The sequence below is a fragment of the Elgaria multicarinata genome, chromosome 16, assembly GCF_023053635.1.
Source record: "Elgaria multicarinata webbii isolate HBS135686 ecotype San Diego chromosome 16, rElgMul1.1.pri, whole genome shotgun sequence".
Classification (NCBI taxonomy): Eukaryota; Metazoa; Chordata; class Lepidosauria; order Squamata; family Anguidae; genus Elgaria; species Elgaria multicarinata.
The window spans coordinates 3,885,996-4,030,174 of record NC_086186.1 but is presented as its reverse complement, the minus strand read 5'-3'; the positions used below and the strand labels follow the sequence as shown (position 1 = coordinate 4,030,174).

The 144,179-nt window shown below is 43.9% G+C and overlaps 1 protein-coding gene across 1 annotated transcript; it reads right to left on the bottom strand.

Annotated features, from left to right (window-relative positions):
- Positions 1-52,128: 52,128 nt before the first annotated feature.
- On the bottom strand, positions 52,129-123,885 carry CHRFAM7A (CHRNA7 (exons 5-10) and FAM7A (exons A-E) fusion). Its single transcript, XM_063142216.1, has 10 exons — positions 123,823-123,885; positions 119,815-119,954; positions 79,033-79,077; positions 73,220-73,329; positions 63,278-63,357; positions 62,325-62,492; positions 59,863-60,057; positions 57,662-57,748; positions 56,797-56,906; positions 52,129-52,751 (listed from the first exon to the last, which is right to left on the bottom strand). The coding sequence occupies exons 1-10, from the start codon at positions 123,875-123,877 to the stop codon at positions 52,233-52,235; spliced, it is 1,509 nt and encodes a 502-aa protein (XP_062998286.1). The 5' UTR covers positions 123,878-123,885; the 3' UTR covers positions 52,129-52,232.
- Positions 123,886-144,179: the final 20,294 nt, after the last annotated feature.

The window sequence follows — 144,179 nt, the reverse complement described above, 5'->3', positions numbered from 1 at the left end:
TCCTGCTGTGAAAATCAAATGGGCAACTCCTTGGCTGGCTGCTCCGCAACAGAAGCAGGAGAAGGAGCAGGTAGAGCCACTCTCTTCTGCAACTTGTGCCCGGCGTTCTCTTTTTGAGGGTGGGAATGGGAAAAGTGCCCCTTTGCAAGAGGCACGTGGCAGCAGTGCCATTAGAGGAGGAGGAGGAGTATCCCCAACTCCTTCATTATCGTTTGAGCCCACGAGCCCGCTGATGGACCTGTCTCCAGACCTCCTAGACGAGGTTCTTCTCAGCACAGTGGAGGAGGAGCAGCAGCAGGCCGAGGCTCTCTCCCCAGTCTCATCCCACACCTCTTCCGCTGCAACCCCTGTTTCTGTGGCAACACCAGAGAGTTCAGGCGGGCAATTGATGGTGTCACCACGGAAGCGAAAGACAAGTATAGTGTGGGACCACTTTGAGTTGGGAGCGGATCCCCGCTTTGCTGTCTGTCACCACTGCAAACTCACCCTAAGCAGGGGTTCATCTACAGGGCATTATGGAACCAGTAGCATGAAGATGCATCTTCAGAGGCAGCACCAGGAGATCTTGCTGGGGAAAGAGGCGGGCAAGGTGACTGGTTCCAGGGGAAAGCCGAAGGCTGCTGCTGCTGCTGCTGGCACTGCCACTCTAAGCTCTCCATCTCCCATCCCCACGAGGGTTAGGCAGGCAACCCTGCAGGACATGGGGTGGGGGAAGTATGGACCCACAAGATGGCGTTTTCCAACGCCCACCCAGGGTGCTACTGTGGTGGGGCATCTGCCGGGACTGACTCCTCCCCAATACTAGATCTATGACATGTCTCTCTGCCTGCCCCTCTGCTAGCCTGTCCTCCTCCTCGGTGACTGACTCGCTGGGATGGTTTGCGTTTGCAATGTGTGACTAACTGCAGTGCTGGCTTAGAAACCAGCCATCCTTGCCTCATTTCCTTGTGCCCCCAGAAATGCCTGCAGCCTGCCTGCCTGCCTGCCTGCCTGCCTGTCTGCCCGCCTCCCCCGGGGTGCTGCTGTGGTGGGGCATCTGCCAGGACTGACTCCTCGCCTGCTCTGCCTGCCTCTCTGCCCGCCTGGTGCCTGGGAGATGGGCTTTGCGGTTCGTGCCCAGCACCCTCCGGCACGCTTGCTCCCAGTCGTCCTCCTCTGTGCCCCTCAATGCGTAACTGCTGTCTTAGAAAGAAACAACCAGCCATCTTTGCCTCACTTGCTCCTTGCGCCCGCTTACGGGTTGGTTTGCTATGCATTAGTGCTCAAGCCATCCTTGCGGCACTACAATGCATGCTGCCTGCCTGCCTGCCTGCCTTCCCTCCCTCCCTTCTCCCCTTCCCGCCTTGCAGGGATCGTGTATGTGTCTTGCTTTGACTCAGGGGAGAAGTCCTTCCTGCGCTCACTTAGACTTTATCAAGTTCAAAAATCCATTTTTCAAGTGTGCAAGAAGATTTAGGGTTATCTCATGGCATGTTGGGATTTCCTTTCAACTGGCCCCATTGAGCTGTCTGCATTGCAACTTTAAAATCCCTGAGATACTGGAGTGTCGGATTTTCAAAACTCCCCCTAACATCAGGGGATGATGGGATTGGCTTGAAACTTGGCATCCATGTGGACACATGGGTAAGCTGTCATGGGACCAAAGGATAGGTTTCTGACATGCAAATTGACATAGTTGTAGAATGGGACTTGATTTGGGGTGAGTTAAAAGGTTTAAGCCCCGCCAAAAATCAGGGGATGATGGGATTGCCTTGAGTCTGGGCGTCCATGTGGACACATAGATTAGCTATCATGGTGGTGAGTTTGAGGTTTCTAACGTGCAAATTGACGGAGCTATCAAAAGGGGTGTGAATGGGGTGCCCGATTTTCAAAAATTCCCCAAAAATCAGGGGATGATCGGATTCACTTGAAACTTGGCGTCCATATGGACACATGGATAAGCTATCATGGTGCCAAGTTTGAGGTTTCTAACGTGCAAATTGACGTAGTTGTAGAATGGGACAATTTGGGGTTAATTAAGCCCCACCAAGAATCAGGAGATGATGGGATTGCCTTGAGTCTGGGCGTCCATGTGGACACATGGATAAGCTATCATTGTACCAAGTTTGAGGTTTCTAACATGCAAATTGACGGAGCTATGGAAAGGGGTGTGAATGGGGTGCCCGATTTTCAAAATTTCCCCCCAAATCAGGGGATGATGGGATTCCCTTGAAACTTGGCGTTCATGTGAACACATGGATAAACTATCATGGTGCCGAGTTTGAGGATTCTAACCTGCAAATTGACGGAGCTATCGAAAGGGGTGTGAATTAGGGTTATGGGTGGTGCGTTAGAGGTTAGAGCCCTGCCAAAAATCAGGGGATGATGGGATTGCCTTGAGTCTGGGCGTCCATGTGGACACATGGATAAGCTTTCATGGTGGCGAGTTTGAGGTTTTTAACGTGCAAATTGACGGAGCTATCGAAAGGGGTGTGAATGGGGTGCCCGATTTTCAAAAATTCCCCAAAAATCAGGGGATGATGGGATTCCCTTGAAACTTGGCGTGCGTGTGTATACGTCCATGATGTGTCATGGTACCAAACTTGAGGTTTCTAACTTTCACAGAAAAAAAGTTGTATACTTTTTTAGCTTTCAATGCAAGCCTATGGGGGGGAAAACGGAGCTCTGATCCGGATCCGGAGCTCCGCAGTGGAGCGGAGCGGACATAGGTGGAGCGGGGGTGGAGCAGAGCGGCCCGATCCACAAATCGCGGATCTGGAAGAGAAGCGGAGCAGGGGGTCTGTGCACACCCCTACCAAGAACTCACTCTTGGGTTACAGTATCTTTTTTCTCCACACAGATTTCTGGTAAATTGATTCTCCCATAATACAAGCCACATATTAATTCCTTGGGAGTCATAGACCGAGATGCCCATTATGGCTGATATCAGAATTAATGGAGACTGTGCCATAACTTTTACAGACTCTCATTATTCTTATGCTCCTGCATTAATACCAGCATTAGCACTTTGGTCCTTGTTCAAGGATAGTATTCTACATAATGATTGTGGTTGTGGTTACCCTCTTACCTTTAAACACGTACATTTTGTGGCATGCCAAAATAAATAAATAATCTCAATGAGTTTTATAATACCAATGCTACATTCAATAAAATGTGAGTCATAAGTACAGTGGCATGAACTAGAGATGTGTATTCATTTGTAATGAATGAAAACACTGAACTGCTTTAGGGTGGATTCCTGCATTGAGCAGGGGGTTGGACTCAATGGCCTTGTAGGCCCCTTCCAACTCTGCTATTCTATTATTCTATTAATGGGGCCCATTTGCTCATTTCCCATGTGTTATGAAACAAGTACTAATAGCAAAGAATAGGTATGACAAAGGTCATTTTCGTTACGCATGTGGTTCAGTCTTCCCCAAACTCCTATTCTCCGGACATTTTGGACTTCAACTCTCATCAGCCGCAGCCAGTATGGTCAAAAAACATTTAGAGGGCACCGGGTCCAGCAAGGCTGATATAGTTCAGTGCCTCAATTCCTAATAAAAAAAGATGCTTGTAGTATCACTACGGAGGCTAGACCTTTATACTGAACAGTATGAAAGGGAAGAGGAACAGTAGGTCAGTTCCATCTCTCTGTAGATGCCCTCTGAAGATGCCCCATCCAGTTCCCCAAGTGAGTTATTGTCTCTTGGGACAGGGACAGGATAGGAAGTGGTAGAAAGAATCGACCCTTTCAAAATCCTCTCTGCAGGATTTTTGAGCATCCTAATGAAATGCATACAGGATCTGATTTGTTTTCTTCAGGATTACTTGTTAGTTCTTATCAGTTTTGCTAGCTAATACAGTTATTGGAATAGATATAGATATTTTCTTGGATTCACTAGGGAAGGTTATTCCATTCGGATATCTGGTTAACAGGAGTCCTATCTCCACCAATTATTCTCCTCTTGTGCAGTGTTTTCTGCTAGTGCAACATCATTTCCACTAGCAGAATGGATAGTGTATGAAAATATTTGCCCACAAACTTTTGTTTCTTGCAAGACTCCTGCATAATAGGGTACCATGCAAATGTTCATCCAAAATACAGGTATTGGTTTCTACATATTTCTCTCATAACTTTATCTCTCATACATTTATAATTTCCATAGAGAAACAAATGATATATTAAAATGTTGTTGTTGTTGTTGTTGTTGTTGTTGTTATTTTTATTATTAGGTTGAATCAGAAGCATTTGTGCTGACAGGTTATGACTTTTAACTGAACCTTTCACTGACTAGGAACCTGCTATGGGAAAGATGAAATTTTCCCAGCTAAACTCCAGAAAAAGCAAAATGTGCTTCAGATAAGAAAGTTGGATATTCAGGTTATGTTGCAAAGGAGTAAAAGATGACATGGAATATTGTATGAAGTAGACAAAACCTGCAAAAAGAAGGTGAAGTTCTCCTGTTTTGAAGAGAAATGGCTCAGAAAAGCTACTAAGTAATGAACTAAATATACTACTTCTCAAATCATAACTGAGAACATTGCAGGGGGAATAGTAAATAAAGCTCAGAAATATTATTTGTTGTGATATTTTAATACTTTAAAAGCAATGTTCCTAGATAATTCTTAAACACTTTGAAAATTGTGTTTTGCTTGCAACCACTGTGTATCTCTGTGTGTTTCATGCTTTTACATCATGAAATGTAAATACTACTTGAGATTTTGAAGTAAAAGCTGAAAAGACTCACCTGATTTCAGAGTCCTTTATTTAAACAATCTGTCTGTTAATAACAGGAATTTTGTGAACAAACTAATTCCTTGATGACACTACCTACCTGGAATATGGTGTAGGATATGTTACTTTCTGATCCATGATACAAAAATACAAATAAAACTAATCCTATATAACATTCCTAGACAAGGACAAATCTGTTGCAACTGTCCAAGGTATGCCACTACTGGGGATTTCAGTGGGTTCCTCCTCTACACATGACACTGCAGAGACAACCATGGGGTGTAAAGGTCATATTGACTTAAGCTCCTTCTCCAAGGAAGTCCTACCTGGTTTATGTTATTGGGACATGACAGTAGATGGGATTTGACAAGTCATTTGAGGAAGGGAAAATAGCTCAATGGTAGAGCATTATAGATGATCAGTGATAGGGTCACTACTCTAATGAATGCAATAGAGATGTGAAAATCACAAAATGCAATCCCATCAAAGTTCTCTAAAATCCACCTTGAAGCTCATTCAGACTTCGGTACAGCTCAAATTGTGAGCTTTGTTGTTGCTTTTTTATGTGAAGATTTGTGGTTGTTTTCATGGATATTTTTTACAAATGTACAGATCAATGGTGTACGTATTTGAAATGTAGCCATTTCCCCCCATTGGTTAAAGCATGTTTGTGCATATATTTTTTCAAAAGTATGCATTTTCCATGCACATCTTTACCTTTTTTGTATGCACACATTTTGGGACACATATTCCTTTGTCCTGTGAGTTGCATTTCAAGCTCAGAAATGTATGGCCCTCAATCGCAGATTGCATGCAGGTCTGCATTTGGTCCTGAGAGATACAGATGGGGTCAATTCTGATCGAAAAGGAACTGATCCAATTTTTTTCATACATTCTTATGTGCCACAGAGATTCTTTTTCAGCCTGTGTACAGATGAGGATGGAGATGAAGGTTAAGGCATTGAGTTACAGATCTCATAGAAAGGATGGGTTTTGTGGACTACAATTCAAGAAGCACGCAGACAAGCTGGAGCGTGTTCAGAGGAGGGCAACCAGGATGATCAGGGGTCTGGAAACAAAGTCCTATGAAGAGAGACTGAAACAACTGGGCATGTTTAGCCTTGAGAATAGAAGATTGAGGGGAGACATGATAGCACTCTTCAAAGACTTAAAAGGTTGTCACACAGAGGAGGGCCAGGATCTCTTCTTGATCATCCCAGAGTGCAGGGCATGGAATAATGGACTCAAGTGACAGGAAGCCAGATTCCGGATGGACATCAGGAAAAACTCCCTGATTGTTAGAGCAGTATGACAATGGAACACATGACCTAGGGAGGTTGTGGGCTCTCCCTCACTAGAGTGGGAGAGGCAGCTGGACAACCATCTGTCAGGGATGCTTTAGGGTGGATTCCTGCATTGAGCAGGGGGTTGGACTTGATGGCCTTGTAGGTCCCTTCCAACTCTACTATTCTATGATTCTATGGAGGGAGGGAGGGAGGGAGATAGCAATACTTGAGTGCTCTCGGACAGCATTCATGACATTAAAGGATGCGGAGTGGGGGAAAGACAACTCTGACCTGTGCGGCACAGTGCAGTTTTTCACATGCACACAACCAATTGAATCAAACAAGGGCTGTGCAGGAACACAATAGAACTCAGTTCAGAACTGATGACTTCTGTGAAACTCTAGTAATGATTATATATCATTGGTACCCACACTTCACAAACTTGCAACGGTGGCTAAAATCGATAGTTGGAATATGAGAAACTAAAGTTAACAATGATGTATTTGCTCATAATATACTCTTTGCATGTTTCATGGCTTGTGGACTGCAACTACGACAAGACGACGCCTCCCTCATTTCAAAACCGTCTAAATGTGCTGCAATGGATTATTCTTCACACCTCATAAAGCAAGACATTGCAATATGTTTGGGCGGTGCATAGATTGGCTCAGAGTTTGGAATTGGACGTTGAGTCTATAATGGAATGTTTCTATGCCATCCTTAAGACTTGTAAATATGCCCATCTTGCTATCCATGAAATGCAGTAATTAGAAAAGAAAAAGGGTGAAAGATTACGGCCCCATTCATTTTAATGTGACTTGTTTGGGAGAAATTCCTGCACGGTCTTTGCCAACTTCAGTTTAAATTATGCAGATACAATTCATGAAACCAGAAAGGTATTTTTCCTTCCTCTATTTTTTAAACTTTTAAAAAAATATATCTTGAATTACTCACCTTTTTCTTCTATCACTACTTTGATGGCACGTCTCTTTCATGAAGCTCATTTTCAATGCGAGACAAAAACAAAGTTTGTTCAATTGCCAAGAAAAAACAGCTTATTCTGGCTGTGAGATGCGGATAAAACTGGAGGCAATTATAGCAAGCAAAGGGCAAAATAAATTAAAAATGCCATGTCCTTTAAATATGCTACACTGTATATTAAAAGATGTTGTGTGACTGCAACAGTTGGGGAGCAAAATGGCTCTTGGCTCTAAAAAAAGAAGAAGGAAAGACTGATTGAAAAGATAGATTGGAAGAGAAGGACCCGTAGCTCAGTGGGAGTGCAGGTGATTTGCAGCTCAAAGGCCCCAACTTCAATCTCTGCCATCTCCAGGTAAACTTGGGGAAGACTCATGTTTGACCCCTTGTACTCAGTCAGACCATTTAGCACAGTGTTGTTGACACTGGCCGGCAGTGGCTATAGGCAGGAGTCACCCTACCTGGAGAAGCTGGGGATTGAACTGAATATTTGGGATTCTTCTGATGAATTTTGATATCGACAACATCAAATATGGGATCTTATGATGTGATATCATCGACGGTCTTTCTGCAAACATTTCTCTTCCATTGTACAGCCAATCCCCTCTGCTAAAACTGCTTTGATTTCTTCAGATATCTTGAAATACTTGGTACATAAAATCGGTGGCTAGAAACGACCGAGGTTGATGCAATTTGACAGCGAAAGTATCTGACCTTAAAAAAGGGAAAGAAGGTTGTGGATGACACTCTTTTCTCAGAAATAGTTTCCAGATTGTCACGGTGCCTTGCAGATTCTCAACTCAGCCAGGAAATTGTAGGGGTTATTACTGTCTTCTCCATTAGAAGTGGGTTTTCTATACAGCTATGTTGTCGTGCGGCATAAAGAGTGAAGATGTGCCACAAGGCAACGCTGGAGTCTAACTCTGATGGGGATGGTATAGCCAGGGGGTCGGTGTCAAGGGAAAAAGAAATCCAGGAAGATAAAATAAATTCAGGGCGCTGCAACAGAGGGCAGGGAGGAAGGAAAGAGCTTCACTGGGAGGAACGCATCTTCCATTTGGGCAGGTTCCAGAACTGACTATTATGTGATGGTTGCTCCTTAGCTTTCCCTGAGACACCAACTCCAGACTCTGGGTGGGTGGTGATTGGAGGACTGAGAAGACATGTACATTTCTCTCTGCTGAGATAAAAATAACTGAGTTTAATTCCTCACCTGACCATGAGAAATGCCAAAACAAGCCCAAAGCAAAGGGATAGACAAAGAGGATGCTTAATTCAATGAAAACAATTCTGATGCATTTTGGACCACACACCTCTCCTTCCGGCAATTTGGTGTAATGTAACAAGTGTCATTTGCTCCTCAGGTGCCAGTCTTCTGTGATGTGCCCATTCAAGAGGTGGGGCTGTAGCTCAGTAGTAGAGCACTTGCTTTGGGGGCAAAGGCCTCAGGGTCCCTGGCATCTCCAGGTAGGGCTGGACAATGCCTGCCTGAAACCCTGGAGAGTCATTGCTGCCAGTCAGTGTTGACTACACTGGGCTAGATGGACCAAGGGTATGGCTCAGTATCAGGCAGCGTCTTCCCTTCCTAGTTGCTCTCTGTTCAAGGAAGGAGTGTGGCTCAGTCGTCCTATGTTCCTAAGGCAGGGATATACGCTTGGCAGCTCTTGTGTTACAGTGTCCTGCACAGTCTAATAATTGTTGCAGATCCTATTATGTTACACCAGTTGCTGGGGAATGTGGGCAGGAGGGTGTTGTTTCATTCATGTCCTGTTTGTGGGTCTCTCCAGAACAGCTGGTTGGCCACTGTGTGAACAGAATGCTGGACTAGATGGACCCTTGGTCTGTTCCAGCATCAGGGTTACAGTTAGGTTACAGTTAAATAAACACATGGTTGCACATAACCCAATGTCACCTGTCTTGTCTCATCATTCCTGATCAAGTTGCACTAATCATGCATGGCCCTCTCAGGTCTCTCCAACTTGTGCCCGGCCCTCTTGTTTTATGGAAGTGTAAGCCTGAGAGATCTCGCAATCTGATTCGCCCACAAACAACACTTTCCTGGTAGTAACTAATGTAAAGCGAGAAAGAAGGGAGTCGCTTGCCCCAGGCACTTTATTCAAGCAAAACTGAAGCAAATCCCAATTCCCTGGCTGCCGTTCTCTTCTTGATGTACGGTTTTTATATTTTGCACTTCAGTACGGTAGTCAGGGACTGCAGAAATGCTCCGTGCATGTCTTCCTCCATCAAATGATGGGGGCAGGAGAATAATTGGATAGTCCATCTCTCTTAAATGGAAACAAGGACATACAAAGTTGAAGATTTCACTTTTTCTTTTCTTTTTTCCTTTTTCTTTTTTCATCAGTCTGTTTTGTAGGTCTCTGTGTCAAGGTAATCAAGAATGAGGAATGAAATGAACACATCACAGTGCTAATTTTACTTGAGAATATTTGCTTAGCAACTTCCTTTCAAAAGAAGGCATGGGGACTTTGTAAGTTAATTTTTCAAAGCAGAGGCTGATCTGTCAGGGATGCTATAGGGTGGATTCCTGCATTGAGCAGGGGGTTGGACTTGATGGCCTTGTAGGCTCCTTCCAACTCTGCTATTCTATGATTCCATGATTCTATTTTGTTACACAGAAAGCACACTAAGTGGATCAAGGAGGCAACGGCTTCTGCTACTGACCAACTCCCCTGCCATTCACCACCACCACCGTTTAAGAGAGAAAGATTATTACTTGTTGAGGGCTAGAGTCTCAGCACCTTTTCCCCTCTACAAGGTTTGGGGATGTGCCGTGCAACAGGTGATAAGGGGCACAATGCAGCAGCTGTGGGTGTTCTCTCCCACTGGGGCTACTCAAGGCAAAAGAGCTGAACCTTGAGGGATCTTGGAGGCATCTGTCCAGGGGTGAAGTTTGCTGAGCTGTCAGCAGCTCAACATCCTGCCCAAGACTTTGGCTCGCTAACAAAAGTCAGGTCAAGTGTATGAGTTTGGTGTCGTGTCTCTCAGTTGCTCGTGCTTTCAATGGGAGGAGAAATGAGGAAACTTGCTAAGTGATCCACAAAGCTTTATTTCAAGCAATAAACGTCTCTTTAACCTGTATAGAGACCACCACTGTGAAGTGACTGCCTAGGCAAAACTATGCAAACTAAGGAAGACAATTGTCCATTCAAAAAGAAAAGAAATAGCATCTCAAATGTCCATAACTTCAAAGTGGCTGGTGCGGTGGTAGTTTGTGGCGTAATCTCTCTGACTTTCTCATAGCCTCTGACTGCACTGAGAGTTTTAGCTTCCGGCAGACCGTAGCATCAGTTAGCGCATCGGAATGCTCACCCCCGGAAGCTTCCTCCCTTTCCACTGAGCTTGTAGGATTCGGCCTTGAAGAGATAAGCTCTCGAGGGGGGCAACTGCCAGCTGAGGCCTCTCCCGTGAGAGCTTCCTCCCCACTGGCACTGGCTGTCTGCTGTCTGACACTGCGTCTTCCAGTTCTGAATCTGATTCTGATAGATTACCTGAAACATCTTCTCCCAACACAGGGGCATTAGGGTTAGACCTAATGCCCCTGTGGGCATTTAGTTGGCCCATGGATTTCCATGTTTTCCACCCCCCTTAAAATTGCAGCTTCAATTAGCTTAATTTGTGCAAATTGCAGTTGCTAATTCCTTAATTTCCACACCTGCAAATTGCTCAAAATCGGAGCCACTACCCTCCGCTGCTGAAAGGGCATTCAGAAGGGGCAGATGTAGTCAGAGGCATCACAACACATCCAGCGGGACAGATTTTTTGTTTAAATAAAACAAATACTGTTCACATGATTTTCTTATCATCAAAGGATCCCTACATTTCCACCTAATGTAAAAGCAAAACAGGACAGCTGGGGTGACACAAGCGCAGCGGGAAAGCTTCTTTTACAGACTTGGGTTTGGGATTGTCTCCCTCCCAAAGGGTAAGAGCTAATTTCTCCAAGATCACTCTGTCTCCTTTTTTCTTTTCTCCCCCACCCCCTTCCCCGTCACCATCTTTCTGGCAGATGAAATATTTTCTGCAGATAGGAAACAGTTGGTTTATTAAAAGGGAGATCAAAATGAATTTTCTCTCGTGTGACGTTGTACCATTTGTGGGGCCGTGATTTAGTCATTTAGATAGTTGGCTTTATCTACTGTGGAAGATAAATAGTGAGCTTTTATTTATTTATTTTTGCATCTTGGTAATTGTGCTGCTTCAAGGAAGAACTATTCGTATTCTTAACACCATCCCTGAAGAGCAAACAAATACAAACAACCATTGGAATAATTTGAATAATATGAAATTTGCTGCCAGAGTACATGGTGATACACACTATCTTGGATAGCTTTAAATAGGGATTCATCCTGATATCTCTTGCTCAAACTGGAAATCTGTGGGGAAGTTAATAGTATCTTTGTGAGGAAAAGGAAGGCTTTCATAAAGGACAAAGCACTGATACCAGTGCTTTGTCCTCCTCCATCTATTGGGAACTACAACGAAACACATCCAAGGACCCACTGAAAAATCATAGAATCATAGAATAGAGTTGGAAGGGGCCTATAAGGCCATCGAGTCCAACCCCCTGCTCAATGCAGGAACAATGAGCTGTACCTGACAGATGGTTGTCCAGCTGCCTCTTGAAGGCCTCTAGTGTGGGAGAGCCCGCAACCTCCCTAGGTAACTGGTTCCATTGTTATACTGCTCTAACTAGCAGGACATTATTATTATTATTATTTATTTATATAGCACCATCAATGTCCAGCTGGAATCTGGCTTCCTGTAACTTGAGCCCGTTATTCCATGTCCTGCACTCTTGGAGGACTGAGAAGAAACCCTGGCCCTCCTCTGTGTGACAACCTTTCAAGTATTTGAAGAGTGCTATCATGTCTCCCCTCAATCTCCAGGCTAAACATGCCCAGTTCTTTCAGTCTCTCTTCATAGGGCTTTGTTTCCAGACCCCTGATCATCCTGGTTGCCCTCCTCTGAACACGCTCCAGCTTGTCTGCATCCAGAACTGGATGCAATACTCAAAATGAGGCCTAACCAGGGCTGAATAGAGAGGAACCAGTACCTCACCTGATTTGGAAGCTATAATTCTATTAATGCAGCCCAAAATAGCATTTGCTTTTTTTGCAGCCACATCACACTGTTGGCTCATATTCAGCTTGTGATCTACAACAATTCCAAGATTCACAGCATGTACAGATCTGGCCTCAGCTTTTGACTCAGAAAATAGGCCTCATTTATGGGGAAAGCTATCTGGTACAAATATTGATAAAAGGTTTGTTGTTGTTTATTCGTTCAGTCGTTTCCGACTCTTTGTGACTTCATGGACCAGCCCACGCCATAGCTTTCTGTCGGCTGTCGCCACCCCCAGCTTCCCCAAGGTCAAGTCTGTCACCTCCAGAATATCATCCATCCATCTTGCCCTTGGTCGGCCCCTCTTCCTTTTGCCTTCCACTTTCCCTAGCATCAGCCTCTTCTCCAGGGGATCCTGTCTTCTCATTATGTGGCCAAAGTACTTCAGTTTTGCCTTTAATACCATTCCCTCAAGTGAGCAGTCTGGCTTTATTTCCTGGAGTATGGACTGGTTTGATCTTCTTGCAGTCCACGGCACTCTCAGAATTTTCCTCCAACACCACAGTTCAAAAGCATCTATCTTCCTTCGCTCAGCCTTCCTTATGGTCCAGCTCTCGCAGCCATAGGTTACTACGGGGAATACCATTGCTTTAACTATGCAGACCTTTGTTGTCAGTGTGGTGTCTCTGCTCTTAACTATTTTATCAAGATTTGTCATTGCTCTCCTCCCAAGAAGTAAACGTCTTCTGATTTCCTGGCTGCAGTCAGCGTCTGCAGTAATCTTTGCACCCAGAAATACAAAGTCTGTCACGCCTCCACGTTTTCTCCCTCTATTTGCCAGTTATCAATCAAGCTAGTTGCCATAATCTTGGTTTTTTTGAGGTTTAACTGCAACCCGGCTAAAAAGGTTACTGTAGTTAATTCGAAAACTCCATAAAAATGATGTTATGCAAATGGGGCCCCACATGGCCATTTACTAGACAACATAAATCCCTCCAGCTACCAACTGTCTCTGGAGAGGCCACCAGTGAGGGAGGAAGCAGCAGCCAGGCACCTCTCTACCGTACCTGGGTCCAGCTTCAGCTGAGAGCCCCCTCCCTCCTGCTACCAACTGTCTCTGGAGAGGCCACCAGTGAGGGAGGAAGCAGCAGCCAGGCACCTCTCCACCGTGCCTGGGTCCAGCTCCAGCTGAGAGCCCCCTCCCTCCTGCTGTCAACTGTAACTGCTGAACTTTACAACTAAGATTGTAGTGCCTGAATTTGCTTTCCTTTCCCCCCTCCTCCTCCTCCCTCCCAATCCCCTTTCCTTTTGTGTCATGTCTTTTAGATTGTAAGCCTGTGGGCAGGGACTGTCAAGAAATACTTTTGTAAGCCGCTGTGAGAGCCTTTTTTGGCTGAATGGTGGCATAAAAATCCATAAATAAATAAATATTTGCTGTGGGGTGAGGCAGGAATCTATTCTCGCCTCGTTTTTATTTAATTGTTTTTATCAATAATTCAGCAGACAAGATGGCTTCACCTGTCTTCCACCACCACCATTTTGAACCAGGTAAAGTTCCAATCCTGACATATACAAATAATCTGGCCCTTCTACCCTTCAATCCAATAGGTTGCCAAGAAAGTTAGCTAAATTTAGCTCCTTCTGCAATAAGGAATATCTTAGTCTTAACTACCCAGAAACTAAGGTTGTGGTCTTTGGAAGAAGAAGGAAACGTAAATGGACAATTTATGTGATGGAAAAAATAGCAGACGGAGCGGCAGACAGGTGGGAGGCAGCGGCATCATGAAAAGGACCTGGGCCAGACCTACACTACTGCTTTAAAGTGCTTTATAACAGTTATAAAGCGCTTTATCTGCTTTAATGCACTATAAAACCGTTATAAAGCGCTTTAAAGCAGTAGTGTAGATCCGGCCCTGAAAAAATCCATGAGAGGCCAGGAATGAGCGTGCTATAAAACCTCAAAAGAAGAGAAACTTCAGAAGAGAAGGAAGAAAAGAGGAACAGGCCAGGAAAGAAAAGCCGGCCCAGAAAAGCAATAGATGCAGTGCAAACCTGAATGCAATTGGTTCCAGAAATAGCTATGTTCCCATCCATCGAAGCAATGGAATCAAGCATCTCTTATCTTGCTGTTGTTTCTCCTCCTCCCTTCCAATCCCTTTCCTTGTGGGGACAAGGCTCATTCTTGGAAGCCACTCTGGAAGCCTTTTGACTGAGCAGTGGGATAAAAATGCTGTGAATAAAATAAATAAGTAAGTAATTATCTCACATTTCTAACCAAAACGTCTAAGTGATTATTTAAAACAACCTCATATTGGATCTCTTGCAAGCAATGTAAATTATTTAAAACCTGACACACATCAGAGTGAAAGCAAAGGCATGGCTAGGTCAATAAATTAAAAATGCCAGATGGCACTCTCTACATCAAAATGTAGATTTTTCCTCCAAAGATCCCACTGGTGGTTAATTCAAAATTGCTTATCTTATCAAGATGTATTAAAAATAACATTTAGAGAATGATTAATCTTTGAGGGATGGAGAGAGGGATTAACATTGAGAAGTTTGTGTGTGTACACATGTACACACACACACACACGTGTGTACACACACACACACACACAGAGCTATTCATCTATTTAATTCTTTTAGTTGACTACTCATCTGCATTTTAAGCAATTTATTACTCAGTGCACTACATAAATGTGTATCCTCCATATGAGTTCTTTTTGAAAGAAGGTTCTTTTTAAACTCTTATAATAAATTAGGCAGCACTGTGAAATCCATAGAGGAAAAAGAAAAAAAAAGGCCCAAGGTAGAAATGACTACTTATTCTGAAGAGTCAAATAGGATTTCGGTCTACCTTTTAATAATTAAACCATAAATGTGGTTTGCAACTTCAGCAGCATGCGGGACTTAGAAACAGAAGGGTAATACAATACATGGAACCAAATTGACCCAACCAGGTTCCAGAGTGGAAAATAATTGATCTAGGGATCTGTCTTCAAGTGTCACACTGTGTGAACGACATTTTTTTTTAAAATCAACAGAAAACCACCAATATTTTTGGCCACCTGTTGCCCATGGGAAATGAATCCAGTACTGTCTACTTTGACAAGCAGCTTCTGTACAGGGACTCTGGAACAGAAAGTCCTTCCACATCAGCTTCTATCAGATCTTTTTAATTGGAAATATCAGAGACTGAACCTGTGCCCTTGGGCATGTAAAGCAAATGCTGTAGCAGTGACCTACGGTCTCTCCCCCATTACATGTCTGCATTAACCCTGTCAAATTGATTCTCCCCCCTACCATTCTGAATATGTATTTTGCTTAAAAGCCCTAAAGAGGTTTTACACGGGCCTTATAATTGGCACCACTCAGAATATAACGTTCTCCATAGAACCATTTTACAACCATTTTAACAATTCCTTGATACCTCCATTTGGCATTCAAATGCATATTGGATTTAATTTATATCTTAGGATGTGTGTGTGTGTGTGTTTATATTCAATAATACCTTCAAATGTCTTCAGCATGAATAGTCTTTTCCCTCCAGCGAACAGGAGGAAAGCATTTATTTTTCCATGAAAAAAAGTCTCTGAAGGCATTCTTTCTATTATAAAGTATGAAGTCATATTCTTACTGCTATCACTACCACTCCACTGTCAAATTAGGAAATGTAAGCCAAATGCTAAGGGGCCATCAATTGCTCTACCTACATCCTCTCAAAGTGCACTGTCAATTCATCCTAGGATCTAATTTAGGTACCTTCAAAGAAGGGTGTTACTGTTGCTATTGAGGTCAGATTGATTGGAGTTGAGGGATCTAGTGGCAATATTTATGAATGGTTGTAAATAAGCAGATGCAACTTTGTTCTGTTCTTGTAATTTAACCCACCCCCCCCAACCAAAAGTGGTTGCTCTTCTCTGATTTTAGGGACCCAGCCCAGGAGTATAAATCAGGTGGCTTGGAGAAGTAAGCCAAGCTACACAGTGCAGAAATAGCCGGGTGCTCCTCAGTTTGATTCTCTTTCAATAATACAGAAGGAGGCGGAGGAGGAAGAGGAAGAGGAGGAAGAAGAGGCAGTGCAGTCCTATGGATGTTTACTTGGAAGTATGTCCCCCCCAGTAGTCAATGGATCTAGCCCATTGTAAGTGTGCATGGGTTTGTTGTTGTTGTTTATTCGTTCAGTCGTTTCCGACTCTTCGTGACTTCATGGACCAGCCCACGCCAGAGCTTTCTGTCGGCTGTCGCAACTTCCAGCTTCCCCAAGGTCAAGTCTGTCACCTCCAGAATATCATCCATCCATCTTGCCCTTGGTCGGCCCCTCTTCCTTTTGCCTTCCACTTTCCCTAGCATCAGCCTCTTCTCCAGGGGATCCTGTCTTCTCATTATGTGGCCAAAGTACTTCAGTTTTGCCTTTAATACCATTCCCTCAATGAGCAGTCTGGCTTTATTTCCTGGAGTATGGACTGGTTTGATCTTCTTGCAGTCCACGGCACTCTCAGAATTTTCCTCCACCACAGTTCAAAAGCATTACTACTACGGGGAATACCATTGCTTTAACTATGTGGACCTTTGTTGCCAGTGTGGTGTCTCTGCTCTATTTTATCAAGATTTGTCATTGCTCTCCTCCCAAGAAGTAAACGTCTTCTGATTTCCTGGCTGCAGTCAGCGTCTGCAGTAATCTTTGCGCCCAGAAATACAAAGTCTGTCACTGCCTCCACGTTTTCTCCCTCTATTTGCCAGTTATCAATCAAGCTAGTTGCCAAAATCTTGGGTTTTTTTGATGTTTAACTGCAACCTGGCTTTTGCACTTTCTTTTTTCACCTTTGTCATAAGGCTCCTCAGCTCCTCCTCGCTTTCAGCCATCAAAGTGGTGTCGTCTGCATATCTGAGATTGTTAATGTTTCTTCCTGCAATTTTAACTCCAGCCTTGGATTCCTCAAGCCCAGCACGTTGCATGATGTGTTCTGCATACAAGTTGAATAGGTAAGGTGAGAGCATACAACCCTACCGTACTCCTTTCCCAATCTTAAACCAGTCCGTTGTTCCGTGGTCTGTTCTTACCGTTGCTACTTGTTCCTCAGGAAGCAGACAAGATGACTTGGTATCCCCATACCACCAAGAACTTGCCACAGTTTGTTATGATCCACACAGTCAAAGGCTTTAGAATAGTCGATAAAACAGAAATAGATGTTTTTCTGGAACTCCCTGGCTTTCTCCATTATCCAGCGGATATTGGCAATTTGGTCTCTAGTTCCTCTGCCTTTTCTAAACCCAGCTTGTACATCTGGCAATTCTCGCTCCATGAATTGCTGGAGTCTACCTTGCAGGATCTTGAGCATTACCTTGCTGGTATGTGAAATAAGTGCCACTGTCCAATAGTTGGAACATTCTTTAGTGTTTCCCTTTTTTGGTATGGGGATATAAGTTACTAACGCCTTATTCTCACCTTACATTTTTCAGGCATGGCTGTTACTTGTAAGGTGCATCAATGGCTTTTTAAAAAATAGGAATACTGATTGTGGTCAGTCAGAGTTCATCTGTGTATGTTGCTTTGAGTTATTATTAGCATCCCATAAGGGAAACTAATTTGTTTTGAATTTCATGGGGTTTGTATGATTTGTCACTCAACTCATTGATTATGTACTTTCCTGGTTTAGACAATAAATGTTCCCTTAGTGAGCAGTCAAAGAAGCCTGCGATGCCATAAATAAATTCATGCCTTTGGAAGTATTTATTGCATATGACAAACTAAGTAGCTGATTTAAATTCACAAAAGTAGTGACTTGTTTTATGATTTCTCTCTTCCCCCACCCCTCTGTTCATATCTCTGTGGATTACAAAATCATGTGTGAGGAAACCCATTATTGAATTCGATTGTATTCAAACCTGTGTGTAGTCTGCCTGCCTGCCCACCACCTCCCATCTGGTATCTCCTGCACAGTTTGGCACCTGAGAATTCCATCTTTCCTTCAAAACCAATAAGTTTCTAACCGTCATTGCCTCCCTTTCTGTGGGTGGAGAGGGATTTTGCAGCAGCCGTTCCATCAAGCTGGGCAGCGGAAGATGAGATTGGAAGCAAGGCCATTCCACCAGCCCTGCTGAAATATTGAATTCCTACCCTCTTCTGTCGCCATCCCTTTTTCCTTGTGTGATGTTGTGCCTTTTTAGATTGAAAGCCTGTGGGAGTCTCTAAATGGGAGTTTGTCGGCCCATTACACAATGTCATCAATACCCAGGACATCTCCCACACTATCCTGAGGAGTTTCACTTTTAAAAATAAATAAATTAAGATAACTTGGTATAATCTGGGATGTTGCAGGATCTCCACCACTAGATGGTGCTGTCTCACTAAGCACAATGGAGCTTTTCCAAGAAGGGAAGTTTTCATTTCAAAATCACATGGCCACATGTAAAGGAGCATGTCGTGATGGTGGGAAGACTGTGAGGCTGCAGGATTTTTCCCGCGCATAGAGAAGCTCTGGGAACAGGGAGTGACTTGTTCTACCAATTGCCTATAAGCCACTGCAGAGCAGGTTAAAAATACTTTAAAACAAACAAATCCTTTTAGGCTTGCTGTGAAATTTGCATCCTGACCCTGCAGTCTATGTGCTAAGGATATTGGGGAAATCCATAATGGATTCAAATGAGATCAGATTTCTGGGCATCTGATCTGCAGAGGATTGGGTTTTTCATTGTGGACCTTTTAAAAAATAACTTAAGGGGGGATTTGTGCAACTGCTTATCTGTGCACACTTCACAAGCACATTCTTGTACAAAAAAAATCCAATTGATCAATGAGTAGATGATGGAACGAAATACATCCAGCAATCTGTGTAAGCAGGGCAGATTTAACAAAATCCAAACATCCCTAATACATACGCAGCACCAGCGGATTAATAGAATCATAGAATAATAGAGTTGGAAGGGGACCACAAGGCCATCAAGTACTGCAGGGCTCGGTCCTGGGCCCAGTGCTCTTCAACATTTTTATTAATGATTTGGACGAGGAGGTGCAGGGAACGCTGATCAAACTTGCAGATGACACAAAATTGGGTGGGGATAGCTAATACCCTGGAAGACAGAAACAAACTTCAAAGTGATCTTGATAGGCTGGAGTGCTGGGCTGAAAACAACAGAATGAAATTTAATAGGGATAAATGCCAAGTTCTACATCTAGGAAATAGAAACCAAAGGCACAGTTACAAGATGGGGGATAATTGGCTCAGCAATACTACAAAAGAGAAGGATCTTGGAATTGTTGTAGATCACAAGTTGAATATGTGCCAACAGTGCGATATGGCTGCAAGAAAGGCAAATGCTATTTTGGGCTGCATTAATAGAAGTATAGCTTTCAAATTGCGTGAAGTACTGGTTCCTCTCTATTCGGCCCTGATTAGGCCTCATCTAGAGTATTGCATCCAGTTGTCAGCTCCACAATTGAAGAAGGACGCAGACAAGCTGGAGCGTGTTCAGAGGAGGGCAACCAGGCTGATCAGGGGTCTGGAAACCAAGCCGTATGAAGAGAGACTGAAACAACTGGGCATGTTTAGCCTGGAGAAGAGAAGATGGAGGGGAGACGTGATAGCACTCTTCAAATACTTAAAAGGTTGTCACACAGAGGAGGGCCAGGATCTCTTCTCAATCCTCCCAGAGTGCAGGACACGGAATAACGGGCTCATGTTAAAGGAAGCCAGATTCCAGCTGGATATCAGGAAAAACGTCCTGACTGTTAGAGCAGTACAACAATGGAATCAGTTACCTAGGGAGGTTGTGGCCTCTCCCACACTAGAGGCCTTCAAGAGGCAGCTGGACAAGCATCTGTCAGAGATGCTTTAGGGTGGATTCCTGCATTGAGCAGGGGGTTGGACTCGATGGCCTTGTAGGCCCCTTCCAACTCTGCTATTCTATGATTCTGATTCTATAAGTCCAACCCCCTGCTCAATGCAGGAGGAATCCACCTTAAAGCATCCCTGACAGATGGTTGTCCAGCTGCCTCTTGAATGCCTCTAGGGTGGGAGAGCCCCCAACCTCCCTAGGTAACTGGTTCCATTGTCGTACTGCTCTAACAGTCAGGAAGTTTGTACATGCCTGTGTACTCAGAACCATTGAGTTCAGTGGGATTTGCTCCCAAGGAAGTGTGCATAGGTTCTTGGCTAATCATCTCTGGCAGGGAGGGGCTCTAGCCCCTCTGACCCACCCCCATTTTATCTAACATCCTCACTTTCTATTTTCTGAGTTTTGTGCTGTGTTTTTCTTCGGTGTTCATGTGACATCTTAGGGCATGTTTGCATGCAACATGTTTTGAGTGTATTTGCAAACAGTAGGCATTTCTTTTGACTGTCAGAAATAGAAATAATACATTTGGTAGGTACTAGAAATAGTAATGCTGCTGCTACAGTATAATAATGGAAATGGAAATTAAAATATCAGTACCTAATAGGGACTTTAAAAAGCAACCCTTATCAGCTCAGGCTAGCAACATCTTGACAAGACATCCCCAACAGGCACAAACACGGGAAGTAGTTGATTTATCAGGGACTGGGACAAAAACAGGGACTGTCAGTGGGATAGTATTTTTTATTTTTACAGAGTAAAAATAAAAATCAGTTCTTAAGGAAGAGATTTACTGATAAACCTACCAGCCTGCCCGGTCACTGAGGTCCTCCGAGGGTCTGCTCCTGGTGGTTCCACATAGATCCATCCTCCGATTGGAGTCCACCAGGGGAAGAGCCTTCAATGTGGTGGCCCCACTCCTACGGAATTCCCTGCCTCTGGAGGTCAGGCAGGCACCAATTTGGTACTCCTTTCGGCGCCTCCTGAAAACATCTTTATTCCAAGAAGCCTTTCCTTACTATGCAGCCTTGAATCTCTGTTTTTGCTTCTTTTAAATTTTGTTTTAACTGTTTTATTCTGTTTTTATTTTCATTTTATCTCGTACACCGCTCCAAAAATTTTCAATGGGGAGTGGTATATATTGTAAATAAATAAAATAAAATAAAATAAATGTACAGACACACGCAAAATAAATTGCCAAACTACTTTACAATCAGTGGCCAGGCGCATCTGTCAGGGTGGATTCCTGGATTCCTGCATTGAGCAGGGGGTTGGACTCGATGGCCTTATAGGCCCCTTCCAACTCTACTATTCTATGATTCTATGATTGCCTGCCTAGACCACAGTTTTGTAGCAGCTCTGCATCACTTCCACAGGTAGAGAAACTTTGCTCTTAATTGAGGAGGTGGAGGAGATGTTGCCATCATTAAATCCCCCATTTCCTCCCCAGCTGTCGTAATTTTCTCAAGCCCCTGAGAAAATAACTGAAAAAGCCCTCCCGCCCCCACCGTGTTTCACAGCCTGAGGCTGAGCTTGCAAAGCCGGAGAGCATTTTCCACCCAGTCCTAAATACAATAAAAGTGAGTTCAGCCTCTCCCCTCCCCATCCCATTAATGGCAAATTTTATTTTCTTGCCTTCCCCCCCCACCCCCCGGTCATCTTTGCTGTGTTCTCTGTAACTGCTTCTTCATTTTCTGTCCATCACTCCTTTTCCCTCAGGGTTCCCAAATTCTTCATAAACCTTAATTAAAATTTCATAATATTTCAAAGGAGATAACTCAAGGTTATTCTTACAAAAAAAAACGAGGCTGAGAGAGGCTGTGAGCTGAGTCAACGTAGAACGACCCTTTATCTGTGCAGAGGTCACTGATATGGAGACACCCAGCTAATCGTGATGACTGAATTTCCATATTCAAAGATTGCCATTATCATATCTGCTGCCCCGGATCGCCAGGTACAGATTGTAACTCTAATTTGAATCTTGAGGGATTTTGGCTCACCTTCACTCATCTCAAGGTCTGGAGAAATTTGGGAGTCTCAGCCCTGCTTAAGGAATCGAGAGTCAGGGGTAACACTAGGGTGGCCATGTGTCTTCTTTTGCAGAGGGCAGTCCTCTACTTTTAAGTCATCTACTTGGTGAAAGTTTCTAGTTGAAGTTAAACCCATAAGACCTCTTCCCCGTCAACAGCTATCAGACGGAATAGGCAGGTACAAAGATCACATCTTCTATATTGCAAGATGTACCATATTTCTATGTAAATTAGTATAATTCTTTCTCAGTTTGCATCTATACATAAGAATTAGCTGATGCAAATTTTATGAATCCACCCTACAGCATACCTGACAGGTGGCTGTCCTGCTGCCTCTTGAAGGCCTCTAGTGTGGGAGAGCCCACAACCTCCCTAGCTAACTGGTTCCATTGTTGTACTGCTCTAACAGTCAGGAAAATTTTCCTGATGTCCAGCCGGAGTCTGGCTTCCTTTAACTTGAGCTTGTTTTTCCGTGTCCTGCACTCTGGGAGGATCGAGAAGAGATCCTGGCCCTCCTCTGTGTGACAACCTTTTAAGTATTTGAAGAGTGCTATCATGTCTCCCCTCAATCTTCTCTTCTCCAGGCTAAACCTGCCCAGTTCTTTCAGTCTCTCCTCAGAGGGCTTTGTTTCCAGATTCCTGATCATCCTCTTTGCCGTCCTCTGTACACACTCCAGCTTGTCTGTGTCCTTCTTGAAGTGTGGAGCCCAGAACTGGATGCAATACTCGAGATGAGGCCTAACCAGTGCTGAATGCAGGGGAACCAGTACCTCACGCAATTTGGAAGCTATAATTTTATTAATGCAGCCCAAAATAGCACTTTTTTTTTTGCAGCAACATCACACTGTTGGCTCATATTCAGCTTCTGATCTACAACAATTCCAAGATCCTTCTTGCTTGTATTACTGAGCCAAGTATCCCACCATCTTGCAACTGTGCATGTGTTTCCCTCCCCCCGCCCCAGATATAGAGCAAATTTATCCCTATTAAATTTCATTCTGTTGTTTTCAGCCCAGCGCTCCAGCCTATCAAGATCACTTTGAAGTTTGTTTCTGTCTTCCAGGGTATTAGCTATCCCACCCAATTTTGTGTCATCTGCAAATTCGATAAGCACCTTGTTTTGAAATACCATGTACAATGTCATTTCTCGCTTCTTTCCATTTGCATCCATAGGTGGTCAGATGAGAGCTTTGAATCTCTAAAAGAAAAGAGCGGGGGAAATTTGTGTACAAAATAATTCACCTGTTGCCCATTTCCTTGCTTTCCATAAGTCCTCTAAAATTACATACACAATAATATTTTGCTAAGGTTACCAAACATAACTACTCCAACCCTGCTGTTTCATGTTCTTACATGCAAGCATCATCCTATATCGAATTATCTCTGACAAGACAAATAACACAATTATCATTGGTATTTTCCCTTCACAAATATGCTTAGCGAGCCTTTGCAAAGACCAAATAATTTAATGGGAAACAAACTCCTTTTGACATTGATAAATTGAGAATAAACAAAGAGAAAGGGGAAACCATCCCAGCTGAGTTTGCTACACATTTTACCTTTTCATTTGATCATAGCCTTCTGTTTCCAATTCCTTCTGCTGACCTGCATCCTGCACTACTAAGTCCAATGGGTAATAAATAGTGAATTCCATTGTCTGTGAGTCTCATAAAAGAGTAAATCAAGAATTGTGAACTTCTGTCAGATAGCCCTACTTATCTCCAGTCTGAACTCTTGGTTCTTCTAAATCCATGAGGCTTCCTGTTCTGAATTCACATGCTACATGCTCTCCCTCTTTAGCTTGTGGAATGACTCTCTTCCTTTGCTTTCTAATGTCTGGCATGCTGCAAAGATGCATGGAGAGCTAGGAAATGTAATTTTCCAAGAGCTACTGACCAATGCCAATTGCACTGGGGAAACTTTGTTTCCCAATGCTTCTTATGACTGAAATGCACCATGTCAGACATTAGAGAGGGTTAGGGAGCAAATGATCCTATTTCCCAGGGACCGTCCCTGTTTCAGGATCACCAACCACAGTCCCTATTGGGTCGGCTCACACAGTATGATAGATGCAGCATACGTGGGGTGCATAGGGCTGCCATTTTGCATATTCAATCACCCCAGCAACAATGGATGATGCGACAGTGAAACAACCCTTCCATAATCCTAAAACAGGCCATGGTTTATGGAAGGGCTGTATGTATACAGCACCAACAACTCCCAAGAGAGAGTTGGATATGCAAAGTGGCACCCACGGGTGCTGCACCTGCGCTCATGAGTTAAATAATCCACGCCCAACCCAGGGTCTCTAGAGGTGAAATCTCTTTGTGGGGAACGGATGTATTAAAGCCATTCTCAATGTATAGACATGCACACACATGAATGGGAAGGTGTCGTGCACAGCCTACTATCTCACCTGCTGCAGATGCTGAGGTGATAGCATATTATTTTATTTATTCATTTATTTCATTTATTTCATTTATATCTTGCCTTTTTACTTTAAGGAACCCAAGGCAGCATACATAACCCTCCTCTTCACCATGTTATCCTCACAACAATAACCCTGTGAGGTAGGTTGGGCTGAGAGTCTGCGACTGGCCCATAGTCACCCAGTGGGTTTCCATGGCCAAGTGGGGACTAGAACTCAGATCTCCCAACACTTTAGCCCCTACACCACACTGGCTGTTAAATATATATGTTTTTCCAATACATCTTTTTCCAAAAGAACAAATGCCATCTTCAGTTTTAAAACACTGGAGGACAGGTGATTGCAGAGCAAGTGGACACTACAGCGTAGAGCACACAGAGGATAGCTTTGAGCCTGTTGATGAATACAATACGCATTTTCACACTTTATGGGAGAAAAATGTGAATTTTGGTGCACACTTTAAAAAATAAAATTTGGGAGGGAAGACCGTTCTGTTGCCCAGCCCAAGATATACTTCCCATTATAAATAATAGACCCCTGCTCAACTCATGTTAGACATGATCTGGGCAGACATGTCAATAAACAAGCATAGGTGCTCTCATCTCAAGATGTTCCACCCATTTCTGAAAGAATTGTATTGCCAGAACCATAATCCATACTTCAAATCAAATGTCTTCTCAAAGTGTACAGTCCAATCATATGAAATACAGGTGGTAGGAGGGAAGGGAAATGCAGAAGAGAGGAATGAAGAAATGTGAATAAGATCCAATATTGTTATGCAGAATTTAAGTACATTAATAAATTCACAGCCTGTGATTACCCCCAGATTATGGTGTTGTACAAGCTGAGAGGTGGAAAGACCAGCATGTATTACTGCCAGAAATAAGTGGAGCATATTATGCTTAGATGTTTAACTACAACTTTTTGGTTAAGCGAGGGTAATACTACAAGGCCCTGCAGGGCTAGGCATGATGTGTATACATACTTTAGTAAAGCATAAATTGGTCCTGTAAAAGAACGGAGCATAACACCACATGGCTTATAGCAATATTGGTTACAAGCAAATTTAATATTGGACCCATAACTCCACATTAAAACTCTCTTCCTGGATTTAAAGTAGCCTATTATGCTGTTGCATTGTTGCATTTAGATTCAGTTTCAACGAATTGTGTAACTTGCAGCAGGAGACCTGTGAAACACAGTGATCACACAACAGAAACAAATGCCATCAATTTGGTCATGCATGGAAACCCCCAGTGTTCAGTCTTGAAAACTTCCCTAAGAGAAATTTGTGATAGCTGTGGCTACAAGTAGGGTAATAATACATTGGGGGTGCCCATCAGTTTCAGAAGTATTCCTGATCCTGTTGATCCCCCCTTGAATTCCCCCCCCCAAATCATTTACTATTTCAGGGTACAGACTCCCTGTCTCTATAATCAAGCCCAAAGTGAGACAGACTGCAAATTTGAGATAAACTGTGAAATAACTCATGCATGTACAAATAAACCTCATTAAACCTTTGGAGAATTCCTTGCCCAGTCCATTGAACCAGGAGACAGTAGAAACCCCAATTCCCACATACCCTGACAGGCAATGATGTCCCAGAACATGCTTAGGTATATTCAGGACTTAGAAATGAGAGCTATGATGTTTCCTTTGTCCACAGAAGGTCCTAATGATCACTGGTTCTCGTTCTAACAAGGGTAATTTGCTTGGGAAGGAGATGGAGAGTCGGGGAGAGCTGTCAGGCTGTGAATTCAGTGCCAACAAGTCATTCATAACTAGGGTGACCATATGAAAAGGAGGACCGGGCTCCTGTATCTTTAACAGTTGCATAGAAAAGGGAATTGGTCTACTACTTTCTTTATTGCGTTCCATAGATCCATAAAAAGAAAGAAAGAAACAACAGACAAACAAACACAAGAATCAGACATGAAATCATACAGTTATAGCTATTGTTAACTTTAGTCTAATACACAATGAGCTCTAATCTTAGCCGCCACTGTAAGAAATTTAGCAACAGCCAAAGTTACACTTGAGGACTTATCTTCCAACAGAAACTTAACATAAAATTTGCCTGCACTTCTGGACAGTTTGCTCAACAATGGGGTGATCATAAGATGGCGGGCCTGATTATAAAAGCTACAGGACAGAAGGATATGCTCCATCGTCTCCACTTCCATGTTCCTACAGGGGCACCGTCGTTCCTGATACGGGACACCAGCATATCTGCCCTGAAGTAATTCAATAGAATAAACATTGCATCTGGCTTTGGAAAAGGCAATACGATATTTAGCCACCGACAAGTTCTTTAGATAGTTGGCCAGCTGAAGAGGCCCAACGTAATGAACGTGCAATGCACTGGGAGAGCAAGAAACATGAGAGCGAGCGCGTAAGTCGCAGAAGGCTATATCCCACAGTCTTTGTTTGACAGCTTTAAAAGCAAAATTCAAGCCCAGATTAAGGAGGAGGGAAGAGGAGAGACCTATTGAAGCTGCCTTCCTGGCAAGAAGTTTGGACCAGCTGTTCACATAGTTGTCCTGAGCCAGACAGGGAAGCAGACCTGAGCCCCTCCCAAAAAGACTAACTTCCATCCAAAATTGTAAGGCAGACCACCAGGCCTAAGCGAAAGAGAGCTTTCCCCAGTTTCCAGCAGAAGTACAGAATTAGGGACACACTTTGGGAGTTGAAGAAGGGTCCTCAAAAACCTTGTCTGCAGCCTATCTATCTCAGATGTTAATCCCCCTATCCAGATATTGGAGGCATATAAAAGCTGGGCTGCAGTCTTGGAATTAAACATTTTGATGGCAGACGGTATAAACATTCCCCCTTTAATAAAGAAAAAGTGTGTTATTGCAGCTGAACTGACTGAAGCTTTATTAAGGGTGGCCGATCTATGGGCACTCCAGGACAGGGTATGATGGAATAACAGCCCCAGGTAAGAGAAAATTTTCACCTGTTCCAGGATATGCCCATCAAGGGACCACCGACGTTGAGAAAATCTATTTTCAAAGACCATGACTTTAGATTTCTCAAAATTAATTTTCAGATCGTTGGTCAAACAAAAGTTGGAGAATTTCATTAAAAGATGTTTCAAACCAGGTCTAGAGCGGGAGAGAATAACAGCATCGACTGCGTAAAGTAAAATAGGAATTTTCCTTGCGCCAAGTTTGGGCAAGTGTCCTTCATGGTCAAACAGGGCCTCCTCAATATCATTTATGTATAAGTTAAATAGTGTAGGTGCGAGGATACAGCCCTGTCTTACTCCTCTAGACATAGGAATTTCATTTGAAAGCTGTCTCTGTGTGCCACATCTAACTTGCATCCTGCTGTCGCTGTATAGAACCATTATAAGATTAAGAAGTCTTTTGTCCACCAGGATTTTATCTAATTTCTCCCATAGTTTAGTTCTAGGGATGGAGTCGAAAGCGGACTTCAGATCCATGAAGGCGACAAACAGTTTGCTACGTAGAAACTTAAGATGTTTCTCCACTAAGTGAAAAAGAATCAGACCATGATCAGAAGTGGAGTGATTCTTTCTAAAGGCAGCTTGGGCTTCTGTGACAACATTATTGGCCTCGAGAATGTCAGTTAGTCTATTAGATAGAAATCGAGCATAGAGCTTGCCTATTATTGAGAGGAGGCTGATAGGTCTAAAATTCCCAGGATCCTTTGGATGTCCCTTTTTGAATATCGGAACCACAATTGCGTGTCTCAAACTGTCAGGGATTTTGCCAGATTGATTTATAATGGTAAAAAGAGCGGCTAACAAAGGGGCCCACCAATCCTGATTGATTTTAATAAATTCAGCAGGGATAAAATCTATGCCGGGTGCCTTACCCCCTTTAAGTTGTTGGATTAATTCAATCATTTCCTCCTTAGAGACTGAATTCCAGGGTGGGAAGGAGGAGAAAGTGATATCCTGCATATCAGCCTGAGCTGATTGTATAGTGTCTGGGTCGGTAAAAATGGCTCTGAAATGATCCTCCCAGACCTGAGCTGGAATTGTGCAACTGGGTGCTTGGCAGTTGGATCGTAAGGCGCCCGACACGATCTGCCAAAACATTTTTGAATCATTATTCAAGGAGGCATTTAACAGCAAGGACCAGGAGTTTCGTTCAGCTTGGCGTCTTTTTTGGGCTATGAGGGACTTATATTGCTTTTTTAGCTGAAAATAGGTCGAAGAGAGATAATTGTAGCCCGATTTTCTGTAGGTTATATGACTCCCTTAACTCATTTTTCTTCAGGTAACATTCTCTGTCAAACCAAATAGGGCCCTTATAGATCGTAGGGGCAGTATTATCTGGGCCTGACCTGCCTGCATGAGTTAAAGCATCTTGGAAGGAGTCCTTTTATAGAGGATGCAACCGATTCCTTCCACAAAATTGCTGATCTTAGTCGAATTATTGAATCGGAGTTTAATCTTTCCTCTAGAAGACTGCTTAATTTATCAGACCATTTTACCCTTATTCTGTGTGGGCACTCGAACAGGACATCAGTTAAGTGGGTATGGGGTAGTTTAAATTAGGAGTTAGGGCACATAAAGTAAAGGTTAAAGGCTGGTGATCGCTACAGGTTCTTGTACCTATATAAAAATGATAAACTAACTGGAAGGCATTTCTAGATGCCAGCCCATAGTCTATTGTGCTTGAACCAAATAAATTTGAGAAGGTAAATTCACCTGAGCCTTCCCAAAGGTCCACCCCATTTAAAATAATTAAATCTAGACAGCTGAAATTGAGCCAGGCAAAAACCAGCGTAATTCAGAAACTGATCTTTTGAGTTTCTGCGTGGAAAATTTCGATTTTCCCTAAGTTCACTCAAGATAGGGTATCTTGCTTCTAGATCGTTGTTATTGGAGCCAATCCTGGCATTAAAATCACCCAGAATATATAAATATGCATCAGGGAACCTAATAATTTGAATGGATAAATAGCTCTCTACTTTATGCCAGAGTTTCTTGATCTGCTCATTGGATTTAGCAGGAGGGATATAAACATTCACAAAAATAAAATGACTAGCATTAATTTCCAAACAAATTCCAAACGCCAGTTGTTCACAGTTTTCCAATTCAGTAACCTTAGCTATCAGTGAGGAGGACACCAGAATGGCAAGGCCACCCCTTGGACGACCTTTCTTATTTGCCCGGTGAGCATTCAAAGAGTAGGAGGAAAATCCATTAACAACAACAGTGTCCATGGCCCAGGTTTCCTGAAGCAAGATTACATCAAAGCAAGAGATATATTGACAAAAGCAGTTATCCCAACGTTTGTTTGCCCAGCCCGCAATATTCCAGGATGTGATCCTGAGGTAGGAATCACCCTGGGGCCACTGGCATCAATCCAGAGGGGTAATCCCGACCAGTGATCCATTCATGTCCCTCTGAATGCAGCCATTCCTCTTTGCTGTCATATGGTTCGATGGAAGCTGTGGGTCGGAATCGATGATACTGGGCGATATTAACTCTGATGTCGGCCCTACTTGATTAGCATTAGGCAGCCCTCCAGACAGCTGTGGCAGTTGGCAGGATGGGATGGATGACGTCTTGCTCCCCACCGATGTATGCAGCACTCCTGGATAGAGGCACGACGTCGGACAAATGTTGTCAACTTTCACAGGAGTGTCTTTACCAAAAGTTATCAGGTCTTGCAAGATATGTTGCCCTTCAAACAAGGGCTGAGCACAAAAGAAATCGACCACCCCCAAATGAAGTGAATCGGGAGGCAGTTCCTGTTCCAAGATAAGGGAGTCGGAGGGCCTGCTCGGAGATTGCTGGATGCCTTGAGGCTGGTCTTCACACAGTGGGCAGGAAGAAGGAAAAAAGCTTTTGTGTGGTAAATCTGCTTCTTCAGACACCGCAGTTGAAAAAGCCATGGATTTGCTGCTACTCCGTTTGGGGGCATTAAACTGCAGCTGGAGGATAGAATTAGAGCGGCTTTTGATGGATATTAATGGTTTAACCTGGAGATCTTTAAAAAGCCATGATGGGTAGATCCACAGTGTGGAGAAAAAGTTTTTCCTTCATTAGTAAATTTGGGGTGGTAGGTTTAGTAAACTTCAATAGGTACCTCTTATAAACAGGTGAAGAGAAAAGTAGTTCCACAGCCAACAAATATGATGGCTGAATATTTAGCAGCCATTTGAGGTTTAAGTTAGCACTTTGAACCGATCCCCAGAATGGGTGTTGTCCTCCATGGGGATGTACATCTATAACCATCGAGCAAGGCTGAAGAACTAGGCCACCATTTTTTCGCTCTATTATTCCGATATCTGGTCCACTATTGGGGGCTGTAGATAAACAGCCTCCATTATTGCAGAGAGGTTCGAATACCCGATCTAAACTGGGAGGGCGGGGTGGAGGTTGAGCCTGGATGCCTTGGCAGAGAAGCTTTTCTGGGAGCCATGTCAACAGCTTATTTAAAGAACTTAGCACAGTTTCTAAGAACTAATCAATTGGAGTGTCCACACTGTTAGAAAACATTGCTCAGCCAGTAATTCAAAGGAAAAAGCTTCACTTTGGGAGTTTTCCGTGGATTTGCCAGTTGGCTGGTTTGTTTGAGAAATGCCAGCGTCTCCTAAGACAGACTCACCAGTAACTTCGCCTCCCTCGGCCAGAGGAGCATATCTGTTAGACAAAGTGATTTCATCTCTCGGAGAAGCAGCAGAGACGGCATGAGGACGCTGCCGAACAATAAAACTGTCGAGCCTGCACTGTTTGGCGCGAGGCACGTTACTTGCATTTTGTGGAGGTGATAAAACTCTTTTCCTTCTCATGGTCAGCCAAATGACCAAGAGGTAGGCAAACTAAAAAAGTCCACCCTACTAAAAAGTTTAAAACCCCTTTCAGGGAGTGGCAACTAATACTCGAAAGCTGCCAAGTGTCAATTAAATTCTTGGTAAAAAGCAGTTTGCAGTTCAAGGAAGGAGGCAGCACATCAAGAGCTGCAAAACTGCAAGCTGGAAATGCAGAGGCAGTAAGAGCAATTAAAAACAAGTGAAAGAGTAAAACAATAAAACAATAAAACTGCTTAAAATAGGTCAATAAAACAGTAAAACTTCTAAACTAAATTATATGAGTCGCAGAGACTCACACACCACTGCAGCCTCCAACGCCATTTTCCCGGAAGTCGAAAAGGGAATTTCAGCAGGTGTCATTTGTATATATGGAGAACCTGGTGAAGTTCCCTCTTCATCACAACAGTTAAAGCTGCAGGTGCCCTGCTCTGGTCACTCTAGTATAGCTCCTGCACCTTTAACTGTTGTGATGAAGAGGGAATTTCACCAGGTTCTCCATATATCCAAATGACACCTGCTGAAATTCCCTTTTCTATGCAACTGTTAAAGATACAGGAGCCCTGTCCTTCTTTTCATACGGTCACTCTACCAGAACACAATAAGACTTACTTTTGAGTAGACTTGTATAGGGTTGCTGCATTAATCAATATAGGGCAATAAACCCAACTGAAAGGGCAATGAGAAAATCCTTCACAGTTGAGCTAATGAGGGTATCTATGGATGGGATCTAAACAGTACAAAGCACCTGTGGGTCCCACCAATGACTGCAACACATGCTCAACTCTCATCCATTACAAGCAATAGCATTTAAATGCTGCTGTTAACCTGGATTGTCTTCTAATATTCTGACTTTATACAAATATATTATTTCTGGTACATTTTTGTTCTCTCCGGAAGCGCATTAGCCGTGTCGTCCGATCTTTTTAAATAGCAATGAATGACAACAATTCTTGGACTGACATATGACAAATGTAATTAAGAGGAAGCATAATAAACAGAGGCAGTGTATTCATTCATATGTTGTACAAGACTAGTCACACAAAATAATTCCCTATTGGATGTGTTGCTGTTGTTGGGCAGAGGCGGGGGGGGGGATTTCATTATTCATCTGGGGATTGATAGACAAGACCCATAACTTGAAACTATCCAGCTATTGATATACCATACTAGACATCATAAGGACTTCTAAGAACATTTACAAGGGAAGGAATCACTGCTTGATCAGGCAGCCCCTGCCTTAATCTGAATCCCCAAATGTATACAGTTATAGGGGAAATAATGAATTCTTGACAGTGGAGATAAAAGCATGATGCAAATGATTATTATTTTTTTGGAGTTATAAAAAGTCTTTGTTATTGAACTAATAGAATGTAACCGCTCGTCCCCACCCTACAGCCACCCCTGGCAATTCTCTCTGTAATTTTAAAGTTTTATGAATGCCAGGACATCTGAAAAGAATTTAAATGGAAATTGTGAAAAGGAACAATGTAGGCCATGCTAAGGTATGCTGCTGAGTTATGCTGAAAGCTCAGGATCTGATTTAGGGCTGTGAAGGCAGACATGAGAAGGAGGTCCATCAGCACCTGATGCTGCTGAGACCATTTGTGGTTCCAAAATCAAATATACTGCAGTGTGGAACTTGGGCCAAAATTAAAATGAAGTTTTGAAAAAGGAGTCAATAAATCAGATATGTCTCCTCCTGTATGTATCTCCAGGTGCCCCTGCTGAAAGAAGTTAGTTGAGTATGTACAAGAGACAGGGAGTGTCATCGCACCGGGGAAAATTGTGTTTGCTTACTATCGCTTCTCCGCTTGCGCATTTGTTCCTCATTACTTCCTCGTTTGAAAGAGGAAGTAAACAACCTGCACATGGCCCATTCAGTGGACTGTTTTGATCACACTGCTTCTTCTGCACACAGCAGGAGATAGAGGCAACTATCCAGAGTTACTGGGGTGTGGTTTTTGTGGTGTAAAAGGGCAGGCTAGAAAGGGCAGGAGGCACACATGAGGCAGACATCATCGTGAGAGGGACGTGGAAATCCATGAGTACCCAGTAATGAGCACATAATAAAATGCTCATCTGATGGAGCTCAAGGTCTTCTCGGTTGTGGCTCCTGGATGGCTCTCCTCAAGGAGATTCGCATGGCACCTACACTATTACATTTCCAGACCAGGTAAAGACCTGCTTCCAAAAAAAATAAAATAAAATCCCCCAAGTCATTTTAGAGATCTAGTTCTAGATTTGTATGAAAAATCCTGTGGGCAAAATACAACCTAACTATGATTAACTGAAGTCCCATTCATTTCAATGGGTGTACTCTAAGTAGAACCTAGGCTAGATTTTGCCCTGTGTTCCTTACAGGGAAATGGCTACCACCTCTATGGCCTCTTTATCAGCTTCTCAAAGCACCTGGGTGTTCGTTGTTACAATACCGAATGAAATGGATGTCTGTCCAGTCCAGAGAGGCAATTGTTATACTTTTCATAACAAGGTAATTACACTCCTCTAATTTTTGACATATTTATCTGAACATTTAAAATAATCAAAAGGATCAACAGTGCAAAGTTGCAGTTGTCTGGCCTCAGTATTTACAAACCTCGATAGAAAGTTTCTCTAGCACACCTGGGACCTAAATTTATTGGAACCACCAGTCTCTGCAAATTTCAGGCCATCAATATTCAACTCAGGTCACTGATAGAGGTGGGTGGAGGCGAGGGGAGTAAGCTTCTCTATTATAGCTGGAGATTGTTTTCATTAGATTGCTGAATCTGTAGAAGCTGGAGAAAAGTATTGCTTGCTCACATTTCGTTCTGAAACAGACATTAGAAGTGTTGCTTCGCAGTGTGGATCGCTCCTGTAAAGTTCTGATTGAAACCAGGAGTGGATTCACCACCCCACCGATATCAGAGCCACCAGCCTCCACTGATGGTGCTGCATGTGTCATCACCTGATGCCCAATGACACTTAGAGCATCATTAAGGAAGTGGGCCATCACTCCACACAATGGTGGTGGCCATGTCCCATGCACATCCTGCCTCACTAGCTCTGTAGTCTTTGGGCATGTCTACACCATGCTTTATCCTGGGGATCGCTCCGGGATCATCCCTGTGTGTGCACATGATGCACAGGGGATCCCAGGGGCAGGGAGGGATGAGCCCTCCGTTTCCCTGGGATAACTGGGACGGCTTTTAGCTCAATTTTCCCCACGGTCTTGGGAATCGTCCTGAGACCACGGGAGGTGTGGGCAGCCGTCCTGGTTTCATCCAGGCTCCTCGCGAGTAAACACGAGAAGCTGGGAGCCGGGCATGGAGCACTTCAGGTGCTCTGTGCCCATCAGGGGTGGGGAGGGGAGCGGGTTTTTTGTTTGTTTGTTTGTTTTACCTTGTAATTATCGCTAGAAAATTACACTCCAGCTCTTCTTGTGTGTGTGTTTTTAAAAAATGGCTGCCACGACAGGCGTGATCCCCAGGACGTCATGCAGCCCATGTGGACTGAGGGGAAGGATCTCATGATTACCATATTGTGAGATCCTCCCCTCCCTCCCCTCCCCTCCCCTGATGTAGACATGCCCCCAGTTTGCTTCCACGAGTTTCCTCCGCTGTGTTTCAGTTGACAGATGATATGGAAGTTCATGCTGTTCCGACCTTGGAGAAATTTGGATTGGTTGGGAGAGATGGAGCAGGAGAAGTTGAATTCAATTCAGTAACGGTTCTGTATTGGTGATTTGCGTCTGGCACATGACCAATTGATGCAGCAAATCAATAACAGAAGACAGCAGTTGACAAAGTCAAACAAATGTAATGGACAAGGCACACGACTACTAATATATAATAAATTTCAAAACTGGGGTAAGGGAATACTTTTTTCAGATATATAAATTTTTATATTCTATATATACATAGTATCATCGCTGAAACTTGAAACAACATTGATAGTGCTGCGGTGAAACACACTTATACAGTTTATATTAACAAGCGGCAGTCACAGGAGCGTGAGCCTGAAATTGAAAGTTCATTGATGACATCAAAATAACTAGAATTAAAAAACTCCAAGGAGCTGCTCCATCTCTCTGTTTATGTATCGATGAATCACCATCTCTTTAAATTACTTCTGTCCATTTGAGATGATAATGGTAGTAAATTCTTTATCACATTCCTATAACAGCTAGCAGCCCTTCAGTACATAATAGTGATGGCGAAGGAGCGTAAGGATTTATCAGTAAAATATCTGTCTCGATTTTTCCAGTCAGTGCACGTGAATATCTTCTATTAAATTTGAGAATAAATGCACTGTGTGGATTATGGCTCCTTGGGGAACAGAAGAACAGGTTCTTTTAAAGAGGGATTTGATCTCCATGTGTGCTTAAACTTTTATGTTTCTTTATGCAGAAATACATTGTCAACACTATCATTTCTAGCTTCGTTTCTGATGCAGGTGGACTTTGAATGGTTTGATACGTTTCGTTCATAGCATAGACCTACCTAGTTTCACCTACCCATTTCACTAGAGCTCTATGATCAGAGCTGGGACGTATCCCTTCTGAATATGGAGCATTTCTTACTTTTACACGGTTAGTTTTATTGTCCCCTGTGCCTACTTGGTGCATTCTCTTTCCTTTTGTATTGTTTTATTATGATTTTATTAGAATGTAAGCCTACATGGCAGGGTGTTGCTGTTTTATTGTTTTACTATGTACAGCACCATGTACATTGATGGAGCTATATAAATAATAATTATAATAATTATAATTATTATTATTTCTATTTTATAGCATCATTCCCTAGTGAGTGACTGGACCCTTTCTTGACTATTTGTTATACCTTTATACCTGGAGTGTTGCAACCTGGGTCTCTCCAGATGTTGCTGAACTAGACCGCCCATCATTCCTGACCATCAGCCATGGAGACTGGGTCTAGTGGGAGTTGATGGGAGTTGGAATCCATGAACATCTATATTTATACAACATTGGTAATGTGCACACATGTGATTGCACTCATTGCTTGTCTGTTCTGTCCCCTTCCTGAGTCTCTAGATGTTGGTTGGTTAGGCGGATGCTTCTTGACTCAAATACATACTCAGGGAGGCAGTGACCTACAAAACCGATCAATGATACCTGACAATCTACAAAACTCAGATGGAATGTATTTAACAAACTCCATACATCCCTAATCATGGCCTGACTGGCAATTAGTCTATCTCTTGACCTAAAGTGGGGTGGATTTCGGGTGCTGAGCAAAACCACTGTCTTCTTTGGGTTTTTCTTTATTTACTGCTCCTGCCCCCCGCATCTTATTATTTCATTTATTTCATTTATTTCATTTATTTATTTATTTATTTATTTATGAGAGCCAACAGACCGCAAGTAGCACAGTTCCCAACATCTAATAAGCCAATTATCATTTCCCATAAAATAGCTTTCTCCTCTCTTCTCTTTGAAATTATATGACCAGAGCCAATTTTCCTTCCTGATTGTCTAAAGACTGTTCCCTTTCCAGCCTCCCACCCAGTGCTGTCTATCCAGATATTAAATGTTGCTGATTGTGGGTAGGGTTGATAATTGCAAGTAGATCTACTCTGAGTTTGAACATTCTGTAAAACCTTCACATTGCCATTTTTTTAAAAAAGAAAAAAAATGTGTTTGATGCTGTTGATAAATCTCAGTCACAATGAAGAAAACGAAAATAATTTGTTATTAAGGAGGGAATGTTATATCATTATTCCCAGCAAGGAGTTTCAAGGTTTGTTCCAGAACTACCACCTAGAACGGCCAGAGACTCTTTGTTTGCTTGAAAAGCAGGGAACAGATAATTTAGATATTATAAGCAGACGGCATTATGAACACGTCGGCAATTCTACAGTGAGAAGGTTGCACATCCGAAAAGCATTTGGCTGGGTGCCATTTCCTGATCGCATGGAGGGGGGAGGGGGGACAGCCACGTTGGAAATATTCCCCAACTGTTTGTACAGACAAAGCCTAAAGTGAAGTTAATGGAACATGAAGAATTGACAGGAGTAATTAAAGCCAGGGGAATATAAGCGAGACTCCTGAAGGGCCCGGCAGCCGCCTCATCCTCGCATCATTGTCCAAATGCTCATACTGAACGACAGAGCTCTGGGTGGAGGGAGAATAGCTGGAGAAAATGTTTATGCTGGGCTGTTACCTTCTAATGTTTCTTTTCTAGAAAGCTTTTCAACTGTAGCGTGATCATACTAGTCTATATTTTCGTTTTAATGCCTCCTACCCTGGTTGGTTTCCCCCCTCCCTCCCCTGTCTGTTGCTGTGATTTTAGATCGTAAGCCATATGGCAGATGGTCTTGTTTTATTTTATTTTGTACAGCGCCATGAAAATTGATGGTGCTTTATAAAATAATAATAATAATAATAATAATAATAATAATAATAATAATGATGATGAGACAGGTTACAGGAAGCCAGTTTCTGGCTGGACATCAGGAAAAACTTCCTGACTGTTAGAGCAGTACGACAATGGAAGCCGTTACCTAGGGAGGTTGTGGCTCTCCCACATTAGAGGCCTTCAAGAGGAAGCTGGACAACCATCTGTCAGGAATGCTTTAGGGTGGATTCCTGGATTGAGCAGGGGGTTGGACTTGATGGCCTTATGGGCTCCTTGCAACTCTATTATTCTGTGATTCTAGGTCTGGATAATCTTACTGAGCTTTCTTAAAATATAGCAATAAACTTACTTCAGCTTTTCCAAAAGGTGTACAGAATATATACATGGGGAATCTTCACAGATGGCTTTTTGGCCGTGGAGCAGGGTCAAAATACTTTAAAGAAATACGTGAAATAAAAAAGACATGGAGAATAAAGGAGAATACTGTAGAAACACTGGAAGCTGCCTTATACTGAATCAGACCATCGGTCCATCTAGCCCAATATTGCTGACACTGACTGGCAGGGATTTTTTTTCCTGACCTAATTGGAGATCAGACTGGGACCTTTTTCATGTAAAGCAGGTGCTTCTACCCCTGAGCTATGACCCCTCTCTTGTTTCCTTGCTACCTTCCTAACCTCAGATGAGTAGTATGAAAGCGCCTTCTCATATCCCCCATTCTTTTCAAGTCACCTTCATTTTTCTTTTTCTTTTTGTCTTTCTTCTTTCTGTTCCATTTGCCTTCCCCCTTGTCTGTCCCTCTTCTTCTCCCCTCTATTCATTCTTATTTTCCCTTCTTTCATTCAAGGTCTCATTCCTCTTCTCTTCTTTCTTCTAGAAATGTTCTAGGTGCTCGTAGATGGGTGGGCAGACATGCCAGCTGCTTGTGCAGTGGACACGGGAATCTTAGAATAAACCCTGACACTGGGAAGGTTTTGAAAAGCACCAGGCGTAGAGTCAAAGCAAAAGAGGAGGAGTGGACAGATCAGGCCGGCACAATTTTGATATACTCGTGTCAAGTCTGCAAAAAATATATGAAACAAATCAAGCCATTTATATCTCGCAGCGACTTGTCAAAAGGCTCCCTTTTCTTTTTGGCTTAAGGCAGTTGGAGTGTAAAAAACAACAACAAATTAAAGGGATTTCGAACCAAATCCCTTCAAATGATTTCCCATTTCTCTCCCCTCACCTCCCATCTCTATTTCTTCATTACTGTAGATAAAGCAGGGTTAAGGAGAAATGTCTTTTTTGGCAGACACAATTAGGTTACCGATGAAAGCTTTAGAAAGATGGGGAATTTTAAAAGAATGGATCTGCCTGCCTTCAAACACAAACTGTCAAAGGGGAAAACAAAAATCACGCATGGATATTATTGTAATATGCTATTCTCGGCTGCTATCTAGTTTTTGTTTTTGTTTTAAAGATAATTATTTTGAATGGGAAGCTATTGTGAAGAGATACAATGGCATTCATAAAGATTACACAGTTCCAACGAGCTGGGTGATTTAATACTCACCCTGCACACACACACACACACACACACAGAGAAAGAGAGAGATCCCAGGATTTATTTTTATTTCCTCCTAGAAAATTGGAAATGTGTATATGGCTGAACAATCCATGTGACCTTTCCAAAGCTACATTTATATCAAAAATTCCCCATTGATTTCCTCCTTGCCAATTACACATTTTCAACAGAAGATGGCTAGGGGTGGTCAAGTCCGGCTTTTTCCAGTTCTATGCCACTTGCACACATATATTCACTCATAGGGTGGGTGAGAAATTGTACTCAGATCATTTAAGGATTTATCCACTTGGCAGCTCCCAGAAACCAACGTGGATGTAAATGCAATCTGAACTCTGCCTTTGTTCACCAGTTACTGGGGAACATGGGCTAGAGAGTGCTGTTGCACTCATGTCCGTACTTGTGGGTTCCTCTTTGGGGCAGGCTAGTTGGCCAACAAAATGCTGGCCAACTTTATTTCATTTTATAAAATAAAGGTGGACCCTTTATTTTATTTTATTTATTACATTTCTATACCGCCCAATAGCCGGAGCGCTCTGGGCGGTTCACGAAAATTAAAAACATTCAAAGTATAAAACAACAGTATAAAACCATAATATAAAATACAATATAAAAGCTCAACCAGATAAAAACAGCAGCAATGCAAAATTACAAATTTAAAACACCAAGTTTAAATTTATTTATAGACTGTTAAAATGCTGGGAGAATAAAAAGGTCTTCACCTGGCGTCTAAAAGCATATAATGTAGGTGCCAAGCGAACCTCCTTAGGGAGCTCATTCCACAGCCTGGGTGCAACAGCAGAGAAGGCCCTCTTCCTGGTAGCCACCTGCCTCACTTCCTTTGGCAGGGGCTTGCGGACAAAGACCCCTGAGGATGACCTTAGGGTCCAGGCAGGTACATACGGGAGGAGGCGTTCCTTCAGATAGCCTGGCCCCAAGCCGTTTAGGGCTTTAAATGTTAATACCAGCACTTTGAATCGGGCCCAGACCTGGACTGGCAGCCAATGAAGCTAGAAAAGGACTGGCGCGATGTGGTTTCGTCGGCCAGTCCCTGTTAGTAACTGTGCTGCCCTGTTTTGTACCAGTTGAAGTTTCTGGACCGTTTTCAAAGGCAGCCCCACGTATAACGCGTTGCAGTAATCCAAACGAGAGGTTATCAGAGCATGGATCACTGTAGCTAAGCTATCTCTGTCCAGATAAGGGCGAAGCTGGTATATCAGCCTAAGCTGATAAAAGGTGCTCTTTGCCACTGAGTTCACCTGTGCCTCAAGTGACAGTTCTGGATCCAAGAGCAGCACCAAACTGCGGACCCGATCCTTTAGGGGGAGTGCAATCCTGTCCAGGACAGGGCAAACATCACCTCGCCAGACAGATGAACCACCAGCTAACAGTACCTCCGTCTTGTCTGGATTGAGTTTCAGTTTATTAGCCCTCATCCAGTCCATTACCGTGCCCAGGCACTGGTTCAGAACTGGTTCAGAACAATCCACTTGTTCTCGTGATCCGATTCCTTCTCGCGTCTTTATTAATCTTATCCCTGCTATCCTCCCTTCCTTGCGTCATATTATTAATTTTTCTCTGTCCTCTGGTTCATTTCCTTCTGCTTTTAAACATGCTACAGTCTCTCCTATTCTCAAGAAAGATACCTACTCATGATAGGCTACCTCTGTCTAACTACTGACCTGTCTCTTTGTTGCCGTTTGTTTCAAAGATCCTGGAGCGTGTGGTCTACTCTCGTTGCCTTGATTTTCTTTCTAGTAACTCTGCTCTGGATCCTTTTCAATCTGGATTCCGTCCTTTGCATTCCACTGAGACAGCCCTTACTAAGATTACCAATGATCTTCTTACTGCCAAGTCTAAAGGCCATTACTCCGTTCTTATTCGCCTTGATCAAACTGCAGCCTTTGACACGGTTGATCATGATCTTCTTTTATATTCCCTTCATGACCTTGGATTTTGTGGCTCTGTCTATAACTGGTTTGCCTCCTATCTAGCGGGTCGCTCTTTCAGCGTGTTGGCTAATGGCAGCTCGTCTTCTTCTTTTCCCCTTTCAGTAGGGGTTTCCCAAGGCTTGGTGCTTGGTCCGTTGTTGTTTTCTTTATACATGTTGGCCTTGGGTAATCTTATTCAATCTCATGGCCTCCAATATCATCTGTATGCCGATGATACACAATTATATCTTTCATCTCCGGATCTTTCTCCTGATGTTCATGATCGTATCTCAGCATGTCTTTCAGATATCTCAGCTTGGTTGCTTCATCGTCGTTTGACACTTAATATGGCAAAGACTGAATTGCTTGTTTTTCCTCCTAAACCTTCTCCTCATCTCTCATTCTCTCTTACTGTCAATGATGTTACGCTTACTCCAGTCAAGGAAGCTCGTAGTCTTGGCTTTATATTTGATTCCTCGCTCTCCTTTATTCCTCATATTGAGGCAGTAGCTAAATCCTGTCGTTTTTTCCTGTATAATATTGCCAGGATTCGATCATTTTTGTCTGTCTCTTCTGCCAAGACTCTTGTTCATGCATTGGTTATTTCTCAGTTGGACTACTGCAACCTTCTTCTCACTGGCCTTCCTTCTTCTCACATCAGTCCGTTGGTTTCTGTTCACCACTCTGCTGCTAAGATCATCTTCTTGGCTTGCCGCTCTGACCATGTAACTCCACTTCTGAAATCTCTTCATTGGCTTCCAATTCACTTCAGAATCCAATATAAACTTCTCCTGTTGACCTACAAAGCTTTTCACTGTCTAGCCCCTTCCTATCTCTCCTCTCTCATCTCACACTATTGCCCCGCTCGTGCTCTTCGCTCCTCTGATGCCATGTTTTTCGCCTGCCCAAGGGTCTCTACTTCCCTTGCTCGGCTTCGTCCATTTTCTTCTGCTGCCCCTTATGCCTGGAACGGTCTTCCAGAACATTGAGAACTACAAGTTCAATCGCAGCTTTTAAAGCTCAGCTAAAAACTTTTCTTTTTCCTAAAGCTTTTAAAACTTGATTTTGTTCTGACTTTATACTTTTAGTTTTACCCTACCCTGTGCCTGTTTACCCTACCCTGTGCCTGTTTGCTTTCTCTTCCCCTCCTTATTGTTTTATCATGGTTTTATTAGAATGTAAGCCTATGCGGCAGGGTCTTGCTATTTACTGTTTTACTCTGTACAGCACCATGTACATTGATGGTGCTATAATAACAGCCACTGCCTCACCTGGCTTTGATGAAAAGGAAAGGTACCCTTGGTCCAATCCCGCCTGGCTCTTCTTATGAAGACTGCACATTTCCAAGCTTGTGATGGGATTCACACAACAACAAAAATGTCTTTGAAAAATGTTTTCATTTGGGGGTGGGGGCAGCGGGAATGTATGTGTAAAATGCATACATTTGAAAAATGCACACATATATCCCTTAGCCAATTGGAGAAACATGTGTACATTTCAAAAATATGCAGTAAATGGTTTTAGGGAAATGCACACAAAAATACCTGTGAATATTAGTGCAACACCCCCTTTCACCCCCCCCCCCCCCCACAAAGCATGTAATATGATACAGACATGAGTCAGGACAAATTTCTAGGTGGAAATCAGAGAACCTTGACTAACTTGTATTTTGCTAATTCACTACTCACCCATATGTCAACTCCATCCCATTTATATGCAATGTTTGCAAGGGGCCAACATCAGACATGCTTGAGGAATTAACTTCTTGTGAATTCTGATATAAACTGACTTGATCTCTAAATCCCAAACTAATGTGCAGACCAGAACTTTCGTTGCCCAGTTGCTATTACACTTCCAGAATGTTCTAATGCAGTTCCAAGTGCAAAAATGTATCAAAATGTGTTCAGGTGAAACTTTGGAAGACGAGAAGAAAGCTGAGGGGGCTGTTAGATGTTGTGGGACTGTTTCTCCTTCTACAAAGAGAAAGAGATGAAGCAGGAGAATGAGCTCCAACCCCAGAGAACTCATCACAGGGAGGCAGCAAATTCCACCGCCATTAGGGCTCCGCCATTACTGCTCCAATAACAGTAGGGTGTAAAAAGGGATGTTTTGAGGGCAGATCAGAGAACATCTTGGATTCTCTTGACCCAAAGCCCTTGAACCTATCCCTGGAGCTGGTGTGTTTATGTCCCTTTCCATTGAAATCAATGGGGGATTTTAAAAGGACCACTGAGGACAAAAATAAATAAATAAATACAAGGAAAAATAAAAGGAAGAAAGCCTCCACACACTTTGCATCTTCCACCTTTGCCAGAATGAACCCAGCAGGACGACGTTCTTGGGAGTCGCATTCCAGTGGCGATTGGTGCTCAAGGCTGAAGAAGGGTTGACCAAAAGAGGTGGGGTCAAAATGTAAAGGGGAAATTCCAGCCTGCGTTCACTGAAAGCTCTTCCTGACTGTAACTAAACCTTAGGGGAGGCACATCAACATTTTAGAATGGGGGAAAATTGTGCCAAAGACAGGAAAAATCCCACAACAATTTTGGGGAGGGATTGGGTCCAGAGGAAGGAGGAACCCTGGAGAGGTGAGGTGGGACCCCAGGTGATCCAGATTTGGCCCCTGAAGTTAAGGTTCTGCATCCCTGAGTCAGGCTGTGGTGGTTTGCTTTTTTCCTCCAAGGAACCCAAGGTGGCGTATATAATCCTCCTGCTCTTCATTTTATCCTCACGACAACAATCTTGTGAGGTAGGTTGGGCTGAGAGACTATGACTGACCCAATGTCACCCAGTGGGTTTCCATGGCCGAGTAGGGACCAGAACCCAGATCTCCTGACTCCCAGTCCAACACTCTAACCACTACACATACTGGTTGTTCCACTACACTGCCCTCTCAACCTGCATAGAATTGATCTACCCATTTTCTCCCTCTCAAAATTAGCATTTCAAAATGCATTTTTACAGCATAGATCTGTGTGCAGTATCGTTTCTGTGTGATCAGTAGGTCACAAAGGGAAGCAAAATGCCTCCCTTCTTCATTAGTTTGTCCTCAAGAGATCTATATAAACACCCAAGTACCATGAATTGTAAACATTAAAATTTAAAAATGGAAATGAAATCTAAAAAGCACCTGAAGATTGAATAATTGGTTTCTTTCGGTACATCAATTCTTTTACTCTTAGACAAATTTATAGTGTACATGTGCATTAAATGGGCAGTAAGTGTTCTTTTACTACTAGGCTGTTTAAAATTCTGTCTTTGATCATTCTGATTTCCATCCCCTTCTTTATGATTCACAGATGTTGGCAGGCCTTGTTCAAGTAACACATCAGTGCTGCACACCTCATGAGAAGGCAGCTAACAAGACAGATTTGGAACAACTTCAGTACAAGCACAAGAAATAGTGATGCATGAGAAACTTGGTTCAGTTCATTTTCCCCTGGATTTACCCAGTCTGCACCAGAACCCAAAAGTGATCAACAGTATGTGTACTTATGCAAAATGTGCACTTTTGAAAAATGTGCACAAACACACTTTAATCATTAGGAGAAGAATGCAGGCATTTCAAAGGCGCACACAACTGGTGCATAAGTTTGGGGAAATTCACATGAAAATATGCATGAATTTTCACACGAGGAAAAAAGCAAGGCTCTTAATCTGTGCAGACATGAGATGGAGCACGGTGGAATTTGGAGAATTTCACGAAGCTCAAGTTTTGTGTTGTACAAATATCTCTATCTAAGAATAATACTGTCCAACAGGAGCAGGATGTAGTGATTAAAGAACTAGTTTAGAGCAGGGAGGCTTTGGCCTCAGCTAGACATACCTGCTATGAGAGATCTCCCCCTCTGTTTACACATGGCGCACAATGACCTCAGAGGGAGGAGAGTTGCACCCTCCATTTTGCTTTTTGCTTTTTAAAAAACAGAAGAAGTGGTCTCAGGATCAGCCCGGGACCGCGGAAAAACTGGGCTGCAAGGGTAGGGCAAAATCCCAGGGAAATGGAGGGATCATCCTTCCCTGCTCCTGGCATCCCCTGTGCGTCTTGTGGACACACAGGGATGATCCCGGAGTGATCCCCGGGAGAAGCCCTCGTCTAGCTATGGCCATTTATTCAAATCCCAATTTCAAGACGAAACTTGAGGCAGTTACCATCTCTTAGCTGTCCTGTTTTGGGATGGTTTAGGCTTAGTCCTGAGTCACCCTAAATAGGACTCCTCCAGCAAGGGCGTAAGACCAGCCTCCTTCCCTCAAGGGGTCTTGTGAGGATAGTATGGTGAAGGGAACTCTGTCCATAGGTAACTTGCACGATCACATCAAAGCCGATGACCCAAACACTTTCTTTTTAGCCTCTATTTTGGAAAGAGCTCCATGTAGACACCATCCACTGGAAGAGTCCTAGAGCCTTCGGTATTACTCTGGCATAAATAGATGGTGGACATGAAACCTTTGTCTTCTTTGATATATTTAATTGAATGCTTTTCCCCGCGCCAAGCAGGTTTTGCCAATGAAGTTCTATAAATAATGGATCCTGGTGGCTGGCTGTCATTTCCATCTTCACATCTTTACAAGCCTTTGCTAACTCAGCTGGGGAACATGGCACGTGCCAGTGGAGAATAACCAGCTGTCTGCATCCTTTTTTTGTCTATTTGCAATGTGATAACTGAAATGTATTAGCACATAGTTTCCATTGGAAAACTTTCCTGATGACAAATAGAGCAGGCTTCAGAAAGTGGGGGCCCTGCTGGGATGTGGGCCCTTGACAGGGACCCCACCATTGCACAGCCCTTGGCACTGGCTGTGCAAGAGAATCCCCTTCATTATTACTAAGAACGTAAGAAGAGCCCTGATGCTGGATCAGACCAAGGGTCCATCTAGTCCAGCACTCTGTTCACACAGTGGCCAACCAGCCGTTGGCCAGGGATGAACAAGCAGGACATGGCACAACAGCACCCTCCCACCCATGTTCCCCAGCAACTGGTGCACACAGGCTTACTGCCTTGAATACTGGAGGTAGCACACAACCATCAGGGCTAGTAGCCATGGATAGCCTTCGCCTCCAGGAATTTATCCAACCTCCTTTTAAAGCCATCCAATTTGGTGGCAATCACTATATCTTGTAGTAGTGAGTTCAATATTTTAACCATGTGCTGTGTGAAGAAGTACTTCCTTTTATTTGTCCTGAATCTCCCACCAATCATTTTCATGGGATGACCCTGTTGGGTTCTTGTATTTTGAGAGAGGGAGAAAAATGTCTTGCTCTCCACATTCTCCACACCATGCGTAATTTTGTACACCTCTATCATATCTCCCTCAGCCTCCTCTTCTCCAAGCTAAACAATCCCAGCTGATGTAACCCTCTCTCATAGGGGAGATTCTCCAGCCCCTTAATCATTTTAGTTGCCCTTTTCTGCACTTTTCCCAGCTCTATGATATCCTTTTTTAGGTGTGGTCACCAGAACTGTACACAGTATTCTAAGTGTGGTCGCACCATAGATTTGTGTAAGGGCAGTAGGATACTGGCAGTTTTATTCTCAGTTCCTTTTCTTATAATGCCTAACATGGAGTTTGCCTTCTTCGCAGCGGCCTCACACTGGGTGGACATTTCCATCGAGCTGTCAACCACAATCCCAAGATCTCTGAGTCACTCCTAGCTCAGATCCCATTAGGTTATACTTGAAGTTGAGGTTTTTTGTCCCAACGTGCATCACCTTACTCTTGCTTACATTGAACCACATCTGACATTTGGACGCCCACTCTCCCATCTTGGAGAGATCCCTTTCGAGCTCTTCACAATCCCTTTTGCACCAACCATGCTGGAGCACTAGAATTTTCCAATCTGGCCTCTGCATTGAGCCCAGGAATAAAATTTGGTCCCCTGACTCAGGCCATGATCTATTGCATTCGCTCACACAACCGCTTGAGTTTTAGTCAGATGAATAAGTTTGACATATCCCTTATTTAAGGAGAAGGGAAACATTCTAAAATGCGTTTTATGGTGTGTCAGTTCCTCTCCACCCCACCCCCACCTCCCCCAGGAGAATGAGAAATCAATGTTGCTACGGTCTGCAGAAAGGGGCTATAGATTATCTGTAGACTTGTGACAGCTCTTGGCGTACATCATTTTGCAAATCAATTATGCAGTTTGTGATTCTGCAATAAGGGATTTTGATGGTTTGTGAATTAATCTCATGGCAGGATGGCAGGGAGGCAAGGCAGGAATAGAAAACACCAAACCCATAGCAGCGAATTCTTGAGAGCTGGTGAGATCTCCGGGCTGAGAGTCTGAGCTCCAGGCTACAAATCTAGAAGTTCCTGGTTCAAATCTCACCCAGCCATGGACACAATAACCTGGTTCACATGTCACACTAAGCCACTACGATTTTGTTTTATTTTTAAGCTTCTCATACTTAAAACATTTAATTTGGGGTTGGTTTTATTTTAGAAAAATTGTTTCAGCCTTTATCCTTCATGTGATCAAACCCATTAATAACATGGATAGGTGGGATCTAATGGCGGACCTAATTCTGAAAGCACTTGCATTGACCTCTTTTTCTCATGAACAAAGAATAGGGCAGAGGGGTAGGAGATCATGCCCAGGGGTTAAACCCACTCTGCCAGGCTCCCGATCTGCCCCTCCGTTCCCTGACCCAACAATCTTTCCACCCAGCCACTGATCATTTCATGGTTTCCCTGTGTTGGTGCAGCTTTCCCCACTATGAAAGGTTGAAACGCCTCCCCTAAGTCTTAGCTACTGGCAGTGAGATGGTTAAGCTAAAATTTTCTGGTATTTTTGACCCCACCCCTTTTGCCTTTAGCTCCACCCACCCCTGGAATCTGGCCCTTGAGACGTGGAATTTGGCATTCAGGATGAAAGGGGTTCATTCCCCCTGGGTTCGCGCCGGAAAGTAGCCTCATGCTGCCAAGTAAACATTTTGCCTTCTAATGTTGGCTTCCATCTAGGTTTGGTGTCCTCTTGGGATTTAGGGGGTTATTATAAGTGTCAGGGGGTGTTCCTTGGCATTGAAGATGCCCAGGTGTGTGGCAAGAGTCACACACCTGGGCATTTAGCATTTAAGGAAGTTAAAAGAATGATCTCTTCCAGCAGGCCTATCCAGTGGAATTTTAGGATGTTTTTAGTACGTTTTTAGTACTAAAACTTTAGTTTTAACAATGTATATTGTGTTTTGATTAACATTTTATGTATTTTATACTTGTTGTTGTTCCTTGCCTCGATCAGGATGGAGAGACGGGTTAGAATTTTTTTTATAATTATTATTATGAGTCCATGTCCAAATCCCTGGATTGATTGATTGATTGATTACATTTCTATACCACCCAATAGCAGAAGCTCTCTAGGGTCCAGTAGTGGGGTTCCTTTTCCAGTAATTGTCTCAGAATCCCGGTATGGGGAATCCAAGCCTCCTTCTTCTTCCAAGGAGTTCCTTTCAGATTCTGGGATCTGTATTAGGGATGTGCAAATCACAAAACATGAACTTTGCTGAAGTCTCCCAAATCCCATCGCATGAAAAACTGTGCAGGTTTTGTGCGTATTTTCCCAAATGTACACATCAGTTGTGTGTATCTTTATGTTCACATTCTTCTCCCATTGATTAATGTGTGTTTGTGCCATTTTTTCAAAAGTACACATTCCTCCCCACACACACACACACATTTTTTTTTCAAATGTAAGCATGCTGTCAAGTGCATGCAAGCTCAGATCCAGAAGATGCATACTGGGTAAATCCTGATAAAAAATGAACTGCAACTAATTTCTCATAGAACTCTAGGTCTGACAGGAAGGAGAGGTGTCAACTGGGGAGGGGGGGACACATCTTCTAGAGATGGAGTCTATCACCAACTCCACAACACCTACTGCTTACACAGTCCAGTCTGTTGGTGAATGTAGTTGCCAATCAATGGCAACTACAGAATTGCAAGCCAAGTCATTTCCCATCCGCTGCGCTGAAGGCCTGTTCTGCTGACTAGCAAATTCATGCCCAAGAGTCGTCAGAGGAAAGCAGCTCCCCAAGCCACCCCTTGCCAGGTAGCTTGGAGATAATGAGATGGCTAGTTCCCCGACACAGCTAATTGTGTGTGGCTCAGCTGGGGAAATTATGATTGCATCACCTACATCCCAAGCTCCTTCCATGAAGGATGCTGAAGGTCAAGAGCAGCCAAAGCATCCGTCAGTCTGCATCTCCAAAACTCATCTGGATTTGGCATTGCTTTGCATTCGCCAGCTAATGGCGTCGGTGAACAGCTTGAAGTGTCCTCCATAAAGCAGGCTTTTGTTAACAGAATAAGGAACACTCTCTGTTGCATTTTTATCCCACCTTACTTATTTATTTATTTATTTTTGCACACAACATACCTGTGAGGTAGGTCAGGCTAAGAGAAAGCACCTGGCCCAAGGTCATTTGGAGAGCTTCATGGCCAAGTGGCCAACTTAACATGGACCTCTCCTGTTCAAACTACTCTACCCAGCTTTCCCCATCCTGGTGCCCTCCAGATGTGTTAGACTACAACTCCTATGAGCTTATGGGAGTTGTAATCTATTAGATCTGGAAGGCCCCAGGTCGGAGAAGGCCATTATATCCATAATACCTGATTTAAGCCAAATAGAAGTTGTCCTCATTGGCGTCAGCTATGAACATATGAATTTTGATAAATCTATTCCATCTAAAGCATGTTTCATGGATTGTCAGGCATCTGTCAGTTTATCCCCCATTTAGATCTCAAGTTCCTTTTGTCTCAAATATGGGGAACTTTGTAAATGTTGGCAAATTCTTATCAAAAACAAATGGAAACAATATTCTCATCCATCCCTCAGTCCAACAAGTGTGGGAGTTAGTAGAATGCTCTGTTTTTCTCTGGATCTAGGAAGCTTCCACCCCATTCTCTAACTGAGCCAAAAGTCTGTTTTGATTGGAGAGAAATGAAACCTTGCCCAAAAAGAAGCATTGGACGATAAAGCCTGAACATGTTCTGAGTGCTGATCGATCCAAGTCTTTCCAGTTCATTTATGTTAGTTTTAATTGTTGGACAGAGGAGCAGAAATTGGAGATTTCTCTAGGGTCATGTGGTTAGGTTTGATTTGCCTTTTTTCCCCCATGGGTGACCTATTCCTCTTTAATGAGATAATGGAAGATGTAACGAACAACTGACTTATTCAGTGAAACACACCACATCTATTTAACATATCAAATGTTTTGGGGAATCACAGCACATCCCTCAAATGTGGGAAACTCAACTGCAGAGTGTCCATTGAAAGGCAATAAAATTTTGCAGGAGTGTCCACTGACCAAAACGTCATATGTGACAAATTCCCCACCCCCCACCCCCCAGAGTCCATCCCTGGTTGGGTAAAGATTTCCTCGGGTCCTTGCAATGCCAAACAGTCTTTGATGTGCTTTTTTCATTTCTATTTGATGAAGATGAACTCAAATGCCTGCTGGGAGTCTAATCCAAAGCTTGCTTACTGCAGTGCCAAGTACTCATCCTCAATCCAGCCAGCAGACAAACATAGAAACATAGAATAGTAGAATTCGAAGGGGCCTATAAGGCCATCGAGTCTACCCCCTGCTCAATGCAGGAATCCACCTTCAAGCAAGCCTGATAGATGGCTGTCCAGCTGCCTCTTGAACACCTCTAGGGTGGGAGAGCCTATGACTTCCCTAGGCATCTTCCCATTGTCATACTGCTCTGACAGTCAGGAAGTTTTTCCTGCTGTCCAGCCGGAATCTGGCTTCCTGTAACCTTAGCCCATGATTCTGTGTCCTGCATTTTGGGATGATGTACTGCTACATGTATTTCCCAAGCTAGATGAGCAATTCCGCTGACCTGTCCCAATCCAGAACTGAGGGTTAGTTTTAAAACAGCCAAATCCCTGTTGCACTAGCAGTTACTTCCACTGGCACAAAAGAAACAGCAGGAGCACAGTGCGCAACACATATCTGTGGGATTGGTAGTAGAGGCAGAATGTGTGGCTGAAGAACTGCCACTTGCTAAGCCATGCTGGGCCTGCATTGGCCAAGGAGGAAGGGAGCCTGGTGGATTTTTCATCCTGCCACCACCCTTTTTTGTTGGCACTTTATCCCCTTTTGTTTATTTCCCGCCCCGTTGGCTTCATTGGGTGGGAAAGTATCAATGCCAGCTGTACGGTTGGTAGAGTTTTTCCCTCATTCCAGGAGTGCATGAAGGGAAGGAGAAAGATTCCAGTGCTCTCCAACACACTCCTGGAATTGAGTTTTTGCTCATAGAGGAGGTCTTCCATATCCTATGGCCTCTGATACTCCCTCCCAGGTACCATAGGAATTTAAACCTCAAAAATGAAACATCTAGCACAGCGCCAATGATCAGTGGAAGTATATTAATGAGACAGGACACGGTCAAATAGAAAGCCCAAGTATTCTAAGGACACACTTCAATGATACTGAACTTCTTATATAGTAACCAAGACAAAATCCAGTATCCAAATCAATTTGCCATAACCACAAATGCCCAGAGCTGTGAATATTCTATATGTTTTTCTGTGCATGGAAACTAAGATGTGGTTGAATTTGCTGTCCCAAGGATACCTAACTGACATTTCTTTTCGATAAACTGTCAGACCCCCACTGTGGGAAAATGTGATGGCTACTTCATGCCGAATCAGTCCATCTAGCTCAGTATTGTCAACACTGACTGGCAGCAGTTCTCCAGGACTTCAGATATTGATCTTCTCACAGCCCAACTTGGATATGTTGGGGATTGAGCTTCAAACCTTCTGTGAGCTGCGGCCAGACACCAAACCCAAAGGAGTAGTGATAGGCAGGGCTTTCTCTGGTAAATGGCACATATTCTACATGCTGCCCAGTTTTCATGGCTTTCTTTCTGAGCTTCTTACTAGCTCAGTCCTTGCTCAAGACTTGTAAAATTAATTGGTAACCTAAATACTGGAAGGTGAGTAAATAATGCAAAGAAGATGCAAATAGATTTAAATTAAATAATTTATTCTCGACACCAAATCTGGTGGGTTTGAATGGTGGTGCTGAAATATATACACAGCCCTGGCGATGGCCAAAGCTATTAATAATTATACAGTCCTCTTTTTTTAATACTGTATCATTCCCCCCTCCCCAAAAAAGTTTGCATCCACACATCCTGTATAAGCAAAGTGCACTGTATATGCTATCGCTACATAACATATTTTGATGGATCGCTGACATTTTGCAAGTCCACAAGCTCAGGTCAAGCAAAATCTTTAGAAACGGCCTCTACAAAATTGGGTGCCGACATTAAAATCCCAATGGTACAAATGATTGTGAAGACTGAAAAAGCCATCAAACAGAGGCGGTCCACGACAGAAGCTGCAAACTTCCACTCGTTGCAAATGGCTTCCGACTCATCCTGGTCTCTGAACCGGTTGGCAATGTACCGGACCTCCTCCAGGATTTTAGCCAGATCTTGGTCAGTTTCAGAAGGATGTCCGCTGTGAAGGAGGTTGTCGTCATCTGTTGGGGAACAAGTCATTCTGCCACAGACCACACCTGAGTCGGTGGTAGGTGTGCAATGGACACCTTCCAGTCCTCTGAATCCAATGTAGAGCATATTGCCGTTGCTGGATTGTTGCCCACTTACAGTGTTTATCTCGACACTTGACATACTACATCGACGCTGTTTGTGCTGGCAAGCTGGACGTACTTTATCCTCCCCTGGTCTTTTCATCCTCAGGAACCAGGCACACCAGTTGAGAAGGATAATTCTGGTCTTGGAAATAGAAATAAACACTTTGATTACATACAAGAGCTTTGACGTCTTTGAATACGGCTGGTGCCACGCATGTGATTTTGTAATGAGAACGGGCTGGATCCTGAGATAGTCAGGCCACTTTAATGGTTCTCCTCACCTCAAAACACATGGGAAACCATCATGCTAATTGGGTCCCATTCATGGTGATGCTATCTGTGTGGTGGCGGGACTGTTGCTCCTCCATCCATTCCATGGCAGCACTGTCCTTGCAGGATGTATGAACACAGGTCTCTTAAATTAAACCAGTTTAAGTACAGGCATGGTTTCTTCATTGGCGTTGAGGTCAGCAGTGATCACACATGACACTCCTCCCCATTGGCTTCTGATACACCAATCACCTTGCAAATTTAATTTCACAGTTGCAAATTGAATTTCAGCAGGGCTGCCTGTTATCTTTGCCATCCACCAGATATAAGATAAACTACATTAAAACCAGAACGAAACAAAACAAAACTCCGTTTTGTTCTGTATCAAGCTGTGAGATTGTGTGTTGCTGCTGCTGCTGCTGTTTTAAATGATTTTTTGGGGTTTTGTATTTGGCCCAGTTCCCCGGTCTTCAGTTTCCCTAGATTCAAATCATGTGTTCCATCAAACAGAACACATTATTTAATGTGTTTCACGTTTCCTAATGAGAGACTGTCCAAAGTCGCTCAATGGAGATAAACTCTGATGGGTCTCACCTAAGGCAAAAGTCTTGCTGAATCTCAGAATCCAATTCTGGCATACCTTCTCTTTATCTGCTATACTAATTCTGCATAAAATGTGCCTTACAATGAGCAAGATCAATGATCCATCTCGCCTCCATTCTGACTAGCAATAGCTCACCAGGTCCTTAAGCAGAAGAGCTGATAACATTTACTAGGTGACTTTATAAACAACTGCCTAATATACTGCTTCCATTTCTTTTTTTAGGGCACAATCCCCATCACACATACAGTACCTGACAGTCACTCAATGTGTCAGACAGTCACACTGAACTCAACGGGGCTTACTTCTGAGTAGACATGTAAAGGATTCCACTGTAAACACACACCGAACTTTCCGCAGGGGTCGGTCTTGTCCCCCATGCTGTTTAACATGTACATGAAACCGTTGGGTGCGGTCATCCAGAGTTTTGGAGTGCGCTGTCATCAGTACGCTGACGACACGCAGCTCTACTGCTCCTTTTCATCCTCATCAGGTGTGGCTGTGGGTGTGCTGAACCGGTGCTTGGCTGCGACAATGGACTGGATGAGGGCTAATAAACTGAAACTCAATCCAGACAAGACTAAGATGCTGCTGGTGGGTGGTTCCTCTGATCGGATGGGGGGCGTCCAACCGGTTCTGGATGGGGTTGCACTCCCCCTGAAGGAGCAGGTTCGTAGCTTGGGGGTTCTCCTAGAATCATCTTTGTCACTTGAGGCTCAGGTGGCCTCGGTGGCACGGAGTGCTTTCTACCAACTCTGGCTGGTGGCCCAGCTACGCCCCTATCTGGACAGGGATAACCTAGCTTCAGTTGTCCATACTCTGGTAACTTCCAAGTTAGATTACTGCAATGCCCTCTACATGGGGCAGCCTTTGAAGACGGTCCGGAAGCTGCAGCTTGTGCAAAATGCGGCGGCCAGATTGATAGCTGGAACAGGGAGGTTTGAGCATATAACACCGATTCTGGCCCGCTTGCATTGGCTGCCTATATGTTTCCGAGCCCAATTCAAGGTGCTGGTCTTAACCTATAAAGCCCTACACGGCTTGGGACCGCAATACCTGATGGAACGCCTCTCCCGACATGAACCTACCCATACATTGCGCTCAACGTCTAAGGTCCTCCTCCGAGTGCCTACTCCGAGGGAAGCTCGGAGGATGGCAACAAGGGAGAGGGCCTTCTCAGTGGTTGCCCCCCGACTGTGGAATGATCTTCCCAATGAGGCTCGCCTGGCGCCAACGTTGTTATCTTTTCGGCACCATGTCAAGACTTTCCTCTTCTCCCAGGCATTTTAACAGCATTTAACAACGTTAAGTTTGTTTTTAATGGACCCCAGAATTGTTGTTTTTAAATGGATACTGTTGTTTTTATACTGTTTTTATGTTTTTTTAATTTTTGTATACTTTTAATGTTTACTATTTTTAATTGTTGTAAACTGCCCAGAGAGCTTCGGCTGTGGGGTGGTATATAAATGTAATAATAAATAAAGATGCAAATGTATACATTTCTTTCCTGGATGTGTGGACCCCTGGAGCTGGCATCTTCTGTTAGAAATGGTGCATCGTTTATTTAATGATTTATGTAATCCCTTACTTTTCAGCACCCAGCCTGGCTCCCAGAGGGTGGGGACAGGAGGAAATGCAGGGTTTGGCTGATGGTAAAGATGCTGACCCCCCAAAACTGCCCTTCCATTGAACTCCTGGCCTCTGAAAGTTGAGATCATAATCCAGGCTCCAGGCTCTCCCTTCTAGAGGGAGGGGATAGAAGGAGCTGCAGAGAGGCTCTTTACCATCTGGTTGAGGCTAGAGATGGCAGGCATCCCTGCTCAAATTAAATGTGCAGGCGCAAAAAAAAATGCCATCATGGGAGATGCCTTAAGAGATCAAACACCTGACGAGGAAGTCAGATTTGAAAAGACAAGAATGACATCCATTGAAATTCACCTAGGTGCCATTTTTCTGTAGGAAAATTCACCCCCATCCTCCGTGGACAGCAACCTAGTACTCCCAGGGGCTGCCCTGCTGGAAGCCTCAGTAGTGCTAATGCCTCTCTTTTCCGTGTCATCCCGTCATTGCTAACGATGGACTTTTGATGGCTTGCGTTGCAGCACCGGATAAAAGAGGGCAGCCTCAGGGGACTCTGTATGAATTTGTCAGCTTTTGAGAAGTACTCGTGTTGCATGTTAGAGGACCACCAAATGAAAAGGCCTGTATGCTCGTTTAAGTTTCAACCGGATCGTAGAATTTGAATTCAAGCTGAGTTTAAACTCAATCAGCCAGGTTTCTTCACAGACGCTACACAACATACAAAGGGATGTGGAACTGGCCCCAAACCCATCCATCCAATTTTGCAGTCCTGATCAGAGGTTGTTCAAAATTTCAGGAGATATTTGAGGAGGGACGGGGGACAAAACTTACCACCTCTGTGCCTTTTCTTTCTTAAAAATATTTGTTTATTTATTTATTTTATTTATTTATTACATTTTTATACCGCCCAATAGCCGAAGCTCTCTGGGCGGTTCACAAAAATTAAAACCATAATAAAACAAATAATAATAATAATAATAATAATAATAATAATAATAATAATAATAGCATTCCATCTAGGGCTGTCATTTTGTCTCACATGGCACTTTTGCCTGATCTGGTAGGTTGCATTTAAATTTGTAATGATGTTGTATATAGGTTAATCCAGTTTCTTAAATGCTATGTATAACTGATTTGCTAGCTGCCTTTTATAGGCAGAATAGCAGGGAAAATTCTATAAAGATAAAAGTGGATGTGTGTCCATCTTCCATCCATCAGTGTCATAATGCTAAGACTGTGAAACCTAGCCACCTGAAACTTGGTGTGTGCCAGCCCCACACCCAGGGGAATGGACTGGACCAACCCCTTCCTCAGAAGACCACAGGAGTGCACCAAGGCAGCAGCCATGTCTAGGGTTGCCTTCAGGATGGCTTCACTCAGACTTGGCAAGCATAACGTGTCCAACTCTGACAATTGTGCAAGTGTGCTTGAAGTCTTTGCTGTATCAAAGGGCCATCGAACCCATGCAAAGATGGGTCAATTGGCTCATATTTCAATAAATAAAATGCACATTACCACTGCTGTTACTATTTAATAGCGTAGCATATATAGTCCTTACGGTTGGTTAATCTGCATGTGCATGAAATTACAAGTACCTGGGTCCAACTGAGGTTTTTTCCCCTCTGCCTTGTGGAACTTGTGCTTTTAGAACAAAGAGAAGTTGCCCGCTCCTGTGGCAAAACTCTGATCTGAGAATTTAACCATAAAAAAAGAAGCACTTCAAATTGGTTCTTACCCACTTTGGCATTTTGCCCCCGTCTGGATCGTGATGGTGATACTGTAGGACGATAACTGTGACAACAACGGAAAGGCCGACAATAATCATGGTGCTGGCAAAATACTGTGCTGTAAAAGATAATGAAAATGATGAAGATGTTTTTAAAAACTAGACTGATGTTGTGTTCCTTCAAATATCTGTCATCCAAGTATTAGGCCATGGCTGCACTGGATAGTCTTTCTTTGCAACTTTGAGGCTGAGAACAGCTATTTCACTCAGGTAGAAATATTCCTGCCAAAAACTTTGATTTTGTGAATGTTTACCTGTTTTGTATTCTGGATTTCATGTTTTGGGACACACCTTACTCTGGCTGCTATGATTACCACGCAATTGTTCCACGGAGTTTTTATCCTCTTCCCCCGCCCCCTTTCCTGGGTCAGTCAAATGGGTGATCCCAGCCTATCAGGGATCATGTATGGAACAGGATGATATTGAAACACTCCATAGCCAATCAGGATTTGGCAATAGGAAGGAATCACTGAGGCCAGGAGAAAGTCAGTTGGGAATGAAAGCAAGCCTGGAAACATTTCTCACGTAGTGTTAACTCCCTGGGAAATGGAAGCATTTTGAACCCGGGAATTTCTGGATGCAAAACATGTGCTCTACCACTGAGCTATGGTCCTTTCCCGAGAGCTGCAGTTCTGACATCAGAGAAATGCTGGCTGCACAGAGAAGGCAGCAGTCTCCCTCTTGGAGGGTGGACCTCTCTGTCCAACCACAGAGATCTGAAATATCCTTGGACTTCCTAATCCATGTTATTGTGGCCATGCTGCAAGTTTTAAAAGATGTTCCTCAACTGAAAAGAAACAGTCCAGTCTCTTACCTATTAATGGCACTGAATCAGATGTCGCCGGCATAATTTCTGCCACCAGGAGCATGAAAACAGTGAGGGACAATAAAACCGTTATCCCTGAAAGACAAAATATTGGATATGGAATCAAGGCGAAAAGGAGTTTTCTGCGGACAAAAAGAAAGTGAAACATATCAAAAAGAAGCACGCTTTCAGTAAGCTATTCTGTTTTATGGATGTAGAGGAGCCATCCTTAACATGGCACCCTCTCCATTTCCCCAAATTTGCACAACTTTCCTCCAGAGACTAAAAAGGGGTACAGAGGAAAGTTCTGCACATTAAGAAATGTGTGCAAATCAAACTGGGAATTGGGAACGAGATGAATGCAAGCACACGGTCAACAATTTGCAAATATTTTGGGTGGCTACATGCTCCCACTCACATTTGGAGCTTCGAACCGGGCACGCTCACCGGGCACGCTTTTTATACTGTATTTCGTAATTGTGTTTTGACCTGTTGGGTGTTTTGTTGTGGTTTTAATTTTGTGAACCACCCAGAGAGCTTCGGCTATTGGGCGGTATAAAAATGTAATAAATAAATAAATAAATAAATTTTGCAAGCAAAAACAAAATTCTTATAAAATTCTCATAAATCCATGTGTGAACACCCAGCCCAGAGGTGTATGCGTAGGCAGGTATGTGCATCTTTTTCTCCCCTTGCATTGTATAGGGACAAAATATAACATATTTAACAATTATCTTCAGGATCTTGCCCGTAAATTTAAAATGGCAGGAATAAACAAGTTAGTATTCTCTTTACCATAATGACTTGGAAAGAGCCCAAACGGTTTTTAATTTTATTTTTCCAGTAGGTTGCAAACGGTGACCTCTGGCACTTCATTTCGCATCACTCATCACTGGCATGGAAAGCGGTGCCAAACTGGAGTGCCAAAATGAACTGTCCTGTACAGCTGAGCCCTTTCTCAAATAATTGACACAAAAATGAAACTCAGCAGTTAACATATTTTATACAATCTGAAATTGTGTAGAACTGGGGATATATGTGCATGGTTATATCCTTGATACCGGCACACTGAGGTCTACAAGGCTGAAGCTGCAATCCTATATACAATTACCTGGGCTGAATCCCACTGAACCGAATGGGACTTACTTCTGAGTAGGCATACATAGGGCTCTGCTATGAACTACGGTTTAGGAAATGCCTGGTTTGAATGCTGCCTTTGTTGCAGACACACTGGGGGTCTTTTTCAGCAAGCCTCTTTCTTTTTTGCTTCAGCTGCCCTCCAGCAACATGGGGGTGATAACAGTGACTTCTCTTACAGGGTTCTTGCAAGCATTAACAACAATATAATGTCTTTAAACACACTTTGAACCTATATGGGGGGGGCACATGACCCCAACACATATTGAAGGAATGTGTCAGGGGGTAGCTTTAGATAGTCCCACCCCTTGCCACACACAGTAGCCACACACCCCATCATCTGGCCATTTGAATGGCTTTTGAAGGTGATTACACATGTATCAATGTACCAATGTAAATCTTCTCCCTGTCGTGAGGGTCCCTGATGATATACCCATTGCCAGGATATGCATGACTTAAATAGTTCCAATATGAACATAGGAATACAAGGAGCTGCTTATACTGATCCAGACCCTTGGTCCATCAAGCCCTGCATTGTCAACACTGACCGGCAGCAACAGCTCTCCAGGGTTTCAGGTAGGAGTTTTTCCTGCCCTACCTGGAGATACTGCCAGGGACCGAAGCTGGGACCTTCTGCCTGCAAAACAGGAGGTCTACATCCAAGCTCCAAGTCCTCCCTAGTAGAAGTAGCGGTAAAGAACAAAATAATAGCATCCCATGTACTGCATTTGCCCTTCTGCCTTTCCTCACCTCTGGGGTTTGTGAGATCACAACAAGTTTTTGGTCCCTTGGATGAATAGCTCAGCTAGGAAGAAGGGATTAGTTGTGAGGAGAAGTGTCATGGTAACCAACCTTGATACTGTTGTGAATCCATTCAGTTAACCTTCCATTAAATCTTTATTCTTCACCCCCTGAAGAAATATTCTGTGATTTCTTAAGGGTTTCAGCTGGTACCTACTTTCCCTTTGCTAAAAAAAAAAAACCTGAATGTAATCTTCCAACTGGGGGGGGGGGGAAACACCTCAGAAGCATTGTGAAGTATCTTTGCTTAGAAACAAGAGTAACATGTTTACCAAGGGAAATTTTCTCTCCAGAGTCCGCTGGAAGCAGAAAAACGAGGAGGGCAAGAGCGGAGATCAGCACACATGGAATAAGAAGATTGAGTCCATAATACAAAGTCCTCCTCCGCATTGTCACTGTAAAGGTCACATCTGGATAAGGCTCTTTGCAACAGTCATAGAAATTTTCAGTCCTTTTTGCAGGGACACCTATGAGACAAAGGCGAAATGAAGTGAGGGGGTGGGTGGGAATTTGGTTTGTATATATGTATGTATGTATGATACTTTTAAACTGCCCAGTAAAGCAAGTTCTCTGTGCAGTGTGCAATACATTAAGAACATTTTAATGGAATTGTTTTATGTGTTATTGTAAAGCGCCTCGATGCCAGAAATGGTGAGGCGGCGCTATAAAAATGCTTTAAATAAATAAATAATAAATAAATAAACAAACATACAATGCAAACAATAAAGCAATGAATAGAAACAGCACGTTAGAAAACCAAAATGAAACCAACAGCAAAAAATAAAGGCACCCCAGCACATAACACAAAAGTAAAACCAGCAGCAATAAAGTGCGGTGATCTAAAAGCACTAAAATCAGTTCTTAAAATGCCTGGGAGAAAAACAAAAACAAGAGGTATTCATCTCGCAGTAAAAAGACCACAGTGTAAGTGCCAGGCAAGCGTTTCTGGGGAGGGCATGCCATTGACAGGATGCAACAAGTGAAAAGTAGCCACTCGCTTCACATCAATTGAAGGAGGTCCTCAGATTATGTCCTTAGTGGGTAAATATGAGAGCAGTTCCTTCAGGTAACCTGTTCTCAAGCCATTGAGGGCGTTAAAGGGTAACACACTGAATTTCATCCCAATCATTTCTGGTAGCAAGATTCCAGGGCTCTGAGACCAAATTTCGTGCCACCATTTATGGGCAGTGGGTGTGTCTCCCATTTCCAAGGGCTGCCTGCCCAACTTTGCTGCCATCATGGGGGATCCTTCTCTTGACCAGTAATGGCAGGGATGTTTCTTTATATCCCTATTTTATTTTATTTTTAGCTTTACTCTGCTCGTACTGCATGCAGTGGTGCTGGCAACAACACAGCACTGCTCTCGTTGGCCTGGCTGCCATATTGTTAACCCCCAAATGTTCCAGATGCAGTTTCATTCCAGGACATTTTGGGAGAGACAATATAACATTCTCCAGTGAGGGAGGGGGTTATTGCCCAGCCAGTTTTCAAAATGTAGCCCCGATAGCTCTCTCGCACACAGATCCAGGGCAGCAGTACACACACACACACACACACACACACACACACACACACACACATGGATTCCAGATTGGCAGCTCAAGAGCTCTATGTGCTATCTCCAGTATTCAAGGCAATAAGCCTGTGTGCACCAGTTGCTGGGGAACATGGGTGGGAGAGTGCTGTTGTACCACGTCCTGCCTTGTTGGTCCCTGGCCAATGGCTGGTTGGCCACTGTGTGGGTGAACAGAGTGCTGGACTAGATGGACCCTTGGTCTGATCCAGCATCAGGGCTCGTCTTATGCTCTTATGTCTGTAATGGGTACTCAGCATCTTCTCCAAACTACAATTCCCAGGATTCTTTGGGGGTAGGGTAGTCATGGCAGTTAAATGATATAAACCCCAAGATAGTCCTGTTAATTTGTTTAGCCTTTTTGAGAGATTTGTATAATGCAAGGGACTAGTTTCATATTCACGCTTATGAGAATTAAAAGTGGATAATGCAGGAAATGTAAAAGAGCATTAGTTGAGATTTGGTTAATCCTGTAGGTGCTTTAGAGAAGAAAGGCCCATTTGTATGTCTAAATCCCTTAGACACTTCTGCAAATCTCAGCCCCAGGCCCTTTTAGTGAGTTGTACATGTTCTCTGGCTTTTATTCTGCCAGAGTTTTCTGAAAAAACTGGCATCTCCTTTCTCTCCCTCTTCAGTGAAGAACCGGAAAGAGAGGCTGTCTCCATTCCATGGTCTCTTGAATGGCATCTTGTCTGTCCTCAAACAGACAGACAACACCTGCTGCTTATATTTATTTATTTATTTATTTATTTATTTATTTATTACATATCTATACCGCCCAATAGCCGGAGCTCTCTGGGCGGTTCACAAAAATTAAAACCATTCAAAATATAAAACAACAGTATAAAACCATAATATAAAATACAATGTAAAAGCTCAACCAGATAAAAACAGATGTCTATATAGATGTCTAGGGATGCGATAGATATATGGAAATGGATATGTGGAGCTGGGTGAAACCAATGTATAGTGGCCCTGGATAGGAACCACGTGGCCACATGAAAGGACGCATCCAACCAGCTCAGCAGGTGCCAGACAAGTGTCCCGTCACAGGGGACATGCCTGTTCAATTGCACTTCAACATCAGTTTCACATCTGAAAGCAGAACTCAGCTGCTGAACTGAAGCAGCCACATTTAAGGAGACAATCCCCGGAACTTACCCACTAAATCCCACTCGCCATTCGAAGTGTATCCAGTTATATCTGCTGCTTTCATTTGCAGATCCAAAGACCATCCACCATAAGTCCACGAGCCAAATTTCAATTCGCATTTCTGGACATCAAAAGGAAACCAACGCACATCTATGGAGCAGGTGCTCTTGAAAATTCCTACATTGACATTTGGGAAGGGGGAAAAACCTAATATGAGTAGATACTTTTCATCAATTTCCTTTTAAAAAAATATTATATAACTACTGAGAAGGAAAGATTTCAGCACTCTGACACTCTGATCTATTTGAAAGTGTTTCTAGCATAAGCTGAATGCAAAATTAGGGTGTCGGCATTGCTGTTATCAAAGCAATGTCATTTTTGCTGTATCTTTTGACAATTGTTGTTGCTTTTCAGCCACCCCTATGATGCCTTAATTTTGCAAGGCAACATTGTTCACTGCTTCCCATCTCTCCCACAGAATTATTTAATATTTCCACAATGTTTAGCTGCAGGTATTTCCAAAAGTGAATCCCTTTGGTTCAGGATCAGATCATCACCTAATGGTTTACATTTAAGTCTCATCTGTACCACCAGTGAATTTAGCACGTTAAAAATATCCTTGTGGACGGAGATGCCACCAAACTCCATAAACTGTAGGCTCAGAATATGAACCCCGGCAGCTAATAATACTTGCCTTCAATAAAAGAGCAAGAATTACAGCTCCATGTGTACCCCCATCCTGTATTTTAATCCAAGCCAGAGCAAAATGTATTCCTTCCTCTGTCCTGTTCCCACATACTGAGTTACCATGCTCAGATGGTGGTGACATCTGCTATGGCAGCAACAACAGGGATGGCCATCCATCCATCCATTCCCCCCCCCCCACATTTCCTTCTCAACTCTGGAAGCACGTCAAGTGTCCTGGGAAATGCAATTTCCCCAGGATCCCTGACAATTCTTACCTGGAGGGATATATTGGCAGTATCCTGAAGAGTTCACCAAAACATTTGTATGAAATGTAGCATCAAAGCGCTCATCAGCACTAAAAGGAGAAATCAAGGACAGAAACATTATTCCAATTGATTTGAAAAACAAAACAGTGTTGTCTCATAATGTAGAGCATTTTGTTTTCAACCTTGGAGCCCTTATTGGACCCCCCAATTTGAGACCTGGGACACGATGAGATAAACACACACACACACACACACACATGGTCTCTCTCTCTCTCTCTCTCTCTCTCTCTCTCTCTCTCTGTGGCCATCTCTCCTTTCCTTAGCTAGCGCGAAATCTAGCGATGCTGGAAACCATGTGCAAGGCCAAGGAGCTATCTGGACGCATGCTGTTTCTGGTATTGTTAGTGCCATGGAAGTACCAACATGTTCTGTCTCAACATCCTCTGAGGCACCACATGGGAAGCAGCTCTTGGGTTCAGACACTGCTGCACAGGTGCAAAGCCCAGCCTGGCTCCTTACTTCCTCATTCTGACTCTACTGCTTTCCTATTTGGGGGTTTACGGAATGTGCTGGCTAGGTGGCCGGAGGAGGAAAAGAGAGGTTTCCATTTTTTAAAAAACACACATTAGAAATAAAATTGTGTCAGCAAGAGAATCTACAAAATCCAAAAGGTCTTTTTATTTATATAAAAGAGAAAACCTTATTGGCTGACTAACCCCTTTGGGGATTTAGCTCCATAGTGAGGGTGCCACTATGAAAAAGACCTTGCAACTCATCTCAATCAAACTAACTTCATGTAAAAAAAAAAGAGTGCAGAGCAAATCTGCACACAATGTCCTTGGTGGACAGGGAACCAGTGGGCTCGTACAGGAGAAGTTCTTCCCCATCATTTATTTCTTGCATTCTGCTGCTCTCATAGTTAGAGAAGTGTCGCACTTCCAAGAAGCTCTTTGGAGAAGTATTTCTGGATACCATCTTTCCACTCAAAATTCCTCACCCACCTACCCACCCGCCAAAAAAGATGGTACAGGTTTATTATGCGTCCATATGCGCACATGAACGCAAACATTTCAGAGAAAATCAGGATTGATTTATGAACAGTTTGCAAACAGAGCTAAGAACTAAACTCAATAGGAATAAAGTTCCCAGCTGTCGCTCTCCGATTTTCTCAAGTTGCAAGCAGAAGGCTGCCAACGTTGCACTTAATATATTTGTCAATTTCTCCGCAAGACTTGCATTTGGAATCAGCAGCCAGCGAGAGTTAAATGCTACAGCTGTGTCTGCAACCTGGGAAAGCATGCAGCCGCAGAGCCCCTGGAAGCAGAAAATGCAATTCATTTGCTCCTGTCTCCATGCCTTATTTGTGCTTGCATGAGCCAAGTAGGCTCTCTGCAATGGGATATTCCAATGATGAAGTGTTCTGTGCTTTTCCTTCTTGCGCAAACCACCACCCTTGTCGCCCAATTATTTCTCTAAGTATTTCTGGGTTGGCTCTTCCGCAGGCACAATGTGATTTCTGCTCGCTAGACTGGATTTCCTCATCCTGTCCAACCCTCTGCAGGCCCCACACGTGCCTCAGGTCTGCTCATAGGAACCACCACCACCCAAATCTCCAGAGCAGATCTGGAGCTGTGCAGAGGTCTTCAGTCTCCCCGCAAAGTGATGTTGTATGTTTGGGGCACTTATCTTCAGAAGCAGATAGGCAGTTTTCACAAGGGCATGATTTTCTGAAGGGTGCGTGTGCCTACCCTTGGTGCTGCCCCCGGTTCAAGGTGGTAAGTGCCATCTTGCTCCACACCATTTTGGCACTAGTTCCATGAAGAAGATGGAATAGAACTGGGTAGGGGAGGGGAGGACTTGGGCTGTCATCTCTTCAGTAGCAGCACTTTTGGAAGTTGATAAATTTGCAAGTGAACATGTTCACAATTACCATGGAGAAATGATGGGAGCCTGCCGAAATGTCTTCAGCAGGAGCATATGTTTAGTTAGAAATCACCATTGCTCTTTCGCAGGCCTCCCACAGGAGGCATTTAGCGGGCTGAATTAAGCATTAATCTGTTTTGCTACAAAATAAGCCTCTTCCTTTCCAAGGAATGTAAGAGGAAAAGGCTCTGTTGGATATTTCTTTTTCTTTTGCAGATTTCCCACCCTGTTACGGATGCATTTTGCATCCTGAAATCCATACATTTCACAACTCGTGATGCATTCTGTGAACAGGATACATGCACCTGATTCAATGCACACATCTGTAACTTGTGGATATTTTGAAAAATCATGCATTTCAAAAGGAGCGTCTGAACACGATTTATTCAGTGGGTGGATGCGTACAAAGAAATGCAGATGATTTGAAAAACGTGCGCAAAAATGTGCACGATTTCAACAATTCACCGAATGAACTTCACTCGTTTTTTGCACGCCCCTTTCTCCCCCAGCTCAGTCCCCATCTGGCAGAACAGACTGGGAGGGGCAGAGATGAAACCCACACAATTGGACTAAAGAGATCCACTCATTCCTATTACTTCCCATATCGTGGTAGCTATATGGAGAACCTCCATGCTAGAAGTATTATACGTCACTGAATTCCAGTGGCTGGCAAAACAGATTCTGGCTGGACATCAGGAAAAACTTCCTGACTGTTAGAGCAGTACGACAATGGAACCAGTTGCCTAGGGAGGTTGTGGGCTCTCCCACACTCGAGGCCTTCAAGAGGCAGCTGGACAACCGTCTGTCAGGGATGCTTTAGGGTGGATTCCTGCATTGAGCAGGGGGTTGGACTCGATGGCCTTATAGCCCCCTTCCAACTCTACTATTCTATGAATCTATGAATGGGAGAGGGATATTGCCTTCAGGTCCTGCCTGTGAACTTTTAAGGGTCATCTGGTTAGCCACTGAGTGGAAGCAGGACACCAAACTAGATGGACACTTGGTCTGACCCAGAAAGAAAAATCTTATGTACGATTGGTCTATCAATATGATTAGGCTGGTTTCAAGGGTCAGTATATTTGGGCGCCTGCCCAGGACCAAATCCCAACAGGGACCCACGCAGCAGAAGCTGGTGACTCTGATATCAGTGGGTCAGTGAATCTGCTCCGGATTTCAGTCAGAACTCTAAGCTCTCTGACTCGTTCACAAAACAAATTGTAAAAAACATAAAATGCAATAACATAGTAAAAACGCAGCATAAAACCCACAAGTTTAAAGTAGAATAAAGCCAAGGAGGAATCAAGATAAGAGCCAGCAGCAGTATAATGTACACATATATTGTTTATTGTAATCTTAGTTTATTAACTACAGAAGACATGGACCAAATGTGTGGCATTTCTTAATTATCACAGATGCTTGGGAGAAATAAAACTTGCAGGGAGGTGTGTTTGGTAAGATGGATGTTGAACAGAACACCTGTTCTGAGCATATGCTGACCCATCTTGCACTTAGAAGATGTCAAAGGCCGTTTATTCTCCCCAACCCAAGATTAATATACGCGCAACCCAACTTCCAATGTAAATGCTTGTGCCAAAACCAGTGATCAGTCTTGACAAGCAGGTGCAGCAGGCAGAATGAATGAACGCCGGAGCAAGAGTCCATAAAAAACCGTTTAACATGAAACACGCCGCGGAGAGAGTCTATCAAAACAGGCCGTCCACAAAGTGGGTTTGCCAGGTCTGAGAGGAAGTGGGCTGAGGGGGGTGATGGGGCAGGGAGGGAGACCTCCACACGCATCTAAAATAATATTATTAGTCAACAGCAGCTGTCTAATGGCAAATGGACCATCAAGAGGAAGGGACAACACAAGTGCAGTGGACAACGGCTACTCCAAGAAGAAGGGGAACAAAATGATGGCTTTTGAGATTGAAGCAGGCAGTCTGCTGTCTTTGTTCTCCGAAGGGATGTGTTTAATGAACAGACATATGGCAAAGAGAATTGAAGCCTCTAGCAGAGGCACCAAGGCAACAAAAGTGTTGTGTTGCTTCCATGGAAAAAGAATGGCAGAAGAAAGTGTCCCAGTTATTACAGGACCTGACCGGGGAAAGACATGGTACAAAAGCAGATGCCATGTTTGTTTATCCTCTCAGCCTGGGATGCATCAGCTGACATTCATAGGCACTGCAGGAGATGGGCGGAAGGGTCTCTGCCTCCTGCTCAGGGCCTTGGCATGGTTCCTCAGGTGGGGTGGCCAATCAACACTACCTCCAGCCTTGGAAACAGAAACCCAGATCAGATGTGCAGCATCTGCTCCAGAGCTTATGGAGCCACTTTGATGAAGGGGGCTGGGTTTTAATGGCGGATATGGATGAGGAGAAAGTCTGCCCTGAAACGTTTTACTGGAGCCAGGAAGGAATCCATTCTTCTCCTTCTAGACTCTAGAGTAGACCATGCAGCTTGTGTTGCAAGGTCTCATTTCAGTAAGGGGTGGGTGAGGATTTTGTTTTGGTAAGAATTTACCAGAAGTTCTACATATTCAGGACAAAGAGATCTTGACATTTAAAATGAATTGAAGGTGGGAGCATCCAAAACAAGGGATTTGTGAGCTTGCGTAAATCCTCCAGAAATCACTTCAAAGCTCACTTCAAATGTGTAGACCCTTCCCTCCTCTATAAATATGCCCCCTTTCTTTAAACAACAACAACACCCAAGTTAGCGGCCATCCCTGAAACTCTTTGGGTACCAAGTCCAAAATTCTATGGACCTTTTCCCAGCCGAAGCCTTTGAGCATGAGCTAGTTCGCATTTTCCACGAGCCCCACTTCAAATTTGCAAGAAGTCGTTTACTGGCTGCTCTGCAGCGTGCTTTTACTTGTAAGTACGTCCCACTGGGTTCAATGAGACTTCCTTCTCAGTCAGTGGGCAAGGGACTGCAGTCCTAATCGCTCCTTGCTGAAGAGCGAGGATGAAGGAGAATAAAAAAGCAGCCTCCACCAGCACCTGAAGCAGCTGAACTTTTGCCAGAGGTGGCATGTAAAATAACAGCAGCATTTGATCGTCAGCCCTTCAAAGCCAGTGGAAGAAAAAGGGCTACGCAAATCTTCAGTAAGGAATGCAGGCACCAGATGAATCAAGAGCTATGCTGCTATGGAAATGTGTTGAATTCCAAAAGAGAAGCAAGAATCCTTTCAAATCTGCAGAGGCTACCAAAAAGACACACGCACATACTGATATGATACTCCTAAGAAGCTCAGACTCCGTCTTCTTCCATTGTTTTCATTCCAAGGGTATTGTAGTGTTGAAAAAAGTGCAGAAACGGGCAACTAAAATGATCAAGGTGCTGGAGCTACTCCTCTCTCAGGAAAGGTTGCAACATTTGGGGCTTTTTTGACTTGGAAAAACAGCAAGTTCAGGGAGATATGATAGAGTTGAACAAAATTATGCCTGGTGTGGAGAATGTGGATAGGAAGACATTTTTTCCCCCCTCTCTCATAATACTAGGGCCCAATGGGGTCATCCCATGAAGCTGATGGGTGGGAGATTCAGATCACATAAGAAGAAGGATGCAGATCACAATTCAAGAAGCATGCAGACAAGCTGGAGCGTGTTCAGAGGAGGGCAACCAGGATGATCAGGGGTCTGGAAACAAAGCCCTATGAAGAGAGGCTGAAAGAACTGGGCATGTTTAGCCTGGAGAAGAGAAGATTGAGGGGAGACATGATAGCACTCTTCAAAGACTTAAAAGGTTGTCACACAGAGGAGGGCCAGGATCTCTTCTTGATCATCCCAGAGTGCCTGCATGGAATAATGGACTCAAGTGACAGGAAGCCAGATTCCGGATGGACATCAGGAAAAACTCCCTGATTGTTAGAGCAGTATGACAATGGAACACATGACCTAGGGAGGTTGTGGGCTCTCCCACACTAGAGTCATTCAAGAGGCAGCTGGACAACCATCTGTCAGGGATGCTTTAGGGTGGATTCCTGCATTGAGCAGGGGGTTGGACTCGATGGCCTTGTAGGCCCCTTCCAACTCTACTATTCTATGATTCTATGGAGGGAGGGAGGGAGGGAGGGAGGGAGATAGCAATACTTGAGTGCTCTCGGACAGCATTCATGACATTAAAGGATGCGGAGTGGGGGGAAGACAACTCTGACCTGGCCTTGTAGGCCCCTTCCAACGCTGCTATTCTATGATTCTATAATTCTAAGGACTTCTTCACACATCGCACAGTTAAACTATGGAACTTGTTACCACAAGACGTAGTGATGACCACCAATTTGGATGGCTTTAAAAGAGGAGAAGAAAGATTGATGTAGGAATTAAGCTACTAATCCTGACAGCTATATGCTACTTCCAGTAAGGCTTTTCCAAGTACGCATACAAAGTGTTCCCGTTTTCAGTTGTGAAATGTTTGTGGGATGCATGATTGGCAGGCTACTAGCAGCTTTGGGGGTTGTAAGTCATGCACTGTCCTTATTTGCTGTTTGTATTGTAGCAGCAGCGCCAAACAGGATTAGGAGGCAGCCAGCCTGCATATTCTGCAGAGAATTTCATACCACGTTTTGAACTAACTGAGACAGTCAATGGGGATAAGGCAAGTGCAGAGGAACAAGAGAGTCAAAAACAAAATGACAAGTGACCTGGGAATATTTAAACATGCTGTCTAGCTTAATCCTCCTCTCTCAGATATGGTCACGAGGCATGTGTTCCTACCCAGCGCATAAATATCAGTCAGTGTGCATAGATACAGTGGCCAGCTGAGTAAGATAAATGGTCATTGACAGCCGTGAATGCACAACATTATTTCAAAAGGGCAATTTGCCATCTAAGCAGCAGAAGATGGGAAGGCAACTTTGGAGAAGAGATGGCATAAGATATATATTTTTAAGTACCTGCACTGGGTTTTTGGGGATGTGTTTTTTTTTTTTTTAGTGATAATACTTTGAAGTCAGTGTAGGCTGGTGTCTCCAATGTTAGTGGGGCAGTGAATCTGCTCCAGGTTTCAATCAGAACAAGTCAGAACGTTAAAGATGGCCTTCAAATGCTTCATACTTGCTTCACACCTTGGATAGCTCTACTCTCGAATAGGCAGTGGGTCTCCAGGGCCTCCAGCTGTTGAGGTTTTACCCATCACCTACTACCTAATCCTTCTAACTGGAGATGTCAGGGATTTCTGCATGCAAAGTAAGTGTTCTCCACCCTGAGCTGCTGCTCACCTCGCAACTTACAAAAGCTCCCAACTTACACTTTAGGAGTGAGAGTCTAGGAAATAGAAACCAAATGCACAGTTACAAGATGGGGCATACTTGGCTCAGCAATACGACAAACGAGAAGGATCTTGGAATTGTTGTAGAGCGCAAGCTGAATATGAGCCAACAGTGCGATATGGCTGCAAGAAAGGCAAATGCTATTTTGGGCTGCATTAATAGAAGTATAGCTTCCAAATCACGTGAGGTACTGGTTCCTCTCTATTCGGCCCTGGTTAGGCCTCATCTAGAGTATTGTGTCCAGTTCTGGGCCCCACAATTCAAGAAGGATGCAGACAAGCTGGAGCGTGTTCAGAAGAGGGCAACCAGGATGATCAGGGGTCTAGAAACAAAGCCCTGTGAGGAGAGACTGAAAGAACTGGGCATGTTTAGCCTGGAGAAGAGAAGATTGACTAGATGGCCTTATAGGCCCCTGCCTTCCAACTCTACTATTCTATGTTTCTATTATTCATAAATGGATTGGGGCAGAGGTCATGGCCAGTTATGCAAAATGTTTTGCAGGAAATGTTGCTAAGTGCTAATGAGGTTTTCTAGTTCACAGATGAGGCACCTATTTATTATTCAGCATTTTTGCCTCTTCAGGCCATTGTTGATGTTGTACTAGGGAAGAGACATTTCTGATGCAGACTTGAATAAAATTTAACTGCACTCTCTGTTTCTCTCTCTCTCTCTCCATAATGCAATCTAACTTTGTAATTAAGGCTGTGATGAAAGTGTTCTTACAGCAACAACAATATTGTGCCGTTAAGTGACAATTTTGTGCAGTTTGCCATACAGTGCCAATATGTTAATGCATTCGTTTATACAAATGCTTATTAAGAAATAAACACTTAGCAGGCTGCTGCAAGATCACGTGACTGATATCTTGGTTGCTTCAGCTTTGCAGCTCTACAGTTCGGCAACGGTTTGATTTGCTGGTCAGTTTCAGCTTGGGAGGGCTTCTGCCGTCAATGGTGGCCAAGACACATTTTAAATAAATGAAAATACATTTTTTAAAAAACTCTTCTTGATCAATGGCCAGGATATCTTTACATTCGGATTCCCATTGCCATGAGGCTGATCCGATACACACACATCTGGAACTAAGCCCAAATGATAGCAAGAAGAGCTGTTTCTGAGTAGACATGTAGAGGATCCTACTGTTAATCTTGAAAACAGAAGTCGTTATGTGGCAACCAGAAGCATTTCCCCATTGCTAGCAACAATGACCCACGTGTGCCTCCATTTTCCTTCCCGTTGCTTCTTCTGCATGAAGGGCCGTTTTCAGACTCTGCAGGGGAATTGTGGACATGCCTTCCGGACACGCCTCCCATCCACTTCCTTCCCACACCAACTTCCTCTCAGAGCAAAGAAGACAGTAAAACGGGCAGGGAGAAACCGATGTCTACTCTTAATGGAGGCTGGTGGCTCTGATGTCAGTAGGGCTGCGAATTCAATCTGGGTTTCATTTATAGCTATCCAGAACTCTGACTGAGCTATCCATGGGGGCTTGGTTGGTTCAGCCCCTTGGCTGCCTCCTTCGGAGTTCTGACTGAAACCCAGAGTGGATTCATTGCCCCACGGACATCAGAGCCACCAGCGTCCACTGCCTATTCCGGTTTATTTATTCACCACAGCAGTGACTGGACATGCTGGACCCAGCTCCCACCATTGCCCAGAAAGAGAGTAGAGGCAGCATGGTCTGTTCCTTGGAGCGTTACCAGCACTCCCCCACCTGCCTAAAAAAGAGAGCAAGCGGAAAGGAGGCAGGGCCGTCCCAAGATATTGTGCTGCCTGAGGCAAAGGGGAAGGCAGTGCCACCCTATCCTCATTCCAGAAAACTGCCAGTTGAAGCTTTCTTTGACACTGGGAATGGGACAGCTAGTAGAGGCTGGTGGATCCTATTTCAGTGGGGCAGTGAATCCGCTCTGGGCTTCAGTCGGGACTATGAAGGAGCTGTCCAAAGTGCTGAACCCTATCCCCAAAAATGGGCTCCAGGGGGGAGGTAGCAAGAAGGGTCCGGTGCTGGTACCTCCACAGACTCGATTGACTTCTCCCTCTGAGCTGGCAGTAGGGAATTGTGGCCGGCAGGCCCAGAGGGAGATCGCAGGTGAGTGAGTGAGAAGATGCAGCCGCTATTTGCTTGCTTGAACAGCTGGGGACACAGCGGAGTGGCAAGGAGCAGCTACACCAGCTAGCTCTTGGGCCCTCTCCTAGGTGGGAGGATTGGGGCCTTGGCTGCTTGATCCCTGGATGGGAAGAGAAGCAGCAGCAGCATGTCACTGAGGTGAGGGCCCCACAGAGAGGAGATGCTCATCCAAAATACCCAGGCTGCTCCTTTGACGCCTGCCGTCTCCTCATCAGCATGCAGCTGGCAGTAAAGCCCTATTAATGAGTGTGTTGCGCTTTATAGGATGTTCTCCTCACTTTTAATTGCCTTGAACATGGGGACCTTTTATCCCAAACTTGGCAAGGATGATGCCATCTGGGAGCAGTCTAAAGCTCCTTGGAAACTAAGCACCGAAGTTACAGGTACCTGAACGCAGGGCTGGTTCTCCATCAAAATCAATGAAACAAACAAAAATACATGTCAAATGTGAAACAGATGCACCACTAGCAAAGGTAAAATGAAACAAACGGAATTAAAACGAAGGGGAAACTAAATGAGTGTGACATTGTGCACCTCTATTCGTTACACTGAATTCTTTCCAATATCCAGACTCTCTGAAATAAGCAAATAGCGAAGCAAGCCCTTTTTTTATTTCTATTTTGCACCCTACCTGTTATATAGAAGGATATCTGGCTTCCATATCTGATCATCAGGAAAACGGACGTTCTTCACTCCAGGGTAGTCAGACATATTCCATTGTAAGTAGTAGTCTGTCCAATACTCGAAATTCAAAGCAAAAACAAACAGACCATCACTCAGGAGTTAATTTAACTTTCCATTAGTACTAGCTTACTCCTTCAGAGGTATGACCCAATTTCCCCAGATAAAAGTATGGCTAGATCTCTCTCTTTAAAAAAACCCAACATTTTGCTTGCAAATGTAAACTCTTTACAAATTGCGCATTTAGCCACCTGAAGGAGGGTGGAAAAACCAATTGAAAGCATTAAAATTGCATTTTTAGGTCACCCAATTGCACACAACTGCCTATAAAAGGAATTTCAGTATGTTTGTGACTTATAGTTCATGCCACCTCAAGCATAAAATTGGAATATAGCAATTTTAAAAAAATATAAAGTCCACGCATTCACTCCAATTACATTTCTCTTTAGAGCCATAACTTTCGTAGTTCCTTTTAGATGAAAATGATTGGACTATAATAACCAATTAGAAGCACATTAGGTTGGATGGTCAAAGGTTTCTCTGCTGCTAAGATATGTGAGCAAATTTTACTCTCAAAAGGAACAAGGTAGGCTTATTGCTAGAGAAAATACTTGTAATGAAAGAGAGAGGGGGGAAAGAATCTTTCTGTTCATATTTAGTTCTCATTGAGGTCTTGTAGAGTCAGCAGGTGAGACGCTTGCACATGTGTAGCTCACTTGATTAGTCAATGTCTGGATCCAATCCATCATCATCATACTTAAGGCAAGGATTACAGAATATGGAGTATGGCCCTACCAAGGCTGCTGTACTTTTGTGTTACATCTGTTTTCATTGCCACGTTGAGACCTGGCACTTTAAGAGAGTGGAACAAAGCCAAAAGATGGGCTGAATAGTATTTCCTGTTGATCTGAACTAACCTTTCCTGGCTTTCTATAATGTCAAGTGGAGAAACGCCTCCTGTGGGTTTTCTTTTAATTTCACAACAGCACTCCAGCCATTCATTTTACCTTCAGAGAGTCATCGGCTTCTCCAGAATGATTGTTTTGCTCTGCACAATGTACGAAAGCCTCATTATGGGGGGGGACATTGACCTCTTCTACAACTCCTGTGTGACCATTAGCTATTCTTTTGTAGCTCAGCATGCTGTTTACGACACTGTCAACCCAGTGAATGATCAAAGTGGTGCTCCAGAAGAGCCTCCAGCTCTGCAGATGTCAATTGCCAAAGGTAGAGTTAAGGCAGGACGCCCAATGCTTAGATCTCTTGCCTTTTCCAGTGCTTGTGACACTAATGGCCCTGTCCTTAATTAAACTGCCTGGGCCCTCCAAGTACCATTTTCATGAGTGGATGGATTTATTTCTTACTTTTACTAAAGAATGTGTGCCTTTTTCCATATCGCCTTTTTAAAAATGTAACAGTAATAGAAGACAGTTTTCTTACATGTCAATATCTTTTTGTATTATTATTTAAAGTATTAGAATTCGTGTGGAAAGTTGGGTTGAACTGAAACTGCTCACTGGGGTTATTCACAAAACACACTAACCCACACTTTGTTGAGCTGTGGGTTAGTGTGCTGTCTGAACCCAGGACGTTTTCAACAGGGTGCCTTGTTAACCAAGCAGTGTGGCTTGTTAACCACCCTGAACAACCCAGCAACCAACTATGGGTTCTAATGTTGAGTTGTTTAAGAAAAATAAGGCACAATGCATGGTTACCCAGACACCCTGTAGAAACTGTCCTGGATTCAGAAGACACACACCATCTAGAAAACCCTCCCTGTAGTTCGGGAGGCAGAAAATGTAACCTCCTTTAAATGCCTCCTGAAAACTTATCTTTTCACGCAGGCTTTCCCTGGACTGTAACTAATTTTGATTTTATATGCCATTTTTAGCTTTAAAAGTTTTACATTTATTCTGACTTGTTGCATTTTATGGCTTTAATTGTGAACTGCCCAGAGAGCCTTGGGTATTGAGCAGTATAAAAACGCAATAAATAAAAATAAATAAAAAAACTCACAGTTTAACAACCACCCAACCACTGAGTGTGGGTTAGCGTGTTGTGCAAACCCTGTTTTCTCAACATTTTTGGGAGCGCCAAAGAATGCTGTCCTGTTTGGCCTCTGAATTTTTTATGCAGAACTTTTATGCTTGCAATTTGTATGCTGTTTTTATTGTTGTGTGATTATCACTCCATTTTAATGATTTATTGTTTGCAAGCCATCCAGAAAACACTCCTTTTGGCAGTTGGGGGAGAGGGAAGAGGGAGGATTGGGGAAAAAAGAGGAACACATGATACTGTACATTGTGGACCCTTTGCCCCAGGTTCCTCCAACATGCCAATAAAGTATTCTCTGATTTTGGGGGGCAGATACAGCAAAAACTGACACTCTAAAAGTAGTTGCCACATCCAGGTTTGATAGTAAATGACAAACTGTTTCTGCATTTGTAGCCCGTTCATGGGAACCAAGGGTAGACCAGCAATAAATTTAATTCTAATGCCAATGAACAAGGGACGTTTCAAGATGCAACACGCCAAATCCTCAATGTGATGTGGGTGTTTCAGACACACCCTCCGCTCCCAGAGCAAAACTTGATTTGGCAGATCTACAAAGAGAATGCTAAATCAATCAGATGGGGGTGGGGGGTCATCCCATGAAGCTGATTGGTGGGAGATCCAGGACAAATAAAAGGAAGGACCTCTTCACACAGTGCATAGTTAAATTATGGAACTCGCAACCACAAGATGTAGTGATGGCCACCAATGTGGATGGTTTTAAAAGGGGATTGGATAAATTCTTGGAGGAGAAGGCTATCAATGGCTACTAGCCCTGATGGTTGTGTGCTGCCTCCAGTATTCGAGGCAGTAAGCCTGTGTGCACCAGTTTTGGGAGAACGTGTGTCAGAGGGTGCTGTTGCCCCATGGCCGTAGCTAGACCTAAGGTTTATCCCAGGATCATTCCGGGTTCATCCCTGCCTGAGCGCTGGATGCCCTGTGTGGCATTTAGATGAACAGGTTTGACCCCAGGGCAATGCTGGGATAAACCTTAGGTCTAGCTACGGCCCATGTCCTGCTTTGTTGGTCCCTGACCGACAGCTGCTTGGCCACTGTGTGAACAGAGTGCTGGACTAGATGGACCCTTGGTCTGATCCAGCAGGGCTCTTCTTATGTTTATTATTTATTTATTTATTTATTTATTTATTTATTTATTTATTTCATTTATATCCCACCATTTTTCCTCCAAGGAACCCAAGGTGGCGTACATAATCCTCCTCTCCATTTTATCCTCACAACAACAACCCTGTGAGGTAGGCTGGGCTGAGAGTCTGTGACTGGCCCAAAGCCACCCAGTGGGTTTCCATGGCTGAGGGAGGACTAGAACCCGGATCTCCTGACTCCCAGTCCAACACTTTAGCCACTACACCACAATGGAGTGGGGGGAGACTGGCGTGCATTTCATATGGACAGCTCTGGATCAGGGCCAATGTGTGAAATAAATAACCTTGAACAGTCACAGCTTTAATGAGTTCATTTTGTGGACTTCTTTATTTTTTTGTTTCTAGAACTCAACATCATCTCCTACATTCACTGTGATATTTAGATCTTCAGCACTTAAATAATTTGTTTCAGAAGCTCAGGCAGCAGTGCCAACGCCTCCACTCATGACAAATTGAATTAACAACCTCTTGCAGTTTGTTGGCTTTGAGCAGGGCGGGGGAGGGGGTATTTTTATTTCTTGCAGAGGAGATAGGCTACAAATGCAGCTGACATGTCAAGATGGGTGCCCTCCATTCAAACGAATGGCAGCAGATCACAGACGTAAAAATAAATCGCTCCTTCAGGAGAAATCTTGCCTCTAAAAGTGAAGCCATCTGGACTGAGCTGCTGGACAGTGGTTGTAAAGATCAGGGCTTTGGCAGCCAGCGTCTGTCCGTGTCTGAAACCCTTTGCCTCCACTCAATCAAAAATGACTTAGAAGTGGGTGCAAGGACTATTAGAAGACACACTGCTGGGTTTAGCTATTCGTTATATATTAGATTATTTAGGGCGCAATCCTGTGCATGTTTAGACCCTACTGCTCCCAGCATGGCTGGCTGGGGAACGCTGGGAGCTGAGGAACTTTTTTCTGTCTAAACATCTGTAGGATTGTGCCCATAATCATTAAATTTGTTTTATCCTTGCACCCCAATAATCCAAGCAGTGAGAAACCGAGGGCTGCAAGCATTTACCTGGGTTCCTTTTGAACCTGCGCAAAAGCCAAGACACCACCAGATGACGAAGAAAGGGAGATTGGGCCTGGGGAAGCGAGTGTGGCCATCTAGGGAATCCCAGAAGAGCAAATTTGGCCTCCTGGCCTAACGTCCCCTGCCCCTGAACATATTCCCTACTTAACTATGGAAATCAATGTCCTAAAAATACCATAGGGATAAAGGCATCCAACTATTAAAATTGCACATGGGCCAGAACTCCACTTCGTTTTGATTTGATCCCATTGTGGTGATGCTCTGACTCATTTAGATCTTGTAGCACATGCCATACACAATGACTTCTGTTGTGGTATTTTGGATAATGCAGAATAAAAAGTGGGAAATAATGCTAGAAAAGCAGTACATGGAACATATAATGTGCCCACCAACGGTAATCAATGCACCTCAATACCGATAATGTAGTTCTAGCCCTAAAGCTCAAGCCTAAGTGTGTTTAGTCAGAAGTAAGTCCTACTGGGTTCAATGAGACTTACTTCCAAGTAAGCATGCTTAGGATTGCAGCCTAGCGTCCATGCTGGAGGGGAGCCACCACTTGCTAAGCCCTGCTATGCTCAGGCTGGCCAGGACAGAAGAGGAGGGCAATTTTTTGCCCTTTTTTGTCTTGTGTTTTTGAAAATGATTTGTCTTTATCTTCTTAAGATCTTCCTTCCCTGGGAAGAAAAACAGCTATAGCAGCTCCAGGGATGGTATAGCCCTCCCCTACATGATTCTGGAGGCATATCCAGAGAATGAGCGTCCCCTGACCCACCTCTGATGCTCCCACAGAACACCTGAATTTTGCCGTTACCACTTTCAGAGAAGTGATGGTGGGCCAGCCGTGGTGATAGAACTTTCTGCTGTTGGTCAAGGGAGGACATCTATCATGGACGCCCCTCTGTGCAGGTGGACATCGCTCCCTACCTGTGGAGGGGGTGGTCCACCATGTCCTATGTCCTCTGGGGCCCCCTCCTAGCTTTGCACACAGAATGAATTGGCTCCACGGAATTATCCTCCACATTTCTCCTCTGTGAATTCTGATGGGGAATGTTCTCAGAACATCCTCTTGCCATGTACATATTCTCCAGCGATGTGATATTCAGCAGCAGCATTTGACATCCAAAGATTTTGCAACATTTTACCCTACGTGGCAGGTGACAGGGCAATAACAACTGACATTTGGTAGAAATCTGACTTCTAGCAGTCAGTTTTTGACAGCTGGTCAGCAGTAGTAGACCATAATTGACAAGATTTGTCAGCTGACACATTGACACACTCAGGAGCTAACTGCATTTGACAGCTGGTCTACAGTAGCAATCAGCAATTGACAGTATCTGATAGATGTCTTGCAATGGCATTTAGTCAACTCGTTATTAACTGCAATCATTCATTAAATCAATCACAGTAGACAAATATTGAATTTGTCCAATTCTATTATCCTTTAGGACCATTAGCCTCCTCCCCACACAAGAGACTTCCACAGCCACCCTTTCAAAACAAACTTCTGAGCTTTAAAACTCACCATGTGTAACCAAATGTTGGTGGTTAATACTTGGTTCTTTTCATCCTGCCAAAAAGAAAAGGAAAGGAGGGAAAATAAGCATTGGTACATGTGTTTTAAGTAATTGTAACGGTTAAAATGAAAAATTAGTGAAACAGGCCCCCCTTTTTTTTCTTTTGCTATGTCCTTTTAAATAATTTCATATTCAGAATCAAAGGATTATCTTAGGAAATTTATACAGAATCCTGATCACAGCTTACATTAACCAATTTCAGACATATAGTATTGGACAATATGAAGGATCATTCCAGCTGTATGACTACTTGTCAGTTGCGGAATGTGGAGTGTGGAAATAACGAGGCGACACAAAATAGCTGGGTTTTAAAACTGGGCCACATTTTATTCAATATATATAAATATATCTCTGCAGAGGGGTAACCTAAGCAGACATCAGAACTTCAGCTGTCAACAGCCCCTAACTGCTAGGGCGAGCGATTCCTGGCCTTAGGGTGGCGGCAGTCCTGTTGCCACCCCCTGGCTCCCCCTTTTGGGGTGGGAGACCTTCCGGTGTCACTCCTCCCCGTGACACTAGCCTCCGGGTGAGTGAGAAAGGTTGGCCTCAAGGGTAACCCTTATCTAGCCAGCTGGGCCACTAGGTTCGCAGCTGGTGAGCCTCAGGCGTTTACCCCTCACCGTTAGGTGCCTTGGAATGCTCACCAATCCTCTTGATGTGAAGATGTCCGCTTCCCTGCCAGCAAATGTGACCGAATTGGAATAATTAAATTGAAATAACCAATCAACTTATGTAATACTGCCCGCCTGTCTTGCAGTGTGAAGTAGGCGAAAGAACTCAACACCTTAACCGTAGGTCTTGAGTAAAAAATTCCTACTTGGTCTCCTAAGGACAACCAGTTAACCGACACTGCCAACAGGGGAGGGAGGGAGGGAGCCGCTTTATGAAGAAGGACGAGGGAGGGGGCAAGCATTATTATATAGGCTCCCCCTCCTCTCGCTCCAGTGGCACCACCCGAGGCCAACCAATATGTGGCCTCCACACCTCTCAGCCACCCCCACCCACAACAGCCCTACCATGCCCAAGCTTTGCTGGGAGTTGGTTTAAGGCATTTATGAAACAGCCTAACTGGATCCTCTAGACCAGAGGAGGGTAGGGTGACCCTATGAGAAGGAGAACAGGGCTCCTGTATCTTTCACAGTTGCATAAAAAAGGGAATTTCAGCAGGTGTCATTTGTATATATGGGGAACCTGGTGAAATTTCCTCTTCATCACAACTGTTAAAGCTGCAGGAGCTATACTAGAGTGACCAGATTTAAAAGAGGGCAGGGCTCCTGAAGCTTTAACGGTTGTGATGAAGAGGAAATTTCACCAGGTTTTCCGTATGTACAAATGACACCAGCTGAAATTTCCTTTTCAGTACAACTGTTAAAGATACAGGAGCCCTGTCCTCCTTTTCATATGGTCACCCTAGAGAAGGGGGAACATTTTCCTACCATTCAAAAACAGGAAAAGCCAACTGGGGGGCTGCAGCTGATGGTAATCAGAGCCAGACCTGATGGTGAGTGAAGGCAGGATCAGAAGTGAGGGCAGAACCAGTGCAACCTTGCAAGATTGCATTGTTCTCTCTGAGTGTGTGTGTGTGCCCGCCCGTGCACAGCTCCGCCCATCTCTGAGTCTACACCATCCCAGCTGTCTCTTTCTCTGTCAGTACCAACTCCAGATTTTCTGAGGTCTCTCAGGCAAGACACCCTCAATGCCCCCCTCCCTCAGTGAGTCCACCTTCTCACTGCCATTATCACCAGCTCCTCCTCCTCACTAACAAACAGGATGTACAAATCAACCCTGAGTTCGCTGAATTCCATCTCAAAGCTCATTCTGACTCAAGTCCAAATCAGATTGGGAGCTTTGCTTTTTTTTTTCTCCTCATGAAAATCCAGGTGTATTTTTTCACATATTTTTTTCCAAATCTATGCATCCGTAGTGTGCATTTTTGAAATGTACGCATTCATAGAATCATAGAATCATAGAATAGCAGAGTTGGAAGGGGCCTACAAGGCCATCGAGTCCAACCCCCTGCTCAATGCAGGAATCCACCCTAAAGCATCCCTGACAGATGGTTGTCCAGCTGCCTCTTGAATGCCTCTAGTGTGGGAGAGCCCACAACCTCCCTAGGTAGCTGATTCCATTGTCGCACTGCTCTAACAGTCAGGAAGTTTTTCCTGATGTCCAGCCGGAATCTGGCTTCCTTTAACTTGAGTCCGTTATTCCGTGTCCTGCACTCTAGGAGGATCGAGAAGAGATCCTGGCCCTCCTCTGTGTGACAACCTTTTAAGTATTTGAAGACTGCTATCATGTCTCCCCTCAATCTTCTCTTCTCCAGGCTAAACATGCCCAGTTCTTTCAGTCTCTCTTCATAGGGCTTTGTTTCTAGACCTCTGATCATCCTGGTTGCCCTCTTCTGAACACGCTCCAGCTTGTCTGCGTCCTTCTTGAATTGTGGAGCCCAGAACTGGACGCAATACTCTAGATGAGGCCTAACCAGGGCCGAATAGAGAGGAACCAGTACCTCACGTGATTTGGAAGCTATACTTCTATTAATGCAGCCCAAAATAGCATTTGCCTTTCTTGCAGCCATATCGCACTGTTGGCTCATATTCAGCTTGTGATCTATAACAATTCCAAGATCTTTCTCGTTTGTAGTATTGCTGAGCCAAGTGTCCCCCATCTTGTAACTGTGCATTTGGTTTCTATTCCCTAAATGTAGAACTTGGCATTTATCCCTATTAAATTTCATTCTGTTGTTTTCAGCCCAGCACTCCAGCCTATCAAGATCACTTTGAAGTTTGTTTCTGTCTTCCAGGGTATTAGCTATCCCACCCAATTTTGTGTCATCTGCAAATTTGATCAGCGTTCCCTGCACCTCCTCATCCAAATCATTAATAAAAATGTTGAAGAGCACTGGGCCCAGGACTGAGCCCTGCGGCACCCCACTCGTTGCCTCTCCCCAGTTTGAGAAGGTTCCATTGATAAATACTCTTTGAGTCCGATTCTGTAGCCAACTGTGGATCCACCTAATAGTTGTTCCATCTAGCCCACTTTTAGCTAGTTTGTTAATCAGAATGTCATGTGGTACTTTGTCAAAAGCTTTGCTGAAGTCAAGATATATGACATCCACAGCATTCCCACAGTCCACAAGGGAGGTTATCCTATCAAAAAATGAGATCAAATTAGTCTGACAGGATTTGTTCCTGACAAATCCATGTTGGCTTCTAGTAATCACTGCATTGATTTCAAGGTGTTTACAGATTGACTTCTTTATAATCTGCTCCAGAATTTTCCCAGGGATGGATGTCAGACTGACTGGTCTGTAGTTCCCAGGTTCCTCCTTTTTGCCCTTTTTGAAGATAGGGACAACGTTAGCCCTCCTCCAGTCATCCGGCACCTCACCCGTCTTCCATGATTTTGCAAAGATAATAGACAAAGGTTCTGAGAGTTCTTCCGCTAGCTCCTTCATTACTCTTGGATGCAGTTCATCGGGCCCTGGAGATTTGAACTCATTCAAGGAAATTAGGTGTTCTTTGACCATTTGTTTATCAATCTCAAACTGCAATCCTGCCCCCTCAACTTCTGCTTCACTTTTTCCAGGGGGGTCATAGACCCGCTTTTGGGAGAAGACCGAGGCAAAGTAGGAATTGAGCACTTCAGCCTTTTCTTTGTCATCTGTTATCAATTTGCCATCCTCATTAAGCAGTTGAACCACCATTTCTTTCCTCTGTCTTTTACTACTCACGTATCTGAAGAAAGCCTTTTTATTGCTTTTAGCATCCCTCGCTAATCTCAGCTCATTCACAGCTTTAGCCTTCCTGACGCCATTTCGGCACTTCTGCGCCACTTGTCTGTACTCTTCTTTTGTAGCCTGGCCTTCCTTCCACTTCCTATATGTATCCCTTTTTGTTTTCAGTTCATCAATAAGCTTTTTGTGGAGCCACATTGGTTTCCTCTGTTGTCTTCTATCTTTTCTCCTTGTTGGAATTGTTTGTAACTGTGCCTTTAAAATTTCATTTTTTAGATACTCCCACCCATCCTGCACTCCTTTTCTCATTAGGCTCATTTTCCACGGGACCTTACTTATTATAGTTCTGAGTTTATTAAAATCAGCTTTCCTAAAATCCAGAGTACGTGTATGGCTACGCTCGACTTTTGTCTCCTTCATAATCAAGAATTCAAGTATGACGTGGTCACTTTCCCCCAGAGTTCCCGTAACTGCCACTTTATCCACTAAGTCATCCCTATTGGTCAATAACATTCTTCTCTGTGGATTAAAGCATATTTGTGCAAGAACACAGTTTTGCATGAGAATTTTTTAAATGCACAGATGCTTTTGAATGCATTTGGGGGCGGGGATGTGAGACTCCAGGCTCAGAGATAGAGGGACTTCGAGAAGGACACAGACAAGCTGGAGAGTGTTCAGAGGAGGGCAACCAGGATGTTCAGGGGTCTGGAAACAAAGCCCTATGAGTAGAGACTGAGTCAACTGGGCATGTTTAGCCTGGAGAAGAGAAGATGGAGGGGAGACGTGAGAGCACTCTTCAAATACTTGAAAGGTTGTCACACAGAGGAGGGCGAGGATCTCTTCTTGATCCTCCCAGAGTGCAGGACACGGAATAACGGGCTCAAGTTACAGGAATGTATGACAATGGATACAGTATCACAATGGAACCAGTTCCCTAGGGATGTTGTGGTCTCTCCCACACTAGAGGCCTTCAAGAGGCAGCTGGACAACCATCTGTCAGGGATGCTTTAGGGTGGACTCCTGCACTGAGCAGGGGGTTGGACTCGATGGCCTTATAAGCCCCTTCTAATATTGTATGATTCTATGACTTTGGCCACAGATTGCATCTGAGTCTACATTCGGGCCAGAAGATATGAACTGGGTAAATCCTGATCAAAAATGAACTGAAACAAATTTTCTCACACTTATCTATTCGTAGGCCGGGAGCCAGTGCGCAAGAGACATCTACTGCCGCTCCGTCTTACCTCCATCTCTGTGGTCTGGGCCAGAGTGAGAGGCAGGTGGGGCTCTTCCTGGTGGGCCCCTGCTGGGGTGTGAGCCCTCAGCAGCTGCCTGACCCGGATTCCCTTTGATGTCAGCTCTCTCCTCTCTGCCAACCAACAGAAAAATGGGCAAAGTTCTGTAGGATCCCCCCTTCCCGGCTCTAGAGCAGTTAGCAGCTGAACCCCCCTAGAGCAGGAGTGGCAAACCTGTGGATTTGGCTTTGTTTGTAGTGATTAAATTGGTGTCCAATTGATCCCTTCACTCCATAGTTCAGGTGTACTCTCAGGCAGATATGGTGGCTACAAATGTTAATAGGGGCTGTAGCCACAGTCAATCCATCATTAGGAAACACTGTCTTTCAGCCAAATGGTTATTTCAGAACCTTGGTGGAAATGAACTTGTTTTGCCATGAAGCCTCTGCCTTCATGAAACAGGGAAGGGATCCATTAGTCATTATCAGCGTTGTTTCCTTGGAGGCTTTTGTTAATAATGGCTTCATAAAGGTGTTGCTTGTTACTGCAGCAATTGGAAGCAATGCCTCATCAATGTTAATGGCTCTGTTATTACTTTCAAGCCATGCACAAACGTTGGTGTAATGCATCAGTCAAGCAACAGCCTATTAAAGAACCAGCAACCCAATGTGCTGAAAATCCTGCTTTCCAAGGCCATAAATCCATTACTAAACCTTGGACTTCCACTTGCATACCAGAATCAAACCCAAAAGCCTCATCAATTTTACTGGGGTAGGAAGACCCAAGGCCAAAAAACAGGAGGAATGAACACAAATGCACGAGTATCTAAATCCCTCTCTGAGGGGGAAAATGGGCTGTTAATCTAGGGATATCATAGAATCATAGAATAGTAGAGTTGGAAGGGACCTACAAGGCCATTGAGTCCAACCCCCTGCTCAATGCAGGAATCCACCCTAAAGCATCCCTGACAGATGGTTGTCCAGCTGCCTCTTGAAGGCCTCTAGTGTGGGAGAGCCCACCACCTCCCTAGGTAACGGATTCCATTGTCGTACTGCTCTAACAGTCAGGAAGTTTTTCCTGATATCCAGCCGGAATCTGGCTTCCTGTAACTGGAGCCTTTTTTTCTGTGTCCTGCACTCTGGGAGGATCAAGAAGAGATCGTAGAATCATAAAATAGCAGAGTTGGAAGGGACCTACAAGGCCATTGAGTCCAACCCCCTGCTCAATGCAGGAATCCACCCTAAAGCATCCCTGACAGATGGTTGTCCAGCTGCCTCTTGAAGGCCTCTAGTGTGGGAGAGCCCACAACCTCCCTAGGTAACTGGTTCCATTGTCGTACTGCTCTAACAGTCAGGAAGTTTTTCCTGATATCCAGCCGGAATCTGGCTTTCTGTAACTGGAGCCTGTTTTTCTGTGTCCTGCACTCTGGGAGGATCGAGAAGAGATCATAGAATCATAGAATAGCCGAGTTCGAAGGGGCCTACAAGGCCATTGAGTCCAACCCCCTGCTCAATGCAGGAATCCACCCTAAAACATCCCTGACAGATGGCTGTCCAGCTGCCTCTTGAAGACCTCTAGTGTGGGAGAGCCCACAACCTCCCTCGGTAACTGATTCTACTTTTGTACTGATATGAGATTCTGCTTGATACAATCATAGATCTGGAAGGGAATGTGGAGACCATCTAGTCCAACTCCCTGTTCAGTGCAAGAATGATGTCATGTCCAGGTCTAGTTTAAAGTAGGGGTGTGCACGGACCCCCCGCTCCGCTTCACTTGCAGTTCCGTGATTTTCGGAGCGGGCCGCTTCGCCCCGCCCCCGCTCCGCCCACTTCCGCTCCGCTCCGCTTGGAGCTCCGCATCCGGATCGGAGCTCCGTTTTCCCGCCCATAGGCTTGCATTGAAAGCTAAAAAATTATACAACTTTTTTTCTGTTCAAGTTAGAAACCTTATGTTTGGCACCATGACACCTCATGGGGGTATACACACGCACGCCAAGTTTCAAAGCAATCCCATCATCCCCTGATTTTGGGGGAATTTTTGAAAATCGGGCACCCCATTCACATCCCTTTCGATAGCTCCGTCAATTTGCACGTTAGAAACCTCAAACTCGGCACCATGATAGCTTATCCATGTGTCCCCATGGATGCCAAGTTTCAAGGCAATCCCATTATCCCCTGATTTTTGGGGAATTTTTGAAAATCGGGCACCCCATTCACACCCCTTTCCATAGCTCCGTCAATTTGCACGTTAGAAACCTCATACTCACCACCATGACAGCTTATCCATGTGTCCACACGCAAGCCAAGTTTCAAGCAAATCCCATCATCCCCTGATTTTTGGGGAATTTATGAAAATCCAACACCCCTTTCCATAGCTCCGTCAATTTTGCACGTTAAAAAAAAACCTCAAACTCACCACCATGAAAGCTTACCCAGGGTTACATACACACGCCAAGACCCAAGGCAGTCCCATCATCCCCTGTTTTTTGGCGGGGCTTAAACCTGCAAAATTGGGAACTTCCAAAACTCCAAGTGAGCGCAGGAAGGACTTCTCCCCTGAGTCAAAGCCACACACACACAACATCCCTGCGAGGTGGGCAGGGGAGGAGGGAGGGAAGGCAGGCAGGCAGGCATGCAGCTGGCATTTCTGGGGGCATAAGGAAGTGAGCCAAGGATAAGCCAGTAATGCCTATAAAATGGAATAAATAAACAAATAAATAAACGAAGGAGGGGTGGAATTAAAAGCAGCAGTGTTGCTGAACAAACAGCAAGAAGAACTTTTTTAAAAAGGCTATATCTGTCTTTTACCAGCAATAGGGGGACGTGCCCGGGGGAGAGGGAAGCAGCTGCCAGTTCAGCTCAAGAAAGCCATTGCTTCACCACGAGAGCTCTAAGAAGTAAACGCTCACTTCAACTCATAATAGGCATCGCTCCACCACTAAGAAGTAAACGCTCACCGACTCATGATAGGCGTTGCTCCACCGTTTTACTCTCTTTGGAAGGCTCTAATGGCCTTCCAGTGCAGGAGAGAGTGGGGGCACGTCCACGATGAGATGCCCTAGGGGAGCTCATCCCCTTGCACCACATCTTTTCAGTTGTTCCCCAAAGTTAGGGTGGGTAGCAGTGCTGTGTTTCTATCTCTTATTCTTGGCTTAGTATATGATTTCAGGTTGTGTTTGTGCATTTGGTGGGGCTACTGTGTTAAAAAACACTGGGAAAAGTCCATTCAGATGAAGAAAGAGAAGTTTCCCAGAATCCCAAGTTACCCATTTTGCCTATGCCCTCCTCTAACTTTGGGATCATGTGATCATGACCGGGAGCTGACTCTGCCCCTCAGCCCTTTGAAAAAGGTATTTTTCCCCGCCGATTTTTCCAAAAATTCTAGCGCGCGACCCGCACCACGCAGAGAGGTGAGAGTAGTCTCAAAATGACCCCCATCCATGACTCTCTGTGCACAAGAATTTTCAGAACGATAGCTTAAAAATCAACCCAGTTATCCTCGATTGTTTTCCTCAATGCAATCCTATGGGCGAAAACCGCTGTTTGAGCCGCGCTGTCCGTTTGTTTACCCGATTTTTAAAAAATTCTAGCACGCGACCCGCACGACACAGAGAGGTGAGAGTAGTCTCAAAATGACCCCCATCCACGACTCTCTGTGCACAAGAATTTTCAGAACGATAGCTTAAAAATCAACCCAGTTATCCCCGATTGTTTTCCACAATGCAATCCTATGGGCGAAATGTTTCAAGATGGCGATCGGAGCGGTCCGCCTGAACTAGGAGCTCCGAAAAATGGCCGCTTCTCTTCGCCTTGCTTCTAGGGGTCCGCGGTCCGCTTCTACTCCGCCTCTGGGTAAGGCGGAGCAGGCCAATCCGCTACTGCTTCTCCACTCCTAATCGGAGCGGAGCACATGCCTAGTTTAAAGTCAAAGAACCATAAAAAGGGGAAACAGGGGCTTTTATGTTGCCAGTCTGCAGCTAACACCTGTGCACACAGTTCACCTGACCAATCTTCTCCATTTTTCCAAGATGCATTGTATTTTTATTTATCTATTATTATTATTATTATTATTATTATTATTATTATTATTATTATTATTATTTCTACATTTGCACCTGTAGATATACATTTTATATGCTTAGGTCCAAATCCACATTCACAAATGTCATGCAAATTGGAGTCCTCTTCTTTGGCAATGCATAAGTGGCCACCCTACATGGCTTTAATTTTTAGAGTGTATGATGGGTAATGCAAGTAGTGGCTGTTGTTGTTTTATGATAACTGCAGGCTGCTTCAGGGACTCCAGCCAAGGGGCTGGATATAAATCGACGGACTGGCGGACTGGATATCCAAGTGTCAAGATTTTTTGAACAAATCCAGCCCTGGGAGTGACCCCTGAGTTTGCGCAGGCTTTTAACAGACTTTCCATTCAAATATCAAGAACTGCATAAAAAAAGAAACAGAAAAAAATGGGGGAAGTGAAGAATCATGTACTTGCTCTTGTTCCTGAATTGCTAATTTGTACAGTTTGGCAGAACACAGAACTGGGTGTAAGTGACGAAGAAACAACTTTAGGGGAATGGCCTCTTTCCCCCTCGTGTATTTCATTACTTTAAACATTCAGAATGCCTGAGCAAGTGTGCTTGGACGTAATTGCTCCCCCTTGGATTACTGCACCAAACCTTCCCCCCTCCCACCCACCCCGGCAGCCTATCTTCCAGGCGGTCGTTGCTCAGTCATAAAAACAACGCAGCAATGCTGAAGCGCAGCCAGTAATGCTTCTGCCTACGATCAAATGCTTCCTCCGGCTTCTGCACTAAACAGTTTGGGCCATTTCTCATCAAGACAAGAGGGAGATTGACGGCCTTCTGCCTTTCCAGACATTTTGTTCCCCGTTGCTGCATTCCAGCAGCTTCATTTGCAAACAAAGGGACAGACGCAGGGCTGTGAGCATCTTCTGCTGAACAATGGACGTGACGGACTCTTTTGCAAAATAGCAGCCCTTCAAATTTCTGGCAAATAAGATGATACATGGCTTTTTACAAAATATATAATCAAAACTGAATATTTGCCCATTTGGATTTCTTCCCCCCCCCCCCCACAGCTGCACACAACTTCTTAGCAAGTGGAAATGGCTGAAGAGCTGAAGGAAATAGTCTTCCAAATGCTCACTCCCGTTTCATCCCTTTGCCACATGATAGCAGAAGCTGCTTCTGCTAAAGAGACAACTCCACCACTTGAGCCTTGGGTAGAGACCTGCCATGGCTGTTCTTTGTATAAAAGTACCATACGTAAATCATTATCAACATCATCATCATCACATCATTTTTTTTTTTTACAGAAAACCTTCAGAAACTGGGCCTCCCAACATTGAAAACATACTTAAGTTAAAACAAGTCCAATAGTCAGGAAATTCCTGAATCAGTAAAAGACAGCATGACTTGGCAAAGCCCATTGTGTTCATCTAGAAAAACTGCCATGAGCGAGAAAAGAGAGATGATACTAATAGCAGCCCTGAATTAAAACAGATCTGCACAATCTCCTGCTGTCTTCTACCACTGTTGCCTAAATATATGTCGCTCTGCCAAAATTCAAACGGAAGCAGTTTGGTAGGTTGTGAGGAGGGGGAAGGGGGGCAACTCCCAGTTCAGCCTGTCATGTCTCCAGCCTCAATAAAGTTGTTGGCTGTTTCACATGCAAAGGTGTTCCCAGAATAAAGATGTATCATGAAGGTGAAGATTTGCAGTGCTGACACACATTATACCTTGTGTTAGGTCCAAAACAACTCTTTCCACCATCACCTCACAAAGAATAAACCATAGCTGATGAAACTGATGAAGCATTTAGGGCACAACCAAGCTGAAAGTATCCACCTTTCTAGTAGTGTCAAAAAGTGCCCCTCCTTTCATCAATGGTTTTTGGTGGTCACTTTGAAATTCTTTGCCTATATATTGCCTTTACTCTGAACTGACTTAATTTGCCTTCCATGTAGCCAAATCAGAATGACTGGATAACACTGTGCCATCATGATGGTTGATGGCTAGTAGATATTGTAGAGCCACTTCCATGTGTGAGTGATAGGGAGAAATAGTTTGGCATGTGACTGGCATGTAACATCAGAACGTCATCTTATACAGTGACCCCCAATTGGTTGGGCTCACCCATTAGACTCCAAGGAGAAGACAAAATAACAATTAGGAGGAGGAGGAGGAGGAGGAGGAGGTCTGGGGGGTTGGGAAATTAACATTCCCAGAATTAAAGAGGAAGAGGAAGAGGAAGGGGAAGGGGAAGGGGAAGGGGAAGGGGAAGGGGAAGGAGAAGGAGAAGGAGAAGGAGAAGGAGAAGGAGAAGGAGAAGGAGAAGGAGAAGAAGAAGAAGAAGAAGAAGAAGAAGAAGAAGAAGAAGAAGAAGAAGAAGAAGAAGCAGCAGCAGCTCCCAAAGCACTACTATCTGCCCAAAACAAAAACCAGGGAGACATTAATTAAAACCCTAATATAGAAATAAGTTGTACTCATTAAATTGATTTAGGAAAGGTTCTGATGAAGAAGGAGATGGCTGGGGTTAAACATTTGGTGGGGAAACAGGAGGGGGAATTATACACAGTGACAGTTATGGACGGGGGGTGGAATGAGGGGCCAGATAAATTGTACGAGCTGCATGTGCTATTTCCATGAGAGATTCAGATTTCATGAAAATGGCCTGTGGAGAAGGCATACTTCAAGTCCCCCATGCTGATGTAAAAATTGTTGTTCTCTGGTAGTTTAGCATCCTATTGATGATGCATAATTCAGATTTCCCTGCAGGCACACACAGTAACCTGGGAGGGGGGAAAGTAAGTGTGGGTGAGGCTAAAACCCAAGGATAAATTGCTTTCTGCAGAGAAGGATTCATTATTCAGAATAACACACTGAATTGACAAACTCAGAAATATGTCTGGCTTCATGTGTCATCTGCCAAGCTACCTGGGTGAACCAGTCTTCACAAATCAGAAAATGTGGATGGTTTGCCTCCATGTTTGTTTGTTTATTATTTACAATATTTATACACGGCTCCCTATCCGAGGATTTCAGAGCAGTGAACAAATGGGATGGAAGAATAAAAACAGAATAAAGAATAAAAGAATGAAAACAGAATGTTCAAAACAAACAGGGAGGAAAAGGTTTGGCCAGCAGCCTCCTGATCTCCTTGCTTCCATAGACAGGGAGGTTTTTGTTGATGCCGCTGCTTCTGTTTAAACCTCCCTTATCTGGTCCTTCCACAGGGAGGGAGGTTTAAAAACAAAACAAAAATACCTCCCTTATCTAGTAGCTTCCACAGATAGGGAGTTGTTTTTTTTTAATGATGCTGTTTTGTTCACTAAAATATTATTACAGTATATCCCACCTTTCTGCCCAAGACAGCTTACTGAATAATTATAAACATAATAAAATAACTTAAATAACAACTGAAAATTAAATAGACAACACAGAGATGAGCAACAACATGGTGGGGAAAAACCAATGCAGAGGACAAGATCCCCAAATATAAGAGAGCAAACAACCTTGTGTGAACATTAAAATCCATCCCCAACAATAAATCCTCTTTCGACTAAATGGTGAAACATCAGCAGAGAGGAGGGAAGAACATGTCTCTTGGGGCAGGAAAGTTCAGAAGGGCACGTCCCAAGTGCCCATCCACCACAGCTCTAACAGGGACAGGACAGGGGGCACAGGCTCCCCAGAAGGCCTTGAAGGATGAGGGTAAGGTGGCCTTCCAAATATCCTGGCCCTGAGCCATTTATGCCTTTAAAGGTGATAGGCATCACTTTGGATTGGGCTCAGGAAGGGACTGAGATATGAAGGAAATTCACAGCAGAATTTTATACATGTCTATTCAGAAGTAGCCCCTGGGAAATGTATGTAGGGCTGCAACCTTAGGAACCAAAGAGACTAGGGTGACCATATGAAAAGGAGGACAGGGCTCATGTATCTTTTAACAGTTGTACTGAAAAGGGAATTTCAGCAGGTGTCATTGTTATGCATGTAGCACCTGGTGAAATTCCCTCTTTATCACAACAGTTAAAGCTGCAGGAGCTATACTAGCATGATCAGATACAAAAGAGGGCAGGGCTCCTGCAGCTTTAACTGCTGAGAGGAAGAGGGAATTTCACTAGGTGCTGCATGCAGAGAAATGACACCTGCTGAAATTCCCTTTTCAATACAACTGTTAAAGATACAGGAGCGCTGTCCTCCTTTCCATAGGGTCACCCTAGAAGAGACATTATTTTAAATCTATATCTATCAGCTATTTTTTCTTTAAAAAAATACTCTAGAGTAGGCAGGGGGCTTTTAAGCTCCATATCATCCCCCTCTAGAGTAAAAATGGGCTGGGAGGAATAAACCCGCTAAATAGGATGAAAAGTAATGTCTGTTTTGGCCCTTAAAGACCAGCACTCTGGGGGCGGAGCTTGGCAGCCTGAGCGATGGCGGGTTTCTTCTGAGGCTCTGAACGGCGCTTGCCGGAAAAGGAAATTATCTCTCTTTTAATGGGCATGAATCTTTGAGCAACTGACAGAAAATGATTATAAAACCAACAGGAGCCGGGAAAGTGGAGAGATTTGGAGAAGGGAGGTGAGATGAACTATGATTAATGCAATGTCTGTCTAAACGGCAACTCTATGAAAAGTGAAAGTAAACGCTGACTGACGCAGTTTAAAAAGAAGGAATTTATGTTTGCTGGACATTGATCTGTGATATAACCTCTCATCTTTATCTCACATGGGAACGATTGGAATGCTGGCTTTCTAAGGTTAAAGTGGTTGACTGGATTTATTGGCGTGGCGAGAAGGGGGGTGAAGGGGTGAAAAAAGCTGCATTTGGCATTCGGTGAGGGAGATGTGGGATGTGAGAGACTTTGAGTGATTAAATCTGATCCCCTCTAGTGAATGCTGTTGTGAACTGGATTTTTCCCCCCTCCTCGTGAAGAAGGAGCTGTGAGTGCTATATAATAGAGAAGCCAGCATAAGTTGCTAAGGAAGAGAGTTGGACTCTAAGATTTATGCCCTACCCAGAAGGGACCCATGCCCAACGTTAAAAAAAAGATCAAAAGTTGGGAAAAGCTTAATAAACAAAAAAAGAAACCTTCAAATCATAATTTGGCTTACCTCTCCTTCCTGGGAAGTACAGCCCCTGGAGTTGAACAGGAAGAGGAAGATATAGACCCAGTCTCTTTGGATACAATACCAAATAAAGAAGGAAACATGGCAGAAGGGGGGAAAGAAAGTGGTAGTAACCCTCCCTCTTTAATGGAAATCAAGGCTATTATAGCAGAAAATAACATGATTATTTTTAAAAAAATGGATCAGCAAATGAGTGAATTCAGAAAACAAATGCGTACTATTATGGATAAAACGATGGAAAATTCGGATAAGATCAAAAAGATAGAGGCTAAAGTGGATCTGGACCAGAAGAAACAAGAGGCTTTCGAAAAATCAACTAATATACAATTTAAAGAATGGGAATTGCGTTTGATCGCCTTGGAAGATCAATCTCGTAGATCTTCGCTTCGAATAAAGCAGCTGAAGGAGACGCAAGGAGAAGATCTTTGAGAAATTATCGTGAACTGGTTCAAGGAGCTGACGCCTGACATTCCAATAGATGGATCGGATCTGGACCGAGTACACCGTGTGGGGGGGAAAAACTACAAAGGGACTAGAGACATATTGGTGAAATTTGGCAACTATTACAAAAAAGAGCAAATTATGAAAGAATTGAGATCTAAGGTTCAGATACAGTGTAAAGGCAAACCAGTGCAAATTTACAATGATCTTTCTCAACGCACATTAAATTGGAGACGTAGTCTTAAACCAATAACGGAAACATTAATGAAGAATAAAATTCCTTATGCATGGGGTTACCCGGTTTTCTTAAGATTTACATATGGGAGGAGGGAATACAGAGTAACCTCATTGGATCAAGGTAAAGATTTGCTGAAGAGGCTGGGTCTGGATGGGGAAGCAGATGGGGCTGGAGTGGGTGGGGGAGGGAATGAGGCTGGGACATCTGGAGAGTAAGAGAATTGTTAATTATGTTGGAGATAACTGCAAAAAATGCTAATATAGAGACCTGCCGGCCAGGCACAGCACTGCCTCCCCCCTCCCCCTTTAAAGTAGATGGCTGGAGTATTAGACTCACGGGGATATGGGGGGGGATTAGAGTGGGGGGGTGGGGAGGGGGGGAAGGTAGGGGAGGAGGGATCGGGGTAGGAGGGTGTGGGTTTTATGTATGGAGTTTGTGTTTTTATGTAAGCAAGTTTGAATTGCTGAGCACAAGGGATCGGAAGAGATTTCAAAAGGGTGACTATGGATAAAAAGATAAAGGTATCAACACTCAATGTTAAAGGTTTAGGGGCAGTCGTGAAAAGGAAGAGAATAGAACAAATGCTAAATAAAGAGGGATCAGATATTATAATGATCCAAGAGACACACCAAGGCTCCGAGAATTCGAATATGATAAAATTAAAGTGGTTAGCCTATTATGAAAAATCATTAGGGACATCAAAAAAAAATGGAGTGGCCACTTTGATTTCAAAAAAAAGTGGGTTTATATTAGAAGAGGTAAAAAAGGATGATAAGGGTAGATATCTTATGTTAAAAGGTAAAATTGAGGGAAAGGTTTATACTTTGATTAATGTTTATGCCCCAAATGAGAGGCATAGAGAATTTTTTATAAAGCTGTTCAAAGAAATAGAAGAATTTAAGGAGGGGTGTGCATTATTAGCTGGGGATTTTAATATGGTTATGGATAATAAAAGGGACAGGTCAAATCCCACTAATGCTGAAAAGAGGAACAATATGACTATATTGAATAAATTAGTAAAAGAAAATGATTATTTAGATTCGTGGCGCTTACTTTACGGGAATAGGCCTGGATTTTCATACTTTTCCCCAGTTCATCATACATACTCCAGGATAGATTATATATTTGTTTCAAAAGACTTTGCAACGAGGATTTGTAAAATGGAAATGGGGGTAATAAAAGTAACCGATCATGCCTTGTTAAGTTTAGAATTTACAGTTAAGAAAGATTATAAAGAGGCATATAGATGGAAGTTGAACACAAAGATATTGAAATACAATAAAATAGTAGATAAAATTCGGAAGGAACTGTCGGAGGCATGGGAAATTAATGAAAAAGGAGGAACAGCTGGGTCAGTCATTTGGGACACCATGAAGGCTGTAGCAAGAGGAATCTGTATTAGAGAAACATGTAGTTTAAAAAGACAACAACGTGCAGAACAGGAAAAGTTAGAGATAGAAATTAAAAACTTGGAGGAAAGATATTGGCGAAGTAAAGATAAATATAAATTAGTGGAAATACAAGCTAAGAAGAAACAATTAGAAAACTTAAATATAGAAGAGATTCAAAAGAATTTAATGTATATGAAAAGGGAATATTTTGAAAACAGTGACAAGAACTCGAGGTTGCTTGCCAAGCTCACACAAAAAGAAAAAGGGAGGAATGGGATAGAAACGTTGAAAGATAGTCGAGGGAATTATTGTTATGCAATGAAAGCTAAAATAAAAATTTTTCAGGAATTTTATCAGGAATTGTACAAGGGTAAAGAAATTCAACAAGAAAAGGTGGAGGAGTATATTGGAAGGTTTATAAAGAAGGAAATAAAATCAGAATATAAGGAGTTAATGGAGTCAGTAATAACTCAAAGAGAAGTTGAAGAAGTTATTGATAAGTTAAAAGTGGGTAAATCACCAGGAGCAGATGGTTTGGGTCCAGAATATTATAAGGTCTTCAAAGATTGTTTAGTTCCAAAATTAATGGAACTTTATAATAGGATATTATCAGGAGAGAAGATACCTGAATCATGGGAACATTCAGTGATAATTCTGATCCCAAAACCAGATAAAGATTTGACTAATCCTGATTCTTATAGACCTATTTCTTTAATAAATCAGGATGCTAAAATTTTTACATCTATTATGGCCAAACGATTAAATAAATTTTTGGCAGAATATATAGGAGCAGATCAATGTGGGTTTGTGGTAGGAAGACATATGCATAATTTAGTGGGTAGAGTTTTAAATGTAATAAATGTAATAAAAAAAGCAAATATTAAGGCAGGTATTATGGCATTAGATATTTTTAAAGCTTTTGATTGTGTGAGCTGGCAGGCACTAAAGAGTATTATAGATAAATTGGGATTTGGAAATAAATTTAAAAATGTAATAGAACAGTTATATTCCCAAAATACGGCGGTAGTGGTGGTAAATGACGGACTTACTGAAAAGATACGACTAGCCAGAGGAACAAGACAAGGATGTCCGCTCTCGCCGGTCCTTTTTGTAATGGTTATGGAAGTTTTGGCGAAGGCACTAAGGGAGGATAAAGAATTAGAAGGAATTGGAGAGGTAAGGGAGATAAAGCTAAACATGTTTGCGGATGATACTTTATTGACCATTAAGAATCCATTAAGAAAATTAGAAAGAATTAAATATCAGTTGAGGGAATTTGAGGAAATTACAGGGTTAAAAATAAATTGGTCTAAATCAGAGATGATGTTGTTTAACTATACTAAGAAGGAAGAAAAGGATTGGGAATTTAAGGGGATGGAATTGAAAGTTAAGAATGAGATTAAATACTTGGGAATTAAAATTACAAAAAATCTAGAGAATTTAGAAAGGGAAAATTTAACGAGGTTAAAGAAGGAGGTATTAGAGAAATTGGAGAAATATAAAAGATTAAATTTATCTTGGTTTGGGAGAATAGCTTTGATAAAAATGAAGATACTAGCTAAAATTAATTTCGTATTTAGGATGCTACCTATAAAAATATCAGAAACCGAGATAAAAAGTTGGCAAAATATTATTAATAAATATTGTAATGGAGAAAAGAGAGCAAGAGTGAATAAAAATAATTGGTACCTAAGCCAAAAAAAGGGGGGAATGGGTCTCCCAAACATAAAATTATACTACGTAGCAAATAGATTAAGACATGTTGTAGAAGCAATTATGGGAGTAGGAGATTTATACTGGATGGAAGAAAAAATCATAAGTAAGGTAGAGATGAATCTGGAGAATGTTTTTTTTAAAGATGGAGGAAGAAAATGGGTTGGAAGTATAGATAATCCACTCCTGAGGACTCAATGGGAAATTTGGAGCAAATTTAAAGGGAAGCTGCTTCCGAGCAACTCTCCCTTAGCACCGATAATAATGTTAAAGAATTTCCCAGAGGATCTAAAGGGTAGATTATGTAAAATATTAAAAGAGAAAAATAAAATAAAATTAAAGGATTGGGTAAGTGATATTAAAACAAGAGAAGATATGGAAAATTTGTTAAAGGAGAAGAAGCTATCTTGGCTAGAATATGGTCAATTAGAACAATGGAATAAAAAGTGGATTAAAGATAATAGAATGTGCAGAAAGATGACGAGGTTTGAAGAATTAGTAGTAAGTAAGGAGAAAGGAAAAGGAGGTAGTATAGTTTCAAAAGGATTAATGAGTGAAATATATAAAATATTGTTAGAGAAGGAGTTTAGAGAGAATACAGAGAAAGTGATTTGGGAATCAGATTTGAAGATACAAATAGGGCGACAGAGCTGGGAGGGACTATGGAAACAAAGAGTGTTGAGAAGTTTATCAGTAAGAATAAAGGAGAATTATTTTAAAATTTTATGGAGGTGGTACCTAACCCCGGTTAGATTGAACAAGATAAGTGATCAACATTCAGCAAATTGTTGGAGAGGATGTGGGGAAAAAGGAACGTATTTACATATGTGGTGGCAATGCAAATATGTACAAAGATTATGGAAGATGGTGTTCTCAGAAATTGAAGAAATAGTGGGAATGAAAATAGAACAAACCCCAAAAATAGCATTGCTGTCACTATTTGAAGATATAAAGTGTGGAAAAGGAACTATAGAGCTGATATCGAGTTTGTTGGTTGCAGCACGATTGATGATAGCTAGGAACTGGAAGATCCAAGGGGAATATTCTATTGAGGTCTGGTATAAAGTAGTATGGGATATAGCCATTAATGATAAACTGACATGTAATATTAAGTGGAGAAAAGGCGTAACTAAAATAAATGAGTTCGAAGGAATTTGGAAACAGTTCCTAGTGTTCGTGTTTACTAAGGGAAATGGGAAACCACCATCAGAAGAAACGATTAGATTTTGGACTCAAGAATGATCCCGAGGTGGGGGGTGCACTTTTATGTTAAGAATGAAAATGTTGTAGTGTGATAAGGCATATGTAATAGTTTTTGATATTTGTACTCAACAATTATTCAATATGTATGAAGCAGATATTTGATGTATTTCTTTTTCTTATTGTGTTTGTTTCAATTATATTTTGGAAATGTTCATTTATGTTTATATAGTGTTGAAAATGAATAAAAATTATTAAAAAAAAAAAAAAAAAGACCAGCACTCTGAAATGGTACAGTCCCAAGACGTTTGCATTGCTGGCTTTTTTCAGACTGCATAGCACAGTCATTGTATGTCTAGGGCCGTTTCTACACCTGCCTTTTATCCAGGGATCATCCCTGTGCATGCAAATGACACACAGGGGATCCCGGGAGCAGGCAGGGATGATCCCTCAATTTTCCTGGGATAATCCTTAGGTGTAGAAGGGGCCTAGGTTTTATGGTGTAGGATTTCTAGGGAAGAAAAGGTTGCAGTTACACTTTCTATATGGGGGGGGGAGAGAGAGAGAGAGAGAGAGAGAGAGAGAGACGGAGAGGGAGAGAAGGAGCATCCCATTCATCTGTCAGCAAAACGACTTCTTGTTTTTTGTTTGCTTTTTTTGCCCATAGGATGAAAGCCATCCACTTTGGATAATGCCGGCTGTAAATCAAAGAAGAATTATGGGTGCGGGGGACATGCGGGGAAATTATTGGCCAAACCATTTAGCTGACGAGAGCAGCTTTTAATTGACTCTAGTTTTATTTTCTGCTTTTCTCTGGCCCTTCCTGCAGCACAGCTAACCCTTTCTCCTCCATCAGTCACTGGCCAAGTAATGACCCACCTACCACAGAGGTTAAATTGTTGCACAGTTAATTGTAGTAACAGGTTAAGACCAAATAATTAATGAAGGGATGGTAGTTGTATCCAAGCAGGCGTGCAAGGCTATAAATTTCTATCTAACAGAGCTGAGAGGCAACTTTTTTCCTGTGTGGACAATAAAATTAACTCACCTTGCATCTTCTAAATGGAAAGAAGTGTTTAAACATTAAACACTGAGACCTTTTGCAGTTAAATTCTCTTACTCTTTATCTAAAGTAAAAAAGAAAAGGGGGACCATCTGCATTTCTGGGTATGAAACAGGATCTGTATGCTTTCTTTGAGTAATAATGCTACCTCTGGTATCAGAGGCATTGTGCTTCTGTACACCAGTTTCTGGGGAATGTGAGAAGGAGGAGGCTGTTACACTCATGCCCTGCTGGTGCATTCCATGCAACTTGGGAAAAGGTTGCCTGCTGCAGAATCCATGGGCCAAATTCACAGAAATTCAAACTCATTGGATTCCATTGGGGGTTTCTCTAACATCCCTACAAATAATACATGGCCAAATGCTCGTCTTCTTACAGAGAAACTGCTCATAGAAACATAGAATCATAGAATAGCAGAGTTGGAAGGGGCCTACAAGGCCATCGAGTCCAACCCCCTGCTCAATGCAGGAATCCACCCAAAAGCATCCCTGACAGATGGTTGTCCAGTTGCCTCTTGAAGGCCTCTAGTGTGGGAGAGCCTACAACCTCCCTAGGTAATTGGTTCCATTGTCGTACTACTCTAACAGTCAGGAAGTTTTTCCTGATGTCCAGCTGGAATCTGGCTTCCTGTAACTTGAGCCCGTTATTCTGTGTCCTACACTCTTGGAGGATCGAGAAGAGATCCTGGCCCTCCTCTATGTGACCACCTTTTAAGTATTTGAAGAGTGCTATCCTGTCTCTCCTCAATCTTCTCTTCTCCAGGCTAAATATGCCCAGTTCTTTCAGTCTCCAGAGCAGCATTCCATAAAGGAAGCAGTGTGAGCTGTTCACTTGAGATTTAAGGAAAGGGCAAGCTGTGAATGCCTCCATCTTTCCCCATCTAGATAGTTATTGCTATTTACTTGAACATTATCCTGCTTAATCCCAAGAGGTTAATCAGTTCATTATCTCTTATCTGATTGTCTGCTGCACTTTCAGTTTAATTATTCTCAGCGTTGTCAAATATGCAAGGTTAAATTCTTGGCTGCTGGTGAAGGGAGATGCTTCACCAAAAGTGGTTGGTGTTAAACCAGCTACCACATTCGCAAAGACTGACTCAACATTAACAAATTGCAGAAATCTGGGCATATTTGTCCTACTTTTTCATTGTCTTCAAGGTGATGTAGAAAGCACCTATTACTTTAATTTAGTTGCCTTTGCTTTTTCTCAGATCAGGAATTGGTGATATGCATAAAATATGCAAATTTAGAAATAATTATTATAATTTAAGAAATACAGTACACCACACCCTAGTGTTGAAGACAGTGACCAATGGACCGGTGGGCCTGCGTGCTCCATCTGCTAACCAAACTGAAGCTGAACTGGAGAATTGGGGCCTTGAAGTTATTAACTCTTGATGGGCAAATTCAAGGCCCCATAGAATCATAGAATCATAGAATAGTAGAGTTAGAAGGGGCCTATAAGGCCATTGAGTCCAACCCCCTGCTCAATGCAGGAATCCACCTTAAAGCATCCCTGACAGATGGTTGTCCAGCTGCCTCTTGAAGGCTTCTAGTGTGGGAGAGCCCACAACCTCCCTAGGTCACTGGTTCCATTGTCGTACTGCTCTAACAGTCAGGAAGTTTTTCCTGATGTCCAGCTGGAATCTGGCTTCCTGTAACTTGAGCCCGTTATTCCGTGTCCTACACTCTGGGAGGATCGAGAAGAGATCCTGGCCCTCCTCTGTGTGACAACCTTTTAAGTATTTGAAGACTGCTATCATGTCTCCCCTCAATCTTCTCTTCTCCAGGCTAAACATGCCCAGTTCTTTCAGTCTCTCTTCATAGGGCTTTGTTTCCGGACCCCTGATCATCCTGGTTGCCCTCCATCTGCTCTCCCTCTTTATGGTTCTTTATCTTTAGACGAGAATTAGACTGAGAACAGAGGACTGGCAGCTCTTCAAACAGAGGACTGGCCTCTGTAAAAGACACCCACCCACAAAATAAGCTACCTTTCCTTTCTTCTTACCCCATAACCTCTCCCATCCCCTCCAACTGCTTTCAACTGCAGTGAAAACACCATAGAGGGAGATTCACATCCCTGCTTTGAGTGAATGCTAGAACGAAGCTTTGAAGTTGTTTTCTTGGCTTCTAACTATTGTCAGGTCTTGCTCCTTCCAGGTCAAACCCATCATTAGAAGTGCCGATGTACAGAAGGTGTCAGGCTGTACAAGACTTATACAAATCAGTCTCTCGTACCGGAGGTGTGTGGGAGGCAGCAGCCAGGAAAACTCTTGTTGGAAGTTCTGCTAGTAAACTCAAATGACTTTCTTCCACTTGGAGGGGCTTCACGATAGGAACCAAATTTAAAAGCTGCTAAACATAACAGCTTCTCTACAAGACCGTTTTAGAATTACTGGCAGCACATCTCACACACACTCTTTAAATAAAATGACAGCAAAACCAGATTCAGACTATTAAAATCATAACACTAACACACAAAGAAATAAAACTAACCTTGCATATGTTTCAGACGTCCCATGATTTCCACACAAGTGTATTAAGTAGTGCCATGATCCAGCCTGTTTTTTATTATTATTATTATTATTATTATTATTATTATTATTATTATTTCTATACCACCCAATAACCAAAGCTCTCTGGGCAGTTCACAAAACTACACACCGCAATACAAGATAATATAAGTGTAATTGAACATCTCTGACATGCAAACTTTAAAACAATTTAAATAGTTAAAATAGTTAAAATAAGATACTGGACCTGATAAAAACAACTGACATAAATGCTCCATCTGATGCTATCCAATGCCTGGGAGAAGATGACAGCCTTAACCTGGGGCCAAAAGGATGCCAGTGTTGGTGCCAGGCAGACTTCAGTGGGGAAAACTTTCCATAATCAATGGAACCACTGCTGAGAAGGCCCTTTCCCTTGTGGCCACCTTTTGAGACCCCCCCCCCATATCTTGAAGGAAAGTCTCTGAAGTTGACCTGGGTAGGTTCAGGTCAGGAGAACTGCAACGTCAGGTATTGTGGTCCCAAGCCATGGCTTTATAGATTAAAACCAGCACCTTAAATGGGCCTAGGAAACATACAGGCAGCCAATGCAAGTCAGAATTGGTGTAATATGATCATATCTACTGGCGCCTGTTATCAATAAGGCTGCCACAGTTTACACATGTCAGAGCTTCTGAACAATCTTCAATGGCAGTCCCATGTAGAGTGCTTTTCAGTAATTTAACTTGGAGGTTACCAGAGCATAGACTACTGAGGCCAGGTTATCCCCATCCATATAGGAGTGTAGTGAGGCCACCAGCTAAAGCTGACAGGAGGCACTCCATGCCACTGAAGCCACCTGGGCCTCAAGTGACAGAGGTGGTTCCAGGACAATGCCCAAAGCATGGACCTGCTCCTTCAGAGCAAACAGTTCATCCAAAACCAGACGCCCTTCGTTTAGTCAGAAGCACAACCCAGTAGCAGCATCTCAATCTTGTCTGGATTGAGCTTCAGTTTATTAGCCCTCATCCAGTCCATTGTTGCAGCCAGGTACGGATCTCGCACATCCACAGCCTGGCCTGACATAACAAGGCTGCTGCCACTTTAAAGCATTCTCCGGGTGCCTTCTTTCACCGAATGAGAGTAGGTGGGTATCGATAGCTCACTTATGAATTGCCAAAAAAGGAAGGTGAGAAATGGCACAGTTTTGCCAGTAGGTAATTTGCTCCCCCTTCTTGCCTGTGGTCCACCCCTCTGAGCCACCCGTGGGGGGGAAGCCTGGTGGATTAAACCTCTGGGGCCAGGATAGCAGGCAGAGGCCTGAGTCATGGGTGATACTGATTCCCCAGAGGGAGCAAACAGAATGGTGCCCATGGGGGATTTCTGTCCAATGGAAATACCAGTAGGGGTGTGCACGGACCCCCCGCTCCGCTTCTCTTCCAGATCCGCAATTTGTGGATCAGGCCGCTCCGCTCCGCCCCCGCTCCGCCTATGTCTGCTCCACTCCGCTGCGGAGCTCCAGATCCGGATCGGAGCTCCGTTTTCCCCCCATAGGCTTGCATTGAAAGCTAAAAAAGTATACAACTTTTTTTCTGTTAAAGTTAGAAACCTCAAGTTTGGTACCATGACACTTCATGGAGGTATACACACGCACACCAAGGTTGAAGCCAATCCCATCATCCCCTGATTTTTGGGGAATTTTTGAAAATTGGGCACCCCATTCACACCCCTTTTGATAGCTCCGTCAATTTGCACGTTAGAAACCTCAAACTTGGCACCATGATAGCTTATCCAGGGATACACATGCATGCCAAGACTCAAGGCAATCCCATCATCCTCTGATTTTTGGCGGGGCTCTAACCTCTAACGCACCACCCATAACCCCAATTCACACCCCTTTCGATAGCTCCGTCAATTTGCATGTTAGAAACCTCAAACTCACCACCATGAAAGCTTATCCAGGGATACATACACATGCTGAGACTCAAGGCAGTCCCATCATCCCCTGATTTTTGGGGAATTTTTGAAAATCGGGCACCCCATTCACACCCCTTTCGATAGCTCCGTCAATTTGCATGTTAGAAACCTCAAACTTGGCACCATGATAGCTTATCCAGGGATACACATGCAAGCCAAGACTCAAGGCAATACCATCATCCCCTGATTTTTGGTGGGGCTCTAACCTTTTAACTCACCCCAAATCAAGTCCCATTTTACAACTATGTCAATTTGCATGTCACAAACCTCACCTTCGGTCCCATGACAGCTTACCCATGTGTCCACATGGATGCCAAGTTTCAAGCCAATCCCATCATCCCCGGATTTTTGGGGAATTTATGAAAGTCGGACACCCCAGTATCTGCAGACAGCTCAATGGGCCCATTTCAAAGGAAATCCCAACATGCCATGAATTGGGGAGTAGAGATAAACCTAAATAAGAATCTTCTTCCACACTTGAAAAATTGATTTGGAACTTGAGCACAGGAAGGACTTCTCCCCTGAGTCAAAGCAAGACACACAAAAACCATCCCTGCATGGTGGGCAGGGGAGGAGGGAGGGAAGTCAGGCAGGCAGCAGACATTTCTGGGGGCACAAGGAAGTGAGCCAAGGATAGTTTCAAAGTCAGTAATGCATATAAAATGGAATAAATAAATAAATAAACAAAGGAGGGGTGGAATTAAAAGCAGAAGTGTTGCTGAATAAACAACAAGAAGATTTTTTAAAAAAAGGCTATATCTGTCTTTTACCAGTAAGAGGGGAGTGGACGTGCCCAAGAGGAGGGGGAATCATCTGCCAATTTGACTGGTCCTGTCTAGGTACCAGTCTTTAAGAAGCAAACGATCACTTCAACTCATGATAGGCATTCTCTCCAGTGATTTACCTTTGGAGGGCTCTGATGGCCCTCCAAGGACAGGAGAGTGCACAGGGCATGTCCATGCCCTAGGGGAGCTCATCCCCTTGCACCACATCTATTCAGTTCCCCAAAGTTAGGGTGGGTAGCAGTGCTGTGCTTTTTCTATCTCTTATTATTGGCTTAATATATGATTTCAGGTTGTGTTTGTGCATTTGGTGGGGATACTGTTTTAAAAAACACTGGGAAAAGTCCGTTCAGACTAAGAAAGAGAAGTTTCCAGAATCCCAAGTTACCCATTTTGCCTATCCCCTCCTCCAAATTTGGGATCATGTGATCATGACCGGGAGTTGACTCTGCCCCTCAGCCCTTCGAATTTTCCCGCTGTTTTACCCGATTTTTCCAAAAATTCTAGCAAGCTGAGAGTAGGCTCAAAATGACCCCCAGCCACGACTCTCTAAGCACAAGAAGTTTCAGAAAGATAGCTTAAAAAACAACACAGTTAATCCCTTTTCTTTTCCGCAATGCAATCCTATGGGCGAAATTTTTCAAAATGGCGATCGGAGCGCTCAGCGGAAAGAGAAGCGCTCCGCCTATGGGCTCTTCTCTTCACCTTGCTTCTACAGGTCCCCGGTCCACTTCTACTCCGCCTCTGGGCAAGGCGGAGCAGGCCAATTCGCTTCTGATTCTCCGCTTCTAATCGGAGCGGAGCACATCCCTAAATACCAGCTTCAGAGGAAGGATTCTCCTGAGCAGCATAGCAGGGAAGGAAAGGGTTAAATCACCACCACCACCACACTCTGACTTGGATCATTACCAGCCCTTTCTAGCTGATGCTCTTTGTATTTTTTAAATAAAATAAAATAAAAGGCACAATAAATTCAAAAAAAAATGCATTCGACAGCATGTCTAATTTGGTCATCAGCTGCTGATTCTAAAACCTGCTATAATGCAAGTGAACAGCTGTGGTGTATCCAATGAAAACATGGGCGAATCTCAACTTTCAACAGATTCCTCATTGGAAGTTCAGCTTCTAAAATGTGCATATAAATATTGTCATGCCTTGCACATTTTTCCCCTTTTCCCACTAGAAGCTGTTATGCCACTAGCTGAGCATCCACATTGGTGAGTGAGGGAGATTTGGCCCTCCAGAAGCTCTGGCCTGCAGCTGGTAGGAGCCCTCTCCATTGGCTGCGCTGCCTAAGGCTGATGGGAATTGTGGAGTGTTGGGCATCTGCCAAGGGCCCACAACCCCAGCAGAGGTCCATGGACAAGAGGGTTTTGCTCCTCCTCTTTGCTGTTGCAACCTGCTTGTTCACTTGCCTCTGACTCTGGCCTAGACAGTGGTGGTGAAAAATAATTTATTTATTTATTTATTTATTTATTTATTTATTACATTTTTATATGCCCAATAGCAGAAGCTCTCTGGGCGGTTCACAAAAATTAAAACCATGAAGGGCATAAAAACAACCAACAATTCAAAAACACAAATACAAAATACAATATAAAAAGCACAACCAGGATAAAACCACACAGCAAAAATTGATATAGGTTCAAATACAGAATTAAAAGGTTTAAATTTAAGTTAAATTTGGTGTTAAAATACTGAGAAAATAAAAACGTCTTCAGCTGGTGATGGAAGGAGTACAGTGTAGGCGCCAGGTGGACCTCTCTGGGGAGCTCATTCCACAACCGGGGTGCCACAGCAGAGAAAGCCCTCCTCCTAGTAGCCACCTGCCTCACTTCCTTTGGCAGGGGCTCATGGAGACGGACCCCTGTGGATGATCTTAAGGTCTGGGCAGGCACATATGGGAGGAGGCGTTCCTTCAGATAGCCTGGCCCCAAACTGTTTAGGGCTTTGAATGTTAGTACCAGCACTTTGAATCAGGCCTGGACCTGGACTGGCAGCCAATGAAGTTGTAAAAGGACTGGCGTGATATGGTCTCACCGGCCAGTCCCTGTTAGTAGGTGGGCTGCCCTGTTTTGTACCAGCTGAAGTTTCCAGACTGTTTTCAAAGGCAGCCCCATTTATAACGCATTGCAGTAATCTAAACGAGAGGTTATCAGAGCATGGATAACTGTAGCTTGGCTATCTCTGTCCAGATAAGGGCGTAGATGCCCCAGCCTGCTTGCTCACTGGCTTTGTGGCTATCAAATAAGCAAGTGGTCATGAGAAGGAGGAAGAGGAAGATCAGCTGGTAACAATGGCAGTGAGAAGTTAGACTCACTGAGGAAGGAGGCACATTGAAGGTGCCTTTCATGGAGACGTTACTGATCTGGACAGCTACAAGTCACTCAGCCCTGATCTAGGTGATGAATAAAAAGTTTGTAAAAGTCATTTCAAAAATAATATGCAGTCAGAGAAAGAGGGAGAGAGAGATCTTACTTAAGCAGGTCAACATGGCTCCTAGTCACATTTGCATATTTTGACTCTGCATTTGAATATGAAAGATCCTGCATCATTGCATGAAGTCAGAACAAAATTTCCATGGCTGGGTTCCTCCCTGGTGCACTAAAGTACACTGCTCAAAAGATTTTAAAGGAACTTCACATCAGCAATACGGATGTCCCCATGCAACTGCAGTATTTGAAGATCTCCCACACTCTCTTGCAGACTATAGTTTATACAATTTAATCAAATAAAAAGGGTTTGCTCTGTCACATCCTAATTGGATTTTCTCCCCCCCTTTTCTTTTCTTTTTACTGATTCAAGACAAATTATCGTTCTTATTAAGCAATAAAAATAGTAATGCAGTATCTGTGGAAACTGTATTTGCACTTCTATCCAATAAAATGGGAAGCAAAATTTGAATTCATTTTTGCATTTTGAAGTCAGAAAGTTTCAACTAATTATGCATGGTATGTTTATGAATAGCTTTTTTCTTTTTCTTTGATAACATTTTCCAGTCAGGTCAGAATAACACTTCATGGTGTAAAGCAGAGATGGGCAGATGTGAGCCTTGTGGGCTCCACTCTGTCTTTTACTAGGATGTAAAGGATGAATGAACCAGAGTCTGGCGCAAAAGACATACATTTCAAACTAAGGAATGCTGAGCCAGGAATTTGATTTGAGGATTAGAACTGAATGGAGCTCAGAGTCCTTTCACACACAAAAATCCACTCCTGGGGGAGTTTCCAATGATACTCCTACACAGAGTAGACCCGCTGAAGTGAATGGACCTAGTTTACATAGGACCACCATTGGATACCGACCATTGTTACCCCAAATTTTCATTATTTTAGCAGTATAACTTTGGATGGCAGGGGACAGTCATTCTGTTGCTACTGTTGTAGATTATAAATGGGGAGTGTCTTATTTTTAAACTCTGTGCAGTCCTTAGAAAACTGAAGACACTTAAGGGGAAGGATCCAATAGTGCCCTTGCACTAGTGCTATTGGTCTTGGGCTAGCAGAAAGCAACACTTGTGTGATTCCTGGGAAACTCAACATACTAACAAGCTCATGCACAGACACCACTGGATCCATCATCATCATCATCATCATCATCATCATCATCATCATCTCCTCTAACTACATTTTCTGCCTGCACAGAGCAAGGAATGTATGAGGCACACATAATCTAGGTATAAATAAATGCATAAGTCAGGGGATATTTGTAAGTCATAAGTCATAAAATCCTATTATTTAGTATCTGAAGGCTGCTACAAACAGTTGCAAATAACTAAACCAGGGAGGTTGAGTCTCTGCCCTGTCAGTCCGTGACTGTTTGCCTGCTCTCCATTCATCATCCTTCCATTACCTGTTGGGCTACATTTAACCATGCCTTTTAGCGGCACGATTATCTCATCAATCTGAATGTGGGCTTTGTTTCCCAGACAGCATGATGGAAGATTCCCCGGGAATCTTCCTGAGGCTTTTGAGCTAAGGAACGTTGGAAAACACTTCGATGCAGAGAACAAACCTATAAAAAGATGGTTAAGCGGTTCTAGAGATAAACATGTCCCTCAGTGCATTTGTCCTGAGTGTTAAGGATGTTGATCGATCAAGTTGCCAGAAGGAAGATCCACTAAAATTGTAGCAAGACAACTACAAGTGAAGTCCAATTCACAGGAGAACTCCTCTCCTACATGCCTGCTCCAAAACAATCATCTAAACGCTGGCATGTATGTTTCAAAACACATTAAAAAAACAACTTTAAGTTAGATTTTCTCCTGTACAAGGCAAAAGCCTGAAAAGGAGCAACTGCCCTGTGGTAGAGCAGAAAGTACCCAGATTTCTTGCAAGGTTGGGTTTAGGTATGATTGCCAGGCAGACATATAATAGCAATGAGACAACATTGCCAGTCAGAAGTCTCAAGCAGCGCACGTAGCTTCAGGACCCTGGACAGAGGCTAGCATGCTAGACCAGAGCTGCAGAGTGGATATACCAGTCTTCCTCAACTCGGTGCCCCCAAACGTGTTGGTCTACAGCTCCCAAAATCTGGCTGGGAGATTCTGGGAGGTTTAGTGCAATACATCTCCACAATGACCATTCAGTGTGCATCTGAACATGCCAGCTCTATATACCAACAATGACTAATAGTCATTGATAGTAAGATGGGTCTAACACCCCTTTCAACCCATCTAAGCCAGCGACCACCACTACACCTCATGGCAGTGGATAGCAAAACTTGATTCTGCACTGAAGAAGACAACTCTTTCATCTGTCCTGAATCTAGGGGAAATCAGTCCCTCTGGGTGACCTCTTGTTCTACTGAGGCAAGACAAGGAGAAAGCTCTCTCTCTCTCTCTCTCTCTCTCTCTCCACTTTCTCCACACCATGCATAATTTAGTTTATTGTACCTCATATCTATTGTCTAAACTAAAAAGCCCTACATCTTTCTTCTTATTTGTTAACAAGGGAGTGTTTGATTGTTTTTTGTTACGTTTATATCCTGCCTTTCCTCCAAGAAGCCCACAGCAGTGAACATGGTCCTTCTCCTCCTCTCCATTTTAACCTCACAAGATCCCTGTCAGGTAGGTTAGGCTGAGAGTCAGTGACTGGCCTAAAGTTCCCCAATGAACTTTACAGCTGAGTGAGAACTAGAATCCGGGTCTCCCAAGTCCCAACCCTACGCTTTAACCACTACACTATACTGACTCATCACTATATCACACTCCTTCTCTGTCCTTTTTGTGGGAATTACTGTTTTCCAACCACAGCTGAAGGTCATTAGGAAAGGTTCTCCCCAGGAATGACCAGAGCAGCATTCACCCCATGCCAGGAAATAATGTGTAAATAAGGCATATGCCAATTAGCAGCCAGACTGCACTTAACAGCACGCTGTGCTGTTTCTTTGCAACTGGAGACATTTATTCCAGCCCCCACACTTAACATAAAATTAAAAATGACACAAACAAAGAACGCTTGAACCATGCATGCTGAAGGCATAGAAATTATGTGTAGGGCTGTAATTCTATTGCATTAGCTGCTTAATGGTGACCATAACTATTCTATGACATCTGGATTTGCTGATTCTATTGTTTTAGTAAGAGATCTAGTGTAAAACAGGGGAGCTTTATGTTCTGGCCCCAGGAGTCTATGGCAATCCATCATGTACAATCTATCTTCTAAGACCGTAGTCATTTTCACAAGATGCCAACCAAAGCCTCCTTAATCACAACTGACATGTTACTAAATGCCCACTTAACATTTATATAAGGAAGTATGTGTTAACTGGTACACTTTTGGAATTAATGCTGCTTCTGTCCATACCTAGGAAATACAAAGAGCAGCTACAGAGTTTTCTATTTTGTTCAAAACCTGTCATTTGTTAATCCACTGCAGTTATGCTTTTGCAATTGTGAACTATTGAGAATGAAAGAAATTCTTGGGGAATCATGAAAATAGCCCTGTGCTAAGACAGATAGCTCTTACTCCCACTAAAAAAAGCCAACAGCTCAAAACCCTCAGAGCCATTCCTTCACAATGTCTCAGTGTTTCACATTAGAAATTGCTCTGAGGAACTAAATGAGGAAATTTGTCTTCAGTTAAACCAACCATGTTGAAGACTCCAAGCAACACCTCTGAAGGATTTCCCCCAGAGGAACCCCCATTGTAATCTCCAATCAAAGATCAGAGATAACAGCGGGGGTATTGGCACTGCACACAGCCAGGGAGGAATGGCTGAACTTCACACAATGGGCCAAATGCCTTTGAGCTTGTTGGGAGAAACAGAGAACTCAGTGCCTCCTTTGGCACAGAGAAAGGCTAAAATGAGTGGAGGGTACAGCAATGATGTCAGCGGGTGTGACAACCACACCCGCTGACATCATAAGAACATCAGAAGTGCCCTGATGCTGGATCAGACCATCTAGTCCAGCCCTCTGTTCACACAGTGGCCAACCAGCCATCAGCCAGGGACCAACAAAGCAGGACATCATGAAACAGCACCCTCTCACCCATGTTCCCCAGCAACTGGTGTGCACAGGGTTATTGCCTCGAATACTGGAGGTAGAACACAACCATCAGAACTAGTTGACATCGTCTGGCCCGTGGGAGGGGGGGGAAATCTGCAACCCCTTCCTCAGCATTGTTCTTCAAGAGTCTCCTTGAGAGCATAAGAAGAGCTTTGACAGATCAAACAGAAGAGCCGTCTTATGCTATCATCTTCCTTATTACACTGGCTAGCCAGATGCTTCCGGAGACTGCATAAGTGGGGCGCAAAGGCAACTGCCCTCCCTTATCATTTCTCTTTCATGTCTGGTATTTAAAGAAATTCTGCCTCCATACATGGTGGTCCCTTCCTAGATCTATCATGGCTAGTACAATACAAAAGAGTTGTCCTGGACCAGACCAGGTCTCCATCAGCCAATAGCCTGGTTCCCACCATGGCCAACCAGATGTCGGAAGTTGAATGAATGGCGTTTCTAATAAAAATGCCAGAGCACAAAACAAAGGCATCAAGATCAGATATGTAGCTGACGGCCCTCACGTCAGAATGAAACTGCTTGGTTTATAAGGTGGTGGTTGTATTTTAATTACAGGTCAAGAATTATGCAGCAGTGCTGCTTTATTTGGTAAATATTGAAAGGAACATAATTATGGATGTGAAATGATGCAGGTGGTGAAATAACTTGATGATGATGATGATGATGATGATGATGATGATAAATAAATGATAAAATGCTTGGGAAATCAATAACATTGCCTAAAACAGACAATTACTTGCCTTATAATTTTATATCCTTAAGGAAGTAAATGAGATGAGCTCTTGATACATGAAACCTTTCCAATCGAGTACCATGAAAAATTACCAATGCTTGGCAAAGATGCTATTTAAACCTATTTAGAACGAGGAAAGTGCTTGCACTTCAAGCAGTATTACATGTTTAGACATCTAAATGTGATGTCAGGTTATCATTCAAATCTAAAACACATTCGCTCTTGTTATTTACATTTGATGAAACTTTTTTTTTCCTGTTCAGATTAAGGGAACCTTTTTGTTTGTTATCCAGTAGAGTACTTATAAAACACCTCTGTGCGATATTGGTTAGGGTGGTGGCACAACCAACCACAGCCCCGTTGCAAAATAATGGACACTGGAGTGGAACTATTGCCACCACCTAGTTCAGCATTTTCTCCACTGGAGATGCCAGGAGTTCATTCATTCATTCATTGTTATTTATTTCGGTCACAGACCAGCAAAATCAACACCAAAACATACAAAGGATAGATAAAAAGTGACATAAAAACAAAATACAGCTTGGTGAGTTGCTTCTCTCAGAAGGATTGCAACATTATTTTTCTAATTTGCATTGAGGTCATGAGAAACTTAGAGACCCTTTCAGTAATATGGGAGGACACATCCCTTAAACAGATTAATACCAACGTTGTGGGGCTACATCCAGAAAAGGCTGTTAATAAAGGAAATATTAACTTTTTTCTGTATTCCTCATACATGTTACAGTGCAAAATGACATGTTCAACAGATTCTATTGCTCTAGAACCACAGGGACATATCCATTAACCGGGATCTTACTAAATCATCCTTCTAGTAATGCTGATGGCAACACATTAAAGCAAGCGAGGGTAAATGCTCTCCTGTACTTGGGAATGGTTAAAGCATACAGATATGAAGCTGCAGTGAGCCCATAGTTATTAAAATTATTGTAGAGCAGTGGAGAGCAAGATTTGTTAGCAGCAGTTCTTAAATGCTGTAGGTCTAGATCTATTAGTCTTTGAACAACAAGAGATTGGGCCTTCTGGAGCCCATAGTTGCTCACAGCTTCCACAGAGAAGTCCAGCCTAAGTTGCTTCTTCCCCATCTCTCTCATCCAACGAGTGACATAGGAATTTGAGAGCAGTAAAAAGAGATAGCTACCAGGAGCTGCAAGGAAGTGTAGCCATAGCCACCATTTAAAGGCCTCAATCCATGCCTTGCATTCAACTGATCTAATACCCACTTCCAGATAAATAGCTGCGTTCCCCACACAGGAAGGGAGGCCCAGTAGTTTTCTAAGAAATACAGATTGGACTCTTTCAATTTGGGCATTAACTCCCAGTATCCAGAGTCTTAGTTTTGTAAATTTGAATTGCAGAAGGGAGATGCCAGGAGTTGAATCAGGGCCTTTTGCACAGAGGTGTTCTATCTCTGAGCTACGACCGTACATGAGTGGCTTGGAGGGGTGGACCAGGTGTGAGATGACAACTCAGAAGGTGAAGAAAATTACTTACTGCTACCTCATGTGCCACCCACCTGCACATTATTTATTTATTTATTTATTTATTACATTTTAATACCGCCCAATAGCCGAAGCTCTCTGGGCGGTTCACAAAAACATTACAGTTAACCATATGTCCTCCTGTACAGAGGACAGTCCTCTGTTTGAAGGACTGTCTCTTCCAAGTCTGCTTAAAAGAGATAGATACATAAGAAGGGAGATCAAGGGTCTCAAAGTCACCCATCACCACTTAGTACCTGGGCAGCAGACTGAGCAGCAGGTACACAGGTCAGCTGGGCCACAGTCTCTCCCCTATGACGAATGGATTGCATTTCCATTTTAACTATGGTAATTATTTTTGCATAATTCGCATATTCTATCAAAGTGCTAAAGTGATATTAAATCAGGACATGCAAATGATATGCAACTTGATGTCCTTTTTATTGGTAAACCATTTCAGCTTTGCTTTGCTTTTTTAGTGATCTTTAAGCGCCCAGGCTACTGCATATACATAATTATAAATCTTTACCTCAGTTTCAGCAGATGAAGGATTCTATCAGACTATTGGTGGTGGCAGAGCTCTTTTTATTGTTGCTCTTGTTAAACATAGAGGAGTCAGGTACCTTTGCCACATTTAAAGGAATGAAACTGTTCAGCCATTTTATGTTCTGTTCTTGGTTGTAAATTTTTTGCTTCCTGTTAAGAGCCTGTTCCTGCCAGGAGATCCAAAAGTTCATAGCCAGATCAAAAAGGTCAGCTCAGAAAACTGAAACTTACAAGGAGGAGACCTAGTTATCGAGGGATCCAGACATTTAACAAAACTGTATTGCCATTCTGAATGGCTACAGAGCTGGGCAGAAGTGTTAGAATAATGTTGAAATGGATAAATATATCAATTTCAGTTTCTCTCCGTACGTCATTTTTCCAACCTTATGTTCAATTCATCACAAACTTTGAGAATTGAGGTTCCAGCTGAGGTTGGGTTCACATTTTAGTTCCTAAGTGTGAAGTTAGGTAAGTTCAGATGAATTTTTCCTCATCGTTAGAAGAGTATGCAGAAACAAAGCTGGCATGCAAACAGAAATATCACGGGAGATACCAATCACAGATCTACTGCAGCATGAACAATTTAGCTCTCGGATTCCGATTTCATTGATTATACTTTATAAAGTCTTGACTGATGGATTCTTAACAGCCTTGGACACATACACATGTGTGTGTGTGTGTGTGTGTGTGTGTGTTTAATAAATCTTAAATGTAATCTGAGGACACCCTTCATTCTGATTGACAGAGAGCAAATCCAAAATAGAGAAGGAGAAATGTGGCGTTAGGGTTTCTTCCTCTCCAATCTACCTACAAAATGCAAACAATTAAAAGAACAATGCCAATATGATGAGCTTCTCCTAAGACTACTGTAGGCAATAGAAGCTGTTGAGTTTTGATAAGCAGCTTATATATCTTCCTGGATGCCAGTTCCAAATGGGCCTGCTGATTTAGTGTCAGTTTGATTCACTTTTTCCAGATTTATTTCCTTTTGAAGAGGGGTGTTTTATTTTGTTTTTACAGGAGCTGTTCTCATTTCTGACAGTGTATGGCACATCGCACCAGTGCTCAATTAGCTGTTGGTGACAAGCAGGCGAATCAGGAACAAGCAGAGTGAGGAAAGCATGTCATGGGAGGATCCAGCACATGGCAGACAGAGAAAAGAGAGGCCCAGGAATACAGAGGTGAACAGGAAGCAGACAGTGAAAGAAGAGGGATTTGAAAGCAGGCAGCAGCCTGGACAGAAATGTCCATAAAGGGTGTCAGGAAAGCACGACAACAATGCTGCTTGATACACATGAAAGAATGTGAAGTCCTGATGAGGTATAGTGTCCTAGACCATTGCAAGGGGAGAGTGGCATTTTCTATCCTCTCCCATGCAACTTCCTGCAAAGAGAAATCTAGTATATCAGGGAGAAACATTTAAACCCTGCAGTGCTGCTTTTCTGCAGTGCATGGGGCATGGGCATATCTTCTAGTAGTACATCTTATCTCCCTTTGAAGTTGTCTAAGCCAGTGGCCCATCTTCTGGCAATGAATTCCATAAGTCAATTACATCTTGTGTAGCGTACATTCTTTTAGCTGCCAGTCAATTTTAGGTAATATCCTTTGTCCTCCAGCTCTTTCTGCTATATCTGGTGTTTTTCTAGCACCCTCAAACTGCATTAGGGTTTTACCTTTATTCCTGATGGGAGCTCAGTGTCTCCGAACATGCTGAATGATTGGCAGAACTGCTCAAACTCTCTCGCCTCCCATCACACCCCCATCTCTGGTATGTTTTTCTCCATTCTTTTTCTGGGACTGGATATCACCCTATCGGTCGCTGCACATCCCAAATGGCCCTGTTACAAGCAGTTCCGAAACAACAATTTCATGTAATCAAACCCTTAGTGATATTCCTCTCCATGTGATGTTTGCTTCCTTGCTTTCTACTCCACTTTCTCATTTCAGGTGCAGAAACATTTTCAACTTTTCCTCTCCCAGTATAATAAGGGATACTTTAAGGCTTCCCGGTGCCATTTATGCACATATACAGTATAAATGACTGTAACCACAGCCTGGAATATGCAAGCATCAAAGTACTTGTATATTTAGATATTTACACAACAAAACCAGTAATAAGAACCCATTTCTCCAGCGCTCAAAGCTCCTTACCCAAATCATGTTAACAATGGAAAGCTGCAGCCCCTTAAGATTCTTCCCCCGCTGAAACCAAGTCAAAGCACATGTTGGTGCTTCTGCTTACATTTTGTCCCTTGTTTTCCTCATCACTCCCTGTTCCCTCCTTCCTCCCACAGTTGTCTCCTCTCATGTCAAAATTTTGACAGTAAGCAGCTTGGGGCAGGGACTTGTTGTTTGCCATACTTTGAGGAACAACCATGGAGCAGCACAGATGGTAAGTAATACTTCAAAGGATTGTGGGTGGCATTGCAAAGTCAGAATGTGAAGTCAGAGAGGACGCGTGCCTGCTGGGGGCAAAATCAGTATTCTAATGTCCTATCCTCCACATGCAATGTCTACGAATGCAAAAACAGTGACGAAGGAGGAGTCTAAAATGGTAGGCTTGGACACCAGATTCCTGGCTTGATGCATCTTCTTCTCCCTCCAGATTCAATTAGGAATTGCTCTGAATCCAGTCCCGATCTTAATTGGATCTGTTTTGCTCCACCATCACCCACCAGTGTTTCATATGAGCCCTTTCTAGAACTCCCTTTCTCCAAATTTCTTGGAGAAGCAGGGAGGGCTCCTTTTGGTCTCCCAAGCTGCAAGTGGCCTCCTGCAGCGCCCACTGTGGTGCAGTTTCAAAATTACAGGAAATGAAAGTTCCCTCCTCTGGGCTGGTCGGACATCACCTCAAATACTGTATCCAGTTCCGGACACCACACTTTATGAAAGATTCAGATAAACTGGAATGAGTTCAAAGAAGGGCAACAAAGATGATCAGGGGACTAGAAACTAAGTCCTATGAGCAAAGATTGAAGGAACTGGGTATGTTTAGCCTTGAGAAGCAAAGACTGGGGGGGGGGACTATGACAGCACTTTTCAAGGACTGAAAGGGGTGTCACACAGAAGAAGACCACAACTTGTTCTCTGTCATCTGAGACAGTACCTAAGGAATAATGGGCTTAAGTTACAGGAAGGCAGGTTTCAGCTGAACATCAGGAAAACGTCCTAATGGTCAGAGCAGTCAGACAACACAGACAACTGCCTTGGGAGAGGGGCTCTCCATCCCTGGAGGAATTCAAGCAGAGACTGGGCAGCCATCCGTCTGGGATGCTTTCCTGCATTGAGCAGGGGGTTGGGCTTGGTGAACAAAATGGCCCCTTCCAGCTCTATGATCTTAACCTCTCCTTCTCTTTGGCCTTAAAAAGTCAGGGAATGGAAGATGAGAGCACCCATTTCTCCATGCTGAGAGAGGCACAAAGATCCCTCAAAATCCTCAGCACAGAAGAACAAACTCCATGCACAGGGGGACGGGAGGGAAGGGAAGGGTCACGCAGGGGGATCCCAATCTCAGATCAGAAATAACAGCAAGGTTTCCTCCAGGCTGTGGGGCTTTGCCCCCTAGAGGAACCCATGTCACCACGGTCCAGATGGGAGAGCACAATGGGTGGGATTAGGACCAAAGGCCTGGGGAACTGAATAGGTTGATACTCCTGTGTCAAATTAATCAACAGATGCACCATACAATCCTCTTCTTGTCTGCCCAGAAGCAAGTCCCATTGAGTTTAATAGGGCTTACCTCCTCCTCCACCACCACCCCAGGAAAACAGATGTAAGGATTGCAGCTTAGAGTACACATTTTCCTGGAGTAGGGCTGTTTCTACACCTGCCTTTTTTCCAGGGATCATCCCAGGATAATCCCTGTGTATGCAAATGACACACAGGGGATCCCAGGAGCAGACAGGGACAATCCTTCCATTTTCCTGGGATAACCCTTAGGTGTAGAAAGGGCCTAAGGGCTCATCTACATCAAGCAATATTTCCACTATGAAAGCGGTATATAAAAGGCAGGAGCCACGATACTGCTTTATAGTGGTATTGAAGTGCACTGACAACTGTTGGAGCTGCTGACACATACCATATACCACTTTCATAGTGTTATATCCTGCTTGGTGTAGATGTGTCAATGGGCCCCAACCATTTTCAGTGCACTTTGATATCACTATAAAGCAGTAGTGGAGATCCTGCCTTTTATATACTGCTTTCATAGTGGAATATCCTGCTTGGTGTAGATGAGCCCTATGTCTCCTTGGGCCCAGTGGGACTTCTGTATAGACTCACCTTGAAACCCATACGATAGATCCACCAAGGCCTTTGCTAGACCTACTAGTAAATCCGTGCTTGACCGGGGGAGATCCCGCGATACAGATATCATGGGATCTCGCCCTAGTCTACACGCGCCCACCATTTTTTTGTTTGTTTGTTTTCAGGAGGGGCCGGATGTGCAGGAGTGCTCCTGTGCAAAGGTAAGTTATTATAAAAAAATATGTTCCCAACCCCCCCCCCCCAGTCTGTGATCTCCTCCCCCCCTTCCCGCCCTGATCTCCTTCCCTGGCCCTGATGGGCGCAGCGCTCCTGGGGAGCACTGTGCCCCGTCCGTGCCTCCCGGTTCCTCATGAGTAATCGCAAGGAGCTGGGAAAACCACTTGCTAGAGGGGCCACATGCTCGCTGTCTTGGGCTTCGCCCGAGTCTGCAAGAAAAACCAGGATACAGGTGCCCGTTATCCCGGGGCAAGAGAGAGTTGATCCCTCCCTGAGCCCGGGATCCCCTGGGCATCATTTGGATGCACAGGGGCGATCCCAGGGTTCACCCTGGGATAAAGCCCCATCTAGCTAAGGCCTAAGAATGCTTCAATTGTATGATGGTCACAGTGGTCCCTGTGCTCCAGGTCTCCCCATGCCCATAGGTGGCAGCCACAGAAATGTAGAGAGGACAGCAAACCTGGGAGGTCTTAATAATCCTGTATTATCTCACCTGCCCTTCATTACTAGGCATTATGGGGGCAGACTTACTGGGAAGGCATAGAAGTCTGTAGTTTTCAGCAATGGCCACAAACCCTCCCCTGTGATGTCTGGCTTCAGCCTAAATCAAAAGTTAGGGTGAGAAGAAGTCATGCATGCCTTCTGCCTGTTTCTGTTTCTCTTGCAATTAAAGAAAATCCCATTGAACTATCCATTCCATTCCTCCTAATGCATCTTACAGTGAACATCTGTTGAGGTGACCCAGGTTTTGGGGAGGACTCAGAAGACCAAAAGACCATCTTTAAATAACCACCGTCAATTAATGCAAGGCTCCATGTAGGCAGTGAAAGAGGGAAGTGTGCAGAGAGGGAAGAATATAGTTCTTTCAGATTATAAATTCTAGTCTTTTAGGAAGAGGATTCTTCCAAGGCTATTTCTTTTGTTATCAAAGAAAGGGATTTTTCCCCTACCACAATAAAATCATTTTTAAAAATCCAACTACAAAGTGCTTTTAAATTAAACTATGGTCGTATATGGTCCTTCTTGAGTTTGCTATGAGAAGAAGCAGTGAGTGGGTGTATTAACACATCATGCGGAGCTGTGTGGTTTTGAGAGTCTTTTCTCCAGGGTAAAGAGGCTCCAGGGAGTATTTTGATTCAGCAGAAGACCAGCAGGGAGGCTTAGAGAAGGCTGTTTAACCCTTTCTTCCCAATCAATACAAAAAGTACTCTCTTTTTTAAAAACAAACACCTTACCTGTCATTCGAGCGCTCATGCGCTCCTTTTCCTTTAAAAAAAAATCCAAAATGGCGGCCGCGATGCCACGCACTGTGTATAGAGTAGGGCAATGATCTCGTGATCATAAAATTGCAAGATGGTCGCCCTCCAACCTCCTCATCTAGCCATGGCCTAAGATACCAGGAACACTAATATTGATGGTGGCTGTGTGAAACTTCCTCCCCTACTCAGAGATGTTTGGAAAGACTAATATGGGATGGAGGGGGGGAAACAATGCAATCAGGTTCATACAGATGCAAAGACTTACCACATCCATGATTTGCCTTAGGCTGAGGCTGAAAGAGACCGTGAGCGGCTGGGAATCATTGCCCACAGGCCTTTCTAGTGGGTTGTAATTCTTTAGGAGTTCCTTGTACAGTTTCCTCTGATACTCTCCTTGCAAGGACACTGGGGAAACAGAGGCATGCAGAGAAGAGTTTAAATGTGCCTCACTGTTGGATGTCATAAAAGTGGTTAAGATGTTGCTCTTAGCAGTTACCACCACAACCAAGAGACTCAACTGCTTTTCACTACACAGCTGTTTTTCTGAATGATTTTACCAAGAGGCTAAGAGTGCAAGCTGTGAGCCAGGAAACTTCCAGTTTAAATCACACCTTTGCCATGTGCTCATTGTTTATTTAAAATATTTTAAAGCTGCTTTATGACCTCGTATAGTGGCATATAAAGAAGAGCACAAGACATAACAGCCACAGTACCAAGCATAAAGAACACTTTGCAGAGTTGTTTTGAACACACAAGTCAATTACGAATTCAGTTGAAGCAACTTTAGACAAAATGGTCTCTACTGCTCGGCTCAATGCCTGAATAGAAGGGGCTAAGCACATGTCAATAGGCAGGGAGTTCCACTGTGCTGGGGCCACCACTGAGATGGCTGTATCTTTTGTGCAGACCAACCTATGAGGTTTTAAGGGTGGTCATTAAAAAAAAGACCCCGGCATAGTTTTGAAAAATGTGCACAAAGACACTAATTTTTTAGAGAAGAATGTGTACTTTTCAGAAATGTGCATAACTGATATGTACTTTGGGGAAAATGCACATTTAAATATGTACAAACTTCCATGAGAAGACTAAGAAAAAAGTTTGCAGTCTGATACAGGCATGAGTTGGAATGAGCTTCGAGGTAGGATTAGGAAGATTTTGACTTTTGCTGATTCTCACATGCCCACTTAGGTCTAGTTCCTTCCCTCAGCCATTCTGAACAGACATCTTTCAAAAGACAAGAAACTCATTTTATTCAGAGTTGCACCAAAGATGATTGCCTTATGAGATGCAGACACTTTAAACAGATGAAAAATACTTCCCCCCCCCAATGATTTCTTGTTCCTGCAGCCAAGATACATTATAATCTAAAACTTGCCAGCAAAGTCCAGTGGGGACGACCACAGAACACAAAGTATGCATTTCAGCCAGAGATAATTTGGGAATTACCAGCAAAGAGGGGCTTGGATAAGAGAGGGAGTGGAAGGTCAGCTAGAGTCAAAATGACCTGTCAAGATCCATTACATTTAGAAATTCATTTCGCTAATATAGCACCAGCAAGTCTTCAATAAATCCATCCAAGATGGTCCGGACAATGTGTGCATGATTTGGAGAAAATGAAATCGAGCCAGCAGACAAAAGTGCAGAAGGTGGTTTTTTTCTTATATAAGGCCATTAGTCAATCTAGCCCCCTGCATTACCTATCTACCTGGATGGGCAGCAGTGCTCAATGGTGTGGGACAGAGGTGTTTTCCAGCTCTGCTACCAGAAATCTTTTTCTCCCCTCTTTTTTCCTTTTTTTTGGGGGGGGGGAACTATCAAGACAGAGCTGGATGCAGAGTTTTGAGGAATCTTGGTTTCAGGCTTAGGCACCCCACTTTACCTTCCATCACAGTATCCTTCCCTCTCAGCTTTTGTGAACCTACATCACACCCATGGCCTCTGGGCACACCTACTTCCCAATGAATTCAGTGGGAAATACAGCACAATTCAATGCAGTTGAATGCTGCTGTGACCAATTAGACTTATTTTCAGGCAAGTACAAATTAGCATCACCTTAATGCCAAGCCAATGTGCAAGGAGAAGGCCCTTATGGTGCAGTCCTGAACATATTTACTCAGAAGTCCCCACCACATTCAACAGGCTTATTCAACAGTGCATTTAGGACTGCATCTTTTAAAATCACCCTTCCCAAACCGGTGCCTTCATGTACTTTTGGACCCAGCATTTCTAACCAATGGTCATGCTGTCTGGGGATGATGGGAATTGAAGTCCAAAACATAGGGAGGGCGACAGGATGGGGAAGACTGTTTTTAAACCTTTCCTTCAAATAGTAATATCCATCGGCTAATGTTAGGAGCACTGCACAGCTTCAGTTGCATTGCACACTATAATCAGGACTTGAACTATCCTTTGAACTTGAATTGTGATGAACCTCTTCAGAAGGGACTCTGGACACTGAAAAGCAAAGCGGTATGTGACATCTGTTGTGCTCCTAGCACTGCATCTTTGAACCAGTCTCTTGAAGTAGAGACTCATAATTATACGAAGCTCTCCATCCTCACAACCTCCCTTTAAGTAGGGTATATGTTTTAAATAAATAAATAAGTCCACAAGTAGGATTTGATGGGAGCAGCATCAGTTCTCCTGCTGTTGCTCTCCAAGGACTGATATTCAGAGGTACACTGCTTCTGGATAGGGAGGCTTTGTTTGGCTGTCACAGCCAATAGCTCTTGAGAGGTCCTGAATTTGTCTAATCATCCTTTAAAACCATCTCAGGTAGCAACCCTGTAATGCACTCTAGTGCAGAATGTAGCAGTCAGGATGCTCAGTGGAACATCCAGCTATAAATACATTACACCTGCATTAAAAAGTTCTGCACTGGCTGCCTATTTAGGTACCAGGCCATGTTCAAGGTCTTGTTGTTGACATACAATGCCCTAAACAGCTCAGGGCCAGGATAACTAGCTGACTGTCTTCCAAAATCCATCCCCAGTTGACCCCCTGAGATCTTCTGAGGAGGCCTTCTTGGTTGTTCTGTGGCCAAAGGAATGCTTAAGGTCAAAAGTTTTTTGCTTAATGTCAAAAGTTTTGAAATGTCTCACTTTTGAAATTACTTATAACTTCAGCAAACATGCTTTTAAAAAAATCAGTAAACATGAACATAATAAACAGTTCAGCTAAACATATAACTAGGAAGAAGGAATTAACTAAATCTTTGTCAATCGCTTTGGAAATCCAACTTTCTGGGATGCTTCTTTTAAAAAAGCTATTTCTTTACTCTTTCAAATTAATTTCACAGCATGAACACTAACAGTGCAAACCTACACATGTCAAGCCTGAAGTCTTACTGCATTCAATTGCACTTATGTCATCTATGTGTATATAACATTGCAGTCTTTGTAACTATTTGCTAAAATCGTATATGTTTACACCTTGAACATGATTCAACCAAACTTAAGTACTTTGTGGGAGAAACACATCTCTAAATCTCTCCTTTGGAAATCAATGGGTCCTTAAATGTTTGACTGTGACTTTACAACCACCACCTTTAAAAAAAGAAAAAAGAATAATCTCAGAAACCAATAATATCCATAACTGGGATTGTAAAAACAACACACACACACACACCCAAAAAACATACTAGACCAATATATATTTGAAAGTTTGCAAGCCAGGAGAGTTTCCCAAATCCTTCACGCTACCCACTGGTTCCCACTGCCTTTAGTGCATTCCTCATGCTCTTCAATTATCAGGTGAGCCCATCCTAACCTTCACCTGGAAAGGCTAGTTGAGGAAGCATGAGACGGAAGTCAAAGCCATGCGTAAGATGATGGAACATTCACACAAAACGTTGTGGTTGTTGTCACTGTTGTATTGCTGGTTTATTTTGCTTGCTGTTCTATCACTGTTTTCCCCCCTGACATTTTAATTTATTGTTTCCCCTGTTACTCTGCCTTTGATTAACCACCTTAGATGTCCTACCCAAAGACCGGGTCCAGGCGCTTTAAATGCCTGCCTGCCTAGAGAAGAGCGTCAAAGGGGGGATTCTCGGATCCTGCAATGGACAAGGGCTTCTCCGTCAGCCCACCTCTCTCTCTCCTTGTGCAAAGGCGTGGGAAATTAACCCCGGGAGCTGGGAAGACACTCAGAGGCATGCCCCGCTCTCTCTCCTGCCTGCAGCTGGATCATCCCGGGGGGGAGAAAGCGAGCTGCCTGCGGGAAAAGTCCAGCCCGACTGTGGCGACGCTTGGCGCGGCCGGCCGAGGCGACTCACCGTGCACCAGTCCCCCGGCGAGGATCAGCACCACGGACAGCTCCCGGAGCCCCATCCCGGCCGAGCGCCGCCAGGCAGGGCAGCGGCGTGGCGAGCCGCAAAGTTGGGCTCGCGTCCCGGCGGCGACCAGAGAGGAGCAAACGCAGGTGCGGGGATGCCGCGCGCGCCCCCCGCGCGGGGGCCAGGGAGTCCCGCTTGCAGCCGCACCGCCGGACAGGGTTGCTCCCGCGCCGAGCCTGCCTGCCTGCCTGCCTGCCTCTCGCGCGCTCCGCCGCGGCGCCGGAATGCGAATCGCCTGCCTGCCTCCTGCCTCCTCCTCCTCCTCCTCTTCCCCACGTGACGGATTTCCCTCCTTCCGAGTAGATCCACCGGTGAGGAGCAGCAGTTGCCAAGGGGCGGCTGCTCCTGCAGCACCAGCAGCGCGGGGAAGGCAGCGGCTGCCCAGGCGGGCCGGCCCAGCAGCTTTATAGGGGGAGCGCCAGGCGCGCCCCCTCCGCCTCCCCCCCCACCTCCATCCCAGCCTCCCTCCGTCCCGCTCCACGCACGCACGCACGCACGCCCCCCGCCCCCCGCCCCTCCTGGCTCTGCTCGCCCAGCCTCCTGCCGCCGCCAGCGCCAGCCTGCTCCGCTTCTCTTCTGCCCTGCTCGGAGTAGGGCTGCTGCCTCGGCCCCTCGGGGAGCGCGAGAGCCGGGGCTTTCGGGGGCGCCAGCTGGGGAGCGCACCCTCCCGGGAGTGGGAAAGCCCCCTCGAACGCAGCCGGACGGTCTTTCCAGGCGACGTAGGGCGGGCGAGCGAGCGAGGACCCGATTCGCAGCAAAGACCCGGAGCACTTGACAGCAGTTACTCACTAGTAACAGAGAGAGGCGGTGCCCGTGCCGAAAGACACTTTTTTCGGAGCCCAGCAGGCTCAAGATGGCTCGAACTATAAGTCCCATCATCACCAGCCAGGGGGGCACGTTGGCTGAGGAGGGTGGGAGTTGTAGTCCAACACAACTGCAGGGTGCCAAGTTGGGGAAAGGTTGTTCTGCGCTACCTTGCGGCAAGTTCCAAAGGCGCGCTCCTGGGTACATGCGGGATGAGATTGCCAAAAGAAAGAGGGAGAGAGGAAGGGTTCTAAGACTGCGATCCTATATCCAGTGATTTGGCAGTGATCCCCATTGAACACAGTGGGAAAGACCTCTGGACACACATCTGCAGGAGGGCGAAGGAAGAGGATTTGCTTCCAGACACTTTTTATGCCCACAATGACACTATTGCAAACACAAGCGGGTCACCTTCTTTTCACAAAAAGTTTTCTGTTGCACTTTTGGCATGCGGGCCTTCTATATAGGCAGCTATATCGTTTATCCAAGATCCTCCGTTACCCAAGACCCTCAGTTACCCAAGATCCTCCGTTACTCAGGAGTAAGGCCCATTGCACTCATTATGACTTACTTCTGAGAAATCCTGCATAGGAATGGGCTATTGGTATGTAAGACCCTTGAGATGGCCCAAAACCTAACTGTTCTTAAAGAATATCCACATATCTACTGAAATACAGGAGTCTCTTCCCTGCCCAGCCACTCTCCCTAACGGAAATGTCCTTAACATGAATAGAGTCTCTTCTCATCTTGGAGACATGTCTAATTCACAATAAGAACATCAGAAGTGCCCTGATGCTGGATCAGACCAAGGGTCCATCTGGTCCAGCAATCTGTTCACACAGTGGCCAACCAGCCATCGGCCAGGGACCAACAAAGCAGGACATGGTGCAACAGCACCCTCCCACCCACATTCCCCAGCAACTGGTGCACACAGGCTTACTGCCTCAGATACTGGAGGTAGCACATAACACATAACCAGTAGCCATTGGTAGCCTTCTCCAAGAATTTATCCAACCTTCTTTTGAAGGGTTGGTGTCCATCACTACATCTTATAGTAGTGAGGTCCATAATTTGACTATGTGCTGTGTGAAGAAGTCCTTCCTTTTATTTGTCCTGAATTTCCCACCAATAAGCTTCATGGGATGACCCTCAGTTCTAGTATTTTGAGAGAGGGAGGAAAATGTCTTCCTGTCTACACTCTACACACACACACACACACACACACACACACACACACACACACACCTACCTATTTGTGTTGAGGGCAGGGAGGAAGTGTCTTTCCTTTATCAACTAGTTTCTGTAACAGCCAGCAAGGCCAAAACCTATTATCATCTATTACACAAAATCACATTCAGATCCCCCTCCCCACAAAAAAAAAATCTTATTTCTATTTTCCTTTTACTAGGCAATTCTGTGCCTCTTCCCTTGGCCATAAATCCCATTAGCTGACACTCCACTCTGTCTGCCAAAGCCCAGTGTCTGTACTTTGCCTGTCTTTGTGTTGAACTGTAGAACACACATGCAGTCCTGCTGTTTATCAAAGGAGGAACATTATTAATCTGGGCATTCTGAAAAGATGCTGAAACATCTTCATATAATATTAATATTAAATAATCTAAAGGGACAGCGTCATTTAGCCATGAAATGTAGTCAGTTCTCATGATCGTTTGTTAGGGAATGACCTCAAGTATGTGGAAACACACACACACACACACACACACACACACACACACATGCATAGCTCTTCCTTAAAAGCTACTGTCAACTGCAGTTTTGGAAACAACCTGGTTTGGTTTGTTGAAGAGCCTTATGAATCTTTCATTTATACAGATTAGCATCTGTGGGATATTTTACAGTTCACTAAGCCGCAACATATAGAAAGCCACATTTCCAGGGAAACAAACAATTAGGCTGTCATCTTTAAATCATAAATCCCAAGTAATTAGTGCTCAGGGGGAAAAGAGAAAAGATATGAGCATTTGACTGAATCTTTTGGGTTGAACTGGCTGATAAATAGGTGTGGGGCAGGGGATCAGTGAAGTGTAGCATCTTGGATGTATAGACTATTTTAAAGTGTGCACATCTGTCTTTGGAAGTCCCCAGAAAAAAGTAAATGTGTGCCTTTGAGCATGCTCACAGTCTTTAGGCAGAGATTGGCTGACTTGCTGTGATGTCAGAATGAGATTGTTATTGCCCCTCTGGTTGTTATTGGCTTAGTTGTCATGTTACAATCTAACCGAAATGAAGACCCAATTTACATAGACGGCATGTTTACTTTCCCCACTGAATACATAGAAACATATGTCAATGCAAAAGTGAAATTACACATGTAAATACTATATCTCTGCCGCAAAGATCATCTTCTTGGCTCGCCGCTCCGACCATGTTACTCCGCTTCTGAAATCTCTTCATTGGCTTCCAATTCACTTCAGAATCCAATATAAACTTCTCCTGCTGACCTTCAAAGCTTTTCACGGTCTAGCTCCTTCCTATCTCTCCTCTCTCATCTCACACTATTGCCCCGCTCGTGCTCTTCGCTCCTCTGATGCCATGTTTCTCGCCTGCCCAAGGGCCTCTACTTCCCTTGCTCGGCTTCGTCCATTCTCTTCTGCTGCCCCTTACGCCTGGAACGCTCTTCCAGAACACTTGAGAACTACAAGTTCAACCGCAGCTTTTAAAGCTCAACTAAAAACTTTTCTTTTTCCTAAAGCTTTTAAAACTTGATGTTGTGCAGACTTCTACTGTTACTTTCTACTGTTAGTTTTACCCTACCCTGTGCCTGCTTACCCTACCCTGTACCTGTTTGCATTCTCTTCCCCTCCTTATTGTTTTACTATGATTTTATTAGATTGTAAGCCTATGTGGCAGGGTCTTGCTATTTACTGTTTTACTCTGTACAGCACCATGTACACTGATGGTGCTATATAAATAAATAAATAATAATAATAATAATAATAATAATAATAATAATATCAGAATACATCGATACAGAAGTAAAAATGCTCAAAAGAAACTCGTTTCTCAGACTCAAGGAACTGCAGACTATTGGTAAAATTCTATTTCACTCAAGTCTTTGAGCTTCCCTATATGAGTGATTTATAGCATGCTCATGGTTAGCTACTCATGGACGTTTGTGGGTCCATTACACAACATCATCAATAGCCAAGGCATCTCCCGTGCTATGCCCTGGAAATTGTGCATTGTAAAAAACCAGAAATAACATTGCATTATCCAGGATATCATGGGATCTCTCCACCACTAGATGGTGCTCTCTAATAGGGCCTTTCCAAGAAGGGAAGTTTCCAATTCCAAATCATGTGATCACATTATCAACTTGCTATACGAAAAGTTCAAAATCAGAGGGGGAACAGGGGATTTTGTTCTTTATTTGGCTTTGATTGAGGTGCCAAGTTAAGATCCTCCAGACATCCACAACTTTCAACAGAATATCAAACATGTTCTTATCCCAGTCAAGTGATCTCAAAATCCACAACTGTTACCAACCCAAATCAATTCTTCTGAGGTGCTCTGGAATTTCTATCTGTAGTAGCATGTGTTTGATGGCTATTTACAGGGCCGTCCCAAGGTATTTTGCTACCTGAAGCAAAGGACAAGATGGCACCCTCACTTATCCCATCTACAGAAACTGACCAAACTGGTTGTTCAATCTTATTTCCATACTGGCAATAGGACACCATCCTCCACCATACCTGAAGGCAGTCGGGTGAGCCCCATCCTCCAACACCTTAACACCATTCACCACCAACCAGAACATCTGCTGCATGAGGCAGACATTTCTCTCTAGGTAATGGTTAATGCTGGCCGTACCATTCACCCATGGAACTCATCCCTTGGCCTTGCATTCATTAGATGAGCGAAATTCTTGCACGAGACAATCCTTTAATTAAATAGACGCTGCTGCTCTCACATTTGCAATATGCCCCACCATCGTCAGCACCACTGACTTACCTTTTTAAAACCCATTGTAATTAGGGCTGTGCACAGACTTCCCAAACTGCTTCGTGGCCTGATCCAGAACTTCCGGATCGGGCCCAAACTGCTTCAGGTCTTTCCCCTGCTCTGCTCTGCATCCAGCATGGATGGTGTTGCCGGCAGCAGTGCCAGGTAAGCCAAACGCCCCCCGCCCCCTTACCTGCCTCCATCACGGTCCATCGCGGGCTTCAGTTGAGGCCCTGGTTGAAGCCAGAAGAGAAGGCCATGGCCTCTCCTGGCTTCAAGCCGGGGCGTCAATTGAAGCCTGCAATGGACTGTGATGGAGGGAGGTAAGCCCCCCTCCCCCCTGCCCCCTTACCTGGCTCCATCACCCTCGCCACATGGACTGCGGCACCGGCGGCGGCACCAGGTGAGTCCCCCCCCGAATTACCTGCATCCAGAGGTCCGGATCAAGGCGAACCACTTTGCCTCGATCCGCAGTCCCCCGACCCGATTCGTCTCCACCTTTGTCGGAGGCGAATCAGGCTGCTCTACTATCACTTCTCCAAAGCAAAGCGGAGCGGAGCACAGCCCTAATTGTAATACTTGTGGCATTTATAAAGCACTCAAGGTTTCAATTCAGGGGGTGTTGCATGATCTTATTTCCCTTGTGTAGCTTCTTCTTTTTTCAAGTTAGTGCAGAAAAATAGGTTACAAATTCCCACTCAAGTCCATGGCTTCAGATTCTCTGGCATATTAGCACACTGTGCATTTGCATTTACCAGGGTGTAGAGCAGGGGGAGAAGGGCAATATGGGGAATGTATGAATCTAGATGGCAAGAAACAAATGGTTCTATGCTGAATAATACAGGAAATTTAACCCTGGCAATTTATCTGCACTCATACCTAATTCTGAATAATAAAGAGATGCAGTGAAGCTTTTTAAAGGCACATAAATTTGAGACTTTGGTCCCCAGGCACTTACTCAACAAAAGCAAAAATTTGAGAGGCTACCCAAGGATGTATAATTAGAGGACGCAAGATTTACTAATATCATTCAGTACTCCATCTCATTTCCCCCCCCCTCTCTAATTCTGCCTCTTTTTGAGAGGCTGGAGAGGAAGGATGCAAGGAAGAAAAATCACTATCCATAGTTTCCCTTCTAGTTACAGTCAACACAACCTGGAAATATCAGAAGCTGCCTAATACTGAGTCAGCCCCTTGGCCCGTGGCTCCCCGGGGTTTCATGCATCCGTTTTTTTCCTGCCTTCCCTGGAGATGCCAAGGAGTGAACCTGAAACCTTCTGCATGCAAAGCAAAGGCTTCTGCCACTGAACTATGAGTTGAGCTGCACACCAGATGTGGCAACTCAACGTCTAGATGGATATTTGTCCATCACTAAAGAGATTTCTCTCTCTTCCATTTAGTGTTCTACTTGGTACATGGGAGGTGGGGCTGCGTTCATTTTGATCCATTCCAGCGGAAGCATTCAGGTTAATGATGTCATTAGCAAGCAGAACAACCAAGACCAACTTGGCCAGAATTGGAATCACTAGATCACACACAAGAACTTAGGTTAATTAACATGGCATAATTGAGATGGTGTAAAGGTGAGCTCATTTAGGGCCAGATTAGATACCAGGCAACAGATCAGGGGACTAAAAGGAAAGGAAAGGAAAGGAACCTCTCTTGCAAGCACTTGAGTCATTGCTGACTCCTCGAGGGACACCTGCTTTCGCTGACGTTTTCTTGGCAGACTTTGTAGCGGGGTGGTTTGCCATTGCCTTCCCCAGTCGTGGCTACCTTTCCCCCAGCTAGCTGAGTACTCATTTTACCGACCTCGGAAGGATGGAAGGCTGAGTCGACCTGAGCCGGCTGCCTGAGAACCAGCTTCCGCTGGGATCGAACTCAGGCCGTGGGGAGAGTTTCAGCTGCAGTAACTGCCACTTACCACTCTGTGCCACACAAGGCTCCAGGGACTAAAACCCAGTTCTTTATCAAACACCTAAAATGGTGAGGTGATGTTGTTATTTTTAAGGGAGATCTACCATTCTGCCATATACCTGACACTTCTTTCCTGCTCTCTCTTCACCCATCCTCTTCTCCACCGTTGGTGGTCCCAGACTGGTGTTTGACACCCCTAGGGGAGGAGTTACTGGGTATTACGTGTTAAGGATCATCAACAACACAGATTAAAAAACAGCTCTAAAGCCAAAAACCCAAACAAAAAAGGCAACTGCATCACTATATTGGGTAGAATCCAACTAAAGTCCTACCTAGAGTAGACCCATTGAAATGAAAGGGACTTAAGTTAGTCATGTTTTCCATTACAGCAGTATCTTCAATGCCCATCTGTTTGTTTGTTGTTGTTTTGGGTGCAGGCTTCTGAGACTTTCCATTCCTGAGCGATTCCAACCTTTGCTGCAATTAACAAATGATGCATCACATTTTGCTCTTTCGTATTGGGAATAATTGCTGAAATACCATCTAATAAGACTTGCAGAGAATCAGGTAATAGCCTGTCATTTTGATGAATAATCCACAGGAATTCTAAACTGTTTTGGATCATCAAAGAACAATCCTGCCTCCTCAATATAAGTGTAAATCTCCTTTCAGCTGCTCCTTTTCCCATGGGAAGGAGGCAGAGCTCTGTCAAGGGAAGGGCAGGCTGTAGGCTTGGAGGATCTATATGGTTGGTTGGTTTTTACTAAAAAAATCAAGATCCACCAACTGGAAATGTGTACAATTGAAAGTCACTTCACATTAAAGAATTCTGAATCCAGGAATTTGTTTCGAACTGAATGGAGTTCGCAATTTTTCCATGCAAAAACTACTCTTACTTTTTCCCTCCAGGACTTCACCATTTCAGCATTATAATTTAGGGAAAGGAAGGGAAATTTTGTTGCTCCTATTGTCCACCAATTGGGAGTAAAAAACAACAACCTTGCCCAGCTATTTCAAATCACTCAGAGGGTCTACCAGTAGATCCAGATTGACCTTCTGCCCACCCCTGACTTGGAGAATATGCTTTGAATGCAGAGGGTCCCAGTTTTACTTCTAGCCATCCCCAGTAAAGCTGGGGAAGACCCTTTTGAAAGCCCCAAAGAGCTGCTGCCATTCAGTCTTGACCAGGGATAGGTAATCTGATGCCTTCCAGATGTTTTGGACATCACCTTTCATAATCACTGAACAATGGCCATGCTGGCTCAGATCTATGAACGTTGTAGTCCACAATATCTAGATCGCAACAGGTTGCCTATCTATGGGATACGCAATAGAGAGCTACATGGACCAATGTTCTGACTCAGCGTGAGGCAGCTTTCTATGCTCCTACGCTTTTTAAAAGGCCCAAACCATAAAAGAACCTGAGCTTTGTCGCTTCCTTACTGAAGTATGTGTTGTCAAACCATGCTTTGGCATTACAATTGAACCAACTTTCCCAGCGCAACCCTATGCTTATTTATTCAGAAGTCTTTCTCTGTTCATTCAGGTATGTGTGTATATAAAGAATTGCTACTTTCAACCTTTTAAGCCCTACAGCATGGGTGATATGACCTGTAGGGATAGGAAAGAATCCTGCATGAAACCCAGGAGAGCAGCTGCCAGTCAGTGTAGACAATAGCAAGCTAGATAGACTAATAGTATAAGGCAGTTTCCTATTTTGAGAATGTAAGAAAAGCAATGCTGGATCAGACCAAGGATCTATCTAGTCCTACATTCTGTTCACACAATGGCTGACCAGCTGTTGACAGGAAACCCACAAGCAAGTCATGAGGGCAACAGCATCCTCTTGTCAGTTCTGGAGCAACTGGGGTACATAGGCATGTACCATGGTCTGGTCTGGGAGGTAGCATACAGCAATCAGGACTAGTAACCTATTCTGGCCCGCTTGTATTGGCTGCCTATATGTTTCTGAGCCCAATTCAAGGTGCTAGTTTTAACCTATAAAGCCTTACACAGCTTGGGACCACCATACATGATGGAACACCTCTCCCGACATAAACCTACTCGCTCACCGCGCTCTACATCTAAGGTCCTCCTCCGAGTGCCTACTCCAAGGGAAGCTCAGAGGATGGCAACAAGGGAGAGGGCCTTCTCAGTGGTGGCCCCCCAATTATGGATGATCTCCCTGACAAGGCTCGCCTGGCGCCAACATTGTTATCCTTTCGGTGCCAGGTCAAGACTTTTCTCTTCTCCCAGGCATTTTAACAGCATTTAACAGCACATCCCGAGAACAGTTGTTTAAAATGGATTTTTTAAAAATACTTTTGGTGATTTTAAATTGTGTATATCTGTTTTTAATTTTCATTGTTTTTAACTTTTGTAAACTGCCCAGAGAGCTTCAGCTATGGGGCAGTATATAAATGTAATAAATAAATAAATAACCATGGTTAGCCTTCTCCTTCAGGCTTTTGTCCAATCCGCCTTTAAAACCATCCAAACTGGTGGTCATCAAATGTTCCCCACGTCTTTTTTTTCTCCCTCTAGCATACCATTATTAATACAATCCAGCTGGACTAAAAAATAAAAATTCCAAGCAGGGCTTTTATTTTCCGCTTTCTTTGGCAAATCAGTCTTGAATCCTGATCCCAAACATTTTGTTCAGTGGCATTTGCTTCAAAGAGAGGAAAGATGCTTTGCAAAGTAAACTAAAAGACCAAAGAGGAAATTTGTCCTTGACATGACTACAATCTTTCAGATAATTTGCTCTGAAATGGTGCGTTTGGAATTGAATGGAATTATATTACTTCGGTACTAGTCTGCGTGTGCAGCACATAATAATGGTTTGGGAAAAGAAAGAAAAAATCTACGAATCAAGAGGCAGGTAGTGCTCAGCTCCAGGATATCCCAGCGCTTTCGTCATCCGTGGCCTCTAATGTCAAAGACTATGCTGGAGTTGTGAGATATGCATCTAATATTTTCATTTGTGATCCCACACCACCGAAACCTCAAGATACTCTACAATCTGTGGGAGGCAAAGAGAGAATTTATGGTTCAGGGCTGCCCCCTAGTGTGACAGTTAGTGTTTATCTGGTTTGTTTGTGCTTTCATAGAATCATAGAATCATAGAATAGCAGAGTTGGAAGGGGCCTACAAGGCCATCGAGTCCAACCCCCTGCTCAATGCAGGAATCCACCCTAAAGCATCCCTGACAGATGGTTGTCCAGCTGCCTCTTGAAGGCTTCTAGTGTGGGAGAGCCCACAACCTCCCTAGGTAACTGATTCCATTGTCGTACTGCTCTAACAGTCAGGAAGTTTTCCCTGATGTCCAGCTGGAATCTGGCTTCCTTTAACTTGAGCCCGTTATTCTGTGTCCTGCACTCTGGAAGGATCGAGAAGAGATCGTGGCCCTCCTGTGTGTGACAACCTTTTAAGTATTTGAAGAGTGCTATCCTGTCTCCCCTCAATCTTCTCTTCTCCAGGCTAAACATGCCCAGTTCTTTCAGTCTCTCTTCATAGGGCTTTGTTTCCAGACCCCTGATCATCCTGGTTGCCCTCCTCTGGACATGCTCCAGCTTGTCTGCGTCGTGTTCTGCAGTCATGGTTCTGCAGTGGTTCATCATGGTTCTGCAGTAGTTCTGCAGTGGTCCATCATGGTTCTGCCGTGTGTGAAATGGTGCTGTTAATGTTCAAGTGCATGCATTTACATGGATGTGCCTTAGAAATACAATGCATCCATTTCACACTCCTTGAGTGGCTTTCTAAGCAGAGACTTGCATCTTAAGAATGATGAGTCTAGGAACTTACTCAAACAACATTTCACCAAGGAATCTCCAAAAGGCAAAAATAGGCACAATGTAGGGACAGACTGACCAGGAACCCGACCTGAAAAATAAAGTCCCTGGTAAAGTAGGGATGGTTGGAGGGAATGGACCCGATTCAGAAATCCCTCCCAACCTCTTCCTCTAGCCACTTCAGTTGCAGTTGTTGCCAACCTTCACCCATCAAGCAGGTGTCAAACTCTTGATGTGATACTTTTAATTAGTCCAGAAGCCGTAGATAATTCAGGCATTTGGAGGTGTATCAAGCGCTGCGCTTTTCAAATGAATTACTGCCAGCTATCTGTAATTATATTTCCTTCAGAATGGTGTCTTCTGCTGATTAGATCAGCATTCTGCAAGTAAAGGCTGGTGTTATGTCTCTTAATAGCCTGATCTACAACTGAGTTGAGTTGAAAATTTACTTGAATTTCCTGATCACGTTTGTCTCCTGTCGTCAGCTTGAAACAGGCTGAACTGACTGTCAGAAATAGTTTCCTGGTGGCTCTTTTTAAAAAGAGAAAAGAAAAGAAAGTCAATTTACCATCAAGTCCTTTGAGACCAAGTCCTAGGAGGAAATATAGAAGGATCTGGGGATGTTTAGCCCAGAGAATCAACTATTACAAGGTACTTAGATAGCCGTCTTCAAATATTTGAAGAGTTGTTGCATAGATGATGGAACAAATGAGATTCCGGATGAAGGGGTTGGGTACATCAGGCCCAGTGACCAAATCCAGCCTTTGTGACATCCCTATCTGGTTCCCCAGATAGCCCCATATCTATTCCCCTGGCCCAGCACCCTTTCCCCTAACCACGGATGGTTTGGTGGTGTTGATTAGGGGCGTGCACGGACCCCCCAATCCTCTTCGCAGCCGATCCGCAAATTGTGGATCAGGCCCGCTCCGCCCCGCTTCGATCCACCTGGGGCCCACTCCGCTCCAAATCGGAGCTCCACAGTGGCAGGGAGTGGCGTCAGGTAAGGCCCCCCTCCCTCCTCCCCCTTACCTGTGTCCGTCTGTGGTCCCGCGGCTGCTTCAACTGAGCCCGAGGACTCAACCAGAAAGACTAGGCCGCAGTTGCTAGGCCTAGTTGCGGCCTAGTCTTCCTGGTTGAGTCCTCGGGCTCAGTTGAAGCAGCCACGGGACTGCGGACGGACACAGGTAAGGGAGAGTAGGGAGGGGGGTTTAACTGGCCCTGCCGCCGTCGCCGCATGGGTGGCAGCGACAGAGGCAGGGCCAAGTAAACCCCACTTACCTTTTTTGCGGAGCTCCGGATCGAGGTGAAGGATCCGCCTTCACCTCAATCCGCTCCGCAATGCTCCACGGGTCCCCCAATCCTCTTCGCCTCCACCTTAACGGGTGGCGAAGCCCCCCGCTGCGCTCCTGCTTCTCCGGTTCGAGGAGAAGTGGAGCACATCCCTAGTGTTGATGCAGTATTTCCCCCATTCTAAAAGGTTGGAATGCCCCTCCTAAACCTTAGTTACCAACAATGAGAGCTTTAAGCTACCATATGTTTTGCACATGTGTGTATGTAGGTTGTACCCTTTTGCCTTTGGCCCCATTCACCACTGGGATCTGACCTCCAAAAGCTTCTCTGAAATTGAATTCAGCCCTCAGGCTGCTCCAGAGGTTAGGATCTGAAACTATGGGTTCAAATCACAAGAATGGGGATCGATAAAACATTAGGAAGACCTTCCTGACAGTATAAGATGTGTGACAGTGCAACTGATTTGCCGTGGAAGGCAATGGACTCTCCTTCGTTAGAAAGTTGTAAGAAGAGGCTGGATGGCTATGGATGAGGCTGGATGGCTTGCATCCACAGGGGGTTAGACTAGATGGCCTTTGAGGTCCTTTACAACTCTGTGATTGTATTCAAAGAACAGATTAAAGATCAGGGGTTTCACACAGCATTATCAGCTTGAAGGATTTGTTTGGCTTGTTTATTCCATGGCACCCTATAATAAAGTGCCTGCAACAAGAAATAAACAGTTTACAATTCAGTAACACTCTTTGGAATTCCCTTTCCCAAGAGGTGTACGTGCCTCCTGGTAGGTGGCTTTTAGGCAGACTTTTTTTAACTCAATTTTTGGGGGGCGTGGCGAAGCATCTTTTCCATGTGAGGGTTCTAGATGAGCGTTAGTCTGTTGCAGCAAAACCAACACAAATTCTTGTGGCACCTTATGGATGAATCAATTTATTATTATTATTATTATTATTATTATTATTATTATTATTATTTATTTATATAGCACCATCAATGTACATGGTGCTGTACAGAGTAAAACAGTAAATAGCAAGACCCTGCCGCATAGGCTTACAATCTAATAAAATCATAGTAAAACAATAAGGAGGGGAAGAGAATGCAAACAGACACAGGGTAGGGTAAGCAGGCACAGGGTAGGGAAAACTAACAGTAGAAAGTAACAGTAGAAGTCTGCACAACATCAAGTTTTAAAAGCTTTAGGAAAAAGAAAAGTTTTTAGTTGAGCTTTAAAAGCTGTGGTTGAACTTGTAGTTCTCAAATGTTCTGGAAGAGCGTTCCAGGCGTAAGGGGCAGCAGACGAAAATGGACGAAGCCGAGCAAGGGAAGTAGAGGCCCTTGGGCAGGCGAGAAACATGGCATCAGAGGAGCGAAGAGCACGAGCGGGGCAATAGTGTGAGATGAGAGAGGAGAGATAGGAAGGAGCTAGACCGTGAAAAGCTTTGAAGGTTAACAGGAGAAGTTTATATTGGATTCTGAAGTGAATTGGAAGCCAATGAAGAGATTTCAGAAGCGGAGTAACATGGTCGGAGCGGCGAGCCAAGAAGATGATCTTTGCGGCAGAGTGGTGAACAGAAACCAACGGACTGATGTGAGAAGAAGGAAGGCCAGAGAGAAGAAGGTTGCAGTAGTCCAACCGTGAAATAACCAGTGCATGAACAAGCGTCTTGGCAGAAGAGACAGACAAAAATGATCGAATCCTGGCAATATTATACAGGAAAAATCGACAAGATTTAGCTACTGCCTCAATATGAGGAATAAAGGAGAGCGAGGAGTCGAAGATAAAGCCAAGGCTACGAGCTTCCTTGACCGGAGTAAGCGTAACATCATTGACAGTAAGAGAGAATGAGAGATGAGGAGAAGGTTTAGGAGGAAAAACAAGCAATTCAGTCTTTGCCATGTTAAGCTTCAAGCGACGATGAAGCAGCCAAGCTGAGATATCTGAAAGACATGCCGAGATACGATCGTGAACATCAGGAGAAAGTTCCGGAGATGACAGATATAGTTGTGTATCATCGGCGTACAGATGATATTGGAGGCCATGAGATTGAATAAGCTTGCCCAAGGGCAACATGTATAAGGAAAACAACAACGGGCCAAGCACCGAGCCTTGCGGAACCCCTACTGAAAGGGGAAAGGAGGAAGACGAGCTGCCATTAGCCAACACGCTGAAAGAGCGACCCGCTAGATAGGAGGCAAACCAGTTATAGACAGAGCCACAAAATCCAAGGTCATGAAGGGAATCTAAGAGAAGATCATGATCAACCGTGTCAAAGGCTGCAGTTAGATCAAGGAGAATAAGAACGGAATAATGGCCTTTAGACTTGGCAGTAAGGAGATCATTGGTGATCTTAGTAAGGGCTGTTTCGGTGGAATGCAGAGGACGGAATCCAGATTGAAATGGATCCAAAGCAGAGTTACTAGAAAGAAAGTCAAGACAGCGAGAGTAGACCGCACGCTCCAGGATCTTTGAAACAAACGGCAACAAAGAGACAGGTCGGTAGTTAGATAGAGATAGCCTATCAAGATTAGGTTTCTTGAGAATGGGAGAGACTGTAGCATGTTTAAAAGCAGAAGGAAATGAACCAGAGGACAGAGAAAGATTAATAATATGTAGCAAGGAAGGGAGGATAGCAGGAATAAGATTAATAAAGACGCGAGAAGGAATCGGATCACGAGAACAAGTGGAAGGCTTCGAAGAGCGCAGTATTGTAGACAGTTCATCCGCAGAGACTGAAGAAAACGCGGAGAAATTTGCAGGAGGAGCTGACAGATGAGGAACAGGAACTGGAAGAGGAGCAGAGCTGGCCAGATCAGAGCGGATAGTTTGGATTTTAGCATTGAAAAAAGAGGCAAAGTTATTAGCAGACAGAGAGGCGGGGAGAGATGGCGGATTAGGCTTCAGAAGAGAATTGAAGGACGCAAAGAGCCGCTGAGGATGCCTAGCATTTGATTGGATCAGCGTTGAGTAGTACTGCTGTTTGGCCAGTGAGATGGCAGAAGAGAAAGAGGAGAGTACAAATTTGTAATGGACAAAGTCTGCCCGGTCCCTGGTCTTACGCCAAAGGCGTTCAGCTGCCCGGGAACAAGAGCGAAGGTAGCGGAGGGAAGAGGTGAGCCACGGTTGGGGTTGAGAAGGGCGAGCTATCCGAGTTGTAGATGGAGCAAGATTATCAAGAGTTGAAGATAAGGAGGAATTAAAGAAGGAGACAGCTGAGTCCAAGGAGACAGCCGAACAGACAGAAGGAAGGGAGGAGGCTAGAGACTGGGAAAAAGCCTCATAATTGATAGATTGCAAGTCACGACAAGAGCGAGAAGTGGGACGTGAAGGAGGAGGATTATGAGTAATATTGAAAGAAACTAGGTGATGATCTGACAGCGGAAAGTGAGCAGTAGAAAAGTCCAACACAGAGCAATTCCGAGTGAGAACAAGATCCAGACAGTGTCCAAGGGAATGTGTGGGTGCATCAGACCAAAGCTTAAGATCATAAGAGGAAGATAATGAGCGAAATCGTAGAGCTGCAGCATCTTGAGGGTCATCCACATGAATATTGAAATCACCCAGGATAAGAGTAGGACAGTTGTCAGAGAGGAAAAAGGACAGCCACGAATCAAAATCAGAGATAAATTTTGAGGACGAGCCTGGGGGGCGGTACAGAACTGCAACCCGCAGTCGCAGTGGAGCGAAGAGCCTCACCACATGTACCTCAAAGGAGGAGAAGCAATGTGAAGGTGGAATGGAAAGAGGCTGGAACTGGCACAAACTAGATAATAAAAGACCCACACCACCACCCCGACCCTCTGGGCGACTAGTGTGAGAGAAAGAGAGTCCTCCAAGAGAGAGGGCAGCAGAGATGGCAGTATCATGGGCAGGAAGCCAGGTTTCAGTAAGAGCAAGGAGGTGGAGGGACCTAGAGATAAACAAGTCCTGGATGACAGGGGCCTTAGAAGCAAGAGAGCGACAGTTCCATAAGGAACACGAAAAAGGCAGCTGAGAAGAGGGGTGACACCGGATAGGAACTAAGTTAGGAGAGACAAGATTGGAACGAGCCATAAGGAACAGATATGAGGAGAAAAGAACTGAGAGGAGACAATGAGAAGATCGTGACCTGAATCAGAAAGTGGCAGCGACCGGACCGTGGCTGGGGTTTTTCCTCCAGAGTAGAGGATCCGCTTGACCGGCTACGCCCCACGGCTGAGAGCCACAGGCCGAGAGCCCTTGAGCTCTCGCCCTTCCTCGCGCCTCCAGCAAACTGGAGGCTTGAAGTACCTGAAAAGGAGGGGGGGAGGAGCAGAAGCTGCAATTCAAACAGCTTCTGTCAGCTTCAAATTTAGTCTGACATAAGCTTCCGTGGAGACTGTCTACTTCATCAGAAACATGAACCTGTAAGTAACTGAACCCATGCAAAGAGGGGAAACCATGGGGATGAGATTTGAGTACAAAAACCTCTATGGGGAAAGTGTAAAGCACACACACACACGTACACACACACACACACACACACACACACACACACATCATCCCTCCCCCCTGCTCTGCAAATCACAGTTTCTTGAAACTGGTTTTCATTTTTAAAAAATTGAAATTCAAGCCTGTGTTCCACACATTTTGCATGTACCGGGTAGTTTGCTCTTCATAAGTGAATCAGTGTTATGATCTCAAGAGGTTTTCCTGTGCTTTTAAAGGTCAGTAGCTGGTCTATTGTCTCCCTATCCTTTGCACCAGGCTCTGGAAAAAAGAAAAGAAAGAAATTCAGGGCCAACCCTGATTAAAAGTCAATGCTACTTCAGCACTGCCAATCTCCCTGTGAGTTCAATAGTCATTATAACGCTAAGATAACAAAACGTATTAAAAGGAATTAACCTTCTGTAGCCAGCATGGAAAGTGATTCATGCAAGCACTTTAATTTTAAAACAAAAAAACTTCATTGCTAACCCATGATTCATGTGTCAATGATGTTTTCTTGGCCATTCCGTATTTGCCATTATTTAATTTATAGGAGGATAATCTGAGGCTCTTTGACTCCAAATTCAAACACCTTTGTTTTTGGGAGTCCAGTCACGCTGATCACAAAGTAGGTGAAGCTCAGCACCTCTTCGGCCCCACTGCTATGAATGGCAACATTAAGCACAAGCTTAACCCGTTCGCTTTCCAATCAGTGGGGTTTAATATGATTTGGGTTAGATCCTGCCCATAGCTTTTGCCCTTAAAATGTAGCACTTTTGCAGGCCACTAAGGTGACCTTTACCAGTTGACTTTAGCTGTTGAGTTTCTAGATACTTTAGGGTGTAACTAGCTCCAGCAGTAAAGCTGGACTCTCGTCTCATTCAGCTGACCTAGTTGACCTTTCAGGACTGACAGAATAAGAAGAAAGGCGAGGAGTCTCTGAGAGGTCTCAGATATGTCATGCTATCACATTCAGTCAAATAGCAATGGAGGGATACAATGCAGGTACTTTTGGATTAGCAAGGACACTGACGTCATTTGTCACATCACAGACTTCCCTGTGCCATCTGAGCTTAGATGAAATTCTTACAGTAGCTTCCTGCGCCCCTTCCTAGAGTCGGAAGACCTAAAGACAGTTGTGCACGCGCTGGTAACTTCGAGGCTCGATTTCTGCAATGCGCTCTTCATAGGGCTACCTTTGTGCCTAGTCCAGAAACTTCAACTAGTTCAAAATAGGGCAGCCAGGCTGGTCACCAGTATACCTAGGGGTGACCACGTTACACCAGTTTTAAAATCTCTTCACTGGCTGCCAATTAGTTTCCGGGTGAAGTATAAAGTGTTGGTTATCACCTTTAAAGCCCTACATGGTTTGGGTCCAGGCTACCTGCGGGATCGCCTTCTCCCATATAATCTACCCCACACACTCAGAACTAGGCATGTGCTCCGCTCTGATTAGAAGCGCAGAAACAGGAGCGAATTGGCCTGCTCCGCCTTGCCCAGAGGCGGATTAGAAGCGGACCGCGGACCCCTAGAAGCAAGGCGAAGAGAAGTGCCCATTTTTCGGAGCTCCTCTTTCAGGCGGACCGCTCCGATCGCCATCTTGAAACATTTCGCCCATAGGATTGCATTGTGGAAAAGAATCGGGGATAAATGGGTTGTTTTTGAAGCTATCGTTCTGAAAATTCTTGTGCTCAGAGAGTCGTGGATGGGGGTCATTTTGAGACTACTCTCACCTCTCTGTGTTGTGCGGGTCGCATGCTAGAATTTTTTAAAAATCGGGTAAACAAACGGACAGCGTGGCTCAAACGGCGGTTTTCGCCCATAGGATTGCATTGAGGAAAAGAATTGGGGATAACTGGGTTGATTTTTAAGCTATTGTTCTGAAAATTCTTGTGCACAGAGAGTCATGGATGGGGGTCATTTTGAGACTACTCTCACCTCTCTGCGTGGTGCGGGTCGCACGCTAGAATTTTTTTAAAAATCGGCGGGAAAAATACCTTTTTCGAAGGGCTGAGGGGCAGAGTCAACTCCCGGTCATGATCACATGATCCCAAAGTTGGAGGAGGGGATAGGCAAAACGGGTAACTTGGGATTCTGGGAAACTTCTCTTTCTTAATCTGAACGGACTTTTCCCAGTGTTTTTTAAAACAGTAGCCCCACCAAATGCACAAATACAACCTGAAATCATATACTAAGCCAATAATAAGAGAGCACTGCTACCCACCCTAACTTTGGGGAACAACTGAAAAGATGTGGTGCAAGGGGATGAGCTCCCCTAGGGCATCCCATGTGGACGTGCCCCCACTCTCTCCTGTACTTGGAAGGCCATCAGAGCCTTCCATAGAGAGTAACACCTATAGGAGCAATGCCTATCATGAGTTGAAGTGAGCTGTCTACTTCTCTTAGTGGTGGAGCAATGCCTATCATGAGTTGAAGTGAGCGTTTACTCCTCAGAGCTGTTGGTGAAGCAATGGCTTTCATGAGTTGAACTGGCAGCTGCTTCCCCCTCCCCTGGGCACGTCCCCCTATTGCTGGTAAAAGACAGATATAGCCTTTTTTTAAAAGTTCTTCTTGTTGTTTATTCAGCAACACTGCTGCTTTTAATTCCACCCCTCCTTCGTTTATTTATTTATTTATTTATTTATTTATTCCATTTTATATGCATTACTGGCTTATCCTTGGCTCACTTCCTTATGCCCCCAGAAATGTCTGCTGCCTGCCTGCCTGCCTTCCTCCCCTGCCCGCCTTACAGGGATGTTGTGTGTGTCTGGCTTTGACTCAGGGGAGAAGTCCTTCCTGTGCTCAAGTTCCAAATCCATTTTTCAAGTGTGGAAGAAGATTCATATAGGTTGATCTCTACTCCCCAATTCATGGCATGTTGGGATTTCCTTTGAAATGGCCCCACTTAGAGTTCTGCAGGTTTAAGCCCTGCCAAAAAACAGGGGATGATGGGACTGCCTTGAGTCTCGACGTGCGTATGTATCCCTGGATAAGCTTTCATGGTGGCGAGTTTGAGGTTTCTAACGTGCAAATTGACGGAGCTATGGAAAGGGGTGTGAATGGGGTGCCCGATTTTCAAAAATTCCCCAAAAATCAGGGGATGATGGGATTGCTGTGAAACTTGGCATCCATGTGGACACATGGATAAGCTATCACGGTGCCAAGTTTGAGGTTTCTAACATGCAAATTGACAGAGCTATTGAAAGGGATGTGAATGGGGTGCCCGATTTTCAAAAATTCCCCCAAAATCAGGGGATGATGGTATTGCCTTGAAACTTGGCATGCATGTGTATACCCCCATGAGGTGTCATGGTGCCAAATGTGAGGTTTCTAACTTGAACAGAAAAAAAGTTGTTTACTTATTTAGCTTTCAATGCAACCCTATGGGGGGAAAAACGGAGCTCCGATCCGGATCCGGAGCTCCGAGCGGAGCGGAGTGGAAGTCGGCGGAGCGGGGGCGGGGCGAAGCGGCCCACTCCAAAAATCACGGATCTGCAAGTGAAGCAGAGCGGGGGGTCCGTGCACACCCCTAGTGTGAATGGGGTGCCCGATTTTCATAAATTCCCAAAAAATTGTATACTTTTTTAGCTTAATGCAAGCCTATGGGGGGGGGGGGAAACGGAGCTCCTGTTTGGCCAGTGAAATGGCAGAAGAGAAAGAGGAGAGAACAAATTTGTAAGAAGTGCCCTGATGCTGGATCCATCTAGTCCAGCACTCTGTTCCGTCCCCCTGGCTCATCCTCTAAATTTCTCTCTGATCTCGACTCGTGGCTGTCCTTTCTCCTCTCTGACAACTCTCCTACTCTGATCTTGGGTGACTTCAATATCCATGTGGATTATTATTATTATTATTTATTTATATAGCACCATCAATGTACATGGTGCTGTACAGAGTAAAACAGTAAATAGCAAGACCCTGCCGCATAGGCTTACAATCTAATAAAATCATAGTAAAACAATAAGGAGGGGAAGAGAATGCAAACAGGTACAGGGTAGGGTAAGCAGGCACAGGGTAGGGAAAAACTAACAGTAGAAACTAACAGTAGAAGTCTGCACAACATCAAGTTTAAAAGTTTTAGGAAAAAAAAAAGT

What these genes read in the sequence shown, in the direction of transcription:
- CHRFAM7A (XM_063142216.1), bottom strand. Translation starts at nt 123,877, where the DNA reads ATGGGGCTCCGGGAGCTGTCCGTGGTGCTGATCCTCGCCGGGGGACTG. An exon ending in CCAACATTTGGTTACACATG is followed by an intron (nt 73,330 to 79,032) that starts GTGAGTTTTAAA and finishes TTGAATTTCGAG; the next exon opens with TATTGGACAGACTACTACTT. An exon ending in TGGAGAGAAAATTTCCCTTG is followed by an intron (nt 57,749 to 59,862) that starts GTAAACATGTTA and finishes TTTGTCTTTCAG; the next exon opens with GGATAACGGTTTTATTGTCC.